Here is a 129,951-nt window from a genome sequence, read left to right as displayed (position 1 = left end):
AAGGCCCCAAGGATCTATTTCACGCGACGTCACGCAAATCAAATCTCACTTTCAACGGGTGTCGAAGGATGCGAAGAGGTTTGAGGCCATGCACAAAAAATGCCACGATCAATGGAAATCAGGCATGAGTGATGGTCAAATCCTGGAGCAAGCAGAGGCAATGTGGCTAGCCGAGTACCGTGTTCCATTCCGATATCCGCATGCATGGAAGATCTTGCGCGAGTCCAAGAAATTTGCAAGTCTCGGCGAGGATGTTCACTCCGATGTCTATTCGGACAAACGATCAAAGGGGTCCGACGGTCTTCCCACAACGACTTCTAGCGACGCGAGTATCTCCACCCGGCCCCAAGGCCAAAAGGCGGCCAAGAGAGACAAACGGAAAGGCAAGAAAAAGGCCGAAGAGACGTCGGAGGATAACCAAAAAGCTCTCGGGTACATGGCGAATATGGTGAATGCAATGGAAATGTTCTCCCAAGTTCAACGTGACCTCGCCGATAGCATGTTGATGAGCCGGGACACCTCTCAAATGAATCCCGACGAATTGGCGTTTCACATGTGCAAGGTGGCGGAGATCAAACAACGACACAACATCCCGTAGATTTTTAGGATTTTTTATTTTATGTTTGTTTTAATTTAAGTAATTTAGGATTTTAATTTCTTGTATTGCAACTTTATTTCAATCAATGTAGGATTTGAATTTTAATTCAATGAAATTTTAATTTATCAATTATTGTAAATTTAAAATGGAAACTAGAATAAAACTAATTCAAAAATAAAATAAAATCTATTGCACCCAAGTGAGTGCAATACCATTGTTGGAGTGGGTGCAATTGAAGTGGGACCCATTCTATTGCACCCACTATGGGTGCAAGCATTGTGGATGCTCTCAGTGACGAAGATAATAATAACCCACAATTCTTGCATAGAACTAGAGCTCATGAGCTCGCTCTAGCGCTACTACTAGTGATTAAGGTCTATAATATTATACATATAGCACCTTAATATTTTGTTAATAAGAAGTAATATAAAATATACGGTCCTTTATAAATTAAAAGCTTGTAAATATTATACTTCCTCCGTTTCATAATTTTTGGACACGCATAACTTTTGAACACGAAAATTTAAAAATATATAAATAAATAAATAAAATGGGTTGGTGAAAATTATCTAAGTATTAGGTATAGCGAGATAATATATATTGCCAAAAATGAAATGAGACATTTGTATTGAGACGTCCCATTAAGAAAAGTGGGACTTTACTATTGGGATGGAGGGAGTATTGATTTGAGGGAAACTGTATACCACCTACGAAGGTGGTATACGTAATACAAATCTTAATTATAACTAATATTAACATTATATAATCTTAATACATCATGCCAAACAATATATTATATTTTATAGATATTTTAATGCATTATACCAAATATTATATTAATAACGACATATAGTAAAAGACATCTCAGTTAAATATATCATAACTTATCTCATACCGCGTACCAAATGAGCCCCTAGTGTATATGTAGTGTTGGGGTGTCAATTGGATTAATTTGTGGTATAAGTGATTCAAACAATTATTTTTCCAAATTATCCATAAATCAATCATTTTTCATTTATGGAATTGTTTAGGACCCAATTTTTCGAATCTATGAGACATGGTCCAATCCAATAAAACATCGAGCTTTCACACATTTGTTATCTGTATACAATTAATAGAATCACGCTACATGGCTAAATTGATCAACTTTTTTTTGACACAGAATTTAAGAAATTAGTGTTTTAAGTATATTTAATAATAAAGTGAATAAGTAATTATTAGATGTTTCTTTGTTTATATTTATTTTATATAAGAATTGTTTTGGTTGGTTTCGCCGTCATGGATTCCGGTAGCTCGCCTCTTAGCGCCCAGGATCGTTCGGCTCTCAATCTTCCTATTGTTTCCTCCAACTTCTCGCCTTCGTCGGCTACTGCTTCAGCCTCCTTGCATGGGAGGGTTGCTGATAACCCTAGTTTTCTAACGCCAAAACCTATTGCGACAAACCCTAGTTCCCCCAAGGGTGCTGCAAACCCGAATGGATCAAGGGTTACGTCTTCTGCAGAATAGGAAAACAGACAGCCCATGAACTACGCTGCGGTGGTCGCGCCTAGGGCTAGGCTGCCTGATCTCCCGGCGCACAGGTATCAAGCGCTGAACGCCAAAACTGGAGGGGAGGTGGATTTTCTGCCGATTCCTAAGGATTTCTACAGAAAAAGAGTCGAGGAATTTAAGTTCGCGCTGATTGGGAGAATGATGATTCGAAAAGGAGTTAAACCGCGTTTAACTCATGAAATAAAAGCGGAACTTCAGAATGTTTGGGGAATTCCTAATGATTGGCAGCTCATAACCATGGGGAAAGGATTTTACACTCTTAAATTTCGCTCTTTGGAGGATAAGAAGGCTGCGAAAGCAAACCTGGTTCAAGAGTTGAAGGATGGGCAGTTACGCCTTCGCGAGTGGGTTCCTAAATTCAACCCTTATAAGGAGGTCTCCGCTCTAGCACAAGTTTGGGTTCGTATTTACTACTTACCCATTGAATTATGGCATCCGGAGGTTATTGCGGCTATTGGACGATATCTTGGAAATCCGATAAAAGTGGATGGTTGCTCGGGGGCGGGTGCAGTGGGACACTACACGCGAGTGTTGGTGGAGCTTGACATGTCTCTTCCTCTCAGGGAGGGACTTAGGATGGATGAAGGGGATAGTGCTTTTCATGTAGAATTTTACTATGAAAGCCTTCCTCTTTTTTGTTCGCGTTGTAAGATCACAGGACACTCCACAGATAAATGTCGGAAAGCAAAGAACTTGAACAAGGATAGGGAGAGTGCTGGAGTGGTCGGAGATAAAGATTGGAAGCAGGTTGGTAATTTGGATTCCACAAATCCAAAAACTATGTTAGCACAGTCTACGGTGTCTCATTCACAGAATCGGAGGGAGGATCTTCCCATGGAAAACACTTTTGAGGTGTTACGAACCGAGGAAGGGGTTCAAGTGAATAATATGTCGGGACCAGACATGCTTCAAGCTTGCCTAAAACCGGTGCAGAATTCTGTATTTGATACAGTGGTTATCCAGGAAGTTTCGGAGAGTGAAGACTCTGATCAGGGTGATGTTTCGGACAAGGATAAGGGGGATGATGAGGCCCTACCGCAGCATAATGACGAAATAGCCCTGGAGAATGCAAAGAAAGCTCAGCGTTTGGAGCAAATTTTAGCTCTTGCTAAAGAGCCCATGGAGCAGCCCACTGCCACGATTAAGAGGGGGCGAGGTCGACCACCTAAGCAAGAGCAAATAAACAGAGGGATTAAGGCTGATAGCATTAAGAGCCGGCTCAGGAAGCAAGCTGATACGGGGCAAAAACTAAGCGAGTTCGTTATTGGTTCGAATGAAAATCCAAGCATTAACGCTATGGATAATATAACTAACAAGAGTTGGGCGGCGGAAGTTGAGCGGGAAGACGCTCAACGTTTTTCTTCTGTTTAAGATGAATATTATTGTCTGGAACGTCCGTGGGTTTACGGACGAGTCTAGGCGTATTTTAAGGGAGCACTATCGCTCCTTTAATCCTATTATTATTGGTATTGTGGAACCTAAAGTTGATTTCAGCAAAGTTCCTACTAATTATTGGCATTCTATTAATATGGTGGCTCGGCACCAGAATTCTCGGCAGCAGATGTGTTCTAATATTTGGATTTTGGCCCAACCGACTGTGGCTACGAATGTTATATGGTCGTCGAATCAGACTGTCATTGTTGATTGCGTTTGGAATGCGTTTTCTTTCCGTATTGCGGTGGTTCATGGTTCTAATTGTCCGATGGAACGTCGACAGCTTTGGATTGATCTCCTTAATCATACTGATGGTGCTACTTTGTTCATGGGGGATTTTAATGCGGTGAAAGGGGCGCATGAGCGTCGCAGCACTGTTAGTCCCAATCGTCAGGCTTGTAGAGAGTTTTGCGATTTCATTCAAGCTACTCAGTTTATAGAATCTCCTACCTCTGGTCTCAAGTTCACTTGGTCGGGTCGGCGTTTTCTTCCTCGGCATGTGGAATCTTTGTTGGATAGAACGCTTGTCTCTAATGCTTTTGCCCAGAATTGGAGCTCTATTAATACCCACGTCTTGCTGCGGGTTACGTCGGACCACTCGCCGCTGGTCTTGCAATGTATTGGGGCGGATGAGAGAAGGAGGAATACCTTCCGGTTCCTTTCTATGTGGACCTCCCATAGCAATTTTTTGGAGGTTGTGGAGCACTCTTGGGAGCAATTGGTGGAGACTTCGTGCCCCATTTTCCGTGTGATGGCTAAGCTTCGGAGGCTTCGTGGGGTCCTTAAATCCTGGAATAAGGAGGTTTTTGGTAATGTGGATGTGGCCATACGTGAGTTGGGGGATAACCTTGCTGCAGTTCAGGAGAATATAGCCAATTCAGGTTATAATGACGAGTTATTTAATGAGGAGATAAATGCTCAAGCTAAGTTGAATATCATCATTGCTCGTAAGGATGATTTTTTAAAACAAAAAAGTAGGATTTCGTGGCTGCAAGACGGCGACCGGAATTCTTCCTTTTTTCACAATATGATCAAGTTCAGGAAGCATCGCCTGAACATTGGTCATCTGAAGATCGATGGCATTGTGTCGACGGACTCGGGGTGTATTGAGAGACATATTATTGACTATTTTTCTAACCTCTTCACGGAGACGGAAAATCGCTGGGTTGAAACGGTGGAGCTTGAGGCTATCATTGATCATTCGATTTCCGATGCTCAAAATGATTCGTTAATCTGTCTTCCTGATGAGACTGAAATTTCGGCTGCGGTGCATGGTATGGATTCTTCGAGCGCCCCGGGACCGGATGGTTTCACGGGGGTTTTTTTCCGTTCTTCTTGGCAGATTGTGAAGAGGGATATCGTAAGTGCGATACATACTTTTTTTCGGAAATCTTACCTGCCGAATGGATGCAACGCCAGTACTTTAATTCTTATTCCCAAAAAAGAAGAGGTTGTCACGGTTGCTGACCTTCGACCGATCATCTTGTCGAATTTCTTTTTCAAAATTATCTCCAAAATTTTGGCTTCGAGGCTTAGTAAGGTGGCTGCTGGCTGTGTCTCGAATAATCAGTTTGGTTTCATTGCTGGGCGTTCGATTCATGATTGTATTTTGTTGGGATCGGAGGGGTTCAATTGTATGAAAAGGGTTAACAAAGGATCCAACATGGCGTGTAAAATTGATATTCGAAAAGCGTTTGATACTATGAGTTGGAGCTTCATTCTTCAGGCCCTTCGGGTTTTCGGCTTTCATGAGAATTTTGTTAATTGGATTTCGGTTATCTTTCACTCGGCTAGAATTTCGATTTTATATAACGGCCAATTAAGAGGTTATTTTAGCTGCTCTCGTGGTGTTAGACAAGGAGACCCCCTTTCCCCAATTTTATTTGGGATTGCCGAGGACGTTTTAAGCCATCTTATCATGAATTGTGTGAATTCTGGTCATTTAGTTCCGATGGGGTTTAGTCGTGCTGCTAACTTTCCTACCCATCTTCTGTACGCGGATGATATTCTCATTTTCTGCAAGGCTTCGGTTCGTAACGCAAGGAAAATTAAGGAGATTTTACATTACTATGGTGGAATCTCTGGGCAGATTTGTAGCAATGAGAAGTCGAGCTTGTTTCTTGGAGACGGCGTTACTCGAAGAATGGGAGGGTTGATTCAGTGGGAGTTACAGTTTGCTCGTGGTTCTCTCCCTGTTACTTACCTCGGTGCTCCTTTGTTTGTGGGAAGACCGAAAGCTAGTCATTTTATGAGTATAAAAGATAAGATCGTCAACAAATTTGACAACTGGAAGGGACGTCAATTATCAATGGCGGGGCGGTTGTGTCTTGTGAAGTCTGTCATTCAGAGTTCGATAATCCATTCTATGATGGTCTTTCGTTGTCCAAAATCTCTCCTTTTGGATTTGGATAAAAAGTGCAGAAATTTCATCTGGACGGGATGAGTGGATAAAAATGGTACTTGTACGGTTAATTGGAGTCGTTGCTGTGCGTTAAAAGAGGAGGGCGGTTTGGGTATTCGCGCGTTTGCTACGATGAACAAATCTTTTCTCATGAAGATGGCTTGGAAAGTAATAAAAGGCCAAGACTGGGCGCATAAGATTATGCGCACCCGGTACTTAGATGGGTTTGGTAATGCGAAGCCTAATATTGCGACGTCCTCGGTCTGGCTTGGGCTGAGGCAGGAGGTTCCTAGCCTTGTCAGGGATTCTTATTCTTACATTGGAAGTGGTGAATCCACGTATTTTTGGACGGACAACTGGCTGGGCTATAAACTTGTTGATAGGCTTGGAGTCCCTCACTACATGCATGATCTGCTTAAGTTCTCGGTGGCTGATTATTTCTACAATGGCGTTTGGCACTTTGCTGCTAGTTTTGTTGATCGCTACCCGGATATTGTTCATGATATTTGTACTCTCCCCATTGGGCGGGAGGGAGACGTGAGATACTGGAAACATTCGTTGAAAGGGAGGTTTCCGCCGCTTTGGACTTTCGAGAGCATTGCCATAACTTCCCGAAGGTCTCTTGGGGACGTTGGCTGTGGGAGAGATATATTCCTGTTAGAAGATCTATTACTTGTTGGAGAGTTATTCATCGGCGTCTTCCGTCTCTCGATAATCTTATTCGGCGTGGCTTAATCACGCCTAACTTTTGCTGTATTTGTAGGCGGGATGCAGAGTCGATTGATCATATTTTTTGGGCTTGTGGTCGAGTGAAGGAGGTGTGGAGTTCCTTTCTTGCTTGGTTTGGAGTGGAGTATCTTTCTGACTGTGTGGATTTTCATTCTTTTTTGGTGGAAGCTTGGAACCTGAATTTCAGTCCACAAATCGCTAGCTTCTGGAAAGCGGGGATCGTGACGTTGGTTTGGAAAATATGGCATGACCGGAACAGGATTGTGTTTGATAATGGTTGTTTTCATGGACCTGGTATTCTGAAATTCATCAAGGTTTATTTCAAAGAAATGGAAGCTAACTTCACCCGGCTCGGTCATGTTTCTAGTGCATGGCAAGATTATGTTATTACTCGTGCCATTGGTGTTCAATCTCGGATTGCCCCGCCTCCGGAGATGGTGAACGTCTACTGGTGGCCTCCCTTTGGGGATTGGATGAAGGTGAATACCGATGGGTCTGCTCTTGGAGCTCCTGGTTTGATTTCTGCAGGAGGCGTTTTTCGCGACAGTTGGGGACAGGTTCGTGGTTGTTTCCATGAGAAAGGTGGGCAGGGTTTCGCTTTTGAAGCTGAGCTGCTTGCGGTTATTACGGCGATATCCATTGCGCATGAGCAAGGTTGGTTGAAGTTGTGGATTGAAGCCGACTCCTCTTATGTGGTTAATCTGCTCGATCGTAAATCAGAGGACGTGCCCTGGCGTTTTGTGGCTCATTGGAAGCGCACTCTCCAGTTGCTTTCTAGCTTTCAGTTGCAAGTTACTCACATATTCCGGGAGGGTAATGTTGTGGCGGATATAATGGCAAATCATAATAGGGAAGAAGGGTGGTGGCCCTTTGGTATTGAAGAGATCAAGATTGCTTCGGCTAGGGACATGGCTTGTCATAGCTACGTCTGCATCAAGTAGCGCGATGCTGCTTGGACTGCTGGTGCTGCTACTCGTGGACGGGAAGAAGATCTGTTTTGGCAGCATGAGTGCTGTGGGGAGACAAGCTGAGCAGCTGCGTTTTTGCGTGGGTGAGCCGGATGTGATTGCAGCGAGGATGCGGATTGTATGCTGCGTGGGAATTGCAACGAAGGCGCTGGGCAGATCAGTACTTCGGTCGAACAGTTGGTACGCAGGTTTGTGTTGGGTCAGCCTTTTCTTCGAGCACTTGGTGTTCGAACTACCGTCTGGTTTTGGATGCTCAGCGGTTGTTTTCTTCAGCTGCTCGTGACCTTGGGAAGATTATGGTTCATGGGGTACTACCGGCAACGGCGTATAACCGGCCGTGTAGTTATTTTTTATGTGGTTTTTGGGCGTTGTTGAGAACTCACGGCGACGGCGTATAACCGGCCGTGTTGTTCCCTTTAGTTTCTGCTTGGTTTCGTTTTTTCTTACGGCGACGGCGTCTTACCGGCCGTGTTTTTTGTTTCGTTGGGTGAGAGCCGGGATAGTTTGGGGACGATGGTTAGGCCGGAGTTCCGGAAACTTTCCCTTCCGCTCTTTCCTTTTTTCTCTTTTGTTTTTAGACGGGTACTCTTTTTCCTTTTCACGGTTTTTCCCATTGGGTTTTCCGTGAAAAGGTTTTAACGAGGCTCGGCCCTTAGTCAGCTTCTCCTGTGCTCTCAAGGGTTTCTTTTTAGGTTTTTTTTTTCTTTTCTTTTTCTAATATAATCGCATATTAATTTATTTTATATAAGAAAATTGATCAACTTAGTTAGAACAACCCAAAAAGAAATATTAATCAAATTAGTTGAGACGGAGTGAGTAGTATAATTGCGACTAGTGAATGTTATATAATGATCATTTTTATTAATAACAAATTAATAAGGAATATAACTGTTGGAGTAAATTATAAAGCAATGCTCTAGTTTTGTATACTCTTTCCGTCCTTCAAATTCATACTCATATCTTTTCTTTGGTTTGTCCCCGAAATGCATATTTATTTACTTGTTTTGTAAATATATTTAATACAACTCACTCAAAACAGAAGTGTGACTCTTATTACACTCACACACATTCAACCAATTTCTTAAAGTCTGTGTCATTCTCAAATCGCATATATTTCATGAAAATTAGTACTCCCTCCATCCCAAACGAAATGTCCTGTTTCTTTTGGGCACAGTTATTAAGGAACAAGTTAATTAGAGTATTAAGTGGTGTTGTATAAAGTTAAAATTTAGTGGGTCCTACAATAAAGTAACTTAATTAAGGTTTAAGAGATTAAGGTTTTAATTAAGACTAAATTAGTAATTTAATTAGACACTTATTATCCCTTATTTTTTCCCAAAAATGAAATAGGACATTTCGTTTGGGACAATCCAAAAAGGAAAACAGGACATTTCGTTTGGGACGGAGGGAGTATATAATAGGAAAATAAACGAATATTCTATGTGGCACTCTAAAATCACAACTATTTAAAATCTCTCAAATCTCCTTCATTTATCAAATCAAATTATATAAAACTAAATAGTACTCCTTCCGACCCAATTCAATAGGCCGGAATTCTTTATTTGAACGTCTTATTTCAATAAGTCTTCCTAAAATAAAAAATCAATATATATCAAATATCCCCACATAACTTATTATTTATAACAAATACTATTGTGGCTCACACGTAATTATCTATCTTTTCATTTAAAAAATAATATATTTATTTATCTCTCCTACTTTTTGCAAAATTTAACCTCAAAAAAATCACTTTATCTCTCATATTTTATTATAAACTATTAATTTCCTAACATTCGTATCTATACCTTATGATAGTCTATTGAATTGGGGTGGAAAGGAATACGTTTCTTACGTGTCCTTCTAAAATTTCTTAATTCCTATTTTTCTCAAACTTTTTTCATTTGCAATAAATGCCTTTTTATTGCTCCTAATAAATAATTTTAACTAAATAGTACTAATATCCTTCATATGTGTCATTCAAAATTCTCTCAATCCCTAATTTCCTCAAACCTCCTTCATTTGCAATGATTATTTTTCATTTGTAATATTTAAATTATATATTCAACTATTATTAATCAATTACCAACAAATCATAATTTACGACAATTCATTAAAAATAAATATATTACTCTTTCGTAGTTTTAAAAAATAAAGTGTTAATATTGTGAAATGTACAATATGAATATATAGTGAAATCAAATGTTGGCCAGCAACTTAATTTCAATAACTTTTAGCCACCTTGACATGAAAAGACTTAAATGACCTTACTTTAACTTCGTACAGTTGTCTATAGACTATAAATATATGGTACACTTAGTACGCATTCGTACTAGTCATTACGTGCATCATCCTATTATGCTTGGTACAAGCTGAGACTATTCGCACCAGATCGCTGAGCGCCACGACTGGTACGAATAGTCCTCATTCATACCAGGTGTACCAGGTACCACTGACTGTTGCTATTAGTTGGAACCACTGGTACAAAATCTTCTCATTCGTACTGGTATGACTAGAACTCTGTCTGCATTTACTCTAAGGACGGTTTTGAATCGTCACAGAAGAACAATGGTTCGTATTTCCATAGATAATAGTGTCGTTCTACTTCAAATTGATCTCCATATCATATTTCTGGTCTATTTTACTCTATATTGGTGCACATTATATTTTTATTAGTTGAAAAAAAATTGAGAAGTCTCAATTGCAAAATTTAAAGATTTGATATTTATTTCCAAAGGTTTGAAAGCAATGTTGAAATTGCAAAATGAATATATTTTTATTTTTACAACCAATAGTATATTAATACTTCATCTATCTCCAAAAAATATGCACATTTGTCATTTTGGGTCGTCTCTAAAGAACATGCATTTTTCATTTTTGAACACTATCCCACCACATTCCAATCCCTTTATTCTTTTATCACTACTTTTCATACTTATTCACAAAAAAATCACCACCATTATTTTTTATTAAAGTAACATAACACTATACAAAGTATGACTCCTTCTCCACTCACAATACACTTATTTCTTAAAATATGTGCCATCTATATCATCACATGTTTTTCAGCGACGAATCAGAAAGTATATTACTCCCTCCATCCCAACTTAACTAATGCGTATTCCTTTTTGAGCCGTCCCAACTAAAATGGTGCGTATCATTTTTTAGAAATAATAAGGGATAATTATAAGACTAATTACATTAACTAAACAAAGCTTTCTCTCTCTCATATCTCTCTCCCCCCACCCCCTCTCTCTCTACAAGGTCACTCTCCCATCTTCCCCCACCACAATCCGTCGTCGCGGCTTCTCCGGCGATGCCGACGGCCGTCAGCCACCGTCGACGTCACCCTTGTCTCTCTGTTCTCTCTCTCTACCAAAGCTCGAAGAGCAGCAACAACGCTGCCCTACGATGTCTCCTCCTCCAATTTTTGGAGTCTAGGCGGTGGCGCCGCGGGTTAAAGTCCGCCCTCGATTTTCACCATGGTGGCAGAGGCCCATCGTTTGGTGGTGGCGTGAATTCGGTGCGGCAGGAAAGGAGGCGGACGATGGGACTTCTCATTCGCAGTGAAAAATTCGATCTGATTTTCTATTGTTCTTGCGGCGGTGACGCGCTGTGACTAGAGAGGAGGCGACGACACTGCGGTGAGTTGAACCGGTGGAGGCTTGGCGAGACAGAAACCCTAGATCTGGATCTGAGGGGATCTCCCGCTGAGCGCCCTCCGCAGTCTAGATCTGAAGGGATCTCCCGCCGCCAAGTGCCCTCCGCCGTCTGGATCTGAGGGGAGGCGTCGATGGTTCTAAGGGAGGCGCCATATTGGTTTAGGAGGTGGTGGTCAAGGGTTTGGGGGGTGGGGGTTCAAGGTGTTTGGGGAAGGGGTGGGCTGGCGGTTCTGGGCGATGGCCGACGATTCTGGGGAATGGGGGGTCGTTGTCGGTTCAGGTGGTGGCCGGTTAAAAAAAACTCAAGTATATAATTTTGACTTTAAATTTAATCTAATATCATTAATTATCATCACACTTAAACCCCTAAGCACTAACTCCTTAAATCTCGTGCCGAAAAGAAGTGCACCATTTAAGTTGGGACGGAGGGAGTATTTTTTTTATAACAAATTATGAAAGATAAATGTGTCAATCATTTAAATTAAATAAGTTAAATGTTTTCTTAAATTTCAAAAATTTAAGCTTTAAAAGAGACTTATATTTATTTTGTGCAATAATCAACGAAAAATCAAATGCATGTCAAATGTAATTGTACGTAGATAAATGACAAGTATATATATGATATTTTTTAAGAAACTATATACATTTAATTTTACTTTGTTCATAATGAAGTATTGATATAACTAATAAATGTTAGTGTGTATATTAGTTGGATATATGTATAGATTTGTATGGATAAAATATGTATATGTATGTTAATAACATTTCTATATGAATTATAGAATCTTCACAGAAGAACAATGGTTCATAGTTCTATAGGTAATAATGTCGTTTTACTTCAAACTGGTCTTCATATCATCTTTGTTATCTATCTTACTCTATATTGGCGCATGCTATATTTGTATTCGTTGGAAAATTTTGAGAAGCTTCAATTACAAAATTTAAAGATTTGGTATTTATTTCCAAAGGTTTGAAAGCAAAATCAAAATTACAAAATGAATATAAATTTTACAACCAATGGTAAATATTAATACTCCCTTAATCTCCGAAAAATATGCACAATTTGTCATTTTAGATCATCTCCCAAAAATATGCACTTTCTATTTTTTAACACTATTCCACCATAATTCAACTAGTTTTTATCTCTACTTTTTATACTTATTCACACAAAAATCATCATGGTCTGTCATTATTTTTTGTTGAAGTAACATAACACTATATAAAGAAAGACATCTTCTCCACTCACAATACACTTATCTAACATTTCTTAAAATTCGTGTCATCTACACCGTCACATGTTTGTCAGGGAAAAATGGAGTATATTATTAATAATATCCCGCAAATTAATACAAACTTTCATCTATTATTATATATAAGTAAATTTGACAATATACATAGTGGTTGTATACGAGTGTTTTGAAAATAATTCACCACCGCACCTTAAATACATGATTGGAAATTTCAGAATGCTCAATCACTAGATAAATTTGAGCGTCAGAACTTCAATTATATTATTAAGGAACATTGATCATGATCATTCTCTATGATTGTCCAATTGAACACATTTTTGGAGGCTAAGATATTGATTGATTTATAGAATGTCTCTAACTCCATTAGATTCACACGACTTCTATTCAAGTTTGAACGAAGACAATTTCCTCATATTATTTCAGTCGTGACAATCAACAAGAGTCACGGACAATCTCCGTCATACGTGAGGCTTTTTCTAAAGAAATCGGTTTTCTCTCATTGACTATACATGTTTAATTTCAAGAGTAAGAAATTGGAGTGGGGTGCAAATTGTAGCATGCAATAAAAGATAATAATAGCATATCAAGTATAATTATCCATTAGAAATTTTTTCAAACTTATAAATTTACAAATTTGAATTAACATGCTTTATTCAATATTACAATTATAAGTCCTATATTTATTTTAAATTATTATTTCATCATAACACCCCTATTTGTAAATTGTAATAGTACAATTGTGAAAAAATTAAAATTATTTAATTCATTGAAGACCATTTATTTCTATATATTACAATACAAGATTGTAGTTTTATTACTATTTTCGTTTGTCCACAAAAATTTTATTGTTTTCTTTTTAAGAAACTATCGCTTATATTTTAAACTTCATTCACATTAAATATTTATAAAAAAATCACTCCTTACTTTTTCATTTCGGTGGGCTCAACACCATTAAAGGACAAAAATAACTATCCTTTATGGACCTCTTTTACACAAAAAAATATACTCCTCTCAATCATTTTATTAAAATTCTATCATCCATTCCACCATATAATTTTGTGGAGGAAAGAAATATCAATTTATTCATATATATATATATAATTAATTTCTTTTTATAAAAAACTATATAAATATACCCAATATGCACGGGGTAGAATACTAGTAGGTAGATAATACTAATACCGGACAAGTAATTATACTTCCCATCCTAAACTAGCGTCTAACCCGTCGAATTTCGACGGGAATTATTTTATTTAATCATTTATAATTATTTTATGTTATTTTTATTACTATAGCATATAAAATAGTTTATATATAAATTATTTCTTTAATTAATTTGATATGATCAAATTAAATTAGTAATACAATATTTGAAATAATACTCCCTCCGTCCCACGAAGCATGATACAATTTTCTTTTTGGTCTGTCCCACGAAGCATGACACGTTTCTAAAAATGGCAAAAAAATTATCTTTTATTCACATTTTCACTTTTTCACCTACCACACTTAACACACAAAATACTAATTTCTTAATTTCCGTGCCAAAGAAGTGTGTCATGCTTCATGGGACGGAGGGAGTATTAATCTTAATCACTTTCGCCAATTAAATGTAGGTTGTGATAATAGAAATATATTTTTATATAAATATATATTCATTTGATGAAGTTTATAAAAAGTTGATGTGGGATTGAAGATTTTAGAATAAAAAATTTGTAAATTTAAAGTATGATATGATGTACGATTGATGTGTCGCATCTGCTGTTAATCGTATATCGATAATATTTACTCTCTCCGTCCCTCAAACATTTTCCTTTTTTTTTTTTTTTTTCTATTTTGGTTTGTCCCCAAAAGGCAAAACATCTTCCTAACCTATTTTTTGGAAACAATTTCACTAATTATTATTTTTACAATTTCACTTTTTGTGGGACTCGCTCTCCACTTTCACTAACTATCACTCTTATAATTTCACTTTTTGTGGGACACATTCTCCACTTATCAAATACATAACTAACTTTTATTAAAACCCGTGTCATCCTCTCTTAGGAAGATGTTTGGGGGACGGAAAGAGTATTAAGTTTGTTCAAATTCTTTAAATTTGACGGATAAGAAATAATTTAATTAAACATATGTCATCTGAGTATCATCTCATATGGACCTAATAAGACCAGATAATCATATGAAGTTCTAAAAACCACATATGACATTTGAACGTCAAAATTTTGAAAATCATATTCTTTGGAGTTTGAAATACCACATTTGAATTTTGAGCATCATCTTGTATGGAATTTGAAGATTATAACTTACTTGTGAGTATCATTTTGTCTAGAATTTGTGAAACTATAATTAAGTTATGAGAATAATCTCGTCTCAAACTTTAGACAACATCATCAAATTTGAAATCATATTCAATCATATATATATATATATATATATATATATATATAGTTAATTATTTAAGTAAATACATCTATTATAAACGTATTATATATATACATATTAATTTGCGAGTATGATGTGATAAACTTAAACTAATATTGTATAATAAAATAAAATACAAATATAAATATTTTTTAGATATGAAAATTGATTAAAAATTTAGAAAAAAATATGAATGAATGAAAATTGAAGAAAATTAAAATAGAGTGATTATAAAGCGCCACGTAGGATAGGATTTATTTTGCTATTATATATATATATAGATAGATTGGGCATAGGCATGTATTTTATTTATTTATAACATTTAGTTGAAGAATATCTTTTCTAAAAAATGAATTGACATTTGAATTGATTGCTTTTCGTGGATTAACTAGCATTTGCACCCCGTGCAATGCACGGGAAATATTTTTATATTTCTAAATTTATATAAAATTGATAACAACTCAATATCACATTTATACATATAATAAAAAAAATTAACTTTAACAAATTAAATATATTTTATTGAATATTGAAAAAAAAGAATCCACAATAATAAAAAAATTGATATTATGTAAATAAAAAAATTAAGTTAAAAAATTAAAAATTTAAACAATTAAAAAAATTATTCAAAAAAAAATGAGAGGAGAGATAATTTTTAAAAATTTTAATTTTTAAATAAATATAAATTTTATATTATAAATAAAATATATCAAATTAAAGTTCTTATCACAATCTTTAATTTAATATACATATTAAATATTTTATAATTAAACGAATTTCAAAATTTTTGAAAGGAACAAACAAAGAAATAAAAAGATAAAGAAAAAGAAAATAAAACCCTTTTTATAGATTCTAGAACTGTAAATAAACGTTTGTTAGAAATGTGAGTTAGTTGACTTAAATATTTTAATATTTTATTTTAAATTATGAATCGTAAAAAAAAGTTTACAAAATTAAAAAATAATGAAAAATGAATTAAAGAATAGATTTAGTAAAAAAAGATGAGAGAGGAGAGAGAAGTTTTTAAAAATTTAATATTTAAACTAATATAATTTTTACATTTTAAATCTTATATTTACATAAATTATATCAAATTAAAGCTCTTATCGTGATCTTTAATTTGATAGGCATATTGAATATTTTATAATTAATCGAATTTCATAATTTTAGAAATAAATAAAACAAAAAAAAATAAGAAGTTAAAGAAAAGAAAATGAAAAGAATAAATAGAGTTTATAAATAAATCTTCAATTTTGTCTTAACTACAAAATCGCCATTCAATTTTCAAATTGATTTGAAATCAATTTCTAATTGAAAACTGCTGTTTTAATATAGTATAGATTTATTGGTATACTTTATTTCAGTTTTAGTCACAATTGGAACAATCTCAATTAAGTGGGTATAAGGATTTCTAATCTGAATGTCATCATTTTATTAAGTTAAATTTTTCGAGTGAAAATAAGGTGGATTGTGAGGCATGATGAATTCTTGTTGGTCATTGAGTTTATATATATAAGAAAAGTTGGTATGAGGTTGGGAGGGATTTCAGGCATTTGAAAACAGACGAATGGACCCTCAAAGTGCTAATGTGTTTTAATTTGGCTGGGTTCGGATAATCAAATGGATATGTAGGATTTATAATTAAATGGATATATTAGATTTATCTAATAGTTTTATACAATTATTTAAAGGGGTTATTGCTAGAAAATACATATACTTTGTCAATTTTCTGGTTTATATCATGACTTTATAATTTGGCCAGAAAATACATCAATTTTCAATTTATTAATTACAATTATAACATGACTTTATAGTCTGGCCAGAAAATACACCAAGTTTCAATTTATTCTCAATTATAACATGACCTTATTTAGATTATTTTTCATCATAGATGCATTAATATTTATTGTATTTATATTAAATTGTTATGTACAAAATATTTATAATTGATTGATTAATTTTTATAAAAATTAAGTTAGATGATTAATTATTTCATAATAATTATTTCATAATATATATATATATGTATATATGTATATATTTTTAAGCCATCAATATAATATCTTGTTATATATATATATATATATATATATATATATATATATATATATATATATATATATATATATATCTACATTTTCAAGACACAAATGCATATATATATATATATATTTGATTTTAATGTTCTATTAATATATTATATATATAATAAGTATTTATTTATTTAAATTATGAAATTATAAAATATTAGGACCAATAAAAAAAATTGCGTACATATATAATAGAAACTATGTTAAAAAGTAAATAATATTATATATTATTTACATATAGATATATATTTATCAAATATATATGTATTTATATATAGTATATTGTGAGATGAAAAGAAAATTAAAAATATTTAATGTATTAAACTTGATATTATTATACTAAATTAATTATAAGGTCATGTTATAATTGAGAATAAATTGAAACTTGATGTATTTTCTGGCCAGACTATAAAGTCATGTTATAATTGCAATTAAATTGAAAATTGATGTATTTTCTGGCCAAATTATAAGGTCATGATATAAACCAGAAAATTGACAAAGTATATGTATTTTCTGGCAATAACCCCTTATTTAAAAGTACAGACTTTATCTAATAGTTTTATATGATTATTTAATAGTATAGAATTTATCTATAAATTTATATGATTATTTAATAATTTTTAAATGTAAAAATTGATTAGAAATGTATAAATAAATAAGAATGAATGAGAATTGAGGAAAATTAGAATGAAGTGATTATACGATGCCACGTCGGATAGGATTTATTTTGCTATAATGTAAAAAAAAATTGATTAGAAATATATAAATAAATAAGAATGAATGAAAATTGAGAAAAATTAGAATGAAGTGATTATACGATGTCACGTAGGATAAGATTTATTTTGCTATAATATATGTAGGATTCTGAATATTGTGAATTTTGATCTCAAATAATAGCTACGTTTTTCCTCAAAATAATACTAATACTAATACTATACTTTGCACCTCGGTCCCCCGCCGGCGCGCGTCCTCGGGCAGTGTCGTGCGGGCTAACGAACCCCGGCGCGGAATGCGCCAAGAAAAAAAAGTTTCGTGGTTTACTACCGGCGACGGCGTATAACCGGCCGTGTAGTTATTTTGGTTTTGGTTTTTCTGGTGACTTCGCGGCGACGGCGTATCACCGGCCGTGTGGTCCTCGAGGAATGCTCACGGCGACGGCATCTAACCGGCCGCGTAGCTTTCCTTGTTCGTTCGGGCTTACAGCGACGGCGTATTACCGGTTGTACAGCTCTTTGTGTGGGTTTGAGTTTAGTTTCTTTAGTTAACTCACGGCGACGGCATATAACCAGCCGTGTTGTTTTCTTTGTTTTCGTTTATTTTTTGTCTTTTTTCACGGCGACGGCGTCTAACCGGCCGTGGTGTTTGTTTTGTTGGGATAGAGCCGGGATTGTTTGGGGACGATGGTTAGGCCGGAGTTCTGGAAACTTTCCCTTCCGCTCTTTCCCTTTCGTTTTTTGCTTAGACGAGTACTCTTTTTCATTTTCACGGTTTTTCCCATCGGGTTTTCTGTGAAAAGGTTTTAACGAGGCTCGGCCCTTAGTCTGCTTTTTCTGTGCTTTCAAGGGTTTTCTTAGGTTTTCTTTTTCTTTTTAATAAAATCGTAATTTAATAATACTATACTTTGCACTTTCTTAGTGTTAATACCCAACTCTACATTTAGCTTAATAGTCGCATCAAACTATAATTGAATGGAATGGACGTACACCTACTATAGCCAGCAGGCCCACAACTACTTAGATATGGGCTTTAATTTCTCTTTAATTGTGTTCACACAACGCCTATTTATTTTATTTATCCATTTTAAAGAAGGGTGATTTTATTCATAGCCTCCAAATATCTCATTATAGCCTTTTAACAAAAAATATAATTAAATTGTTAATGTATATACATTTTTACCCTCATGCAAATTCCACTAACGTGTTGCCCTATTTCCCTGAAAAAATGCATAGCCCCCAAACTTGAAAGCTGGGACAAAAAAACAAACGAAAATGGCTTCTCTGAGCAGCAAAAATGGCTATTTCAACTAGATTTAGAACGCGGCAGCCATAGCTCCAGTGGTGCAGGCGGCGCCACCAGCAAAGAGAAGGAGGATAGCAGCGTCTACTCCAATGTCATAAAGGGTTATTGCAACTTTCAATTCTATTTTATTATCAGCGAAAATGTTTCAGTGATTAGAAATTTATTTGTGGCTCATAGAATTAGAAGACGAGGCCGTGGAATTTCGACAAGCTTCATCCTCTGATCATTCTTTCTAATTTTACTATTTGAAGATTCGAAAGGTGAAAATTTAAATATAAATCTCTCGTTTAAATTTATTGTTCAATCTTCTAATCTGATTTTTTAATTTCCCCAATTTTGAAGAAATGGGCTATGATTGTATGGTTGTTTGAATTTCCAGAAAACACTCAACTCAAGTTTAATTTGTCTTGGACATTTTGGCAGCTTCGTTTGATTTATAAAATTACTTTTCTTTTTCAACAACCTATGCTAGAGAGAAAAAACGGTGTTTTAATTTGCAAAAAGGGGCTATATATTTCATGGGAGTTGGAGAAATTTACGGTTTACCGAATCACTTATCATTTTGCTAAAAGAGGCTATATATTAATTGTGGAAGTAGTGAAATGATAAGGGTAAAAATGTATATTAATATTTTAATTATTTTTTTAATAAATGGCTACAATAAGAAATTTGGGGGTTATATATAAAATTACCCTTTAAAGAAAGAAATAAAATATTTCTACCACCAGGGCCAGGATATGCTTTATAATTTAAATTGGAAAAATCCCATAAACTTTATTATAAATTTTTGAGTTTTATCCTACGCGCAAACACAAAAAGAGGTAAACCTCTTAAGATAAGACATTTAATATGAAGATGTAACGCCCCAAATTTTCTTATTAAATAATTAGTGCATTAAAAAATATTTATGCGTAAAATAACATAAATTTTAAATCATAGTGAAAAAATTAAATAAAAACATATAAAAATTTTATAATTAAAAAATAATTTATTCTTTCTTTCCTAGACCATCATCTTTCGTCCCGCCTTTCATCGCTCGAGTCGTTTTCTTAAAAAGTATATTATTTTAGGAAAAATCTCAATGGGGTTGCATTTATCCTAATTATACGAAATATATCAATAAAAATATATGATTATAACATTCATCACATAGTCTATAGGTCATGCTCTTATTCCCAAGACACAAAATCTCCTGTACATTCGGGTGTACAGTATCATTTCGATAACATGGTGGCGTCATTTAGTGAGTGTCATTTCAATATAGTGTTAGTGACATTTCGAGATAGTGCTATTTATATAACATGATAGTATCATTTGTAAAATAAAATAATGTTAGTGTCATTTCAAGATAATGTTAGTGTTAGTGTTATTTACACTTGGGTGTACGGTACACCCGGGTGTACAGGAGACCACCTGTTCTCAAGATAGCCCGTATGATAAACCACATAACTCATGTATGTGCTTATTCTCCTAATAGCTCGTAGGCGAAATCACATAACTCATCGGTCATAAGCTTATTTTCATCTGCATCTTACATAATTAATTGAGCAAAACATATAATAAGAATAAATGATTTAAATGCAAAATTAAAACCCCACCTTAACCTTCCTCTTATCATGTAAAAGCAACTAAAAAATAAGTCTCGCGTGCCAAGCTTATAAATGAACTAGTACGTCCTCACATGCGATGTACGTATCACAATATATTTTATTATTTTTAAAAATTTAAATTATGTAAAAATATCAAAATGTCATTATTTATGAGATAGATTAATATGTAAAAAAAATATATTAATTTAAATATTAATATTTGATTTAAGATAGGGTATAATAATAACATTATAAACTTAGTGAGTATAATATTAAATTAATGAGTATTGTATAATAATAATAATAATAATAATAATAATAATAATAATAATAATAATAATAATAATAATAATAATAATAATAATAATAATAATAATAAAATTTATAGATTGTAAAGCAAATAATTGAAGTCTATATTATTTTGAGAAAATACCACTAAACCATCAATATAACAAAATTAATAGTTGTCGTTTAATATAACAATGCTGGGCTCTTAAAATTTCAAACTATATTATTATTAAAAGTTAGTATTTAAATAGCCCAAAACTAATTAAAAATTGAGAAAAATACGAATAATATAAAAAGGAAAATATAACAACTAATATGTTTACATAAATAAATAAAAAATTTGTACACATAATTAAATAAATCTATATAATATTTAAATTCTAATTTTTAGATATATAACTAATTTTTTATTTATAAATTCATATTAAAATTAATACAAACTTTATTCTTCTTAACTGCATTAAAAATTATTTCAATTTAAAATATTTGAATTTAAAATAATTATAATTAAACAATCATGTAAACTTATATATTCACCAACAAACAAAAATAAAATGCAAAAAGAATATGATGTTCAATATTAGGGATAAATGAGAGAGAGAGCAAAAATTAATTTTGACTTTTAAACAATCATAACTTATTTGTTTTAAATTATTTTTTATAGTAATTTTTACATCGAATTAATGGTTTTATCGTAATCTTTAATTTAACATCTACGTTGAATATTTTTTCATGAATCGAAGTTTATGATTTAAAATAAATAAATAGAAAAAGAAAAAAGAAGAGAGAGCAAATTTTGGTGCGAAAAATTAATAAGAGAGAGAAAATTTGGACGGAAAAAATTTCACTTTTATATTATATATAGATTATGAAATCATCATTAAAAGTATGCTTGAATAATGAACGCACTCTATTAAAGAGTTAATATAATCTTTAATAAATCAACTAATTTTACTAATAAAATTATATTCTCCACGTCTGCGAAATGAGTACATATATTTTCTCTTTGGTCTATCCACCAAATAAGTACTCATTTTCTTTTTTGGTAAGTATATCTACACAATCCGCTCACAATAAAAGTGGACCCCTTGTTCCACTTATACACATTTAATCAATTTCTTATAACCCGTGTCACTTAAATGAATGCTCAAGAGGTTAAAATTTTTTAAAAATCAATTTATTTATAAATTTTGGTTAAAGTTTAAAAAAGATTTAGTTAGTTTTATTGTTTTCTCAATATTGTAGTCTTTTAGTAATTTTTTAAATTTTTTAACGATTTTTTTATTTTCTATTTTTTTATTTGTAGTTTTTGTCCTTTAAAAATAATAAAAATTAAAAGGTTATTAAAAAATGGGTAAATATTCAAGGGGTTATTGCCATAAAATACATCAAGTTTGCCAATTTTCTGGTTTATATCATCACCTTTTGTTTTGGCTAGAAAATACATGAATTTATAATTTATTCGTAAAATTCCCACGGCGAGTATCTCCGGTGAAATCGAAACTTATGTGTCATTTACGTGGCACTGACGTGGCATTTAATTTATTTGAGAATGATGATGTGTTGTCATTTCTCCCCCCCCCTCCAACACACTCACCCCACAGACCGTCCCCCTCCCCCAGCCCCCGCCGCCGCCGCCACTTCTCCTGCCCGGCGGGCGGAGCTTTCCCCTTCTCCCAACCCCGCCGCCACCACTTCCCCTCTCGATCTCTGCCGCCTTCACCCAAAGTCTTCCAATCTGCAAATCTGTAATTGAGCATGGTGAAATTGGTGGTTTTGGTTGAGTTTTTGAAGAAATTGGTGGTTTTGGTTGAGGGAGAGAGATTGGTGGTTTTGGTCGAGGGAAAGAGACTGGAGGGCGACGGAGGGCGGGCTCTGTTGGTGGAGGAGGGCGGCGAAGGGGGAGGGTCTGCTGGTGGGGGAGGGCGGCGAAGGGGGAGGTTCTGCTGGTCGGGGAGGGCGGCAGAGAAGGGGCTCTGCTGGTGGGGGAAGGCGGCAGCCCGGATCGACGAGATCAATCTGGCCAGCCTCGCCGCGGCCCGGATCGAGAGGGCCGCAGTAGAGGAGCTGGTTGACGAGTCCATTGGGTATGGGATGGATGCGGAGACTGTGAGGATGATTGAGGCGGTGGCGCGGCTGGCGTTTAGGTGCCTGCAGGCGGAGAAGGAAGCCAGGCCCTCCATGGATGAGGTTTGAGTTGCTTGAATGAGATTAGGGAAGGCGATATTGTGGTGGTGGAGAAGAAGACGAATGGGGAGTTTGAGTATGAGAGGGCGGCGGCGACGGCGGTGACACTACCGTCGCTGGAGAAAAGAGAAGGGGAGGGGCTGTGCGCGTGTGTGTGCGGCGCAGTGGGTGTGTGCGTGTGTCTGTGTGTGTGTGTCTGAGAGAGAGAGAGAGAGAGAGAGAGAGAGAAGTGTGTGTATGTGTGATTTGACAATTCCGGCAGCCACGTTGGCAATTCCGGCAGCCACCTCAGATTAATTTGGGCGAAATTATAAATGGTGGGATAATTATGAACAAATTATAAATTCATGTATTTTTTGGCAAAAAAAAAAGTGATGATATAAATCAGAAAATTGGTAAACTTTATGTATTTTATGGCAATAATCCCAATATTCAATTTTGTCCCATCGTATAAGCGTTTTAATAAAAATATCATAACTTAAGGATAAGTGCATACAAGTACTCATCGTTTCAGAGTTTAGTTATTTATGTCCCAAAAAAAATATTCGACATCTAAAAGCTGACGTGGAATGCTGAAATTCCACATTCGCAACTTACGCAACATATTTTATTAGTGTGGTGAATGTGTCTCGTAAGTTGCGAATGTGGAATTCCGACATTCCACGTCAATTTTCAGAATGTCGGAATTTTTTCTCGGGGCACTTATCCTTAAGTTATGACATTTTTGTTAAAACGCTAATACGATGGGACAAAATCGAATATTTACCCTTAAAAAATTACAGAAAAAATTACAATATACAGAAAACAATAAAACTGTTAGGTCCGGAGGGTCTCGAATAGGTGTATGGAGGGGGAAAACACCTATAGGCTATTTTTGTTCGATGAATCAAAACGAAACTTTGAACACAAACTGACTCAACCTGTTTACTGAAAAGAGTTTTAACCAAAACAGGGTTGACGACTGATACTGAATACTCTTCAGTAAGAGTTACCAGTTAAGTCAAAGACTTTAACTGATACACGTAAAACTTCAGTCGAGTTTGATAGACAGAGATATGTTATGAATCAAACTGACTATCAGAGGATAGATCAGTTAGACTGATAACACACGCAGCGGAAAACTTTAGTTTCGTAATAGCCTGTGAGTTAAACACGTTGTCAGTCGTTATGTTTCTCTTTGCAATTAAATGGTTTTCAGTTCAAGGAGATACGAGCGCCATTAAGGAAGTAAGAACTGAAAGTTGTAACTAACACAGAGATTTTTACGTGGTTCGAAAAACACTTCCTACATCCACGGTCGGTTGATCAGACCAACAACTTCACTGGGCAAGTGCTTACGGGTGCACTGCAAACTGATGCTCATGCTTACGGGTGCACAGTAAACTTGAACGTGTGCTAGGGGGTGCACACAACCGAGACGACTGAAGATCCAATCTTCAGTACCAACACACCTTGTTGGATTTCTCACTCCTAGCACACACTGGGCACTAGGACCTCACGGAGACAGAACACCTGTCTGAACTCCTTTTCGGCACAAACACTCAATTCGGTTGGTTGAAGAGAGGTTTGAAAACTTGCCAACTAAACCACAAAGAACAAGTTATTTGCAGTTAGTTTAACCTAGGCTTTGGATATACAATATTTGCCTAAGGTCTAAGAGAATGTATGTAATCAGCAGTGACTGATTTTTGGCTTTGTGATTCTCTTCTTCGATTCAAACTTTGGAGAGGTTTGGTTTAGCTGAGTAGCAAATTTGGCAGCGTTTCAGCTTATGTTGTTGAATCGGTGAAGATTGAAGTGATCCTCGAGCTCTATTTATTGGAGACGTCTTGAATAGATCCGTTGGCGGAGATGGTCTTCAAGATTTCTTCCGTTAGAGAGTAATTTGAACTTGGGTTGAGGCTTCAATCTTCAAGGTTCCTTGTTTGGTGAGAACGGCTTCTTTGAAGAGCAGGAGATGCGACATCTCTAAAAAAGTAACCACCAAAAAGGAATGGCCTCTGCAGAGAAAGGACAATCTTGATATCTCTGCATTTAATGCGGCTGTACTTCGGGAGTGCGTGGCTTCCTTTGAACGTTGGAGGTTCAGTCCGATGAAGAATGTTTAACTGATACTTGACTTTAGTATCAGTCCGCTGAATCCACGTGGCACGCATTGAGTAATCAGTCGAAACTGATCATTCGACTGATACTTCAGTCGGCATCTTCAGTCTTCAGAACAGCAACTAAACTAGAAAAAGAACTCTAGCACTTGAGTTCAAAATAGTTCTAGTCTATTACAAATGAGACCTATTGAGTTTGGTATCATCAAAACTAGGATTATGATATTTCATTAAGTTCCCAACAAAAACTAACTAAATTCTATTTTATTTTGAATCAAAAAAATTTAAATAAATTTATTTTATAAAGTATTTAACCATATTAGGTTAAGTACCAATTTCTCCCCGACGTCGACACCCCTATCGCCTTTAGCACCATATACTCAGGGTCCGCGCTGTTTACTACGTCAACGTGTCAAAACTAAACCAAATCCAAATTCTATGAATCAAAAAAATTAAATAAATTAATTTTATATAGTATTTAACCATATTGGGTTAAGTACCAATTTTTCCCCGACGTCGACACCCTTATCGCCTTTAGCACCCTATACTCAGGGTCAGCGCTGTTTTCTTACCTCAACGTGTCAAAACTGAACCAAATCCCATTCCCCACATTTTAATGATGCTTTTAACACCGTTAGAAAAATTATTTTTTTTAAGCAAAATTAAATTGTTGCACCACCGGCTCTCAAAATTCAACGATGTCATATCTTCCTCCAAAATTGGCGTCCTTTGAAATTGTCGCCGTCGCCGAAACCTTACGAAGCAGAACGATCCCATCCTCTCTCCGTCTTCTTCTAACACACAGCTAGGCCAAGGGTGAATGTTAAAGTACATGTTTCTTTAAGCCGGGAATGGGCGATGTTGCCCTGCTTGCGGTTCACAGAACCCAAGCCGACTCTTGCTGAATCACAAAGCAGCGATGGAGACTGCTCGCCGGCCTCACCACAGGAGGAGCCGCGACTGATCTATTTCAGCGAACGAAAGTGAAGAAGACATGGAGAGGCGACGAAGAAAGTCAACAAATGGTGACCCCTCGCCGGAATTACAGAGGCGGTAGTGGCCGACTTGTATCAGTAGGAGGGAAGATAGCTAGGGCTTGATTTTCGAAAGGGGGGACTCGCCAATGTTTTCTAGCGAAGAATTAAGAGCGAGAGATTGGAAAAAGGTGAGCAAACGTGGAGAAGGCGGAGCCGGCCTCGCTGGATTCAGCCACGGCGGCTGGCGCCACAGGAGAAGAGAGAGAGTGTGGCATTGATCTGTTCAATTTTGGCTCGTTGAAGTAGTAAACAACGCTGACCCTGAGTATAGGGTGCCAAAAGTGATAGGGATGTCGACGTCGGGGGGAGGGGGGGAATTGGTACTTAACCCAATCATATTTTGTCTGGATAGCATTATTGAAAGATATATTTGTAAACTTAATATATATATATATATATATATATATATATATATATATATATATATATAGGGTGTGGTTCTAGAGAGAACTACATTATTTGTGAGAACGGGAGAACCATCAAATCTAATGCATCCACTGTAAAAATTAATGCATTCGCTGTTAAAATTAATGCACTAAAAATTAAAAAAAAAATGCTCCCTTCAGGATTCGAACTCAGGATCTTCATTCATCCAACAAGATGATGCATCCACCGTAGATCTTGATGATCGAATGGCTGAAAATGGTTCTCCGGTCTTCTTTTATTTATGGTTCTTTCTTGAACCTCTCCCTATATATATATATATATATATATATATATATATATATATATATATATAGGGGGCGGTTATTCAATAAACCACCCTTATTTTAAGAATTACGAACCAGCAAAAATGCATGAATTTTATGTATAATACGCATGAATAAACTATATAAATGCATGAATTGCGAAAAAGTAATTTTTTGCTACCTTTGGGATTCGAACTCAGGAACATGAATTTATCCAACAAGGTGATGAATCAACCGTAGATCTTGATGATCTAAGGGCTGAAAATGGTTCCTAATTTATATTTTAAGAAGCGTTCTTATTTTAGCTTTTCCCTATATATATATATATATATATATATATATGGAGGGCTACCATAAAAATACGTTTGAGTGTATAAGAACAATATAAGAACAATATATAGCCGTAGAAAAAAGCTTTCGGCGTGCGACTAAAAGCTTTCGGCGTGCGACTTTTTGGCCCAACGCCCCACGACCCTGCCGGTGTGCTCCCTCTGCGTCGAGCCTCGCCGTCCGCCTAAGCCTCGCCGCGACACCGTCGCCCTGGCACTCTCCTCGGCGTCGCCCAGATGAGGCTACCTCCCAAACTCTAAGATCTGAGACTTGAGAGCGCTAGCAGTTGCAGAGATTGGAGATCGGAGCTCTTTGCGCTGCACAACTTCTCGCCGACCATAACCTGCGCGACTGCACCGCGCTGCCACCCTAGGCGGTTCGCCCAGCCAGTCTCAGCGCCTCACCGCACGCAGCAGCAGCAATTCTGCCGTCCAAAAGCAGATCGCTGAAATTTCGCTGCATCCGACAACGCCGTCGCGTTTGTAGCTGCCACAGTGGAGATCACCGCTGGAGTTCTACTACTCGCTTGAAGTCGCATGTTGCTGCTGCTCTGGAAGTAGAGTCAAGGCTGCTTCCGCCACAGTGCCGACGATGGCAGGTTATGCCGACCGGTCGGCACTCAACCTCCCTCCTATTTCAAATAACTTTCGGTCTTCTCCAACGAACCCTAAGCAGCAGGAGGCTGCAACAACACATATTTCTGCCGATGAGAATCAAAATCACGTTGATGTTAATTCTTTACCTACTGCGCGTGCTCTTCTCAATGCAGGAACCTCTGCTTCTGACCAACATGTTCTCGCCGCTGAGCAGCAGACTACGGGAATGCCTGATGTTGCGGCTTCGGAAGGCAACATCAAGGCGTCGTACGCTGCTATGGTCCGTCCTCGTACAGCCCGTAAGCCTGATATCTTGGCCAACAAGTTTGAGGCTTTGAATTCAGAGAAGATTGGCAATAAATACAACTTAGATATCCCTTCTGAATTCTACAAGAAACAAGTGGAAACTTTTGATCATGCTCTCATTGGGCGTCTGTTGCTTCGAAAGGGGGACAAACCGAGAACTTCTTTCGGTCTTAAGGAAGAACTCCAACATCATTGGAGCATTAAAGGTAGCTGGACGCTAACACCTATGGCCAAGGGTTTCTATATTATTAACTTCAGTTCTGCAGCGGATAAGGCGATAGCTAAGCAGCGCAATGGTTGGGATTTGACGCAGGGCGCTTTTCGGCTACGAGAATGGACACGTTTCTTTGATCCCTACAAAGAGATTTCATCGCTATGTCAAGTTTGGGTGCGGCTTTACTATCTGCCGATTGAGTTATGGCATCCTGAGGTTTTCTCGGCTATAGGCAGAACCATTGGTCTTCCAATTAGGTTTGATGGTCCGTCCGTGTATAAAGAAGTCGGACACTTTGCAAGAATTCTCGTTGAAGTTGATTTGGCTCTTCCTCTTCAAGATTCTATGACCATCGGGTGTGACAATAATTCTATTTATGTTGAATTTTACTATGAACAATTACCACTTTATTGTTCTTCATGCAGAATTACGGGGCATAGCCGGGACAAATGTATCAAAAGCAAAGCCAAAGATCATGCCAATCAGTCGAAAAATGATGCCACTGAGAAGGAAGCGGGGTCTAAAGATGTAAATCCCAAGGCTCGTGGGAAAAGTTGGCAGCCTACTGGAAGACCTTTACGGGTTTCTTCCCCGAAAGGAAGACAAAATCTGCAGGGAGAGTCTCTTGACAAGGTGTCAACTGATGTTAATCCCTTTGGTCCTTTGGCTGAGGAGGATCGGGTGATTCAGGGGGATTTTTTAGCGGATGATAGTAGAATGACGGAGAGGCATAGTGATGACGCGGAGGTGGGGTTGCATAACTACCGCTCTCCGATTCACGAGGATAGTTACACTGCTCGGGAGAAGTGCTCGGGGAAGGAGGCTTCGGATCTCTTTGGTCCGGATTTGTTGCATGCAGTTTTTTCGAAAACAGTGGAGACGGGTTCTAGCAGTTGTGAGGAAGTGGATGAGGAAATCTTTGCTGAAAATTTGGAGAATGATGTCCATGTTTTCGAGGGTTCCGAGTCTAGGGTGGATTCAGAGGCTTGTCCAACGGAGCCTACTGTTGATGAGATTAGGTTGGATTTGGCTAAAAAAACAGCGCAGTTGGAGGCAGCTATTAAAGCTCAGCGTGTTAAGGAGGCTCTTCAGTCAAACAGAGATTGCGCTCTTAAACGGCCGCGTGGTAGGCCGCCTAAGCGACAGGGTACTCAAACCGGGAAGAACGACCAGCCGGCAGGAACAATTAAATCTAGGCTGCGTGGAACAGAAGAGGTGGAACGTAATCAACAATCTGAGGATTTGATTAACAAACGTATGCAAGAGGCGAAAGAGTTGGGGCATAACCCAATGGGTTACGTGATTGAACAGCGGACGTCGAAGAGCGGCAAAGTTATGAGTAACGTTGCTGACTTTACAGCTAACAGTTGGGCAGCTAAAGTGGAGAGGGGGGAGTCCCAATCCACTAACACTCATTAGTTTTTATGAACTTGCTTGTTTGGAACGTCCGTGGGCTCACGGATGAAACCAAACTTCTTCTGAAAGAGCATTGTGCCTCTTTTTCTCCGTTGGTGGTTGGTATTCTGGAACCTAAAATGGCTTTTCATAATTGCCCTGCTTCTTTTTGGCGTTCTTTGAATGTGGTTCCTTGTCATCAGAACTCCAGAGTTGATATGTGTTCGAATATTTGGGTGTTCGTTCATCCTGTTGTTTCTGTCAGAATTGAGTTATCTACTGATCAGGTTGTTTTATTGAGTTGTGTTTGGCTTCATCATAACTTTAGAGTTGCTGTGGTTCACGGCTCAAACTCTCATATTGAACGGCGCACTCTGTGGCTGGATTTGCTGAATTATTTTGATGGTCAGACGGTTTTCATTGGTGATTTCAATGCTGTTAAGGGAGCTCATGAACGGATTAGCTCCCGTCTCCCAAATGCAGCCGCTTGCAGAGAGTTCAACGATTTTATTGCTGCTTCTGGGTTTGTGGAACCCCAGACTTCTGGTCTTCGATTTACTTGGTCGGGCCGGAGGTTTATGCCTTCTCATGTTGAGTCAGTTCTTGACAGGGCAATTATTTCGACTTCTTTTTTCGATAAATGGCAGTCTATTACGTCACATGCTCTTCCCCGTGTGACGTCTGATCATGCGCCGTTGGTGCTTATTTGTTGTCAAGCTAAGCAGACTAGTCGTTGTTTCTTCAAGTTCTTACATATGTGGACTAGTCATCCGGATTTTGAGAGTTTCGTTGAAAAATCTTGGCGGGACACGGTGGACACGCGATGTCCGATTTATAGGGTTATGTTTAAGCTTAAACGGCTGCGAAAAGAGCTGCAAAATTGGAATAGAACTGTCTTTGGGAATGTTGATATTTCAATCGCTACTGCGCAGCAGGAGTTATTGGAGATTCAGGCTCAGATTTCACAGGAAGGATATACGGATGCGCTTTTTGACGCTGAGGTTTTAGCTCAGGCGAAAATTAATGTGTCTTTATCCAGAAAGAATAGTCTGCTTCGTCAGAAATGTAGAGTCAAGTGGCTGCATGATGGAGATCGGAACAACTCGTTTTTTCACTCCCTGCTTCGTTACAAAAAGAGATCTTATATGATTGCCCATCTTGAGATTAATAATAAGATGGTTTATGATCAGGAGGAGATTGGTGGTCATATTGTCCAGTTTTTTACTAGTCTCTTTGCTGAAGATCAGACAGCGGAGGTGGATATTGTGAAGATTGAGGCTGTAATTGAGCACACGGTTTCTTCGGCTCAGAAGGCCTTACTGTCTAGGATTCCTGATCAGGAGGAGATTACTGCTGCGGTTTTTGACATGGATCCACAAAGTGCTGCGGGTCCGGATGGCTTCTGTGGTCGTTTCTATCATGCTTGCTGGAGTATCATTAAGCAGGATATCTGGGAGGCTGTTAGGAATTTCTTTGTGGCTTCCTATCTTCCGACGGGTTGCAACTCCAATACTTTGATTCTCATTCCGAAGAAAGAGACGGTGAATTCAGTTACTGATCTGAGGCCTATTGTGCTTTCGAATTTCCTTTTCAAAATCATTTCGAAAGTTTTGGCTACGAGGCTGAGCGGTGTGGCGGCGGAGTTGGTCTCCAAGCACCAGTTTGGTTTTGTTAGCGGTCGTTCCATTCATGACTGCATTATGCTTGGTTCTGAGGGGGTGAACTGCCTCAAGCGTTCTCATGGGGGGATTAACATGGCTTGTAAGATTGATATCAGAAAGGCTTTTGATACCTTACGTTGGGATTTTCTTCTTAAGGTTTTGCGAGTTGGAGGCTACTCTGAAACTTTCATCAGATGGATTGATATTATTCTTCGTTCTGCTAGACTTTCAATTCTTTATAACAACAATCTTTGTGGTTATTTTCAGTGTTCTAGAGGCGTCAGGCAGGGGGATCCTTTGTCCCCAATTTTATTTGGAATTGCTGAAGATGTGCTCAGTGTCCTCTTCCAGAATTGTGTTGATTCTGGTAATATTGTTCCAATGAAAATTACCAGAGGTACTGCTTTCCCTACGCATCTTCTTTATGCAGATGATATTTTGGTGTTTGGTCGTGCAACGACTGCGAATGCTCGTAAGATCACTCATATTTTGGAATTTTATGGCTCTCTTTCCGGTCAGATCTGTTCTATGGAGAAATCTCACGTTTATTTTGGGGACAAGACTCCTAACAGGTTGAAACGTCATATCATTAATATTTTGAAGTTCAGGAAAGGATCTCTGCCGTTCAATTATCTAGGCGTGCCTATTTTCTCTGGGCGGGTCAAAGCCTCTTTCTTGCGTGCAATTCATGATCGGATTATTCTCAAGTTTGCTAGATGGAAGGGCATGCAACTTTCTATGGCTGGTAGAATTTGTTTGGTGAAGTCTGTGATTCAGAGTTCTATTACGCATTCTATGATGGTTTATCGCTGGCCGAGAAGTCTAATTAAGGAGCTGGATTTGAAGTGTCGGAATTTTATCTGGACTGGCGATGTCTCCAAGAGACCCAGCTGCCCGGTTCGTTGGGCGAGGGTGTGTGCTATTAAGGAGGAGGGTGGTCTTGGAATTCGTTCATTTGATATTATGAACAAGAGCTACTTGATGAAGATGGCGTGGAACATTATTGGTGGGCAGAGTTTCAGTCATCAGATTATGCGCAGTAGATATTTGACGCCGCTTTGCCGTCCTACCAAGGCGACGGCGTCTTCGATCTGGTTGGGCTTGAGGCCGGAAATCACTGAGTTAGTTGATGACGCTTATTGTTATGTGGGTGAAGGAACTTCGATCAATTTTTGGAAAGATGATTGGCTTGGTTACTCTCTTGTGAAGCGCTGTGGTGTCCCGGATTTTCTTTTACAGACGCTGACTTGCTCAGTGGCGGATTATTTTTATGAAGGGGTTTGGCATTTCACTCAAAACTTTATAAATGTCTTCCCAGAAATCGTTTGTGATATCCTACTTCTTCCTGTCGGGGAGGGTTCGGATAATAGGTTTTGGAAGAGTTCTGTGCATGGTACGGTCTCTGCTGCCGCAGCTTTCTCAAAACGCTGTCATGGGTTTCCTTCTGTTAAGTGGGGTTCTTGGATTTGGGAAAATTTCATCCCGGTTCGACGTTCGTTGCTTTGTTGGAGGCTGATTCATAAACGTTTACCTACTTTTGATTGCCTCATTAAGCAAGGACTGATTATGCCTAATTTTTGTTGTTTTTGCTATAGGAGTGGGGAGTCTATCGATCATTTTTTCTGGCAATGCAGCGAGCTTAGACATGTTTGGGAGGAATTCCTAAACTGGTTTAATTTTAATGGTGAGCATGTTGATATCAATAGTTTCTTAGTTGCAGCGTGGAATCATAAGCCTAGCTCTCAAGTTCTGACGTACTGGAATGCTGGTATTATTTATCTTCTTTGGGCTATTTGGCATCAAAGAAACGAATGTGTGTTCAAAGGGAAGGTTTTTAGCAGGCAGCGTTTGCTTCAACACATCAGGATTGATTTTAAAGAAGTTGAAGCTAACTTCAGCAAGTTGGGTTGTATGAATAACAGTTGGTCGGATTATTTGATTATTAGGAGGATTGGGGTGGCGTCTAGAGTATCGCCGCCTCCTATTTTTGTGAATGTGCATTGGTGGCCTCCGATTCTACAGTGGATTAAGGTCAACACTGATGGCTCTGCTTTGGGAGCTCCGGGGAAGATCGCTGCTGGCGGGGTTTTTCGGGATAATCATGGTTGTGTCCGTGGGTGTTTTCATCAAGATGGCGGCAAAGGGTTTGCCTTTGAAGCAGAGCTTCTTGCGGTCATTCTCGCGATTCAAATTGCGCATGAGCGGAACTGGAGGTTTTTATGGGTGGAATCAGATTCTACTTATATTGTGAATCTTTTTGGAAGGCGGGATTATTTGGTTCCGTGGCGCTTCGTGGCTGCTTGGAAGAAGACCTTGGGTTTGCTTAGAGATTTAAACTTGCAGGTCACTCATATTTACAGGGAGGGCAATAAGCCGGCGGATATTATGGCAAGCGATGTGGTGCCAAATGGTTGGTGGCTCCATGCGATTGAGGCTATCAAGACGGCGGTAGGTCTTGACATGGCTTCTCACAGCCACGTTCGTTTACGTTATTGATGAGTTTTGGTTGTGGTTTGGCTTGCGCTTGGGTGGAGCGGTTCTTCTTGGCCCTCGGTTTTGTTTGCTCTGCGGTTTCGAGGGGTCACAGCGACGGCGTCTTTCCGGCCATGTACCCGTCCTCTTCTTTCCTTTTCTGTTGTTTTGTTCATTTTCTGTGCTTTTGGGAGCCGGGATTTTTTAGGGGCGATGGTTCGGCCGGAACTTCTGAAAATTTTCCAACTCAGCTTCTTAGGCACCTTTTCTTAAACGAGTACTCATTTTCCTCTTGTTGAGGTTTTAATGAGGCTCGGCCCTTAGTTTGCTCCCCTCTGTACTCTCAAGGGTTTTGGTTCCGCCGTCTTTTTCTATTTTTCTCTTTAATAAAAATTCTATTTAATAAAAAAAATAGCCGTAGATCTATCGATTTCTAACTGCTGAGATCTGATTTCCTAGTAGTTGTCTGATTCATGAATAGATACAATTAATTCATCATTTTATACGAATCAAGGGTAAAATTGTAAGCAAGAAAATATTGACCAACCGTGAATCTCTTTATTTCCGGAAATTGGCATTACAAAATATTGAAAGAATTGTATTCCATATCCCAAAAAAAAATCTGGTGACATTAATTGATAAGAGAATTAAATACACACAATTATTTTGCGTGTGGAAAAGAACAAAGCCTTCAATTATTTTGAATTGTGAAGCATTACACTTTGTGAATAGGAATTTTCGACTTCGGCGCCTCCTCTAAAATCTGTTCTCTATCTTTGCACTGATAATCAACTCTGGCGCCACCTCAATATTTTTTACTATATCGGCGAATAGGAATTCAGGTGAGTTTGTAAGTATGTGCGATTCGCAACAATACTATGAGGGTGTTTGGCTGAGCTTATAAGCTCCTCAAAACAGCTTATAAGCTGTTTAAGAGCTTATAAGTTCATTTAAAGTGTTTGGCAAAATAAGCTCATCAACAGCTTATAAGCTTCAAAAATAAGCTCCAACAACTTATAAGCTCCCCAAAAAATAAGTTCCTCTACCCCAACTTATTTTTTTATAATCTCATATGCAATAATCTTTTTACAAATATTTTTCAACTATAATTTATTATTTCCATCATATATCATTTAAGTTTATTTTTCTTCGATTTTCTCTCTCTAGCAAAATATTTTCTCTCTCTAGCAAAAAAATTCTCTCTCTAGCTTTTAAGCTCAATTATCCAAACACTTTGACAACTTATAAGCTCTTAAAAATTACATCTTATAAGCTCTTGAAACATCTTATAAGCTCCAAGAGCTTATAAGCTCTTCAAAATAAGCTTAGCCAAACACCCTCTATATCCAATGGCCAAGACGAAGACCGGAAGTGGGGGTTCGTAACTTTTGACATAGATCTAATTCGTAATCTTTGACACGAATTATAATTAATGCTATTACGGATTTCAGAGGTGCGAAGTTGTTAATTTTATTATAATTCATGGAAAATTTTCATTCTATGCACGAATCTGAAGTTCTTTTGTTAAGAATTATATTTAATTCTTTGCGAATTTAATTTATGCTCGAACTAGAAATAATGTTAACTTGGAAAAAATTTAATGTAATCACGAATTATAAGTAACGTTGTTACGAATTTCAGAGGTGCGGAGTTTTTAATTTTATTATAATTCATGGAAAATTTTCATTCTATGAACGAATCTAAAGTTCTTTTGTTACGAATTATATTACTTTGCAAATTTAATTTATGCTCGAATTAGAAGTAATATTATAACCTGGAAAATTATACTTCGTGACTACATTAAAAGTTATAGGTCAAAGATTTGATTTGATATGAAAATAATATGTTATTAATTATTAGCGTAAATGACAAGAATATCCTGCATTATTTGAGTCGTGTGTTTCATGGCTTAAAAATAGGATGAATTCAGTCCATAAGATCTAGAAGATCCAATGGATGAGATTGATTTTTGTTTTATACAAAAAAAAACTATTTTTATTTTAGTCCTCCCATATATATATAGGGTTAAAAACACTTCTTAAAATATAAAATATAAACAATTTTCAGCCCTTAGATCATCAAGATCTACGGTTGATTCATAACCCTGTTGGATGAATTCGTGGTCCTGAGTTCGAATCCCAAAGGTAACAAAAATTTATTTTTCACAATTCGTAACCCTGTTGGATGAATTCATATGCGTTCTACATAAAATTCGTACATTGAAAAACGTTTTTATTTTTATTTTAAGAAGTGTTTTCACGGTAGCCCTTCCCTATATATATATATATACTCCCTCCGTCCCATTATTTATGGCACACTTTCCTTTTTGGGCTGTCCCAACCTAAATGGCACGTTTCTATTTTGGGAAATAATAAGGGCTCACTTAGGCATTAATTTAATCACTAATTACCTTCCTAAAAAAATTCTCCTCACCCTAATTAAAATTCATCTCCTACTTCCTCTCTCTCTCTCTCTCACACACCCCTACCAGCCGCCTCTCTTCTCCTTTCAAAATTCTCGGCCACCACCGCCGGTCGATCTGTTGCATCCACCGCCCTCGCGCCCCCCACCACCCGGTAGCACCCGCATTGCCGCCTTCGTACCTGCGTTTTCCCACGTCTGCTCCACCCGCGTCGCCGCCTTCGCTGCGACATCGTCGGCCTCGCGGAGAAGAAGCCTCCTCCCTTGATTTGTTTGGTTTGTGGATATGTGGATTCGAGAGGAGGCCGTCGATTTGTTTGTGAGCAATCTTGCTTGGAATTTGTTTGTAATTAATCACCTAATGGAATTTGTTTGGGATATTTCAAATTGATTTTTTTTCAGATTTCGTTTGTGGATTTCGGCAGATCTCCTTTGTCTTTAAAATTTGGGTTCAATTTTGTTTTGATTTTTGTTTCGCTTTTTGCTGGTGAATCGAGTCTAACAAATTGGTGATGAACAAACTTTTTGTTCTTGATTTTTGCCTTCTTCGACGAGGTCGCGGCGGCGCGAGGGCTTGCCATCTCTTGATTTTTGTCGATTTGGGGATTTTTTGGTTTGGGGATTTTGGTATTTGATTTTTTTGACTTGTGGATTTGTGGATTTGAGAGGAGACGGTTGATTTTGGTTTCGATTTCTGTTTGCTGGTGAATCGAGTTGGCCGACGACGGAGGCGGCGGCGGTGGCGTCTCTTCACTGCGAGCCCGGCGGAACTGGAGGACGAAGGAGGCGGCGGCGGAACTGGAGGACAGGGGAGGCCGAGAGAGAGTGTATGTGAGTGTGTGAGTGCGTGTGTGTGAATTGAAATAACATTAAACATCTAATTTTCTTAATTCTACTTTTCTTAATCTCCGTGCCGAAAAGTTTTGTCCCATAAATAATGAGACGGATGGAGTATATATATATATATATATATATATATATATATATATATATATATATATAATTGGGTAGATATGTAGGGGAGGGCTAAAATAAGAGCATTTCTTAAGATATAAAATAAGAATCATTTTCAGCTCTTAGATCATCAAGATCTATGGTTGATTCGTAATACTGTTTGTGGATTTATGGTCCTGAGTTCGAATCCCAAAGGTAGCAAAAATTTATTTTTCACAATTCATACCTTTATACAGCGAATTCATACGTGTTCTACATAAATTTCATATATTAAAAACTGCTCTTATTTCTTATTTTAAGATGTGCTTTCACGGTAGTCCACCACGTCTAGTCAACATTTGACTAGACGGTAGTCAACTGTTGACTAGACGGTAGTCCACCACGTCTAGTCCACCACGGTAGCCAACATTTGACTCACGGTAGTCCACCCCGGTGTATATATATGTGTGTGTATATATATATATAATAAACACACCACGTATAGTTATATACCTACACTCATATATTTAAAGGCTAGAGGGATAGAAAGTCAAATGTTGCAGACTTACAATTATAAGTGAAAAGTGAGATAGTAGAGAAGAATTCCAGGGGAAAAGAAAAATAATTGGTGTGAGGTGAATGAAAAAAAAATAGTTGTATATATACACGGAATTAGAAGTTAATTAGAGTAGGAGGAATTAGTTTGTATCAATCTTTCCGTAATTCAAAATTGCCAAAAAAAAGAATAATGAATTAGGGCAAATCTCAATTTGTCAATCACGCAATTATGGCTGCATAGCATAGTGAGAAATAGGGCTAAATAGTAAGTTTTTAATTATAATATTATTATTCTTTAATCACTTCATTTGGGCTCAAATCACATGCTAAAGAAATTGAACTTCAATGAAGTTATTTATTTGGGCTTCAATTAAAGGATATGGTGGCTCTTGAATAACAAATAAGGAATTTTTAAAAATAATTAAATGGATAAAATAAATAAATAAGTAAAAGTAGACAAATAATACTCCCCACGTCCACGAAAAAGAATAATATTTATCCCTTTTTTTTCACGAAAAAGAATTTCATTTAACTTTTTGAATCATCACATCATACTTTTTCTCTTATATTTAACTATAAATTGTATTTTTATTTTTTTAACTAATAGTGTACTTTTGTTCTACTTTTTTGTACTACCACTACCCTTATAAATTGTATTTTTATTATACTTACAACAACTTTAACAATTTTATTAAAACACGTGTCCACCCTCAAACGAGACTCTATTTCGTGGACATAGGGAGTACTTAAGTTTTATGCAATTAAAGACTTATGCTTATGCAATACCTAAGTGCGACTTATAAGATTTAAAATTTAATTTAATAATAATAAAAAAAACAAAAATATTTTTGTAGCTAATAGGTTTTTTGTTTCCCAGATTGCTACATCCTTACCAATTAAAAAAAATCGTGCTTGAAATTAGTTACCCTAGTCAAAGAAATTAGGGTACCTAGATTTAATGTCATATTTCTTTTCCCATGCAGCTTCGTTATGATCATGCCTACTCCATTGGACTTCGACTAAAGGGATTTCTTTACTCCTTAACACGTCAACTTTTCTATCCAAAACGGTCGGGTGCTCCTTATAAGTTAAGTCCATATCTAGCTCTAGCTTAACATGATTCACAATGTTGCTAGGGTCGTAGACGTACTTCCTCAAAGACGAGACATGGAAAACACTATGTATCGAAGTCAAACTAGGCGGCAGTGCTAACCAATATGCCATTCACCAACTCTTTCGAGTATGTCAAATGGTCCGATATAACGAAGTCTTAGTTTGCCGCCCTTGCCAATTCCAACAACCCCTCTTATTGGTGATAGCTTCAAAAATACATTATCACTCATTTCAAAGTGAAAACCCCTTATCTTTAAATCGGCATATGCCTTTTGTCGATCTTGGGCTACTTTAGTGCGTTCACGAATTTTATTGATCACATCCACCGTCTTCTCCATAATTTTGGGTTCCAAAACTCTCGTTTCACCAACCTCATCCCATGTAGTGGCGATCTGCACTTCCTTCCATACAATGCTTCATAAGGGGTTATGCCTATCGATGCATGGTAGCTGTTGTTGTAGGCGAATTCCATCAATGATAGTTGTTTCTTCTAATTTTCTCTAAAATATAACACACATGCTCTTAACATGTCTTTGAGTGTATAGATTGTCCTCTCCGATTGTCCATCGGTTTCTGGATGATAGACCATACTGAAATTTAGCTTCGTGCCAATAGCTTGTTGCAAGCTCCTCCAAAATTTTGAAGTGAATCTTGTATCGCGATCTGACTAGGGCTGAGCATCGGTTCAAAACCGAACCGAACCGACCCTATTTAGTAAAACCGAAACCGAACCGAACTTGGAAGAAGATGAACCGAACCGAACCGCTTGAAGACTAAAAACCGACCAAAACCGAACCGGCCGAAACCGATCGGTTTCGGTCGGTAACCGAACCGAACCGCCTTTGCTAAATGGTTACTCATCCTTTCAGACCCAAAAATCAGCAACTATTCCTTCAAATCAACAAACAACATAACAATTTCAAACCCAAAATCAACATAAAACTATACCTAAGTTTCAGATCTAAGATCATATAATCTCGTAGCATCTATAAAAAATTAGAATAAAATCATTGGAAAGCAAAATCAACATAACAATTTCAAACCCAAAATTAACATACCTTTAATAAAATCAAGGGAGGTGGCCTATTGCTAGTCGCCGGTGGGGAGGTGGCGCCGGGGGGTGGTGGCAGCAGTCCGGCGGAGGAGATTCTAGCGGAGGTCGCGCCTGACGCATGTCTGCTGCTGCTGCGTCGACGGCTCGACGCGGGCTAGCGCGGACCGCACGGTGGCCTGCTGCTAGTCGCCGGGGAGGAGGTGGCGCCAGGGAGAGAGGTGGTGACAGGCTGCTAGGGTTGCGGCAGGTGGGTGATTGAAGTGGAAGAGTGAAAGTGAAGTGCAGCGGGCGGCTGGGGTGTTAAAGAGTTCTATAGGGTTTTTAATTTTCAGTATATTATTCATACTATTATATATATTAAATAATATACTTAATAAAATATATATAGATATATATATATCATCGGTTCGGTTCGGTTCATAACCGAACCAAAACTAAAAAACCGACAACCGAACCGATACCTATCGGTTTTAAAGTATAAAAACCGAACCGAACCGACAACCAGAAATTCTAAAACCGAACCGAACCGAAAATGATCGGTTCGGTCGGTTTTTTCGGTTCGGTCGGTTCTATGCTCAGCCCTAGATCTGACACAATGTTAACCGGCACCCCATATTAACACATGATCTTTTGTATGCAGATTTCGGCTAATTGTTCCATGTTGTAAGTAATTTTCACAGGCACAAAGTGAGAGAACTTGGTAAGCCGATCCACAATGACCCAAATTGCATGATTACCCATAACTGTTTTAGGCAAACCAGCCACAAAATTCATGGTAATATTCTCCTACTTCCATTCCAGAATCTCAAGTGGTTCAAGTAATCTATTGGGACGTTGGTGCTTTGCCTTCCACTAGCTGACACATCATGTATTTTCCAACGTTGTCTCTAATTGATCTCTTCATGTTCATCCACCAAAAAAGTTTCTTCAAGTCCTGATACATTTTTGTTCATCCAAGGTGAATGGAATATGGTGTGATGTGAGCCTCTTCCAAAATTATTCTCCTTATTTCGCCATCCTTGGGTGCAAATTATCCATTCAAAAGTTAATACTTCATCTGCACCCAAAGAAAATCCCTTGATGTTACCTTTTAGGACTTAATCCTTCAATCTGCACAATAACTTATCACCATATTGCGCTTCTTTGATTTGTTCTCACAAATGTAGCCGAACGGTTAAAGCCGCCAAAATTGTGTTGGTGTCCTTAGAAACTGGTACCACCTCTATCCTTAGCTTAGAAAATTCTTAGATGAATTCGGGTATGCAAATAGTAGACATGTTTTCCTTTCGGCTTAGTGCGTCAGCACCAGATTCGCTTTGCTCGGGTGATAATGGATTGTACAGTCATATTCCTTCACCAACTCTACTCATATCCCCTGCCTCAGGTTGAGTTCCTTCTGAGTGAAAAAAAAAATACTTCAAACTCTTGTGGTTGGAATAGATCTCGCATTTACTACCGTAAAGGTAATGCCGCCAAATCTTTAAGGCGTGGACCACTGCTGCCAATTCCAAATTATGTGTAGGATAGTTTTGTTCATGCACTTTCAATTGTCTTGATGCATATGCTATCACCTTCTCGTGTTGCATTACAATTGAGCCATTACTCGGATGCATCACAGTAGAACATAAATCCCGCGGTACCTTGAGGAACAGTAAGCACATGTGTCGTCGTCAGCCTCTGTTCAATTTCTGAAAATTCTTTTCACATTTCTCATCTCATACAAAACGTACTCTCTTAATTGTTTACCATGTTATTGGTCTTGCTATATTTGAGAAACCTTCGATGAAACGACGATAGTAACCCACCAAGCCTAGGAAACTTTAAAATTCACCAACGTTCTTGGGTGGACTCAAGTTGTGAACTGCTTCAACCTTTGATCGATCCACTTCAATTCCTTAGACTGACACACCATGCCCAAGAAATACAACTCGATTAAGCCAAAACTCACACCTTTTGAATTTGGCGTACAATTTTTCTTTCTAAAGCGTCTTCAATACTAGACGCAGATAGTCTTTGTGCTGACTTTGATCTCTCGAGTACACCAGTATGTCGTCTATAAAGACAATGATGAATTTATCTAGGTATTGGTGGAATACCCAGTTCATTAGATCCATGAACACCACTTGTGCATTTGAAAGTCCAAAAGGCAGCACCATGAATTTGTAATGTCTGTACCTTGTTTGAAAAGTTGTTTTCGAAATATCGGACTCTTTGACCTTCAGCTGATAATAACCTGGCCTTAAATCGATCTTTGAGAAGAGACTCGTGCTCTTGTTAGAGTGAGTATTTTTAATTTTAACATTACTAATTTCCTCTCTATATGTTTATACATCATTATGTATAATTGGTTTTAGCTAGTCATTAATAAGATTGGCAATTCCCTATAGAAAAATATTTCATTCGTCCAATAAGAGTGTGCCCTTATTTTTATTTTGGGACGTCCCACAAGAGCATGCATTTACCATTTTTTGGACACTTAACTTCTTATTTCTTACTCTTATTTTATGGAAAGAGCAAGGCTGCCACCGAGAAGGTCTCCATCTCCCGACAAACTATTTCGCGCCTATGGAGTGCTGTAAGAAAACAACGACAAGAGAGTCAAGTTATTCATCTTCAAAGTGGTAAGCTTAGTTTTAAAAGGGAAAAAAGTTGCGAGTCTTGACACAAATCAACTTACAACTTTAGAGTTATTGAAGAGAAGCAGTATAAGAACATTAACAAAGGGTTTGGGGGAAAGTAAGAGTACCATGGGGAGATGGGTGCGCACAGGAGCTATAGGACTCACACATCAGCCATAAAACCTGACTTAATAGCCCTCAACAAGATATTAAGATTGAGGTTTGCCCTCGAAGCCTTAGAGGTTGATAGAATTCTCAATGTTTTCAAGTTTCGCAATATGCACAACACTGTGCATATCGACGAAAAATGGTTTTATATCACACAAGGGGCACACAGATTTTACTTGGCTCTAGGAGAAAGCCGACCTACACAGAACATGTAAGAACAAGAATTTCATAACAAAAATCATGTTCATGTGTGTCGTAGCAAGGCCACAAATTGCAGAAAATGGAATGGTGATATTCAATGGAAAAATTGAATTTTTTCCATTTATTGAGCAAGTGTGTTGGGGTCCCGGAGGGTTGACTGAACAGGTGTATGGGTGGGAGGGGGGAATACATCTGATGGCTATTTTTGCAGCGTAAAACAAACTAACCAAAATTTATTTTGAAATATGGTCGAGGACTGATACTGAAGTGACTTCAGTAAATTGACATCAATCAAGCATTGAGCTTAACTGATATCCACATAAGGCATTAGTCTAGAGTTTGTAAAACAGAGTAGAGTTATTGATCTTATTGACTATCAGTAGATTGATCAGTCGGACTAATAACTTAGCAGCAAAAATTTAAACTTAACGCCAATAGCCTTTTGAAAAGGTTTGTCACTTATAAAATCCTTAGGTAGACTTTTCAGTTAATCCAGTTCAGTTGAAAACAGATTTAACACAGAGAAGGAAAAACTAAAAGTAAATAAAGAACACAAGAATTTTTACGTGGTTCGGAAACAACGTTCCTAATCCACGGCCAGATGATTAGTCTGACAAACACTCTGGGCTAATGCTTAAAGGTGCACAGCAAACCCACCAACACCCTAGGTTGGATTTCTCGCTCGCTCTTAGCACGCTTAGACACACTCGTGCTCTATCAGCGCTTGGCTAAGATTTTTGGAGTCAGAACCCTGGTCTGAACTCCCTCTTTGCTTGCGGGTGCCAAGGAACCTAACTATTTAGTTTCCTGGTACTAAACAACCACTGAGTTCAGTCTCAGTCTTGAACTTGATTACATTCACTCTTCTTCTCACTCTCAAAGAAAAGGTTATGTAACACACCAACTAGGATTACTGAGAACATACTCTCAAGTAATCATAAACTAGGCTAATGATATATCTTGATTAATTGCCTAGGCATTATAAGATAGATCAAGCAATCAGTTGCTCTGATTGTGTATTATATGATTACTCTCTTCTTCGATTCATTACTTGTGGAGGTTAAGCTCAAGTTGATCTTTCGATGTCGCCTGCGTATTGATGATTGAATCGGATTTTCTCTCTCTCTTTTCCCCACTCCCTTTTTGGGGTATTTTCCTGAGCTATTTATAGGCAGTTCTGAAGAATAGATCCGTTAGTGAAGATTCTTTCTTCAAATCCTACCGTTGTGAAATATATTCCAAATCTGCTCAGGTTCTTTTGGTCTTCATCCTCCTTTGAATTCTGAAGATTTGGTCTACTTGTCCACGTGGCTCGAAGACATTCTTTCTTTCTTCAGTCCATCATAGTCTTTAGTGAAACTGCTTGCTATGAATCGTGATTTTTCAGGTGTTTCCAATGTTTTTTGATCAGTCAGGACATCAGTTGGATCTGCAACTCCGAAGCATTCAGGACTTGTAAGAACCTTTCAGTCGAATTGTTCTTCAGTTGAGTTGTCGTCTTTAGTCTTCAATGCTACAGTCTTTGATCTAGCTACTTAGAGGGACTAAAACATTTAAGTCCAGAGAGATAACCTCTAGCTAGAAAGTGTCTTCTAACAGTTTTGGTATCATCAAAACACAAGGGTTAGATATATCTTTCATTTCCCAACAAAGTGTCAGCAAGAACAGACAAGCAGGACACTAGAGACAAAACTCATCGATTTAATCACAAAACAAGTCATCAAGGGATGTTTAGTCGACAAGGTAGCATTATCACATTGATACCATTCATTTAGTGCTACTAGAGGTCTCAGAATGAGTTATTCTCATCATCAACCCCCCCTCTCCCGTACCAAGTGTATATTTGTTTACATCAGTTTTCAGCTTTCATTTCAAGTGTGTATCTGTTCTTTACTCAGTTTTATGCTTTAATTTCAAGTGTGTACTTGTTCTGTACTCACTTTTCAAATTTAATATATGTTCTCATCATTTATTACACATAACACCTCATAAATGCACCACATTTAAGTCATACAACCACCAACACAATCAACCACTAACTCACAACATTAATTTCATATTTATTGTTATAGATCATACCAGCAATCATGTTAAAGTGGCCACTAAGAGCAAGTAAAAACATAAACATCCAGCAGGACAATGCGAGGCCGCATATCTCTGACAGTGATGAAGATTTCATGGCTGTTGCAACCCAAAATGGGTTCATTATTAGACTAGTACAGTAACCACCGAACTCCCTTGACTGTAATGTTAATGATTTGGGATGGTTTAAGGTCATCCAATCATTACAAGTAGAGACATCAACTAACACAATGGATGAACTCATAAATGCAGTGATAAACTCTTTCAACATGCTTGAAGCTAACACATTGAACAATGTTTTTCTAAGTTTACAGGGATGCATGGTTGAAATCATGAAGATAAGAGGCCAAAACTCCTATAAAATCCCACATATGGGAAATTGAGCATTGACTAGAGTAGATCAACTACCCAAAAACTTGGAGGTGCCTATGGAATTGGTGATTCAATGTCTTGATTACCTTAAAGAGCCCTCTGCTCCCATCAGTTATCGCGGCGGGGGCATTGGAACTGCCCGTATTGAGGGTGATCGGTGCCGGATCTAGGGCTCAGAGAGCGATTGGGGTAGTGGGAATGGAAGTAAAGGCCATTAGAAACAGAATCAACGAGCCCTCTACCGTTGACGAACATTCCACCGCCAGCGACCCCTCCGCTCCTATCGTTCATCGCGGTGGGGGGGCAACGGAGCCGCCCATATCGACGGTGATCGATGATGGATCTAAGGCTCGAAGAGAGATTGAGCGGTGGGACAGGGATTGAAGATGAGCATGGTGGACGTCGGAGTTTTGTCAAGATTAAATCGACGGGAGAGGGTTGATTTAGAAGCCGGCGAGGGTTCACCCAACCAGAATCATCCGAAGCAGCGTGGAATCCATGGGGCCACCGTCATCGATGGTGGCAACGAAGCTAATCGGAGGTTTCAAGCTTTAGAAGCGGCGATAGATTTAAGGTTTCAAAAGAGAGAGAGAATGAATGGACCGATTCCAAAAAATTCCATCTGCCAACCACTTTTAATTAGTAAAAGTAGGGAATTTAATTAAGAAACCCTTATTTTTTGCCTATTTCAACTATATATAAAAATGACTCAAGATTTCGTGAACGACCGGAAAAAAAAAAATTGACTCCAAATTTGTGGGACGGAGTGAGTAGTTAATATTGATAATAAAAGTTTTAAATTCAAGTTCACATTTATTTGTTATTTAAAAAATTTATTTTCTTGATTATTAAGAGTTAGATGGATGTTGGGCAAAATGGCTTTCATATTCGAACTATTTATTGTATTAATGTAAAATAAAAAAAACGCTTAACAGTTTAACCAATATTTCTTCCATCCCATTTTATTTGACCTAATTCTTTTTGACACAATTTAACAATGTAAGATCGTAATGTATATATGCGTGGAACCAAAGGGGCTAGGCGGGGCTGAAGCCCCCTCCCAAATTTTGAGTTTATATATATATATATATATATATATATATATATATATATATATATATATATATATCTATTCCTAATTATAAAAGAATCTTATTTACAAAAAAAATGATTTGCTTGTTATATTCCCTCATATAGATTAAATTTAAGTTTAATTGTGTTATTTAAATTTATGTAATTTATATAAATGTTGTTTATTATTATGCTTGTCTTTTAATAAAAAATGCACAAAATGTCCGAAATGCCTCAAAAAAATTTGTAATGTATTTAAATTATATAATCTATGAAAATATTATTCTTATATTTGTATTTTGATAAAAAAAATACTTAAAATGTACGGAATAGCTAAAAAAAAAAGTCTGAAACTCCCGTAAAACTTCATCCTCCCCCCAAATAAAATTCCTGGCTCCCTACTGCGTGGACCCATATTCATTGTAGTAAAAATTTGTTATCCGAAAAGAACACAAACCAAATTGAATGAGACAATTTAAAAAAGAATACATGCCAAATTAAGTGGGACCAATAAAATAAATAAATTTCAAACCATCAACCACTATAATGCATAAATTAATTTGTATTAATAATATAATTCTCTTACTGTTTGAAACATAACATAAAATTTCAGTGTCGAAGGCCAATGTCTTTTATTTTCTTTTTTTTGAATCCATGACCAATGTCGTTTTGGTTGGCATGGAAAACAAGGGGCAATTAAGTTCCTTATTATCAATACAAATTCGTATGAAAAGATTAGAAGCAAGCAAACCCTATTCCCCTGCTTCTAGTAAAAAAAATTGCATTCCCAAAAAGAAAAAGGAAAATAGAATAATAAGAACGATGAAATTCAATTATTCAACTCTTTTTACCCTCATCGCCCCCCTCTTCCAAATAAGCCTTCTTCTGCCTATCGCCCCTAGCTAACAGACAAATAAGAAAGAAACACGTGGCGTAGAGCGCGTGGGCCTTCCAGCTCGTCTTGGGCGGCTGGTGCATGACAGCTCTGTGAAACACCGTCATGTAATAATGAAGGCCCACAGCAAAGCCCACAAATGTTTGGGCCAGGCCCAATAACTTGGTGACGGGCCCGGTCTCAGTGGAGAAGACGAGAATCAGGTACATGAGCAGCAGCAGGAGGTACAGCACGTAAGCCAAGGTCTGCAACACTTGCACGCAAACGTAGGTGGAGTGCGAAGTAGAGTAGAAAAACCTCAGCGGCTCCAGCCCCGAAGCCAGGGAGGAGAGGGCGAGGATGGTGAAGTAGATGGAGAGATAACTCTGGATGAAAATCAGGAGCTTCTGGATGGAGAAATAGGCTTTGATTCGGCTGAACATCAAGGAGACCAGAATGAGTGGGATGATGATGAATGTGAATGAGACTAAAGATGCGATTTTTGAAGCGTATTTGTTGCCCACGTAGGGCTTGAACCCTCTCGTGAATTCTTTGTTGTATTTCGTGAGGTAGATTCTCGATGTTTGGGAGATTTTCTCCAAATCTGGGACGATTGATTCTTGGAATTTCGATGGGAGTTCTCTGAAATCTGACACCAAATCGTCGTCGTCGTCTTCTTGATCAATCCAGCTAGGTTTTTTTAGGGATTTGCTGTTGGATTTGGTGGCAAGAACACTTTTTTCAATCAGGGATTTGGATTGAGTGGTGTTTTCTTTTGGGGATGCCGGTTTGTTTGGATCTGAGGTTTTCTTGGTTGAAAGCGTCGAATTTGAGGTGGAGTTGAGTTTCTTGATGGATGATGAGGTAGCTTTGATGAGTTTGGTTTTGTTCTTGGTTGAATCAAATGGGAGTTTGGTGATCACTTTGGATGAGAGTGACGTAGGTTTAATGAGTTTGGTTTGGTTCTTGGATGAAGAAGAAGTTGAAGTAGTGGTAGGTTTGATGAGTTTAGTTTGGTTTTTGGTGGTGGAATTGGATTTCTTCTTGATGAGCGGGAAATCTTGATCATCTTCAGACAGGAATCTTCGTGGTTGGGCCGAAATGAGTGAAGAAGTGATGAAAAGGAGCAAGATTAGATAGAGCAAGAGTACCTTGTTGGAAACAGAGTGTTGGAGTGGAGCCATTTGTTTGGAAATCCAATGACCAATTATTTGCTCAAATGGATCTGAATTTCAGAAGAGTTTTGGGAGAGAGAGAGAGAGAAGTATGAAATGGAGAGTGAAGGTGAAGGGGACTTTAATGGGGATCAGTCACATGGCGCCACTGCACTTTGGGCATAGTGTAGTAACGCGGTTTTACACCATTATTTATATCCCACTTATTATGGTGCGTAAGCAATGAAGATCAAATTCTAATTCTTCGATCAATGAAAACTAATACTATTAGAGAGCTTATATTTTTCTTGGAAGACTTGCTGTGTTTTTACCGAACGACTATGCGTTTGTCGCTAACGGAATGAAATATTACATCAGTTATTCTAAATGAGTAAAATCATGATGATGTGTAATTGTAGGTGGAAACCTGTTTAATCAAATGTCAAAGTGCCCAAAAATTTGAATAATTTGGGAGCATAGTGCGTCAAAGTCATCGACTAGTTGAGCACCGACGCGACTTTATGTATAAGAAGACGGAGGAGGCCGTATATGTTTTGAAGAGACACTACTATTATATTTCGTATAAAATAAAACGAGTTTATTCTTAAGAATGGAACATGAGACTGGAATTGACGGTGCATTAACTCTTCTTGTTTTGGGAAAATAAATTTGCTCAACAATGGGGTCTCAATATTGTGACCACCTATCTTTTAGATTATAGATTATATATTTATTCTTTGATTGGTATCAAACCACATTAGTATTATTATAGGGATGAGATTCAGCGTTCGTACGGTAATTTTTATGTGTAGTTATTATATTTTATTCTTATAATTATTATTTTAATAATAATATTTTATAAAAATAAAGTTTATTATAATACACCATTGGTCTAAGAAAAGATGTCATAATTTATCATTTTAATTCGTTCACAAAAAAAGTCTAAATTTATTTTTAGTAAGAAATTGTGGATCACTTTCTGCACTCACTAATTTAATTAACTTTTTCATTTTTTTTTAATTTGTGGAGTCCCTTTTTCCACTCACTAAATAAACAATACACGTTTTTTCTTAAAATTCGTGTCACTCTCCCTTAAGACATGTTAGAGTAAAATTTGTACTCTATTATCTTGTCATTATGTAGACATGTAATAGTATCCACAGATGTCCTTCTCTGAGTATCTTGGTCAGTATTTTCAAATGTTCTAAGTTGCAGTTGAGACATTCAAAGCGTTCATACTTGCGAATTTTGTAGATAACTTTGGAGCTATCTTATGCGATTTTTATGGATATATATGGCCACGAATTTACAGTTTAATGAAACCTTATTGGAGCACAATTACAGATAGATCAAGATCATCCAAGCAGAGTCCTCATCGAGTTAGAACTCATATTTCCATCTACGACTAGGAGATGATTAACTTGGGCTAAAAGAGAAGATTGGGGACTAGATATCTATATAAGCAGGCCATATTTCGTTCAAGATGGCTGATAATTTTCGTTCTTAATTGCTCTCGCCATGTAGTCGATATGTGTCCCCCCAGACTTGTTACAGTCTGTAGTACATTCATTGATACATTACTTTTATTTGTCCTAGCAGAAGAATATTTGTGACTACACTTGAGCGTACATTATAAAAGAGTTATAAACTCTTCTTTATTGTTGGTTCTTGTTTCTCAAGAAATTAGGTGCGCCTAGGAAGTTAGTCGTTGTGTAGCTTTCATTTATTCACCGTTGATGGAGTTTTGGGAAGATGCAGTGGCTAAGTAAGAGGGTGTCTTATTATGTAAGTCCTTTGTATATCTTAACTTCATATAGTGGATAATTTTCCCTGGGCGAGGCCCCCCAGACGTAGGTTGTTTAATTAAATTGAGTTATCATTCTTTGTGTTTCATCTTTCGTATTCACATTCGCTGTTACAACACATCTCACCACATATTTTATGAATTTGTCATTCTTTCAAGACATTTTTCCATAAATTGAGGGAGTACTTTTCTTTTTTACTTGGGGGATGGGGAGCGGTAAACTTCATTGTTCACACACAGGAGTTCACACCTCTTGGTGTAAGAATTATACTTATCCTTTATTTCAAAAACTTAAAATTTTAAAAAATTGTATACCATAACTTTTAATTTATCAACCTATTACCCCCTCAGTCCTGTAAAAATAGTCATAATTTTTTTTATTTTCTTTGGTGTCCACAAGAAATAGTCCTACTCTATTTATGGCCCACTACATCACAATAGATTATCCTTCATATATTAACTTATTGATCTATTTTACCACATGGTGAGACCTTCTCTTCACTCCCAATACAATTAATTATCATTACTAATACTACATTTAAGGTTTAACCCTTTCTCCACTCATAATATACTTAATTACTATTATTAAAACTCGTGTTACTCACTCCTAAGACTATTTTTATAGGACGGAGAGAGTATTAGCTAATAAAAATTAAATTAAATGATAAAAAATAATTATATATCCTAATTAGATGAAATAAGCCTTAATTAATAATCAAAAAATTAAATTAAAGCATACAAAATTAAAATTAGATAAAAAAATAAATGAGAAACAAAATGAGACATCAAATATAATACATATCGAATCTCAATCCATTATTATATATCACGTTACACATATGACAACACTAGTAGGAAATATATTAAAACATGACAGAACTTAGATGGTTCCGCATGCAACAATATTTAGGTTTCTCACTAAATATAGTCGTCACTAAATTATGCCCATCAGTCCATGTAATAATAATAATAATAATAATAATAATAATAATAATAATAATAATAATAATAATAATAATAATAATAATAATAATAACAACAACAACATTACACAAAAAATTGATTATCCAATTCAGTGATAAAACATTTACGTCTGAGGGGCCTTGTTTAGGAAAAACGATCCACTAATTGAAGTTAAGATACAAATAGACTTATACAATAAGATTCCCTTTTACTACGACCATATACCGTCACCAAAAACTTCATTAACGTGTGGACAATTGAAGACAAGACAATGACTCACTTTCTAGGCGTGAGCTCAGCACATTCACCACATAATCCTTTGATAAACAAGAACTAAATAATTAAGAGTCTACAACTCTTTTACTTCACAAACACTCTTCTGTTAGAACAAAGAAAAGAACTAGTATGAGGGATCACATCACTTGCAACTAGTTCAGGGGACACCTAGCACGAACATTATAATTCTCGACATCATGTGAGATTAATTTGGCACGAATTTCCTTACCTTTTTGAACGAAATATTGTATTTTTATATAGTCTTCACACCACCAATTTTCTCTTGTAGCTCAAATTAATCATTTCCTAGCTGTGAAGGATAACAACTCCTTTTGAAGATAAGCACGAGTACATTATCTATTATCTAACAACTCCTTAAGGATAACAATGAACAATTATATCCATAATCTTGAAGGAGAGCTTTTGTTAAGAAATGAAGCTACGGCAAATCTGATCATCCATTTGAAGAACAGAGACAGTTTACTTGCTCAAAAATCAAGAACCCGTTGGCTTGTCGATGGAGATGTCAATAGTAGCCTTTTCCACAAGGTGATTAATGGAAGAAGAAATAAGAACGAGATGGTTGGCCTGTGGGAGAATAACCGGTGGATCGAAGAGCCGACCGAGGTTAAAAGATTGGTCAAAGCGCACTTCCAATCACAGTTTCGTGGCAGACCGCGAGTGAAGCCTTGTCTCCCTGAAAATTTCGTCCAGAAAAGAATTCCAGATGATCTCAAGGAGTGGCTGGATTTGTCGTTTACGGAGGAAGAAGTTAAGAGTGCCGTTTGGAACTGCGAGGGGGGGAAGAGTCCGGGACCTGACGGCTTCAACTTTAATTTTTTGAAGACAAGTTGGGAGATTTTAAAGGATGATCTTGTGGGTGCTTTGAAAGATTTCCACACTCACGGCAGCCTGGTTAGAGGAAGTAACCCGTCTTTCATCACACTTATTCCAAAGAAAGAAGGTGCAGAGAACCTGAAAGACTTTCGGCCAATTTCACTCATCAACTGCCTTTATAAAGTCATCGCGAAAGTCCTTGCAACTAGAATGAGAAGAGCAATGCCCATTATCATTTCTGAATGCCAAAGTGCTTTTGTTGAGGGGCGGTACATTCTTGATGGGGTCGTGGTTCTCAATGAAATCATCGTTGATGCAAAGAGGAGGAAGAGGAGAATCTCTCTGTTCAAAATTGATTTTGCTAAAGCTTATGACTCTGTTGATTGGGATTTCCTTGATATCATGCTTGAGAAGATGAATTTTAGCTTGAGATGAAGAAGGTGGATTTCGGAATGCATTAGCTCGGCTTCGGCAAATGTTTTGGTTAACGGCAGTCCATCAGGAGAGTTTCAACTTGAAAGAGGTCTTCGACAAGGAGACCCTCTATCTCTTTTTCTCTTCCTTATCGTGGCCGAAGGGCTTCACTTGCTGGTGGAGAAGGCTGTTAACAAAGGGCTGCTGGAGCCGGCTCCAATCGGTGACCGAGGAATTTGCATCTCACACTTGCAATATGCCGATGATACGATGTTTGTTGCTACTGGGAAGAATGAAAATGCTTGGGCCTTCAAAAGCATTCTTAAACTGTTCGAGTTTCTTTCGGGTTTAAAAGTGAATTTTGACAAAAGTTTGCTTGTGGGAATCAGACTTAAGGAAACAATCTGTAATAACATGGCTAGGATACTTGACTGCCAGCTGGGGAGTGCACCAGTCAAGTACCTCGGCGTTCAAATTGGAGCAAGTCTCTCTCGCTCGACAGACTGGAGCTTTGTGGTGGAAAAGGTCAAAAATAAAGTTGGTAAGTGGAAAAATAGGAAAATCACTTTTGCTGGGAGACTCACTCTTATCCGTTCTGTCCTGTCCTCTATCCCGATTTACCATCTGTCTTTCTCCTTGATGAATAAATGTGTGTTGTCTCAAATCCGTTCTCTTTTGGCCAATTTCCTTTGGGGGGTGGGGGTGGATCCGGAGGTTAGAAAGATTCATTGGGCAAGTGGGAGGTTCTTTGTAGGGATCTTCGTCTTGGGGGGCTTGGTATCAAAGACCTTGGGTGGTTCAATAAGGCTCTTATGTCCAAATGGATTTGGCGCTTCCTCTCGGAGCGCGAATCTCTTTGGGTTCGGGTAATTAGAGAGTGCTGGGGGGACTTGTCTTGGGATGAGAATGGTTTTAAATTACAAGGTAATAAAGCTTCTAGACCGGGTTGGTGGAAGAGGGTGGTGGAGTTGAGTCGGGGAGAAAAAAGGAAATGGTTGAGAGATAGCTTAGTTATCCAGATTGGGGAGGGGGATGGTTTCTTGTTCTGGCATCACGCTTGGACCGGGGGGCAGAGCCTGAGGGAGGCGTTTCCAAGATTATTTAGGCTTAGTAGTCTTCAAGGAGGGTTGATTAAAGAAATGGGAGAGTGGGTAGAGGGGTGCTGGGTCTGGAAACTGAACTGGAATCGAGAGTTGAGGGGGAGGGACCTCGATTGCTTATCTAACCTTGGTTCAGTTCTTCAAAATATTGTAGTCTTGGCAGGAGAACCAGATAGATGGAGATGGAGCTTAGAGCCGAACGGCCATTTCACGGTCAAGTCGGCTTATAAGGCGCTTAGTATGGCAGTCAGCGACGACAGAAGTGGAGGCCAAGAGGAGGAACTTCAAATCGCTTGGAAAGCTCAAGTGCCGCTCAAGGGCCAAAACAACGGGCTGGAGAGTGTTGAAGGGAAGGATGGCAACGTGTGATAACCTTCAAAGACTCAAAGTGATCAACTCTAATGCAGATGCCGTCTGCATTCTTTGCAAAAAAGAGATCGAATCCTCGGACCATGTTTTCTTCTCATGTACAATGACTTCAGCTCTCTGGTATGCGGTTCTCAATTGGGTTGGAAAACATTCGGCTCTACCAGTCAAGGCAAAGGATCACCTAATTGCATTCAGGAATTTGGGAAAAAAGGAGGACACACCTTTCCTGACTACTATCTGGTTTTGTTTTGTTTGGTGTGTGTGGAAGTGGAGAAATGGATGCAAGTTTCAGCAGGAAGAATGGAAAGCGGATAGAGTGCTGGCAGAAATTAAAACAAGAACGTGGGGATGGATCTCGGCTTTTTGTCAACAGCCGAGCTCTAGAGATTTCAGGAGTTGGTTTTTGGATGCGAAAATTTAGCTTTCTGTAAACTCTTTTCGATCTCTTGAGGTCTCTCTCTGGTGGCGAGAGCCTCTTCTTCTTTTTTCGTTGTGTGCGTTGTTGTACGTGGTCCAGAACTTTGGCACCCCTGGTGCCGGCTCCTTCTCTCCTCTTTTATCTAAATGCTCTTTTCCGATCAAAAAAAAATCCATAATCTTGATCTAATAATACTTTAATAATCAGGAGATACAACATCGCGTAGCTTCAGGAAATTCGTATGAATAACTCTGATGTTTATCTGCCGTTAAAAAAAAGCTTGCTGATGAAGAACACATTGTTCTATCTTCAATTAATACATAATGTTGTATCTAAAATAATACTAGATACAAAAGATATTATTGTTGTATACATAATGATAATCAAATAAAAAGTGTCACCTATACTCTAACGATAATTATTGTAAGACTAGAAACTAATTTCATGCATCAATAATGATAATCAAATAAAGAGCATCACCTATATATACTCTAACAGTGATGGTTGTAGCTACTAGAAACTAATTTCATGTATGTCGTATCATAAGTGTCGATATAGTGAAAGATGAAATTATAAATGATTAACATTTATAACTAAATCTATCAATTTCCTAAAAATTGAAATTATGATCATACCACAGCGCCAGCTCAGTTATTCAATAATTTGGAAGAAACGTATTTAATTTGCTTACTTTTCTATTTATGAGAATTGAGGATTTACAATGGTTCAGGATTAAAATTATTTTAACATTAAAATAAATATTATATTTTCATGTTTTTATTCATATATATATATATATATAGTTCCAATTTTTATTTACTATACATATATCATTCGTTACTATAAGGTGCTGCCTCATTAAATTATACATTTATAGTTAAATTGACAAACAATTTGATCATGGAGTTGGAAGGATATAATATAAACTCTGTGGATGATTATCGGAAAAGTAACTATTTCTACTGACTAGTTAACACACACTACAAAAAAAGTTTATATTAGTGACATGAGACTTAGTATCATGGAGTAATATTCATGTCATAAAAATTAATGATATTTGAAAGTGTAACTATTAGTGATTAGCTAAATCATCAAATGTTACTAATTAATTTTTATGACACACATAATAGCTACCAAAGCCTTACGTCACTAGTGATTTTTTTATTTTTTTTGTAGTGACGTCTTTAATTATGTTTAATGGATGCAACTAAAATATTATCCTTTAATTTGGATTTGTTATAAAATACTCCAATATGAGCAAGAAATTATAAAGATCACAAATTCAATTTCTATTTATATACCTGAACTATTAATAAGTTACTAAAAGTTATTTAAGCAATAGTTACAAAACTAATTTGTGGACGAGACTATATATATAGCTATATTAATTAGAGGGCCCGCTTTAAGGTAATGAGACCAGCGTAATGAATATGAACGCATTCACAATCATTATTCTTAACATGATTTTATTAAATGTGTCCCAATTTTTTGCTTAAGGTGATAGAACTTAGAAGTACTGTAATGAAAGTGGTTCCATTGAAGACCACGTTAAATCTTGTTGCTCAATAAAACTTGAGAATACCAAATTTAATCTGTAATTGTTGAAAGATGGTGTTTCACTAAATTAGATTTATAAGTTGTGCCGAATTTAATCTGTAATTTCTTGACAAACCATGAATGATATAATTGGAATTCTATATCTAAAAAGTTATTAACAATATTATTTAAGACACTACAAGAATCTGGCCGATTATCGACGGAATAAAGCTATAAATTTCGTCGGTAAAACTATATATCGACAGATCACCGACGGTCGCCGTGTGTCGCCGTGAAAGTGGTCGGTAAAAAGATTATCGATGGAATTTTGCTTCCGTCGCTAAATGCCAACGGAAAGGACAACGGACTGTCCGTAGGCGAGCACGGGATGATGCCGGCGTCGTTTGAAATTAGCGACGGACATGACTGTCGGTATTAGCGACGAAAATAAATTCCAGTCGCTAATATCTTTTTTTTTTACGAAAAAATAATATATATATATATATATATATATATATATATATATATAGGGAGAGGTTCAAATAAGAACCACTAATAAAATAAGAACGGAGAACCATTTTAAGCCATTCGATCATCAAGATCTACGGTGGATGCATCATCTTGGTGGATGGATGCAGGTGCTGGGTTCGAATCCTGAATGGAGCAAAAAAATTATTTTTTTCGGATGCATTAAATTTAATAGCGGATGCATTAATTTGTATAGCAGATGCAGTAATTTTATTGGTTCTTATGTTCTCACGATAATTGTGGTTCTCACTATAACCGCACCCTATATATATATATATATATATATATATATATATATATATATATATATATATATATTTATCAATCTAACTTTATACCCAACAAGTATTTGGGTATTTATAATGCATTTTGAACTTAATTGCATACGTTAAGACGACCTTCCAAGTGGGTCACCCATCTTAGTTGTGCTCTAGCGCTTAACCATGAAGTTCATTTCGAGTGGTCACCAGTACAGAACACGCGTATTATTGATATAACTAGCACATATTAATTCATTTAAAATCTATTTTAATATACAATATCATTTATTAATAACCTTAGAATATGTCGAGATGATATCTAAGACTTGTGGTGCCAACGAAAGAATGACGGTAAATATACGATCGAATTTAAAATAAAAATAATAATATTATCGTTAATTAAAAAATTAAAATATTATTGTTGAAAATAACAATAAATTTTAAAATATTCTCAATAATTTAAAAATAAGAATAAAATAGAATGTTAATTAAAAAATAATAAAAAAATATTTTTTTTAAAATAAAATGAAAATAACAAAAAAAATTAATAATATTTACCAACGTAATAATTTAAAAATAAAAAAATAATTTAAAAAAATAAAAAAAATGTTTAACGACGTATTATTTTTCGTCGCTATTCGGTCGGTAGAATTAAAAAAATAATTAAAAATAAATAAAAAATAAAAAATAATAGTTAACGACAGATTATTTTCCGTCGCTAATAATTCCGTCGGTAAAATTTAAAAATAATTATTAAATTTTAATAAGCGCGAAATTACCGAATTTACTGGCGGATTACCGACGGAATTATTAGCTACAGATGTAATCCATCGGTAAACTTTTAAAATATCTTCGTCGGAATTTCGCCGTTGTTCCGTCGGTAATTCTGTTGGTGTCCGATAAATTTTTTTGTAGTGAGATTAATTGCGAAAGTAGACGTCAGATGAGCACTGATCTATAAATATTTTGAAAAATATATAAATTGTTATCTATATTAGTACTAAAATGAGATTTCCACAATTTTTGCACGCACTTTGCCACCAAAAAAATCATTTCCCGCTCAAAGCAGTCACATTTTATCTCATCCACTTATGCAAGTATGCAACCTCACAAGATACTCAATAAAAAATTACTCCCTGCGTCTCATTATACATGACCTATTTTCCTTTTTGGGTTGTCCCAATATTCATGGCATGTTTCCTATTTTGAAAATAATAAGGGTGTAATTAACTACACTAATTAATTAAGGGAGATCACCTAACCCTAAAAAAAGCAGATATGTAACACCCTCTCTCTCACTTGCGCCGCACCTTTCCTCTGAAACCCTAAATCGCGCCTCTCTCTCTCTCCCGATTGCTTTGCGAATCTCTGTCCCTTTCGCCGCCATTAGATCGGCGGATCTCTGCCACCGCGCGTCGCCCTTAATGGCGCTTCTCTGCCGCCGTGATGAAGTCCATGTGGGAGGCTTAACTGAGCGGACAGTACGTGCCGGACACCGAGGACTCGTGCTCCGATTGGGGATCACCGTCGGAGGAAGATTTCCCGTTCTCGGCTGAAATGTCAGATACAACGGAAGACTCTCTCAACTTTAGTGAGATCGATGGCCGTTGTGGAGATGGGATAGGTCTTGTTTCCACGGGCTCCGATCTATCGCCGCCCCCAAAATCCTGTGAGAAAATCGGTCTGTGATCTAGTTACCCCTGAATCTCCAATTTTGAATGATAGTACTAACTATCCCCTTTGTCAATTACTCTGTAAGGAATTGTGGGATGAAGTTGTGGCCTGGAATGCTACTGTGGCAGATTCTGTGGCTTTTCAGCTAGTGGGTTACACCCCAGTTCAAATGATTATGTTGAAGATCCTATTGCCACAACTATAGATGCCTTTGGAACATATTAGAGGAAAATTTGAACTTTGGTAAAAGTGAAATGAAAATTTGGTTACTTTTCAACTTTGGTGCCACTGATGTTTGTTTCAGCATTTATTTTTATTAAATTGTTCTCCAGATTTCGGATTTTAGGAAAGGAAAAAAATAAACATGTTTTTATTAAATTAAATTAATTTTAGATTAATTAATTAATTAATTGCAAGTCAACATTTAATTTAAAGTAAACAATAATTAGTAATATTAACAACATCCTTGTTAGGTCCGGGGGGTCTCGAATAGGTGTATGGGGGGGGGAGAATACACCTATAGGCTATTTTTATGATTATCTACTGACCTCAATCAGAGGGATCTCAGTCAGAGATTAAAACGAAACTTTACACGCAAACAAAGACTCCTGTTTTACTGAAATCAGTTTTGACCAACAGGGTTGACGACTGATACTGAAAGCTCTTCAGTAATGAGTTATCAGTTAAGTTACTGGAACTTAACTGATTTAAATAAGGGCTTCAGTCGTGTTTGCAAAGATAGAGATGATATCGCTCTTCCTTACTATCAGAGGATAGTTCAGTCAGATTGATATCATACGCAGCGGAAATTAAACTTAATTTCGCAATAGCCTCGGTGGAGCAAGTTGTTGGATTAAGGTTTCTCTTTACTGTTAGTCAGTGTTCAGTTTTATCAAATGAAATAGCACAAGTATGAATGTAAAACTGAAAGCTGTAAATAACACAGAGACTTTTACGTGGTTCGGAAAAACCTTTTCCTACATCCACGGCTGGTTGATCAGACCAACAATCCACTCCGCAAGTGCTTGCCTGGTGCACTGCAAACCGTACCCGTGTGCTTGCCTGGTGCACACAACCGTAAACTGAAGATAACCCCTCTTCAGCACCCACACACCTCGCGTAGGATTTCCCTGCTAAGCACACCTCGTGCTCAGACTTTTCACTCAGAGTTCAGAGTACCTTTCTGAACTCCGAATCACTCAAACACTCTTATGGGGGAGAGGTTTAAACGAGTGCCAACTATACTTACAAAGAACATGTTATTTGAAGCAAGTTTGACCTTTGGCTTCTGGGTAAACAGATATATGCCTAGGGTCTAAGAGAATGTATGTAATCAGCAGTGACTGATTTTGGCTTTGGAATTCTCTTCTTCGATTCAAGCTTTGGGCGGTTAGGCTTTAGGCTGAGTAGCAATTTCGGCAGAGCTTCAGCTTATGTTGTTGAATCGGTGAAGATTGAAGTGATCCTCGAGCGCTATTTGTAGGAGAACTCTTGAATAGATCCGTTGGCGTAAATCGTCCTCAAGATTTCTTCCGTTGGAGAGCAATTCGAATTTGGGCTGAGGCTTCAATCTTCGAGGTTCCTTGTCTGTGTGGAAACGGCTCTCTTTGATGGACAGGAGATGTGACATCTCTGAAAAGTAACCACCAGATAGGAATGACCTCTGCAGAGATAAGATATTGAGATCTCTGCATTTAATGCGGCTGTACTTGTGCGTACGTGGATTCCTCTGAACATTGGAAGATCAGTCCTAGGAGGAATGTTCAACTGATACTTGACTTTAGTATCAGTCCATTGCGCGTATTAAATAATCAGTCTTCAACTGATTCTTCAACTGATACTTCAGTTGGTATCTGCAGTCTTCAGTCTTCAGTCTTCATTCTTCAGTCTTCAGTCTTCAGTCTTCGACACCGCAACTAAACTAGAAACGAACTCTAACACTTGAGTTCAAAACGATTCTAGTCTATTACAAATAAGTCTTATGAATTTTGGTATCATCAAAACAAGGGTTAGGATTAGGGATGGCAGTGGATCTTGGATCCGGTCCAGATCCGTGGATCCAGATCCGTTTTTACGGTGGATCTGGATCTCAATTTTTTGGACCCAACGGATCTGGATCTGGATCTGGATCTCAGTTTTGAAAACGGATCTGGATCTGGATCTTGAAATTTTAGATCCGGTTCCGGCCCAGATCCGACCCGTGGATCCGTTTTATTTTATATATATTTTTTATATTTTATATTTAGTTTACTAATAATATTAACTAAATTAAAAATAATAAATAAATTATATTCAAAAGAATAAAAACTAAAAGTAATTAGATAAAAGTATTTTGTGTTATATTCTTCATGATGGAAATTAGATGTTGTTGATTTTGTAAATTTTTTTTAATTTAGTTTAAAAATAGTAGATCCATGGATCTGGACCCGTGGACCCGCGGATCTGGATCTGGATCCAAAATTTTTAGATCCACAGATCTGGATCTGGATCTGGATCCGGTATATAAAAACGGATCTGGATCTGGTATTGGCCAGACCCGGTCCAGATCCAGCCCGTTGCCATCCCTAGTTAGGATATTCCACAAGGTTCCCAACAATCCTTAAACATGTGGGTCATCCTATTTATCCATCTACTTTAACTCTCCTTAATTCCTGTGCCGAAAAGAAACAAGCCATGAATAACGGGACGAAGGGAGTACTAGTTTTTAACTTTTCAATTCTCAATTACTCCCTCTGTCCACCAATCCGTGTCCTAATTTGTCATTTTGGTCCGTCCACCAATTCGTGTCATACTTATTTTTAGTAATTATTTTCTTAACAAATAAATTATTTTTTCTTAAAAGTCGTGCCCTATTCTCCACTCAACAAATAAATAATATATATATTTTTAAAATCCATGCCCCCTTTCTCCTAAGACATGAATTGGTGGAGGGAAGGGAGTACCACAAAAGCTGGGCACAATATCTTCTTTATTTTGGATACCTTTGGAGTAATTTTTTTTTTCTATGAGTATCCTTCCAAAATTTACTAGGTACAAAAAGATGCGGAGATTTATTATTAATTATAAAAATATTATTTTTCTATTTTCTCATAAAAGTGTGTATTTTTACCATTTTGATATGTATCACAAAAATATACATTTTTCATTTTTTAATATTACTCCACCACATGGAATCCGATTGCAAGCGAGTGTGTGATGTTGTTAGCTTGGGCGAGAGAAACATTCTGAAGTTGGGTGCCATTGTTTCCTTTTACCGCGAAGAACTTTTGCTGCTTCCGGATATCTGCATCCGTCATATTAAGAGAGAACAAAATGTCGTCGCTCATTGTTTAGCGAAAGCCGCGAGTGATATTCCTACACATCATGTTTGGAATGAACCCTCTTTGTTTGTGGTGGGTTATCTCCATGTTCCATGTTCATGTGTTCAAATAATATATCCTCTTCGTTTCCTCAAAAAACAAAAATTCCTCCACCATTAATACTTTTTTATATATATATTTAGAATACCACAAACACTTATTTTATCTTCATTATATCAACTTATTCACAATTTTACTAGAAATGGCTTACCACAAATTCTTTTTTTTTTTCTTTTTTCTTTTTTATCTCACTATACATTAACACTACAATAAAATCGGGTCTCTCCCTCCATTCGTAACACACTCACTTAACATTTATTAAAATCCGTGCTATCAAAAGTGATGCAAACCTTACAAGACAATAATGTGTTTTTCCTTCAGTAAAAGATATAGAACGGAATGTGAATCTATGTATATCATACAAGTATGACATAAAGCTTGATTTGATGAAGCACAAACTTTTTTTTAACAAGTTAGATATATTTTCTTATTTGTTTACTTGGTCAAGAAAAAATTTACATAAATGTAATATAAAAATATAACATTATTATAAATTTTTTATAAAAGTAATTATGGTAAATTTTTTCATGGAAGATGAAGTATTATCGAATTTGGTTTCCCTAGTGGGAAGCAATCAAACAAGAAATCACATGTAAAAGGGCTTGGTAGATCGAGAGTCAAATTCAATATGTTGTTCATATTATACATTAGATTGGCAAATGATTTGATTGAGTTGAAAGGATGATTAATGAGTCTTAAAGACGCCATTATTCAATATAACACACGACACATCCCATGTGCTTCCATTTTCCGGCCACGTTAGATCTTGTTGTTCAATAAATATTGAGAATGCCAAATTTAATCTGCAATTGTTGTGATCTGTGAGATGGTGTGTTTAAATTGATTAACTAGATTGATTAATCGTCTCGAATTTGTAACTCTGCAAGTAAGCCTAGAGGATCTTATATCATTGGAACTTTATGTCTAAGAAATTAGTATTAAATAATAGGATTAATAGCTAGAGAAGTTTCACCAAATTTGAATTTTGCACATGACTTTTAAAATTAGCTCCAGAATACACGAACTATTGATTTTATTGCAATTTGCACACGGCGAGAACTCCGGCCATAATTAAAGTTGACCGGCAATGACGTGGACTATACGCGTGGCATTTTTATTGTAGGTGGCAATACGCGTGGCATTTTAATTGATCTGGCAATACACATGTCATTTTTATTAAAAAAGAAATAAAACAAAAACAAAAAATCATCTCTCTCTCAAAAATTACAGCCGCGTCCTCCCCTTCCTCAAGCTTCTCCACCACCGTCGGCCAGCTCTTCCACCAAAATCAGGCGTCGGACCTTAGGCGCAGCAAAAAAACCCAACTCAATGGCGGCGGATTTGGAACCCTCCGCAGCTTCTTGGAAAAAGACGGCAGATCTAAAAGCAAGTCTCTCTCTCTCTCTCACGTTTTTTGTTTTCGACCATTTGTCCACTGCACCACCTCCTCTCTCCTTTTTACCTCTGACCTCGCGCCGGAGTTGCAGGAATCGAGAGAGGGAAAAGGAGAGGAAGAGAGGGAAGGAAATGGCGATCGTTGACTGAGAGAGAGGGGTGGTTGTGGTTCTGGATTTGGAGGTTTTGTAGAGTTGGCGGCGATTGTAGGGGATTTGGGGGTTTTGCAGAGTTGGCGGTGAAGTGAAAGTGTAGGGCTCAGTGGTCAGCGGCGTTCGTGAACGGTGGTGGTGGAACGCGGCGGTTGGAGACAAGGCCGCGCTGTGCGGTGCGGTGGAGGTGGAGGTGGAGGTGGTGCTCGGCGTCTGGAAAAGACGAGGGATCTAGGGCGCTGGCCTGAGCGGTGGTGGCAGCAGGGTGTGTCGAGGTGGGGCAGAAGGTGGCGCTGGAGTGATGAGAGAGGTAGGCGGAGAGGCGGAGAGACGGTGCGTGGTGGTCGACGAACCGCGCGCTGACTGGAGACGGTGGAAAACAGAGGTTGGCTAAGGCAGGCAGCGACGTTCCATTTTTTGATTTTATTTTTTTTAATTTAAAAGAGCTTGACAAAACGACGTCGTTTTACTACATCGGAAAATCGTCCTCGTCGACAAAATCCGACAGCCACATCACCACCGATCAAGGTGTTAGTCAACGCGGGTGCAATTTGCGATTAAATGAAAAGGTGATGTATTTTGGGGCTATTTTTTAAGGTCATGTGCAGTATGCAAATTCGGTGAAAGTTTGTGTATTTTTCGGCTATTAACCCTAAATAATACTACTATATATTGGCTACGATTGATTTGGTGGATGTGATCGATAAAATTAATAAGATTGATATAATTGGAGGAATGATTAAATAATTCACCCAACTTTAGGTTGATAAATAATAACTTAATTGGATGATTAAATACGGATCGAATTATCAATCACGGCCCAATCATGCAAACCAAATACTTAATTAATGTGGATTATTTTATCAATCATCCCTTATCACTCAAACCGAACGCCTCCTATAAGATCAATTGCGAAAGTAGACGTGAGATCTATAATAGTTTAGAAACATATACTACTTCCTTTGTTTCCATTAAAATTAACTCGTTTTCTATTTTGAGACGTCCCACTAAAATTGACTCATTTACATAAAAGATAATATTTAACTTTTAAGAAATTGTGGACACTTACACTTTTATCTAATTTACACATTTTCCTTAATTTTCGTGCTCAAAAGAACTGAGCCAATTTTAATAGATCGGTGAGAGTATTTGTTATTAGTCATATATAGAATTGTTATGGCTAACAGCATATATAACATCACTCTTTACATTATTTTTGTTAATTTTTTACACAAAGAACATTCTCCCTCCATCCCTCAATAATTAGTTCCAAGAAGAACGACATAAGTTTTAATAAAAATTTGTAAAAAAAATTATTTGATGGTGGAATCATATATAAAAATAGTGTTTAAAGAGTTATAATTGTAAAATTGATAGTGAAATCGTGTACAAAAATAGAAAATAAAGAGATTGTGACGAATTTTTCGGGAACACTCTAAAAAAGAAATTGGTGCAAACTATTTAGTGACTATGATTCATACATGCAATTTGCAACATCGATTGAAATTGAGCAACATTAAAATTTAGTGCGACTACGTAGACTAGCCAGGTTTTCACTTGAAATGAAATTATTACAAGAAAACACACACACATAGAGGATTCTAAAGAGAAAGACACAAAGGAAGTTTAGAGTTTAGATCATATTCAAATACCAATCTCAAATCATAGTCCAATATCATTCGAAAATGCTGTTCTTCTTTACGAGACACACAAAACTTTGGAAAGAATCTTGTTGAATAAATGGATGTGTATATGTATCTATGTTGTCTAAAAATCATACAATTTGATTATGCAAGCTCGCAACATTCCAAGATGTACTAACCTCTTGAAGAATTCCCATGTGTTGGTGCTGAAACTCAGCATGTCTACACTTTGCCCCCATCACGAGAGAGCAGTCTCTGCTCGTCGTTCTCATCAAACTCGAGACTTGCATCTCCTTCATAATCCACATCGATCACAGTTCTTTCCTCTACACTGTTGTTTAGTGATACACGAAGCTGAGGGCGTTCTTCCACTAAGCCGGAGTTTTCTGTTTCTATCTCCAGCATTTCTGATTGGATCAAGGCTTCCATTCTTGCTCGGTCTCTGTCCCTCGGATACGTACAATAGAGAAACGAGTAGAAGGCGCAGCAAATGGCCATAGGGATGCTTATTGCAGTGTAAAGGGCTTTGCCAAGTGATGCAGCATTTTCTCTATCTGTCTCAATTGATTTTGAGTCTACCGGTCCTGCCGGGAGGGGCTTATATCCGTACACCCGCTGAGCTAATATTCCGACCACTGGTGGAGCAAATGAAGAAAGGATAGACTCAAAAGATCGATCCAGAGCATAGATGTTCGTTCGAGCTCTCTCTGGCACTATTTCTGCAAATATTGGACTGCAAGCACGTCGAAATAGAGAAATTTTAGGACTAATTAATAGTATTGAAATTTCAGCAGCCAACCATCTGTTGCATTAGCATACACAGTAATGTGGGGGAACTATCAAAAAAGCAAATAAACATTCAAAACCGATGACTTATAAAAGCAAATACATATACACTTGATAGATTAAAGTTTGAAAGTTAGTGTTTCCAAGATACTCACTTGTTAGTTGCTGGGGCATTCCAAGAGATGAAAAATCCCATAACAAAGAACACGAAACCATGCATTGCGGCGGTGGAAGGGTCATCGGGCAATCCGAGCAACAAAATAGCAGCTAAGGGGATGGCCGAGCCAGAGCTTATCTGAGAGAGTATAATTCTACCAGCATTTGGTAATGGTTTGGCAAGCGTGTCGCCCATCTTCCCGCCAAACAAACCTCCAAGAGATCCAGCAACGTTAAACAGTGTCAAGATGGTTGCTGTTTTCTTGTGAGAGAAGCCCATGAGCTCTAGCCACATAGGAGCAAACGACAGAGATGACCATGGGAATGATCCAGAGACGCCTTGAGCAACCAATATCTGGAACGAAGGCACTTTTATAACCGCTTTTGCTTCTTTAACGAGTTCCCTCACTTCCTCCTTGAATGGCTTATGTGGAGGTTGCTCTTTCTTCTTACCATCACTATCAATAAATCGAGGATCATTGGCAAACAGGTGGACTAAAGCACCAATCACGACACTTAATATTGCAACGAGGTGGAATGCAATTCTCCAACCAGGGATTCCCATGACCGATGTGGAGGCTATGAGAACGGAGAGGAGGCCCCCGATGATGGAACCCAAGTTTCCTGTCAATTGCAGCCAACCAAAGGCGGTGCCACGATTTGTGTCATCGGTTGAGTCAGCAACAAGAGACTGGATTGCTGGTGTGACTATGGCTAGCCCTATCCCATTTAGACCTCTTGATATTGCCACCTAAGGAACAAGATCAAACTTTAAAAAACCTACAAACAACACTAACTTTCAGATTTCCATGAACTCATTTTTGAAATTGTGGTGCATTAAATCAAATTTGCAAACTGATCAAGAAGGCTACTCAATACTAGGTGACCCTACTTATGAAATGTAACCAGAGTATTAGAGATTCTACAATACATACCACAAATCAACCAAGATTCAGAAAACCAACTCCTTTAACTTACTCTTCACATTCTTGTAGTATAGGGTTTATTAACAAAATTTGTACATCAAACCAATTTGATTTCTGACTTAGAAACTTTCATATCTATGATACAATTGCAAGCTCGAATGCAAAATCCAAAAACACCCAAAACGGGCCGGATTAGGAAAACAACATGAATAAAGAAAGACAAACAACACATTGCAATCTCACCAATCAATGAGGAATCGTATTTCAATTCTTGAACTTTGAAAATAATCCAATCACAATTTGCAAGAGTTGAGAGAAAAGTTGAGGTTTTGATGGTAAAATAAGGATTTGGAGTGAAAATGAACCTCGGCGAAAGTGGAGGAGATGGCGACGAGGAAAGTGGCGGCGGCCCAGAGGAAAGCGCCGAGGGCGATGACGGAGGTCCGGTTGTGGCGGACGGCGAGGTAGGCGGCGAGGGGGTAGCACGAGGACTGCACGATGGATCTGAAAAGCGTGAGAGAGCCGAGGCGAGTTGGGTCGGCATGCAGCGCCGCCCCGACTTCCTTGTACACTCCCGGCAGCAGAGATTCATCGGCGCGTTCCATTATTCCGGCCAAATTCACCAGGATAAGAGTCAACGTCTCCGATCTCATCTCCGTGATCTTCCTCATTCATGAATTGATCGCCGCCGTTGACTAGGACAGACTGAGAGAGTGTCTGAATTGAAAGAATTTATGTGGGGCTCTCGAGTTTCCTTTTTTGTGCTTCGACTGTAAGCAAAGAAGCAATGGCTGATTCACAACTGTCGCGTAATTACAGGAATATTGTCCGAAAGGGTAACTGTACAATGTACGAGGCTATTGTGATATTTTCCATAAATATAGGTGTACACAAAAATAGAGGGAATCAGGAAGAAGGGTAAAAATAACATAAAAACACTAGGGACAAAATGATACCTATTTTCTTAAAAGGTAAAATCTGAAAAATATCCACTTTTTATAAAAATAAAGTCGGTGAGGACCATTTGTTTAACAGTAAAACTATTTGGACAAATTTTGTCCAGCCAAAAAGCTTATTTTGGTTGACTTTTTTTTCAATTAAATTTATAACTAAAAGCAATACATATAAAGTGACTATTTTGCCCTATATTTATTAACTCCATTAAAAAGCTTCCTTCACTTATTTCCTTATTGTACCGATTCATCCAAAAATTAAAAAGTTGGAATAAAGCATTTATATGTTTCATTGCTCCAACGTAATCAACTCCGAGTCTCCCAATGTTATACTGTATATCATTGGACCATTTGTATTTTATTAGATAGTGTGTTTTATAAGGCATTTTTTCAATTAAATTATCTATCTATCTATATAAGCATTTTTATTCGACAATAACAGTTTCTTTTTATAAAATAGTTAAGAAGAGAAATCTAGATACTTAATAAAATAATACTAGTATACTAATAATTTAGTATGCATAAAATTAATTTCAGGAAAGCCTAATAACAGTACAATTCAGAAATAAATTGTTGCATTTAGGATGTAATTTATTGTTAAACTATTTTTTTTTATCAGGCAAAGTCATGTTAGATGTTAGTAATTAGTTCCATATCCACTCCAAGAACCACCTTATCTCTCCCATTCACCAAAATCCACTTTATATCTCCAATCTCCAAATTCGCTCCCAAGAGGGATCGAACCCGGGTCACTTCACTTAAGTGAGGACCCGGTGGCCAGTGGGCTAAGCCCCCTGGTTACTTTCATCATTCTTGATTTGCCTAACTCAATTAAATAATAGGGGTGTGCCCCATATCTATAAATCTTTTAACTTAATTTTTTAATTGAAGGAAAATATAATCAAAGGATATAATCGAAAGTTTGTAATTAATTAAATGCATAATTGGATTTTTATAATTAAATTATCTATCTATATATATATATATATTAGTATATTTGATTACTAATAATAATTTCAAATATGGAAGTAATTATAAAAATGTCACATATTTTAAAAATACTTCCATATTATAATTATTAAAAATTTGTTATTATTTTACTCTATATAAAAATAGAACAATGAAACTCCCAATTCAAATTGGTCAAATCGAGCATCACAAGTGAAACCACCAATTCGAATTATTCCAATCGAGCATCACAAGTGAAACCCCCAATTCGAATTCTTCCAATCGAGCATCACAAGTGAAACCCCCAATTCGAATTGTTCCAATCGAGCATCACAAGTGAAACCCCCAATTCGAATTATTCCAATCGAGCATCATAAGTGAAACCCCCAATTCAAATTGTTCCAATCGAGCATCACAAGTGAAACCCCCAATTCGAATTATTCCAATCGAGCATTTCGAATTGGTCAAATCGAGCATCACAAGTGAAACCCCCAATTCGAATTGTTCCAATCGAGCATCACAAGTGAAACCCTCAATTCGAATTATTCCAATCGATCATCATAAGTGAAACCCCCAATTCAAATTGGTCAAATCGAGGATCACAAGTGAAACCCCCAATTCGAAATGCAACAGTACAATTCACTTGTGATACTCGATTCGACCGGTTCGAATTGGGGGTTTCACTTGTGATGCTCAATCGGAACAATTCGAATTGGGGGTTTCACTTGTGATGCTCGATTGGAATAATTTGAATTGGGGGTTTCACTTGTGATGCTCGATTTGAACAATTCGAATTGGGGGTTTCACTTGTGATGCTCGATTTGACCAATTTGAATTGGGGGTTTCACTTATGATGCTCGATTGGAATAATTCGAATTGGGGGTTTCACTTGTGATGCTCGATTGGAACAATTCGAATTGGGGGTTTCACTTGTGATGCTCGATTTGACCAATTCGAATTGGGGGTTTCACTTATGATGCACGATTGGAATAATTCGAATTAGGGGTTTCACTTGTGATGCTCGATTGGAACAATTCGAATTGGGGGTTTCATTTGTGATGCTCGATTTGACCAATTCGAATTGGGGGTTTCACTTATGATGCACGATTGGAATAATTCGAATTAGGGGTTTCACTTGTGATGCTCGATTGGAACAATTCGAATTGGGGGTTTCATTTGTGATGCTCGATTTGACCAATTCGAATTGGGGGTTTCACTTGTGATGCTCGATTGGAAGAATTCGAATTGAGGGTTTCACGTGTGATGCTCGATTTGACCAATTCGGATTGGGAGTTTCACTTGTAATGTTCGATTGGACCAATTCGAATTGGGGTTTCAAAATTAATAATCAATTTGATGAATTCAAATTGGGGATTTCATAATTGAGATTCAATTTGATCAAATCGAATTGGGGGTTTCACTTGTGATGCTCAATTGGACTAACTCGAATTGGGGGTTTCACTTGTAATGCTCGATTGGATCAATTCAAATTGGGGGTTTCAAAATTGATAATCAATTTAATGAATTAAAATTGGGGATTTCATAATTGAGATTCAATTTGAACAAATTGAATCTCAATTTGATAAAATCAAAATGAGGGTTTCATTTGTGATGCTCGATTGGACCAATTCGAATTGGGGGTTTCAAAATTGATAATCAATTTGATGAATTCGAATTGGGGATTTCATGATTGAGATCCAATTTGATCAAATCGAATTGAGTGTTTCACTTGTGATGCTCGATTTGACCAATTCGAATTGGGGGTTTCACTTGTGATGCTCGATTGGAATAATTCGAATTGGGAGTTTCACTTGTGATGCTCGATTGGAATAATTCGAATTGGGGGTTTCATTTGTGATGCTCGATTTGATCAATTGGAATTGGGGGTTTCACTTGTGATGCTCGATTGGAATAATTCGAATTGGGGGTTCCACTTGTGATGCTCGATTGGACCAATTCGAATTGGGGATTTCACTTGTGATGCTCGATTGGAAGAATTCGAATTGGGGGTTTCACGTGTGATGCTCGATTTGACCAATTCGAATTGGGGGTTTCACTTGTGATGCTCGATTGGACCAATTCAAATAGGGGCTTTCATTGTTCTATTTTTATATAGAGTAAGTAACAAATTTTTAATAATTATAATATGGAAGTATTTTTAAAATATGTGACATTTTTATAATTACTTCCATATTTGAAATTATAATTAGTAATAAAATATACTAATACACACATATATATATATACATATATATATATATATAATTTAATTATAAAAATCCAATTATGCATTTAATTAATTACAAACTTTCGATTATATCCTTTAATTATATTTTCTTTTAATTAAAAAATTAAGTTAAAAGATTTATAGATTTTGGGCACACCCCTATTATTTAATTGAGTTAGGCAAATCAAGAATGATGAAAGTAACTCGTAGAAGATATGTTGAGTTTAGTATATGCTTTTCGTTAATAGTGACGTTTAACAATAAATTACGTCCTAAATGCAACAATTTATATCTGAATTGTACTGTTATTAGGCTTTCCGGAAATTTTATGCATACTAAATTATTAGTATACTAGTATTATTTAATTAAGTATCTAGATTTCTCTTCTTAACTATTTTATAAAAAGAAGCTGAAATTGTAAAAATGCCTTGTAAAACACACTATCTAATAAAATACAAACGGTCCAATGATATACAGTATAACATTGGGAGACTCACTGCAAGTTTGCAACGAGGAAATGAGTGGAGAAGCTTTTTAATGGAGTTAATAAATGCAGGGTATAATTGTCACTTTATATATATTACTTTTTAGTTACAAATTTAATTTAAAAATGGGTCCACCAAAATAGGCATTTTGTCTGGACAAATTTGTCCGATTAGCATCACTCTTTGTTTAATGTGTGTAGAGAAGGTAGGGACTGCATACTATTTTTGGAAAGTGCCAAAAAGTGGGACAAACAAAAAAGACAAATGTGCCAATTGAAGTGGGACGGAGGAAGTATAAATACACTTATTTAGATTTTTTTACTCTTATGTCGATTATTAGTGTATTTGTATTTATGCTCAACTTGCAATCGACAAATATCAAGAATTAGTGTATTTTCTAAAAATGCTCGACTACTAATATTTGATTGTTCGACTCGCAATAATTGAACATGTCGAGCATTCGTGTATTTACTATTAATATTTGACTCGCTGAGGTTGAGCATGTCAAGCATTAGTGTATTTATTATTAATCCTCGACATGCATTAGTCGAGCATATCGAGCAATGTTCGCGATTTCAGCAAATTTTATAAATTAAGGATAATTTAATCCCCTCAAGCTCAATTCTCAAAATGGATAGTTTTTATAGTTTAGGGTTTAGGGTTTATAGTATATATATATATATATAGAGTGAATATTTTTTATTTTCTGTATTTGAAAATAGGTAAAAGCAACCCAAAACACTAATTAGTTTTTAACCAATTCCATTCGGTTTAAAATTTAACGATATTATTATATTTAAACATAGATTATTGACTTAATTAAAGCATAGCAATGAAGTCAGCAAATACTTCACTTGTCCCTCAAATATGTACTCATTTAACAATGAAATAGCTTTTAAAAAAATTGATTGAGTGTGTAAGTGAAATAAGGATCCACTTCATTGCAAGTAAATTGTGCGAGACATACTTATTAAAAATTATAATTAAATAACCTTGAAAATGGCCAATTGTGATGAATGGAGAAGCCACAATTTGTTTTCACATAATTATCATTAGATCAAAATCTGACGAAATGCAGCTAGAATTTTAAGACGAAAAATATACTATAAAAACTACAAAAAGCATACACCAAAGCAAAGAATGATTAACTGGAGCGGGCTAACAGGTTGGTTCTTTGGGGTGGGCTAAATTTTGGGCCTCTTTTAATTGAGGCCCATATCAAACTTCTAAGCCATGGCCCCACCAGACCCGGCTCAATCCATCTGAAATTTGTAAGTTATAGTATTTGAAATATTTATTTATCGGGAACACGTTGCAGTCATGCAAACAGGTGTGCCACTAAGCAAGCTAAACCCAGCAGACTGTGAAGTGCGAGAGAGAGATGTGGAGATGGTGTGTAAAGGGAGGATCCAAACAGGTGGCTAATTTTGCCACCAAAGGTTTTCCAGTTCACCCCGCTGCGCAGCAACATGCGGAACAAGTTGTTGAAGCACAACATAATATCCAAAGGAATGTGAAAAATCGGATAAAGGAATTCAAGATATACCGGTGGAGCCCAAATCATCCTCACCAAAAACCTTTCCTTCAATCATTCTTTCTCGATTTGTCACGCTCTGGACCTATGGTAATTTTAATTTATTTCCATTTTCATGAATTCGTCTTTTATTACTCTCCCTACTTCCAAGTAGAAAATATAAAGTTAACGCGAATTGCTGAATTTATTTGAGTATAGGATTACTTGTAAGTGAAGTCATATGAATCATTATCCTAATTCACAATGATTAATTGCCTTTCATTTATTTGAAAATTCTTGAAGGGAAGTTTGAATATTTTTTACTCAAATCTAGTATTTTAACTATAAAAGCTGGAGTAATAAATTAGAGTTTTAACTTTTTTTTGAAAAATTACAAGAGGTGTGTATCTATTATATAATTCTATATATGATCTTACAAATGTCTTTATATATGTTTGTAAAATATGGTTAGAAATGTTTAGAATCTAGTTTAATGCGAAATTAGATCCATTCAAGTATAATAGAAATAGAGAATTGTTTACAAAATATTTGTATTTTGGAGGACCAATTACTTCAGTTTGAAAAAAAAGTTAATTGCAACAAAACAACGCCCACCGTGGGGCTCGAACCCACGACCACAAGGTTAAGAGCCTTGCGCTCTACCAACTGAGCTAGACGGGCAACCTGTTTAATAAATTACATAAATTATTATATAATTATATGAATATTTATAGATATATGCTTGTTTAAGACTACATATTCTTGGATTTTATTTTTTTGACGGCAGCGCATCTTCTTGGAATTAAAATTGATAATCTGAGTTCATAACTATAAAATCAAAATTAAGGTTCTTAGACTACAATCTAATAAAAGCTGTATAATACTCTAATAATAATGTTATTTTCTTTAGAAGAGTCCAAAATCTGGATCATAGTCTACAAACTGTACAAGATTATTTACCGAACCATTTAACTAGGATTGATTAAATGGTTTCGCAATTCTATACGTTTAAAATAATCTATTAGCTAAAGTTGATTGCAAAATATGATTAATGATTTTACAATTTGAAAGGCTATGAGTAAATATTCATTTTAATTTTGATTTTTTCCATTGATTAAGGTCTTATATTGTGATTTACAAAGTTGCTAAGCCACTCCTGCAACCATCTTCTCTAAGTTCTTATTGATTTTTGCATGTGAATCACATCTGTATCTTAGTATATATATGTATTCTCATTCAGCTTCAGCTCAAGTTGATGTTATCAATTTATGTTTGATGATAGTGGCACATCAATTCATTTGCTGAGCGCGTATGTTGCGCGCTCCTAGATTAGGTGCCTTATATTATAGAGGTGAATCCTAACATAAAATTAGCAAATGGATTGGCCAACACTAATCATGCCTGCCGTAGACAATTAGATGATGTTGACAGCTTCTGCTTTGGTTGATTTTTCTCATTGGTCTTGATTTCTGGTTTCATGTGGATTTTGATTTTGTTATCTGAAATGATGTCAAGAGCATTTTTAGGATGAATTGATAATTAAAGCTCTTACCTCGGATTGGATTCTTTAAACATTGAACAGATAGGATGGCCTAGACATATGATTGATATATTCCATGTTAATTGTAGGTTCTTGATGCACTACAGAAGATAAAATCCGAAGATGACTCAAGTTTGACCTATCGGAGATCTTGTAGAGAAGGCATATGTGGTTCGTGCGCAATGAACATTGATGGGACAAATACGGTGGCGTGCCTTAAGCCAATTGATCCAGACACTAGCACGACTACTGTAATAACTCCTCTACCCCATATGTATGTGATCAAGGATTTAGTCGTTGATCTCACCAATTTCTACCAGCAATACAAGTAAGACGCCTTTTTGTAACACTTGTGCAATCGAATCCCATTCTTCCATCTCTTCAATTTCTATCTGCCATGAGTAATTAAAATTACTCCACTGATAAAAATAAAATAAAATTATCTTGCTTGAGCTATTGATGTCACTTTTGATTCAATGTTGCCAAAGTTTGCTCTGATATAGCCCTTCATTCCAATTCATAGAGGCATAACATATACCTCTTCCAAATAACCTGTTCATAACAATGTTCATAACAATGCAGGTTGATCGAGCCATGGCTGAAGACGAAGAAGCCCCCACCGGACGGGAAAGAATATAGACAAACGACAGCAGAGAGACGGAGACTAGACGGACTCTACGAGTGCATACTATGTGCTTGCTGCAGTACCTCGTGCCCATCCTATTGGTGGAACCCTGAAGAGTTCCCAGGACCTGCAGCACTACTTCACGCGTATCGTTGGATAAGCGACAGGTAACCCACCTCTAACTTTGTTTATTACATCTTCAAATAAAAACGTAAGATATATAATAATTTGGTAAACGCTAATGTCGAAATTAAGTTGTGAAATGAGATATGGCATGTTGTAGTCAATCGTGGTTGAAAGTGTTATTGTGCATGATCTCCTCCTCTATACTTGGCAGTCGGGATGACTTTGGCGAGGAGCGGCTGCAAGCAATAACGGAGAACCAAGTGCGATTGTATCGGTGCAGGACTATAAAGAACTGCACAGCAACATGCCCCAAAAGCCTGAATCCGGAAAATGCCATCAACATGATGAAGACCAAGCATCTCTTTGGTAGGCCAGTTGAGGATAGGGCTTAGGCAGCACATTGTCTATCTATTCTTCATGCCACCATATTTTGCTGTATTTCGCTTTTAAATGGTGTTGTTTCTTGGCTGTGACATTAGTATCCTAACCCCACTAAATAAGGAAGCCATGTGTTTTATGTTACTTTTTTATTTGCTTAAAATCTTGAGGGCCTCATTTCTTGTAGGATCCGGGCCCTACTTCCCTCCACACAAAGGAAACTAGATTTTATTCTTAGTTGCTCCGAATTCCTCGGATGCAATGTAAGAAATCAAGAAATTCTTATTATGTAAGAAAAAAAGGAAAAAAAATGAAATTGGAAAATAGAAAAGGAAAAAGAAATCAAGAAGGAAACAAGAGAGAGAAGATTGATGAATTGCAAATTCACCATCCAACAACATAATCCCCATATTCTTAATCTCCTCTCTCTCTCTCTCTCATGGGGGATTGTTCTTCTGAGAGAAGATCAGGATGTGGCTTACTTGGCGCAGTATTTGGTGGCAAAACTCTAAGGCCAAGAAAATCACCTTCTCCAACACCTGTTCAAACATCCAAAATCCAAAAGGCTAATGCTGACCATGATTCTGCCGATTCATCTAACCTTCAAAATGATGATAAACAAGGAGACAGAGTCATATCCCGGCCCGGCCCGAACCACAAACCTCAGCCCCTTCGCCAGCAGCATCCGGGCCCGAGTGCCAATCCCAAAAATGCAGAGGGCCAAGGCCAGGCCCAAAAGGTGCCGCTGCCCGGGATGGGCCTTTCCGGGGAGCTGGACACCATGATCAGGGATCATCAGAGATCAAAAGGGGCTGGAAATCTAGTGAGGGCGTCGTCGAGTAACGTGATGCTGCATAGCAACTTGGGGAATTTGAGGCAGCCCGGTGATGGTCATGCGAGAAATGAGCAGCCATTTCCAATCAATGGAAACGTGGCCAAGAGAAGCGAAGGGCCCGAAAAGCCCGATGTGTTTTGTCGGGCCCTGTCGACACGGATGGACCCGGAGCATCTCAAGATTTTAGGCAATGAGGATTACAAGAATGGGAGGTTTGCAGAGGCTTTGTCTCTCTATGAAGCAGCCATCTCCGTTGATCCCAATAAAGCCTCTTACCGGAGCAACAAAAGCGCGGCGCTCACCGCCATGGGAAAGCTTCTAGAAGCTGCATTCGAGTGCAGGGAAGCTATTCGGATTGATCCCTTTTACCAACGAGCTCACAACAGATTAGCAACCCTTTATGTTAGGTAATCAAATGATTCTTCAATTGTTTTTTCCACATTCCTAAGCTAACCTTTTTTTTTCTTTTGACAGATTAGGAGAGCCAGAAAAAGGGTTGTATCATTTCGAACAGGCCGGGCCCGACGCCGATCCTGATGCCATGAACATGGCTGCAAAGGTTCAAAACCACTTGAACAAGTGCACCGAGGCAAAGAGGCAACGCGACTGGGCTGCGTTGCTCAAGGAAATCGCCTTGGTTACAAGCGCCGGTGTTGATTCTGCACCCTTGGTAACACTCATTCATGCACAAACTCATGTTTATTTCCTAGTGTAAATCAACCCCTTATCTTGTTCTTTGTGGATCAAGATTTTTGCTTTGAAAGCTGAGGCGTTGTTAAAGCTCAACAGGCATCAAGAAGCGATCCAAGCTATGGCCGACGGCCCGAATTATGACACCGACGAATGCATAAAGTTCTTCGGCCCTATTGCAAGCGCAAGCCTCTTAGTTATGCGAGCTCAAGTTGCTGTGGCAGATGGGAGGTTCAGATTTCTCAAATAGTATCAAAACATGTAGTTTAATTATTAGTATGAAAAAACCATGGCTTGCAGGTTCGATGATGGTTGCGCTGCAGCAGAGCGCGCGTGCAGGCTCGACTCCAACAACAAAGAAGCAAGCAGCGTGATGAGGAGGGCGCAGGCATTGGGCGCCGCCAGATCAAATGGCAACAAACATTTTAAGGCAGGGCGGTACGAGGAGGCGCGTGCCGCTTATGGAGAAGGGCTCGAGCATGCCCCCAACAATGCGTTGCTTCTCTGCAACAGAGCTGCTTGTCACGCCAAACTCAATCACTACCAGAAAGCAGTGGAGGATTGCAATGCTGCACTCACCATTCGACCAAATTATAGCAAAGCAAGACTACGAAGAGCTGACTCTTATGCTAAGGTGGCTATATATTATTAATTAATTTGATACTAAACATTGAATTGTTGTGATCGATGACAACATATGTGTTTGCATGGTAGATGGGAAATTGGGGAGCGTGTTTGCAAGATTGCCAAGTGTTGGTAAGAGAGAATCCCAACGACGGAGATGCGGCACGGCTGTTGGATGAGGCGAAGGCGCGGCTGAAATAGAATTGACAGTGGAAACAAAATGTCGTAGATTTTCTTCATGGAATCAAATATGCAGTATTTACAGAGGGATCATCTCCTACTTCATTTGAAGAGTAAACGCCCCCTCGCACTGGGAGATTTATGCTTTTCAGTGTTAATATTTTTGGAAATTGTGCTTCAGGAGAAATGAACAAAGTACTAAATTAAAAGGTAGGATACATTTTTGAAGGTCGTAGGGAGAAAGGTAAATCCAGCAGTAAGGGAATTTTACTGAGTCTAATTAAAAAAAAACGGGAATTATTTTAGATGATAACTAAAAAGCTTATATTTTGATTTGGTGACTATATCTTAAACTAAGTTTATCCAAATTATCCGTCAGTGATATCAAGCATATAAGAGAAACGTTTGAAGCAGGGACGGAGCCAGGAATTAAGTTCGGGGGGTTGAACTTGTACGGGGGTTCGGGGGCGGTAGCCCCCAAGAAATTTTTTTTGGGCATTCTGTATATTTAAGGTATTTTTTTTATTAAAATACGAGCATAATACTAATAATAACGAACAATATTTTCATAGATTATATAGTTTCAATATATCACAAAACTTTTTTTGGACATTCCGTATATTTAAGACATTTTTTATTAAAAGGCAAGCATATTAATAATAATAACAAACAACATGTTCATAGATTATATATTTTCTATATATTACAAATTAGTTTCAATACATTATAATTTTTTTTAGCATTTCATACATATTAGGCATTTTTTATTAAAAGACAAGTATAATAGTAATAATAACAAACAATATTTCATAGATTAGTATAGTTTTAAATAACAAAATTATCCTTAAATTAAGTATATATGTGAGAATTTAATAACCAAATACTCTTTTATATAACAAAATTATTTTATAATAGGTATAAACATATATCTATATATATTAAAAAAAAAAAAAACTCAAAATTTGGGAGGGGGCTCTAGCCACCCCTAGCCCCCTGGCTCCGTCCCTGGTTTGAAGGTAAAAAAAAAAGGTAAAAATATATTCCCTAGTTCCTCCGACCATGAAAACATATCTTAGAAGAGTTTCAATACAAGTTTTAGAAAAAATTAATCATGTATTTAATAAGGATAAAAAGATTCACAGATTAAAGATAATAATTAGTGAAATTATTTTTAAAATATTCAAAAATAATTTTTAATGGACGTACAAAAATGATAAATTGAGATAAATTTTAACGGAAGAGAGAGCATTATTTAATAGCATATTGTCTAACGGTTGTTATGCAAACTTATTCAACAATGGGCTCATGACAAATGACCACATATAATTGGATAGGTGAATATTTTAGATATATTTTTAATTTGAAAACTAGTGGTTAACATTTTATATTTGAACTTTATGAAATTGATGAGAATTTCTTATATGTAATTTTATGATGAACACGAACACTCGCATCTGTAAAAGTTAAAGAGTCGAAGTTGGATTAATAGAAGTAACACGTCTGGTTTATATCTTTGTGCATTTTTAAAAAATACTTAATCCGTCTCATTTAACATAGCCTATTTGCTATTTTGAAATGTTCCATTACAAATGATCCTTTTAAAAAAAAAATTCTTTTATCTCACAAAAAATTGTGGGCTCCACCATTTTTTATTATTTTTTTCCTTTAATTTAATCAATCTTCTTCTTAATAACTGTGTCAAAATTAAAAAAAATCATATTTAATGGGACGTGGAGAGTATAATTAGTGATTTTTAACTCATACGAAATATAATGAATATTACAATAATTATAGTAGATTTCGAGCGAACATGTATTGATGTATGGAGGGGATAATACATCAATTACAAACTTTTTCATTGCAGTACTAAGACAAGTTCAGCTGATAATGAGTCAGTTGGAATCATTCAACATAGCTTATTGAAAGGTAAGTTTATTGGTAATCATAGATAAGTCTGACTAACTTGGTGATCAGTTAGCAATCCTACTGACTGCTCTGAAGCTAGTCAATTGGACTAATAATTAACTAATATATGCGGAATGTGGTGGTTAAACTACTCTCTTTATGAAAATCTTTACTCAAGATTCAGTTTGATCAGCAGCTTAAGTCTGCTGATCTTAAGTATATTTTCAACATGATGCTGAGTTTTGCAAAGCTGATAACTAGTATGTTGATAAATAATAGTTCAAGTGATGCAAAATGTAAGGACTGAAAATAAATAACACAATTAATTAGCATGGTTCGAAGAAACCCTCCTACATCCACGGGCTTGAGTTACAGGCGAATCTACTAACTTTGGATTCCTTCTTTTAGATGTGCAAGTCAACTGACCAACAAGTTTCCTTGTGGAATCCACAGGTTACGCGATTTTGACCATTAATGCAATTTTTTCGATGGCTTCCGAATACAACTTTAAATATTTAAATTACCAATCAATAGCTTACTTGTCGACTATCTTCTAACAACTAACACCTATCTTTTACAATGGGTGAGTGTTTGAAGGGTAATTTTCAAACTTAAGAATACACTGTTACAATGAAGAATAATAGAGTTTTCAGTGTATTCGAAACTAAGGTGGTTCAGATTTACAACATAAACACCTAGAATTTAATAGAATGTTTGTTGGTGATTCCTGGAAGATTAGATCGTAAAATCCCAAGTAATAACATTTAAGCATTTGATGATTCCCTTATTCAAAAATACGCGGAGTTTTTGAGAATAAGAAGTTTAGCTTGGTTGCTTTAAGAATTCAAATGCACAGCGTTTCTGGTAATTCATTTGTTGGATGTAGCAGCGTATTTATACACCAAGGATGAAATAGTTTTATTGCAGAGAACATCTTTGAATCACCGATTGTGGTATTTATAAATAATTTTAGATATTTGTTGGAATTCTTATATTAATATTTGGTAATTTTTTTTAATTTAAATAGTATATAAAAATAATAAAGGTGAAAATATATTTTACATTGAAACGAGTCATTGATAAAGTATACTCCTATAATGTAAAATTGAATTGGATTATAAAGTGTACACACGGAGAGATAATTGATTTTTTTTTTGGGTTAAAAAGTTGGATGGACTTGGTTTGTTAAATGATAATTAAATATAGTCTTACAAGACGTGTAGGTACCCACCATTGAAAAATAAAAAGATCGTCGAATGGGATAGCTGCCGACATAAAAGCGATATTTAACAAACAAATTTAATACATATATACGTGTTAGAAGAAAGTAAAAGCGTGTATTGAAATATACTAGTATTATTCAAATACTTCAACAATTGTTGCCAATCCAGTCGAATTATTATCAATTATCATCATTGAGAGTATATTATCATGTTTTAACTAGCTTCAATTTATTTATTATTGCATCGAGCATATTTATTAAATACTTAAAAATTCGCAATCAGTCTAAGAATCTTTCTATTTTTAATATATTTAAATATTAATTAATTTATTATCCATAATAACATAACATATTCATTACTTACTACACCAAACAAAGTTAATTCGTTACTTAATACAATGAAGATAAAAAATTAAAAATATTAACATTTTTTTGTATAAATGTACCAATATACCTTAATAATTTTAAAACAGAAAAAAATTACTATAAAAATCCCCCCCAGTAATTGTGCCCGGCCCCTCCCCCCAATACCTAACCGCCGTCATCCTTCCTTCCCTCATTTGCAACGCCACCGCTGTCTGCTGTAACTACTACGCTGCTACGCCATCGTCGATCAGGGTTTATTTGCTTTTTTCTCTCATTCTCTCTTTCCCCCACCTTTCCATTTGTGTCATTTCCCCTTCTTCATATTCTTTGTCGCCGATGTCCTACACCACTACCGATCCTGCCACCTGCCTCTTTCGTCTCTCTGCAGTGTGACGTTGTGTTGATCTCCACTGCCTCTCTTTACCATTAATCTGTAGTGCCTCTCTCTCTCTCTCTCTCTAATGTCACCGCTTGTAAAATTGCTATTATTAAACAATTTTGTGAAAATGTGTGGAATAAACTAACAATGTAAAATATAATGTTACACATTTTTTTCGCAAAAGTATTTAATCGTGTAACAATGTAAAATACACTGGTTTCCACTTTTGAGACTTTTTCTTAAAAGTGTGTAACAATGTAAAAGTGTGCAATTGCGAACAAATGTGTAATATCGTATTTTACATTGTTACACACTACATGGTATTTTGCAGAAATTAATGTATCTATTTCAACAAATTTATTCATATGAATATAATTTCTTTTACTATAGTATAATTTTGGCTAGAGTTGCCGTTTAAATATACTCCCTCCCTCTCACAAAATCATGAATAATTGAGAGTGACACGGGTCTTAAGAAATGTTAGGCGACAATTATTGTGAGTGTAAAGTGAGTCTCACTTTATAAAGTGTTATGAGAGTAATGAGTTAATTGAGAAAAAGTAGTGGTAGACTGGTAGGCCATAATGGTTTATTATGAATAAGTATGAAAAATGAGAGATAAAAAATAAGAGAATAGTGTACAAAAATAAAAATATTCCTATTTTTGTGACATACCTCAAAATGACAAATTGTTCATAATTTTGTGAGATGGACGGAATATTTAAAACAAATCACTTAAAGAACTTCATACCTCCATACTTAACGAGCTTGATTTATTTAGCTAACCAACTAGGCTAAATCAGGTCGAACAGATTTTTATGGAATCGAGTTATGAGTAGATCACGAATGACTTAATTCCTTTACAACCCACCAAAATTTCACGAATTTTCACTCAAATATTGCAACTTATATACTCAAACTAGTGAGCATTAGGACAAAGCATTATTTTAGTAAAACACGAAGCCCTCTGAAAAAAGGGCAATCTGGTCCATCCATTTATTCCAATTACAAGATGAGCGAGAAGTCAAATGACAGACAGCGTTGATGAATCCGGATGGTGAATGGCGGTGAGATCGGAGTTACAGAGGTTTTGGAAGGTGGAGAGCTGATAGGGCGGCGCATCCGTAGCCAGCCATTGCTCCACCTCGAAATTAAGGTGCGAGCAGGGCAAGTGGACGCCGGTGGAGGTGACCTCGATGTAGTTGCAGTACCATCCGTGGCCCGAACCCGACCCGTCGGAACTCAGGTTCATCGCGCAAATGGGCCCTGACAAACACGGGCCTCGCCCGCTGAAGATGTCCAGGTTTCCTCTCTCGAAGTAGTCGTAACCCGGGCCCATCAGCCCGCCCCATGCCTCGATGTTCTTAATCTTGATGCCGTACCCGTCTGCGTCGTAAAACGTCGTCGTAATTATAGAGTCTGTTCCACCCTTTATGATTGTGCTCGTTCTTATGTATAGCGTGTAAACACAATCTGCATCATCCTGCACAATAATTTATCATTTCAAATAATATCAACTAAAACCGAACAACTTTAAATTGTTTTTGAGTGTGTGGACAAAAACTAATTACAGATCTGGAGATGGTGATGAAGATGGAGGAGAGAATGAGGAGATTCAAGAAGAAGCGGTTGACTTCCATGCCTTCCTTTTCCGGACTATAGTACTAGTGTATTATGTATAGCTGATTATATATATATACATATGCAATAAGAAATCAATTAAATATATTTACATACATATATGTACTCATCATACTAGTTGGATTGCCTGGATGATTTAAGATGGACCACGAACATTAAAGTGTATAGTGAAACCCATGGTTTTATAATTTTGATAAGAATGTCATATTTAAAGTTTAAACATATATTGTGATATTTTTCCACCATCGGTATTTTCTATTATGATGCTTGACTAAGCGAATATACTTTTTCAAGATACGACAATCAATTATTTTCATTATTTGTGTGCGTGTGCAAAGTATTTTGATCGAAAATGTAATTGAGACATTTAAAATCATAATTTTCCAATCATGATCAGAGTATACAATCTACCAACTAGACCATTATAAACAAACTATACATAAATATAATGTTTGAGTTCAAATATCTTAGAGATTGAATCAATATATTGGGTTGTATGTTGTATAAAAAATATCATAATGGATTCAATCTGTAAGATATTTGTCTTCAAACATTACATGAGTTATAGCAAATGCTAGATTTAATGGATCAAGATCAAAGACAAGGAAACTAAATCAAGTACTCCCTCCGTTTCAGTTATCTTGATCACTTTCTTTTGAGCACGAATTTTAAGGAGCTAGTGTTTAGTGTGTTAAATGTGGTAGATGAAAAAAATGAAAAGGTGAATAAAAGAAAAAACTTATATTATATAAGGAAAATGATCACGTTAATTGGACCGGCCCGAAAAAGAATACTAATCAAATTAATTGGGCCACATGAAGTAATAAATTAAGAAGACTCTTCTTAAATGATAAATTCTTGAAATATGAGTAAATCTTGATCAATTAGAAGATGTGACAATAAAACTCTCCCTCAAAATTAAATTAGTAAATCGAATATTATTCTTTTTCTAAAACTTAGTAAATTGAATATTGAATAGTGTTTGTTATGTGAGGTACTTTATGATACATTGTTCATGCTATCCTTAACTCAGTTTTAATTAATACTCCTTCCGTCCCATGAAACAAGACCTAGTTTTTTTCGGCATGAGAATTAAGAAATTTGTATTTTGTGTGTTAAATGTGATAGGTGAAAAAGTGAAAAGATAAATAAAGAATAAATTTTTTTTATTATTTTTAGAAACTGATCTTACTTCATGAGACAGAACAAAAAGAAAACTTGATCTTGGTGCATGGGACGAAGAAAGTACTACGATAAAAAGATACTCGAATATGCGCGTCGGAGAAAACAATTGATTAGAAAATGACAATTTTTCTTTATATTTGAACATCGTACCCACTTGTTTAACTAAACAATATTTTATTCCGAAAAGAAAAAAACTAATCAACATTTTAAGTGGAAATAGAATAATTGAAGATCTGGAAAGATGGCGTGTCATCTCATGACATATAGGAGTATTAACTTATGAAGAATGGCAGATACACCGAACCCCATTTACATTCTGACACCAAATTTTATTACGAGTTAATGGGCTCAATTAGCACTTCTTGGATAAGAAAAGGAAAAAATGTCCACCCAAATAAAAATATGGAAAAACTAGCCTTTTTTAATGTAAATGTACAATTATACCCTTAATACTATTACACACTTTTTCGAAAAAGTGTGTAATAACGTAAAAGTGTGTTATTGCAAAAAAGTGTGTAACAGTGTAAAATACATTGTTACACACTTTTTCAAAAATCGTGTAATAGTGTATTTTACAATGTTACACACTTTTTTCTCAAAAATGTGTAATTACGTAAAAGTGTGTGATTGCGAAAAAGTGTGTAACAGTGTATTTTACACTGTTACACACTTTTTCGCTTATAAAATGTGTGTAATAGAGTATTTTATACTGTTACACACTAAAAGGGTATTTCAGTCAAAAATACTATTATTTCCATATTTTTATTTGTATGGCTAGAATTTCCTATAACTAAAAGGTTTTGGCTAGAGTGGGGTGCTGCCTCTTTTATTACCGTCCTATCATTGCTATTTCGGTTCGTTCACCATTTTTATTTTTTTGACTTTGGAGGGAAGAAGCGGTGGAATTTGATCGCTGCACCATTCTATAACACTATTTTCATTGTAAATTACTCTATGTATCACTAGATGCGTACCCGGTTTAACAAATAACAATGATATAATTTTTTTTAAAAAAAAAAATTGATTATGTGTGAGTGGAATAGGAGTGAATTGAATAAGTATGTTTATTAGAAAAAAAAATACTTATTTAATGAACGAATAAAAAAAATATGAGTAATTATATAAATGGATGAAGGGAGTATTATTTAATGGACGAATAAAAAATAAATAAATATAAATACTCTTTTAAATGGACGAAGAGAGTATTACTTTTTCTTACTTCAACGAAAAAGATGGGTTCTATATATATATATATATATATATATATATATATATATATATATATATAGGGTGCGGTTATAGTGAGAACCACAATTATCGTGAGAACATATGAACCAATAAAATTACTGCATCTGCTATACAAATTAATGCATCCGCTATTAAATTTAATGCATCCGAAAAAATTAATTTTTGGCTCCCTTCAGGATTCGAACCCAGCATCTACATCCATCCACCAAAATGATGCATCCACCGTAGATCTTGATGATCGAATGGCTTAAAATGGTTCTCCGTTCTTATTTTGTTAGTGGTTCTTGTTTTTATTCTAGCCCACCCATATATATATATATATATATATATATATATATATATATATATATATATATATATATATATATATATATATAGGGGTGGGCTAGAATAAAAACACTCTTAAGTGTATAAAATATAAACGTTTCTTAATGTACGAATTTTATGTAGAACACGTATGGATTTATCCAACAGAGTTACGAATTGCGAAAAATAAATTTTTGTTACCTTTGAATTCGAACTCAGGACCACGAATTCATCCAACAAGGTTACGAATCAACCGTAGATCTTGATGATCTAAGGGCTGAAAATCATTTATATTTTATATACTTAAGAGTGTTTATATATATATATATATATATATATAGGGGAGGGCTATTCAGAAAACTCCTCTTGAACTATAAACTATAAACTAATTAAAATGTATGAATTATATGTAGAACACTCATGAATCCGCTGTGTAAATGTATGAATTACGAAAATTAAATTTTTTGTTACCTATGGGATTCGAACTCAGGATCATGAATTATTCCAACAAGGTGATGAATTAACCGTAGATCTTGATGATCCAAGGGCTGAAAATGGTTCCTATTTTATAGTCTAACTTTGATTTTTATTTTAGCCTTCCCCTATATATATATATATATATATATATATATATAGAATAAAAACACTCTTAAGTGTATAAAATATAAATGATTTTCAGCCCTTAGATCATCAAGATCTACGGTTGATTCGTAACCCTTTTGGATGAATTCGTGGTCTTGGGTTCGAATCCCAAAGGTAGCAAAAATTTATTTTTCACAATTTGTAACCATGTTGGATGAATTCGTAACTATGTTGGATAAAATTCGTACATTAAAAAACGTTTATATTTATATTTTAAGAAGTGTTTTTACTGTAGCCCTCCCCTATATATATATATATATATATATATATATATATATATATATATATAGGGGGCAGTTATTCCACAAACTCCTCTTAGTATATAAATTAAGAACTAATTTTAACCTTAGATGTTGCCTATTCTAACGGTTGAGATCATTTTTACTAGAATCTCATCAGTTCATTTTAATTAACATAGTAATTCATGCGTTATTTAGTATTGAGGGTAAATTTGGAATCGGTTGTTGACTTTTTGAATCGGCAAAATAGGAATATAATTCGATTCCCCAAAAAAACGCCTAATTCATTTGGAAGAAAGATATGATGTGATTGAAAATGGCATTTGGATATCATTCAATTACTTGCGTGAATTATTACTAAGACCAAATCTGCGAAAATATGTGTAGAAAAAGGATAATTGTTTAATTGCGTGAATATAATTCAATGGTGTGTGAATATTTGGGCTTAGCACAGTATACTGATGTATCATAATGCGAATATTACAATGGAGCGAATATTTTAGTGTGTACGCATGAATAATCTGCAAACCAACGTGAATATGATGACAGATAAATGTTAAATGATGAGAATAACTATATACTTATGCATGAATCATTATCAAATATTGTACAAATAAACTATATATCACATTAAGAATAGCATTATGATGCATCAAAATGCGAATATTTCAGTGTATGCGAATATTTTAGTGTATACTCATGAATAACATGTGTAATATAATGAGAAATTTCGTGATGCAAAAAACATAATAGTATAGAGAGATATGAATTAAATTGAGAATAAATCTGACATTGTAACTGAATCCCACTATTCCTTAAATTAAGGAATCGATAATTACATAAAATTTTAAAAATTACCTTTAACCCCATCTGTGTTATTAACGTCAAATGTGTGACTTAAATATGGGCTAGATCTAACCGTCCATATTTCAGGATCTAATGGTTTGTATTGGTTCTTAATTTATATCCTAAAACTAATTTTTATTTTAGCCTAACCCTATGTATATATATGTATATATATAGGGAGAGGTTCAAATAGGAACCACTAAATAAAATTAGAACGGAGAACCATTTTAAGCCATTCGATCATCAAGATCTACGGTGGATGCATCATCTTGGTGGATGAATGCAGATCCTGGGTTCGAATCCTGAAGGGAGCAAAAAATTTATTATTTTCGGATGCATTAAATTTAAATGCGAATGCATTAATTTATATAGCAGATGCACTGATTTTAATGGTTCTTATGTTCTCACGATAACCGCACCATATATATATATATATATATATATATATATATATATATATATATATATATATAGGGGAGGGCTACAGTAAAAACACTTCTTAAAATATAAATATAAATGTTTTTTTAATGTACGAATTTTATCCAACAGGGTTACGAATTCATCCAACATGGTTACGAATTGTGAAAAATAAATTTTTGCTACCTTTGGGATTCGAACCCACGACCACGAATTCATCCAAAAGGGTTACGAATCAACCGTAGATCTTGATGATCTAAGGGCTGAAAATCATTTATATTTTATACACTTAAGAGTGTTTTTATTCTAGCCATCCCCTATATATATATATATATATATATATATATATTACAAAAGTTAATAAAAAAATTTAAAGAGCGCGCGACAGATGACTCGAACCTAAAAACTTAAGATTTTGAACATTAACCTTCTACTACTAAATCAACACGTATGCACACTGTGGGTTCTATATTTGTTGATCATCAATTAGCTTAGCATGAAATGTGGTGACGCAATTTATAAAGAACGTGGCTAGCAATGATTCAACTTCCGATTATGTTAATACTGTACTCGTTTATTTGTATAGTAAATGTAGAGATGTGGAAAATTGCCGAGAATCATTTATAAGATATCTGATAATGGAAAAAAGGTTGGAATTCTATCATAGATGCTTACATTCAAAATGAGTGCGCTGGGTGAAGAAGATTTTTCTAGGGAAAAATTAAGAAAGTTACGTTATTTTACCGACTTTGATTTCTTAATTTGCATTAAATTCGTCCCACCAAAATCACACTTGAGATTCAGCTTAATAAATTTATTTTAAATGAGAGCTATGAATATAAATCATCCATGATATATTATCTAGAGAAAATAATGTTCCGACATTATTATAGGCAATAGCCCATGTAGGCCCATTTCTTAGTCCAACTGAAAAACAATAGATGGATCATCAATCACAGGATAACTAAAATCTTTACTCCATTTTCGCCTTCTCAAACATTCAGATTTGTGTTAGAAACAAAATTTCACCTTTACTATTACCATCAGGCCCAAACCCAAACCCCAATATATATTTGCGGATTTATTTGTTTATAGAAAACCTGTAACTGGATCTCAAATTCGAACAGAACTTCTTCGTACATGACTTGACTCAAGTTCATCCCACTTTGATAGTCTTCCACCTTTTTTAAGATATACTAAAATATTGTTCACTTTCTAAATTTAAATTATATTACTTTTATTTTATTAAAATAACCTTATTTAATGTTTGTAAATATAATATGTTGAATAATAAATAATAGTAAAATTGAACAATTACATATCGATTATATTTTCTAAATAATGTTAATTATATTTTCTTAAAACATGTGAAAAAACAATGTGCATGGGATGGAGAGTAATATTCATTGACCATATTTCTCATCAATTTTTCATGTAGGGGTTGAACTTCTTGAAATAGGGGTACTTGCATGGGATTTGGGGGTTGCGGGCCAATTTTTTTTGGATATTTTGTTCATTTTTCGGGTTTAGATGGAATTCTTATGGGCTTAGTATTGGAGCCCAATTACTTACTATAATAAATATTTGTTCTCTTTCCATTTTTCCGCACACAAATGTTAACAGCCGTTAAACTAATGGGTTTAAATGCATATTTTTCCGGACTATGGGAAAGATTTTTGCAACTAAGTCGAATATGAGGGGTCAAAGCTCTAGGGGTGTCTAGTTTAGGGGTGGATCCGCACCTTTGTCCTTTTAAGTCGTCGATGAAGAAAAATATCTGCTTCTTGTTGTTGAGCTTTGTGTGATCAAGGGATTTCAGAGCTTACTGTTTTTCCACAACTGATCCTTGTCATAATTGGATGGAGTGACATGGCCCAAAATTGAGTTATTTTTAAATTCTATGCGCTTGAGGAAGTTTCGGAGTCATACAATATCCATCTTGATGATGTACTCAATGAGCCAAACTATAATTGCTTGGGCAAAGACTGATACAAGAAGAAAAAGAGTGTTTGCAATTTACATTCGATTTAATTATACACTAATTCACGAATATTCGAATCGAAATGGATATTTTATTTATATTTTTTAAAGTATATTTGAAATAAACAATTCTAAATTTCGAATATCCAATTATGAGTTTCTTACTATTCGATCCGATTCACAATTTTAAAGGAGAAGTTTCTAAAATGATATTAATATTTGCAATAATAAATAATTTGAAAAGTTTATATGACAATTAATACTCCCTCCGTCCGCCATATCGTTTCGACATTGTGGACTGCACAAATTTTAAGAAAAGTGGTAGATAATAGTAGATACTAGTTAATATTGTAATTAGTGGGGTTTAAGTCCCACAATAAAGGTACTTTTTGATGAAAATATAAAAGTAATAGAATAAAATGTTATGTGAACTCTACAACTATAAATGAAAGTGAAAATGATATAGCGGACGGAGGGAATATTAGATGAGTCTTAAAATTGAGAACAAAATAATTACTTGAGAATTCGAATTCCCCTCATTGTCATCAGATCCCCCACTCGCAAAGGAGGTTCATCCTCAAAATCGCTTCAAAATAAGTGATGCATAATATCTTCTTCTTCAAACCGTACGTTGTCGTCAGTTTCTCTCTCTCTTGTTCAGACTGTTCTAGGCTTCTAGCATTAAATTATTGTAGTTTCAGTTTAAAAAATATACTACTACTATACATTAAGTTTTAAAAAATTTATTGTACGTAATTTCAATTGATCACGAATATGAATAAGTAACTACAGTTTATTTTCATCACTTATTTACTTTAGTTACATATGCTTTTTTTGTTTTATCTTTTGCACTGACAGTCTAAAAAGATATAATTACATAACGGAGAATATTGAATCATGAAGAAGATTTTTGTTAGTATTTAGATGATGTATATATAGTAAAAAATTGGGATTTGGATGGGATTTTTTTTTTGATAAATAATAAGTAAATGGAGAAATTTTAAAAATTATGCCTTAATTGAATGAGGATTTAGATGAAATTATTTATTTACCACATATATTGAATGAGGATAAAAATGAATACTAATGAGGATAAAAAATGATTACTAACAACATATATATTCAATTTGTAAGGGTGTTACGTATATACGTAATATGTATAGATACATTAATTACTGAATAAATTATTGCAATACATGTACTTGGTTGATAAAAATTTCTATCATTTAAGTATTGATTTAGATTTGAGGGATGTGAGATGCTTCGAGAGCAAATGCCCCTATACTATACTCACTCCATTAATCTGCTCCCCGTAACAATGGCAAACTGTCTTCCATGTGACACCCATTAATCTAACACACATGCACACACATACACTCTAATATATATATATATATATAAAATTTATGGCTCGGCCCTCAAGGCGGGGACCAACTCCCAAGAGGGAAACACGTGTAAATATTGATGACACGTATGGTGCAGGACCATCACCATCATCATCATCATCATCATCCATCCATCCTCTGACATTGCCATCATCTCCATGGCTTCTTTGCTGCTTCTTTTCCTTGAGATAATAATCTTTTATGCCTTCACTTCACATCATGTGTTTTCCATTCATTGCATCCACACAACACACACATGTATATATATATCTATACACACACTCCATTCATCACCAGCTCACCCATCAATAACATAATATCTATATGGGGCGTTTATTTGAAGGATTATGCTTGATAGATAAAAATACTAAAGTTAATTCATTGTTTACTTTGATGGATTGAAATTTTAGGACAACCTTAAGCCCTTGATTAATTCTATCATTTGAGCTAGTTTTATTTGATTCTTGTCCCCTTGGAATTGAAGAAATTCTACTCTTTAAGATAAAGTTATTCAATCATGCAAAGTAAATGCTTATGAGTTGTTGTGGTACATTAAACATTACATATACCTTATTTTTAATTGTCATTGCATCATGGTTAATTAGATTGCTACAACATACTTGAAATGAAACATTAGTGGATTAGTGATGCAGGTAGAAGCGTGAAATATATTTGATACTGATAAATATACGAACTCCGTTGATAACCATTGTATACCGGAATACGTACAATAAGGGTTAATCCGTTGATTCACTCATGAATACCGGAAGAACACCGCGAGAAGGGAACAATCCCACCCTCTACATTTTAACTCTAAATTCGACTCTACTAAAACATAAATAAAACTCCTATTTATAATAAAACCCTAAACATCTAAAAGGAAACAAACTAACTTGACCAACAAGGCAAATCAATAATTAAAGATATAATATATTATACAATTCTATCTTCATCAATTAGCCTCTTTCTATTAAGATAAGTTAGTGTAAAATGTGAACACCTAAACTATAGAAACAAAAACTATGCATGGAATGCATGGTTGATGGGGTACATACATGAGTATCTTTGGATTTAAAGAGTAGGGTTGGTGGGAACAAGAGGGATATAATTGGGACAATCATGCATCAATCTATTATTACTAAATATAGTAGTTAGAATTGGGATCCCAATAGGATACGTGCTATAAATTTAATTTGCCTCAAAAGCGTAGATGTATATTATTAGTAGTATTAGTAGAACCAATGGGTATTGGGTTGAGTAAGTCATTAAAGAAGAGAGTCTATTTTGCATGTGTACCAATAATTGAGGCAAGGATGAAACTTAGTTAAAATAGAAATGAAGAAGTGGACTCTATCTTTCCACGTTCAAAAGGTTTAGGGTTGTCAGATATATATATATTGGAAGCATGTTATGGTCCCATTTCAAGAATCTATATATGCTATGCATATGTTTTCTTTAATTTTTTTTATTCCCCTTTTTATTCTTTTTCCTCCTTATATAATTTTTATTTTATAAATATTTTGGATCGTATTTTTGTGTCTCTATCAGTGACCATTATACATTAGTAACTATAACAAATTAAGGAATTCGGATATGAAAAACTGGACCATTTCAAGTCAAAATTAGATCCTACCATTTGTCATATGTGAGCGTATATAACTTTATTTTGACTTTCGATAACCCCACACTTCCGCAACATATTAAAAATGAGTAATTTCTTATTAATATAAGAATTATATCTAATTTACGATCTTTAATTTAATTTATTTTTTTAGCAAAATATTAAAAATTTATGTATCTTTTGACTAAGAAAATAGAACGGATAAAAATTGAAATTTGATTACGATTCGTATGTTTATAAACAATTAACAGTATTACGAGTGATTGGAAATAAATCAAATTCGACGAGTCTATTTTTCTTCGATCTTTTTTTAAGAATGAAAAGGAAAGAGACACCCTCAAAGTTGAGTGGGTTTTCAACTCTTTATTCGACCATTTGTTTGTGCAAGATTCTTTACAAATAGATATGCAGGTAGTGGGTGACTTTTTTCCTTTCAAAACCCAACCAAAAGAAAATTTAAAGGTATAGCAATTCCTCTCTTTCTTTTCTTCTTTTTTCGAGCCCCCTCTGAAGAAATTTTGTTAAAGGGATTATTATAATTAAGTATTAAGTAGGAGATATAATAATTTGGACTAAGTTCAATAATCCGTTGTATGTGGGATCTTCCACAATGACTAGGTTTGTTATCATGTTTTGGAGCAATGATTATAAAACCCTATTACATTTATTTATCATGCCTTGTGGTAGTGGTGTACAAATGATTAAAATAGTATCCCTATGGTTCCTAGATATTGGGTACTTCTCGCAAAATCACAAGACAATAATTTGTATATATGGGAGCAATGATTATGATCCCCCATTCATTTATTTATCATTCCTTTTCTTAATTTTTGTATATAAATATGTTTATTTGTATGATTTTTAGGTTAATAGACAATAATTGCATGAAACTAAGTTTCTATATAATACCAACATACTTAATAATGACAATAGATTTTGGTGGTTAGCATCTCTTTGCTAGAGTCTATAGGGGAGTTTCAATATATAGCAAATAAAATCCTTCTAAAACATTCCTAAGGGTGCAAGTGCAACAAATGATTATCATTTTCATTTATGCCAGCAAAGGAACAATAATGAATTAGCTAGTGTGAAATAGTTAAGATTCCAAATCTTATTTATTAATAATTAACTAACTTGATTATATCTAGTCCGTATAGGCCAAATCCCATAAACTAAGTAGGCCTTTTCTGGATATGTAGAGAAATAATCACAATAATTAATTATCGGATAATGATCCATCGAGTACCTATCATAAAAATTATACGTACGGATTCGCATGTATATTTATGTGGCCTGAAATCAATGCATATATATTTAATATTGATCCAATGTCACTATTTTTTTTGAAAAAAATGAGGAAAATGGCATAACATAGATATTTAATTACTTGAATATTCAAAGTAAAAGCCAAGTAGTGCAGCTGAGAAGAATAATTTCCCGCAAAAAGTGATAAATCGATGGAGAAGGTGTACATATTATTCCCACAGCTTGAGAAATAATATAAGCATAATTAGTTATAGCAAATATCTCAAGAAAAGCATTAAATAGAGACCCAGAATTCATACATTTCTAGTGTTCCCACATTAATTTACAGTGCACCAATTATTGCACTTTATGTATACATCATGGAATAAGGGATCATCAACTGTGGTTGTTATAAACTTCGCACCAACTTGGTCGTATCTTCTGTCCACAATATTCTTTCAAGATTTGACTTTTGTATATTTCGAAATAAAATTAAACTAAATCTACGGGATTACTTTAATCTAATATTTATTTTATTTCAAAAATCTTACCTTGAGAGAGGTTAATCTGAAAAAAAAAATTATTTAAATTTAACAAAATCTCCATGAAGACGTTTGCATGAGATATCTTCTCATTAAATTTAAACCTCCGACGCATAATGTTATTTTGAAATACTATGAGAGAAAGAACATAATACATTATCTATATCTATATAATATATAAAAAGACAGTTTAACGGCTATTTTTTCCCACCAAATTTTAAAAATCAGTTTTTTTTAACTGCTTCCTATTTTTCAGCAAGTATGCAAAAATTGCGTTCCACTCATTTTTCTTTATACTCCACCTTTTTCTTTTATGTTTTGATTTATTTTATTTTCTACATCTTTCTAATCTTTTGATTTTATTTAATTAGCTTTATTTTAATTTTATTTTCAATTTTACTTTCTTTTGTTCATACCAAATATATGACATCAATTTATATCTATATTTATATAATATACAACTGGATAATTTTAACGGATACTTTTTAGTGTAATTTTTTTAAAATAATTTTTTTAATACTCCAGAATACCTATTTTTTCACAATTCACACTCAGTCTTGCATGTTTTTTTTTCCCTTTTCTCTTTTTTCGTTTCAATTGTAATATAATTTGATTAATGTTAAATATTTAATATACATATCAAATTAAAGATTATGAAAATAGCTTTAATTTGATATAAAAAAATGGCCTTTTCCCTCCATTTATTCTCTCTTTTTTTTTCTCTCTTCTCCCACCATTTTCACTATTTTTTTATATTTTAATCATTTTCTAAACATTATCACATTATTTTATATTTTAAAAAATATGCACATTTTAAATTTAATATAGTATAAAAATCATGAAAAATGAAGTTAAAACGATTAAGTTATGAAATAAATTAAAAGTTAAAATATTTTACTTTATCTCTTAGTTAAAATTTTACAATTTTATATATATGTTTGTGTATGAAAATACTTATTTATTTATTTATTTATTTATTATGACGCATATACTACTCGATGATAATAATGCCTAATGCTAATTTTTATTATTGATTTTTTTTATTTAATAACTTTAATTATCATTACGCTTTATACAAAGTTGAAAATTTATATTTTTAAATTTAGGATTTTATTAAATAATTGACGGGCGTGGATTGTTTTAGTTTATTTATATTAAAATATATTTTATCTTTATATATTTTGATTTTATTTAATATTTATATTTATTTATTTAAATATGTTGTTTAGTTTCAATGTTCGTCGTGCATCGCACGAATGGTAATACTAGTTTTAATAACAGTAGAATTTATAACCTGAATTGTTACAATAAATAATTAGTTATTTCCTCAATAGTTTCGAACATTACGAAATAAGCATCAATGTTACATAGTGTAAATACCTTCAAACTACTCAATCTCATCTCGAGCCAATATAGCAGTCTCGCCGACTCTAGAGCATCTCCATCTCAGCTCTAGCCAGGGGGCGGATTCAGGATTTAACGTTAGGGGGGACTGAATTTATTGAATTACGGTATCTAAAAACATTTATACGGGGTTCGGGGGCTCCTGCCCCCCGAAACAAAATTTTTTGAGCATTCCGTGCACTTCATTTTCATGCATTTTTTTAACAATCACTTAATATAATAGATAATTGTTCGCAATTCAATTAATTTAACATTAAGTATATTGAAAGCATATAAAGACATATTTTTATGCATTTTTTTTAAAATGTTTAATCTTCTAAACAAATAATCTAATTTTCATTATTAATAATTCGTAATTTTACTTTTAACTTGAGAATTAACTCAAATTCAACATTAAAAATTAAATAAGAAAGAAAAAATAGGATAAAAATAACATAAATATAACAAATTAATGTACAATATTAAACAAGTAATATGGATAGTTGGATACTATAAACAATGCATTATGTTTTTTTTTCTTGTATTTCTTATTTATATATAGATATATAGAATAATATATATATATATATATATATATATATATATTATAAAAAATAAAATATATAAAAAAAAGCTCAAAGCGACTCTTAGAGCATCTCCATTGCTGCTCTAGCGGTAGGCTCCCTCCCGCTGGTGAACCCGCAGAGCTCGAGGCGAGCTCTAAATTCAGAGTCGGGCACAAAGGCAATTTTGTAAGGTGCATGTTATACATGCGTCATTAATATTAATAATTAAAAAAATGAACTTTTATAAACTGTGTATAACGACTATTTTGGGGGTTTAATTATTGTATTTTATTTTAATTAATGTTATATTAAAATTTAATTGTAATCAAATATTGAATTTTAAAATTGAAGAGATAAAATGGAATGAAATAAAAAAATTAGAGCACATTAACTTTAGAGTGAAGGTTCTAAGGTGGGGACCACCCCCTTAGAGCCCCCAAAGGGGATCATGGGCTAGATCCTAGAGATGCTCCTAGAAATCGGTTGAATTTATAAAAATAAGTTGTTATAATGATTGGTTATCTTTTTTTTTGTTGATCGGATAAAGTCATGTTAGATGTTAGTAATTAGTTTCCCATCCACTCCAAGAACCACCTTATCTCTCCATTCACCAAAATCCACCTTATATCTCCAATCTCCAATTCGCTCCCAAGAGGGATCGAACCCGGGTCACTGCACTTAAGTGAGGACCCGGTGGCCAGTGGGCTAAGCCCCCTGGTTATCTGATGATTGGTTATCTGTTTCAATAAATCCTTACATTAACCCTTTCTATAAAATACAATTTTACGTTTTCTCATTTCTCATTTCTCATTTTCATAACAAGGAGGGATAACATTATCTCTCCATTTTTGGTGTGATAATATTATCTATTCTTGAAGTGAAAATAAGGGATGAGAAATAGTGAAATTCTTAATTATAGAAAATGAGGGGGAAAATATGAGATTTAAAGAGATAATTTTTTTTATCCTTTATGTAAATTACGATAAATTTACAACTAAAGAAAACACATCCTATACATATAATATCTATTACTCCGTCCAATATATTGAAAAGACAATTTTCAATTTGAAATCAATTTCAAAATTAAGTAGCAATTTTGTATTTATAATATAATTGAAGGTTTATTTGTAAATTATATTTTTCTTTTATTTTCTTTTTCTTTTTCTTTATCTTTTCATTTTTTTTTTACTCCCTCCTTCCACAATATCGTTGCCATTTTTTTTTTTTCCGTTTTGCTCCATCCACAACATCTTTGTCGTTTCCATTCATAGCAATAAGGGCCATAAAACTCCACTCACAACAATAGTGGCAGTGCGGCACTTAAACTCTACTCACAACAATATCCACTACTATAGTACTATTCACTACTTTTTTTAAAATATGTGTCGTCCACAAAGTGGCAATGATCGATATTATGGACGGAGAGAGTATTTCTTTCTAATGTTAGAAATTTGACTAATTATAAATATTTAATATGCATATCAAATTAAAGATTACGATAAGTGATTTAATTTAATATATTTTATGTAAATAATTGATTTAAAATATAAAAGTTATACTTCCTCTGTCCCATTAGTAATCTTACATAACTTTTGGATACTACGATTAAAAAAAATTGTAGTTAGTGTATAAAGTGAGTTGGTGGAAGATATTGAAGGATTATTTTAAATAAGTTGATGTATAAAGTGAGTTGGGCCGCTCAACGTTTAATTTTTTTTACTAAAAATGGTATGTGACATTACTAGTGGGATGTCTCAATATAGTAACTGGGACGTTACTAATGAAACGGAGGGAGTATTTATTTAATGATTAAAATTTTTAAAAAACTTTCTCTCTCATCTCTTATCTTTTTTTAATAAATCTATTTTTAATTCTTTTTTTTTCTTTTTTTTTACTTTTTCTTTACCTTTTTATAATATCAATTTTTATTATTGTGAATTCTTTTTTAATTGTTTTTCCAATATTCAACTCAATTTCATTCTAGAAACGCTGCCAACTACTATTCTTGGATGGCTTTGGACTTGTATTTCCATGGTATTTTGGCGAAGGATGAGATTTTGCTGATGGTGCGGTGGAATACGATGGCGGCAGCAGCGGTGGTTCGGCGGAGTAGCATAGCAGGCGAGCTCCATTCGCAAGCAGACGAGCTCTGTTGTGAATCCGAAATCTGGCGATTTCTCCGTTGAAAGCCTGACCGGGGAAGGGCAGATGGGATCTGGGGATGGGGGAGGGGGCAGATGGGGTCTGGGGAGGAAGAGGGCCAACGGGTATGGGGAGGGAGAGGGGGTGGCCGGCGCCGACGTGTGATGGCGGCAAGTGGCGCAGGCGGATGGGGGGAGGGGAAGTTAGAGTTTGGGAGTGGGGGAGATTGGGGAAGATGATGATGTGGATGTTTTTTTATTATTTTTTTTCCACATGTCTTAAATGTGTTACCGTGACACTGTCAATTTCGGCTGCCACCGTGTCACTTCCGGGGCCGGCGTAAGAAAAAATGGGTCACCGGACTAATTTGAAACAAAAACGGAAGGTTATGGATTTAGAAGGCGATTTTTTAAATTAGTTACAAAAACCATTTTTTTATAAACGTTATGGATTTAGAGATAATTATCCCATTAAATTAACATAATTATATATATATATATATATATATATATATAGACGTGAGTGTTGAACATCATTTTCGTATAAATGCGGCTTCTATGTGAAAATAAGATTTATTATCACTCAATAGAGATTTTAAAACAACTTCATATGAAACATTGTTTCATGTGCAAATATATTAGACTTAAATATATGGATGGATGGAATGCAGAATGTGTCCTCAAAGGAGATAGTAAATTAACAAATTAAGTATAGTAGGGATTTTTCTGTTTCTGTTTCTGTACGTGGTCATAGTGTAAGTCCAAATTCCAAATCAACCCCCCCCCCCCCCCCCGGGCGCCCCGTAGGCTTTTGTATTTAATTGTCCTTAACTTTTTGCCTCTCTTTTTTCATTATTAAGGAAATCGTTGCGACTCGATCGAGTACAGTACTCTACAAATTAACATTTGAAATGAATTTAACAAATCTGCACAATTATAAAAATATTAAGGGTCAAAATTTAAAATACCCACCTTCATAACTTATCTATCAAAAATACCCACTTCCACAAAACACATATCAACCATACCCAACTCATAATTAATGACAAAACTACCCTTTAACAAATCCTCAACAATTATATCAAAATTCCATGTTCAAATTATAAATAGTCTAAAAAGACCTTATCAGGCCCAACATGCTTCCGTAAACTTCGAAATAAATCTTAAATTTAAACCAACATTATACCTTTGTCGACTGGTCTTCTTCAGGAGTCAGTCTTGTTGCATTTTACGGCTCGTCTGCCCACCTGGCACGCACCAACCACACTCTCGCAAGAGATGGTTGCAACCCTTCTCCTTCACTAAGTGCCGACTCAATACTTTGTTGGAAAAATAAAAGATAAATTTTTACTCAATCGGAATAGTTGGACAAAAACTAAGCGTTTATAGAGGAATTATATAATAATTAATTTATTTCATAAAATACTCCCCAAGGGAGGAGATAACTTGTTTAGCTACTCATAGTAGCCAATACTTGTGTACATAAAATAAAAGGAAACTAAAACTAAAACGAAAAAACATTGAAAACAAAATTTAAAATACAATGATAATTTTTTCTAGAGAGAGGAAGTGATGTGTGAAAATGTGTTGTGATTTTTCGATACTTCTTCTCTTCAGAACTTGAGTTTAAATAGAGGTTTGATCCCCTCTATTATTGCTTGGTAGTTGGCCTTGGATTCCTTCATCGTGGCCAGCTATCTTGAATGTGACTTCCACCTTCTTTTGTCGGCCTTGATTGCCAACATTTGTTAGTGTCATCACATGGTGCTGGGCCCTTGCCTTATCGTTTTGTGATAATGCTTGGTAGGGGCCGGCTGCTTTTCCTTCCACTCACCTTTGTCCTGGAGCGTTTGGTGAGTAGTCCTTCTGTCATTCCACCCACTTTTGTCGTTTCTTTTGTGGGTGCGATCCTCGCTGTGAATCACATGATTCACTTTGCTTTGTCGGTCACCTTACTTTTTGGTGCCCGAGGGTTTCTTCCTTTTGGAGTCTGATGATCGTCATGTTCATCAGACCGGAACCTTCTTCTATCCGGCTTTGGGAAGAATCCTTTGCCGAATTCTGGCTCTTTCTGCGATGAACATTGATCGCAGATTTTTTCGATCCAATGGCCCAGATGAGCCATGTTGCAAAATTTGCGGCGAGTCTCCTTGCTCCCCGCTATCCTGTTCTCCCACAACATTTGCCGCTTACTTTCGAAAGATTTCTCGGCAAAAGTGGTCGTAGTTCCTGTCATTGTGTTAACCAGGAACGTTCCCAGATCTGAACTCTGGAAGAATTTGAATCTGGATTTCATTTTGTCCATCTCTGTGAGACAGACCCATAGACCCCATGCTCGTCTAGTGGAGATTTGATCCTCCTTGAATGTTGAGACGATTGCGGCCTGGAAGTCGGGAACTTTGATTCTGTTCAGGGCTCCCGTATCTGGTCTCCGAAGCTTGATGAAGTGGAAAGCTTCGTAGATTCCTTTTCCTACTGGTTCTGGGGCTGCACTAAAGAAGTACAATTCCAGAACATCTCTCCTTTTGAGGGACTCGTTGTTCTCCCATGCATCGAACACCGTCTTTTGGATCCATTTGGGTAGACCCTTGATCTCGGTGAAGGCTGGAGAGGTGGTATAAACTGAGGCTAACGCCCCGAACTCATACCATTCCTTGACATCGTTTGGATTGGCACCTGGGGTGGTCCAAACTCGTGGATATTTGCCCGCAACATCAACCCGGCAATTTCCCGGATTAATGCCTTTTCTTGTGAGAAGTTTCTCCCACCTGTCTTGATACATCTGCCAAGAAGGAGAAAAATCAATAAAATAAGTATCAACCTTAACTTGGCCTGTCATTGGCCTAAGATTGATCTCTTCCTCTTTTACCCCAGAGGTGGAGGGTTGACATGTTGATTCAGGGTGTGACCCCTTAACAACATCTTTTCCTCGAGCATCCGGCTGTAAAGCCATCCTCTCAGGACTTGGGCTAGGGTTACTTGAATCCCCTGCTACAGGTAATCCGCCCTATACGGAAAGCATTGCTTTAATCCGGTTATCCCGGATAGCGCGCAAGAGCGGCTTGTTGATTGCTTCTTGAAGATTGAACAACCTCATGAAGCAAGCGTCGATTTGGCTAGATACTTGGGCTTCATCAGCCGCCAGTATCTTTCCTGCTTGTTTAGTGTGTAGAACACACTTTTGCCAGTCCTGTTGTAGCAACTCTAAGCTTTCAAAGAGCTGCGCCTGTTTCACCTCGATGGTCTCCACCTCAGGGAGCTCCATCCCTTGTCAGGAAATCTACAAGAACATTCTGATCAGATTTCAAGATGACAATATCATAATCATAATATTGACATTCTGCTTGCCATCTAAGCAATCTAGATTTTTCAGGCTTAGATTCAATCTTTTTTGTTAAGAAAGCTTTAACGTTAGTGTTATCTACTTTCAAAACAAATTTCTTAGCAAGTAAGAAAAGCGGCCATTTTTTAAACGCCTTTCGCACTGCAAAGAATTCCTTTTCGTTGATGTGCCATCGCACAGCTTCATCATCGGAAAAGAGACCGCTACAATATCTGCAAGGTTCTTCTCCATAAGGGGTGATCTTTGTAAGCACTGCTGCCCACCAGAAATCACTCGCGTCTGTATAGAGGACTAAGTCATCCTCATCTTGTGGTATTGAAAGTTTTGGGAGATTTTTACAAATCTCTTTTAACTTTTTCATACCCTCCCGATGCTCCTCTTTCCATATGAATGGAACATCTTTCTTCAGTAACGAACTGAAGACTTTCCGGTGTTCTGCAAGATTTTTGATAAACATTCCTGCAAAGTTGACAACTCCGAGAAAACTTTGGAGCTGCTTCTTTTCTTTGAGATCATCCGGAAAATTCTGGACCTTCTCCACAATATGTTCTTGTAGAATGATTCCAGATTCATCGATCTCGATTCCCAGAAACTCCATCTTCTGGGTGGCTATGACTGCCTTCTTTTCAGACAGCACCAGTCCTTCTTGTTGGCAAACATCTGCAAAGATCTCCAGATGCTTGACGTGTTCATGAATGTTTTTTGATGTGATGAGAATATCATCAATATAAACAAACATAAACGAAGAATAATCTTTGAAGAGATTATCCATCTTTCTTTGGAATATCTGAGGCGCGTTGGCTAGCCCCATTGGCATGACATTCCAGACATAATGTCCTTGTGGAGTTGAGAAGGCTGTGAACTTCTTACTTCCTTCCTCCATGCGAATCTGGTAGAAGCCTGATTTGCAATCGAACTTTGAGAATACCCTTGCACTTCTGATGCAGTTGATGAGGTGTTCTCTGCTTGGGATGAAGTATCCGTCAAACTCAAGAATGTCATTAATCCCTTTATAGTTAATGACCAATCTTGGTTTTCCTCGCTTGATCTCCCCATGATTTCTCACCAGAAATCCATGACTGCTGTAGGGTGATCTTCCTTCTTCAATCAATTTTAAATCAAGGTGTTCCTTGATTATACTCATCATATCCTGTTGATCTCGAGGGTTCATCAGGATAGGTCTGAACCTTACGAACTCATGCTCCTTTCCAGTTTTAACTTTCAAGGTTGCTCTGAGCTGGTTCTTGTCCCACCATGCCAAAGGATCCTCGTGGTAACACTTCTGGATTCTCCTTTTGACGTCGGCAATGAACACCTGTTCCTCTTCCTTGATATCTTTGTATGATATCAGGGATACTTTGAGGATTTGAATTTCTTCCTCGGAGAGATCTGGGAATCCCTCAGTTCTGCATTTGAGCAAAACTTCTCCGAATCTCCTTTGATCCTTCATTTGGGGTCTCCGGAGTCTGCCATCATCACCACGCTTGCTGCGAAATTTGATTGGCATCGAGCGATGAAAAGCTCCATCGAGCCTTTGCACAATGATCTTGTGATCACAATTGGTTGTGAACACAAGCCTCCTGGCTTCATTGTCTTGTATGTACCTCTTGAAGCTTTGCAGAAAATTATTTCCGAATAATATATCTGCTTCGGTATCATGGAAATAAATTGGTGGAGTTTTGACCTTGTACCAAGGTGTCTGTCCTGCTCCGCCGATCAATATTTCCGTTTGTTTTACTCCCTTTGATAAGAGCAAAATCTTTTTGGAGAAATCCCTTCCTGCTATTCGAGGTAAGTCTTCTTCTACTTCTGCTGGAAAGACTCCTCGTTTTGCTGTACAGATTCCTGCTCCTGAATCCACGTAAGCAGCAAAATATTCTGCTTTGAATTTCTCATATAACATCCCTACAGAGATGTATATCGAGAATGGACTTGTCATTGCATCATCAATCTTTGGCGTCCAATTGTGATCTCCATTCCTCCTGATTTCCATGACCATGGTTTATATTTATCAAGGAAATCTCGTCCTAAGATCAGGACGTCTGCTTCCTGTCTGGCTTGGCCTTCGGTCTGGATTTCAAAACCTCCAACCTCCAGAGTTCCGATGTATCGGTTGTCTCCTGGATTCGCCAAATAATACAACGTACTACAAGGAAACTGGTTTTCCCTGTTAGTTGTATCAAATCTTGTGGAAACTTGTCTCCATCCTTCATGACATTTGAGCTTGATTTTCATGTCCGGAACTGGTGTTTCCTGGATTGCCCTTCTCTCATATGAATGAGAGAAACTTCTTGTTATAGGCCCTGAAGTTAGCCTATTTCCTTGGAATGATAGCCTTGGTGCTCCCAGTCTGAGACTCTGGGTATGGCTAAGCACCGGTTTGTCTCCAACATCGATGTCGATTTCCCTGATCCGGGGAATTTCCACTCGGTTTGGAGGGGCTACCCTGGCGACCTCCTTGAATATCTCTGGAATTTCAATAAATTCTTTTCCCAGAAATAACTCTGTATGATGGGAATTTGATAAGGCATACGAGACTTGATAAGTCAGTGAGTATGGCCTGTTTCCATCTGTCATGTACTCCTTCTTTTTGTAGTCCTGATAGAGAGTCAGGGCTCGGCTGAAGGATGAATCTTGCAGATTATAAGCAATTTGTGGATAAAAATCGGTTATAATCTTCTTGGCGTAGAGATTGCCCGAAAAAGCTCCAAGAACTGATTCTCTGGCATCTTTGACCCTTTTGTCGCAGAGTGCGACATCAATTGGTTGGTCTGTCCCTGGGAAGAGGGAAGATTTGATCACCAATTGGATAGCTCCAATATGAATCCATTTTATCGTACTTGCGACTTCTGGCTTCATCTTCATAAGATCCTGTCTTATATCTTCAGCTGGAACCAGCTGGATTTCCACCTGATTACTTGTAATCTCAATTGGAAGTGCCGTCTCTCGGTTTGTAACGCCGAAATAGACATGATGCTTCCTTTTGGATGGAATAAAGCTATGCAAAACTCTATTCAATCTCCCATTGGAAAACCCTTGGTATGTTTGTACCTCATCGGTTTCCTTCTTGAGTTTTTTCACGAGCTTTTTCACCACCTCTTCTTGTGGAATCAGAAAATGGCTGGTAAAACCACTCTGATCCTCCTTCTGGGTATGGTGAACCTCGTGCTTTTCTTTAGTCTGACTCGGCTCCGGTTGATCCATCGGTCATCTCCGAATCTTCAGAACTAAAGACTTCTTCTTGCTCATATATATACTCTCATCAGAGGATATATCTTCAAATTGATATACAGGTATCAATTTCTGGTAATAGAGAGCATCTTCGATATCCTGTGTGGATTCGAATTTCTTTATCCCTCTTTTCTCGTTGTCGGGGCAATTGGTAGAGATATGCCCCTTTTGCACCGCACGTCCAGCAGTTGCAGTCCTTGAAACTCTCATTTGCTTTGGCTTGAGTACGCCTGAAAGTTTTTCTCGCCGGGATTCTCTTTTGATTTGAGAATCGGTTTCTTGATGGTCCGCTCCGTTGGCCTGATTTATAGGAGCGTGCCTTCTGTCTGGTCCACATAGTTCTTGGCTTCCAAGAACTCCTTCTGGACTTTCTTTCATAGGGTTGGTACCTATGTTTCTTTCGGCTCCTCCTTTGATACAGCAATTCAGCACCAATCTCTGTTGGAAGATCAATGTTGTCGCACATCAATGGGGATTTCTTGTTGAGTCTTCTCAATTTCTTGAGATTTCTCTGGTCCGCCGCCTTCTGGCACCATTCGGACAGCTTCTTGTGGACATAAGACATCCTCCTTGAAGCACTATCAAGAGGATATCCTCCTGGTGAAACATACTCATTGATGAGCATCTCCCTCCATGGACTTGGAAACTTTGGGAAAAAGAGGTCCATGGCCTTCTGATCTTCCACTTCCCCCATATGGACATATAGGGTATATAGGCGCAGAAATTCATCGAGAGCTTTTGGCTCTAGCACCATTAATCTCAGATTGTAAAGTGCCTGTTGATATTTCTTGCGCTTCTCCTCTGCGGATCCTTCGAAAAAACCCATTCCCAAGAAGTGGATTTTAATCTGCTTAGTAGTCTCCTTAATGATGTCATACATTGACGAGCTACTAAACATTTCTTCCCTTGCTGGAACCTCAATTTTGTCCCAGTATTGTTTTGCCATCCCTGCCAAACTGGCTTCGAAGACTCTGGCAAATTCTTTTTTGTCGTAATCTATTGTGGCAATCACGACTTTTAATGATGAAGCCCATTCGTCGATGAGACCCTCCCATTCTTTGAAACTGGCTTCGTCGAGGTTGAGGATCAATCCATATGGATGGACTGGTTCCAGTGTGACCTTTCCAACAGGAGTATTCTGCATCTGAGGCCTCCGTCGTCGGGTTCGTTGGAACTGGCTTGCATCGTCTCGAGCTGTCCTTTTTTCCGACGATTCTCCTTCTTGAGGCTCTGTTTTGGGAACCTCATCTCCTTGGTTCATCTTTAGATCAACCATATTGAGGTTAGCAAAAGATTCTGCTAACTCTTGTAGATCTTCTAATCCGATTCTGTCAAGGCTATTCATGATATTTGCCTTTCATGATTCGGATTATGTCCTTCGGCTGCAACTCCTTGGGTGCTGCATCAAATAGGAGTGGATTTGTTGGGTCTTTGGACCATTGATTCCGAATTCTTCCGGAACATGGTTTTCGCCTTTCGATCTCCTCCACCTTTCTTTGGATATCACGCAAGAGGGTTAGGATTTCCTCTTGTTTGAGTGATATTCTGCTCATCTCCATCGGTAGTTCATACAGCTTGTTGCCGTAATATTCTACCGTTTTCTGAATCTCCCGCAAGTTGATGTTGTCGGAAGAGTCTGGCTCGATCTTGTGGTAGCTCGGATAAGCTACTCCCGCCTTGTCTTTTTGTTCCATCAATCGTGTGACTGATGGGCCTCGTCCATGTTTCTCTCGATCGTCGTCCTGGCTGAGGCCATTCTCATGAGATTCTCATGATAGAATTGGATACTCGCGATGACCTCGCGAATAAACTCGATATCTCCTCCTCGTCGTAAGTTGGTAACGAGGACTCGATTGTTCCATCTGAGATCGCCTAATAGGCGACTGGTTTCTATCTCCAGATTTTGGAGAGAATTCCTGTAGTGTACACATCTCGGACACTCGTCCGGATCCAAAAACTTTTGATGGAGTCTCCTCCCACATGGGTTAATAATAAAATAAACTAAAAATTATATAATTCCTCTATAAAAACCCGCTCTGATACCATTTTGAGAAGCGCGGGATCAATTTGAACAAGAATCAATTAAATCGTTTTTTGGCTTGAAAGTACGTGGCGTTGTCTCACAGTCCAGACCCAGATTACAGAGTAACCTATCGGGCACGAGGAAAGTTTCCAGCCGATATACCATTCAAGCTAAATTTAGAGATTAAGTATAAGGGTAGGAATGGTATTTCACTATGAAATGGGTATTTTTCATAGATGTTTTATAGGGGTGGGTAAATTTGATAGATGTATTATAAAAGTGGGTATTAAAAACCATTTGCCCAAATATTAATGCTAAGTCATCACAGAAACTTCCTTTCTCTTCTTTCCTTTTCCAAATCAGATAGACTAGCCTACTAATAATGTGTTTTGTATAAATAATATTAATTCTACTTTTACGCAATAGTTCACTAGTATTCAAGGTAGTCACCCTGCTTCTGTGGGTAGGCTTATATTTTTCTGCTTCTCGTAAGTCGTAACCACGGAAAAATAGGTTAATTTTCATTATTATGTATAATAATTTAGAAATCACAAAAGGTCCAAATTGTAATATCCCTCGTCGTTGCTCCTATTTAAACTCCATATATATGCGAAAGGTGGTTACGCAAGAGTTTAAAACTACATTTAGGGAGTGTATTCGTTTAGGATTCTAATAGATTTCTGCAGACTTTTAAAATTTGGGTGTATTCGTTCAAAACTTTGAAAAGTCTATGAAAATCTAGAGGTATTCGTTCAAGAAAATTCTATAAAAATCCAGAGGTATTTGTTTCAGACTTTTAAAAATGAAAATCTTGAGGTATTTAAAAATCTATAGATTTTAAAATTGGACTGATTTTCATTGATTTCATTCAAAAAATACACATGAACAAATCCAACCTCCCGACCACGAGAATTCGGAAGATTTCATATTTTAGCGCCGGCTGAGTTCCAGCGGCCGTGGCTCGAAGAAGCCAGCGGCTGCTGGCACCCAGCGATCGCTGGGGCACTTTAAATTCTTAGCGGAGTTTATCTGATATTTCTGTTTGATTCTTGCGGAATAGGCACTTAATTGTTGAGATGATACCATTTTAGCTGTGAGAAATGGTTATTATAAATGATTCTCCACCTAACGAAAAGAATCAATGATTATGTTCATTACTAGATGAAATCCACCAATTATATACATAAACTGAACTTTCTGGAAAGCTCATAACGAAGAGCTCGAAGAGATGTACACTACCAGCGGGCTGCATTCACTAAGCCAGCGGTCGCTGGATCCCAGCGGGCACTTGGACTCGGTCCACCGCTCACGGGCTCGCAACGACCGCTTGTTTTTTGGTTTCAAATCTGGAAAAATCACAAGCAATTCTTGTTAAAATCCGTTCAAAATCTTTGCAGATTCCTGTTTAGAATTTTAAAAATCATGAAGACTTTGTGTGAAATCGGTAGATTTCTAAAATCCAGAGATTTTAAAAATCTACTGAAATCCTGAACAAATACACCCTCAATATTGCTAATTTTCTATAATTTATATAGTTTATATTTATGTCACATCCATATGGATAAAGATCACTTACCATGACTCGAGCATGTTCCATGCTTAAATTGTCTTAAATTAAATGGACTACCAGATCCAATGACCAATATGCATGATTTATCGCTTTCAAACATTATAGTCGAAGCTTGCTAGATAACAAATACGTACTATATTTTAATACATTTATATAGAAATGAGATTATACAGTGTGCAATCTTTAGCTAGTATATGTAGGAGTATTAAATTTGGACCATATATTTCATATAGTTTTTTCATGTGGATATATTAGAAATGCAACACGTGGCAGAGCCTTCTAAGACAAAAATATAGAGAGATATATATCTTTATCCCTTAAAAATATAACGGTTGAGAAATTTTCACATTTTTTTAAAATTTTAACATTTTTAATATGTATCATATGGAACATAAATATGCATGATGTTAAATACATATTTGCTTACTCATAACATCATAATTCGAAAGAAAATAATAGATTAACTAGAAAGAAAACAAATGATCAACATATATATCGATTTAGTCGGATTTTGAGCAGGAGTGAAAAGTTACCTATCCAATTGCATATATCGCACACACAAAAAACAAACGTGCAGCACAAAGTATCAACGAAAGTAACAGCACTGAACACAAGAGTTGTTCACCCAGTTCGGTGATAAAACACCTACGTCTGGGGGGCCACGCCCAGGGTAAATTATCCACTAGTGAAGATAAGATATTTACAGGACTTATGCGACAGACTCTCTAGCCTTCTAGCCTCAATATCTTCCCAAACCCTCACAACGATGAATAATTGAGAAAAGAACAACGATCTAATCTCTAAGCGTGAATGAACCTCACTCACCACCAACACCCACGAAAATAACATCCACCAACAGGCTGGAGAAAGCAACAAACGAATAAGAAAACACTACCCCAACAGATTGCTCAATAAACCCACGAAAAAGCAATCGAACAAGATCACACACACTCACGAAATTGTATGATCTGAAACCCACGAAATTACTCTCCAATATGTAGAAGAATATCAAAGAAATCAGCCACCAAAAACGTCCTCCTTCTCTTCCTTAAATAGGCAAACCCTAGAAAGAGTTATATCTTGAGTAGAACTCTAATAAAGATGATATACTCAATCTATAATCATAATCCCTCAATATTCCGAGCATATAGCTGATATAATGTGAGATATAACCATAAGAGACGTGATATACTCAAACACTAATGAGCTGGAAAATTGCAAAGCTGAAAACCCGTAATGAACAGTACTCCCGTAATGAACAGTACCAGCCGAAGTATCAACTCTGTCAGATACTTTGAGAGCAACACTAGCAAATTTGTCTACATAATGACAATAACCAAACTTGAGTATCAAAAACTCAACAAACTCCCCCTTTGTCATTGATGTAGACAAAACACAGCAGCACCAGCAGAACCTCAACAGAATCAACAAACAACAAGATCACACCATAAGCAAGCATTATAATTGCTCTCCCTCAATTCACAAGCTTCGCATAAGCAGCTCCCCCTTAATCATAAGCTCTCCCTTAAATCATCAATCATAAACCAAGAGATAGCATCAGATAAACAAACCTCCATCAACCAACAAACACGCCAAACCTCCATCAACCAACAAACACGCCAAAAACGAAGATCATCCACTCACTCCCCCTTTTTGTCAAACATCAAGGACAAAGAAGATCATACATCCCCATCAGGAAAAAAACAAAGACCATCAACAGATAATCAAGAGCATTATCGTCTAGGAAGAATCATCATAGAGTAGCAGCAACAACAGTAGAGTACCAAACGCTACTTCTCCCCCTCACATCAAGAGCAAATAGAGGATGTATCACAAAAAGATCAAGCAATTAGCAGACCATTGCCATGAACACCATTAGCTAAACCAGAAACAACTCCACGTCGAAAGGAATGAGAGATACTAACAGTACCTTTTCCAGTCATACCAGTCTCATCGTCTGTTCCAATGACTTTACTTTGAACTCCATCACCCAAAGTAACTCCTTTCCTGGATACAGTCTTGATATTTGTCAATAAACTCTTGTTTCCAGTCATATGCCTTGAGCATCCACTATCAAGATACCATTTATCTTGCCCGCCTGACCAAGAAGAAGTACGAACAACATAACTTCTGTGATTTCTGTAGGAGGACTTTCTCAAGTTTTTGAAATTTGCCTTCCTGTCAGCTATAAGAAATCTGCAACGAGGTCGAATGTGACCGCGCCTTTGACAATGATGACAAACTGTAACAAACTTAGATGGAAGGTTCATTTTAGGAGGCAAGTTTCTGTACGAGGCATGAGCAACATGAGCAGGAGGAACATCTTTAGAAGGATTACAAACTTTGTTTGTACTCAAAATCTCATCTTTTGGAACCCATTGTTTCTTGTGAATTCCAATACCAGCTTTATCATCTGTATTCTGCCCTTGTTCCATAATTTCATCAAGTTTTTCAGTTCCAGAATTCATCATCTTAACTAGTTTCTGGTGATGTTCGAGTTCACTAATTTTCAACTTCATTGTTTGTTGTCGAGCATCAACATCTTTCTGAAGACTATCTGATAAACCTTTAAACTCATCTCTCTCCTTCGTGACAACTCCAAGCTTGACAGAAAGCGTTTTGTTAACTTCAAGCATAGCCAAGCATTTTTGATACATAAGCTCATAATTTTGCACAAGATAATCTTCATCAGGATCCACAACATCATCATCTTTCAGCATATCTTGGGTTGACTCAGAATTCTTTAGATCATTCAATTTGACAGTAAATGCCACAACATCAATATCAGTTTTCTCCGAAGTTCGCATCAAAGTAGTTACTTCATCTCATACTTTGTCTGGCTCACTATCACACTTGACATTTACAGATTCATAGTCAGTTATTTCTTCAAGCTTTAGAGGATCCTCATACTTATTCACCTGTTTCAGAGTTCTTACCACCAGAGCAACAGTTTCCTCATCAGAACCACTCCCGCTTTCATCCGTTTCTTCATCACTTTGAGACACGTTGTAGGATTTGTTCTGCTCCTTGAGTTTCTTCAGGGTATTGGCGCATTCGGATTGAATATGACCAAATCCATGACATTCATAACATTGAATGCTTGTCATAGAAGAATTTTTCTCACTCTGCATATGGTTCGAATTATTGAAATCCTTTTGAGTCCCTCTTTTCTTCTTGAACCTATTAAATGCCTTTCCAAATTTTTTAGTAAATAAGGCAAACGATTCCACCAGATCATCTGTATCAAAATTCGCCATATCCGATTCACTGCTTCTAGATTCAGCTGCAAACGCAATACACTTCTTCTCACCAGATTTTTCAGATTTGAGATTCATCTCGAACGTCCTCAATGACCCTATAAGTTCCTCAAGTTTCATATCAGAGACATCGTGAGCTTCATCGATAGCAGTAACTTTATAATCAAACCTTTTAGGCAACGACCGCATCACTTTACGAACAAGTCTTTCTTCAGGTATCCTTTCACCCAATGAAAAGCTCTCGTTTGCAATAGCAAGAATTTTACCATGAAACATAGTGATAGTTTCATGCTCGTCCATCTTTAGCTCTTCGAACCTCGAAGTCAGTTGTTGAAGCCTCTGTTTCTTTACTTTGGAATTTCCTTCCTGTTAGCTATAAGAAATCTGCAACGAGGTCGAATGTGACCGCGCCTTTGACAATGATGACAAACTGGAACAAACTTAGATGGAAGGTTCATTTTAGGAGGCAAGTTTCTGTACGAGGCATGAGCAACATGAGCAGGAGGAACATCTTTAGAAGGATTACAAACTTTGTTTGTACTCAAAATCTCATCTTTTGGAACCCATTGTTTCTTGTGAATTCCAATACCAGCTTTATCATCTGTATTCTGCCCTTGTTCCATAATTTCATCAAGTTTTTCAGTTCCAGAATTCATCATCTTAACTAGTTTCTGGTGATGTTCGAGTTCACTAATTTTCAACTTCATTGTTTGTTGTCGAGCATCAACATCTTTCTAAAGACTATCTGATAAACCTTTAAACTCATCTCTCTCCTTCGTGACAACTCCAAGCTTGACAGAAAGCGTTTTGTTAACTTCAAGCATAGCCAAGCATTTTTGATACATAAGCTCATAATTTTGCACAAGATAATCTTCATCAGGATCCACAACATCATCATCTTTCAGCATATCTTGGGTTGACTCAGAATTCTTTAGATCATTCAATTTGACAGTAAATGCCACAACATCAATATCAGTTTTCTCCGAAGTTCGCATCAAAGTAGTTACTTCATCTGATACTTTGTCTGGCTCACTATCACACTTGACATTCACAGATTCATAGTCAGTTATTTCTTCAAGCTTTAGAGGATCCTCATACTTATTCACCTCACTACTAGAAAAACGCTCATAGATAACGGATTTTATCCGTTATCTATGAGCAAAAAAAGCGTTGTGTATAGTGGTGTTATCTATTATAGGTGTCATACACAACGGTTTAAAAACCGTTATCTATGAAGGGAAAAGATAACAGTACAACCACACATACATAACGGTTATAAAACCGTTATCTATGAAGGGAAAAGATAACAGTACAACCATACATACATAACGGTTATAAAACCGTTATCTATGTTGATTATACATAACGGTTTTCGACTGTTATGTATTATAATTTATCCGTTATCTATTCCATAATATATATTTTTTCATATTATAGTTAACAGTTTTTTATACTTTTTATAACGGTTTAAACCGTTATCTTTGTAAGATATAGATAACGGTTTTCCACTGTTATGTATTAGAATTTATCCGTTATGTATTATATAATATTTTTTTCCATATTATAGTTAACAGTTTTTTATACTTTTTATAACAGTTTAAACCGTTATCTTTGTAAGACATAGATAACGGTTTTTTGTACCTTTTATAACGATTTTAACCATTATCTTTAATATTTAATATTTTTTTCTCAATTTTTATGTTATTTATATAAAGAAATAAATAAATAACTTTAAAACAACAAAATGATAAAATCAACAATAACAATATTATATATTATCCAAAATATTCGTACATTATCATTCGAATGAACCAAGTATCAAGTATCTAAGATCATTACATATTTCGATTCACTTCCTGGCTTATCCACTCCGACAAAGTCCTCATCGACCTCTCAAAGGCTTCCTTCGCGCTCATCTCCATCTTGATCTTCCTCCCTTTTTGAAAGTAACATCTCCATCTTGATCTTCCTCCCTTGATAAAAACTCATATGCGTGCACACAAAGGCTCAGCTGGAATACATCAAACTACAAGTCCAACACTGATGCACACTAATTTATTTGCTCAAGAATTTTCCTTCCAAAGCTCAGTTCAAGTAAAGGCATCTATTTTTCAAAATTATCCATCTCCACATAAGTGTAAATGGTGACTAATGCTGATAATAATACTCAAGAATTTCCTGCATATTAAGATATCTCAAATTACCATCTTTCAATTACTTCTCAGTACTGTAATAATACTCAAGAATCAAGATTATGCCTAAACGGTGACTAATAACATACCAATGTCCTTATACAGAGAACTACTTTTGTTACGTAAGGCTGAAAAATTCAGCATATGGAACAGAACCAACCCGGTGGCTAACGTGAAATTCAAAAGAAAGAATTGGAAAATCAGATATCTGCAAACATTTAATCTTTTACCTTATAATACCTTGCAGACATATTAAACCTTCCAATATCCAGAAAGATATATACTAATTCCTCCAGGCATGAAATTGACTCTGCAAACCATGAAACTAACGTCATAGCAATTCAAACTGGAAAATGAAACAAGACGAGAATATATGATCCAAATAACTATTTATCACCTAGCTTCGAAGATCCCCAATTGTCTTACCTACAATTTCTAAGTCTAGGACAAATTTAATCCAGCATTCCAGCTTCAATGGAAATAAAACTATTCGTCTTAATATATTCCATATATTCTTCTTGATCTTAACATGAATATAATGCGCAGGTACAGAAACTGCAAAAGGGTGACAGTATCTATGATGAAGGTAACTGAATATACATTTTTCAGCATCCTACTCCTGCTTATCTACGTTTCCTGATTCCAGAACTGTGCGTGGAGGGTTTATTACGACTCACTATAACAAAGGGACTCCTAGGTCTTGCAATAAACGTGTTTTCAGTTTTTCGTTCAGACCTTATCAGTTAGTGAGTAGACTAACTTGCTTATGTTGTCTTCATTTTGCCATAAATGAAGAGAAATAGATGAGAATTTTCAGGGGTTCTTAATCAGATGAGCGTCACGACAAGTGCAACTACAAAATGACAAATCATTGCAGTATCCAATTTATGAAGAACTAAGGAACCAAAGAACCCTGATTAACTCAGCATTTTTCGTCTGAGCGCATGAAGTTAACATCAATACGCTCCCAAGATACTTGATTAAGACCTCTAATCATCTCCTCTACACACAGAATTTCGAAGTTCCTGTTAGCACTTAATAATCACATGAACACTTTATCTTACTCAAACACAACACACACTAGAGTGTAGCCAACCTTCCAAGTCAATAACCTGTGTTCCAACAGCAGAGGATACTTTATTGTTTACATCTTCAGTTATTCCCTGTTCTACATGGACGATGTGAGGATACTTCATATCATTCACATGAAGACTTTCCTGTAGAAGAATCAGAGGAAAAATGACTATCACTTCAACATTTCATGAAATAAGAAGAGAGTGTTCGAATTGGGAAAACATAAACCTAACCTTTGGTAGTTCGTTTTGACGGCGGATTGATGAAGTTCTCCATCCCACCACATCTTAGAAATCAGTGAAGGCAAATGTAAGTTTATCAAGAAGGAAGGCAAGAACTTTTCTGCTACAAGAAAAAGGATCATAAACTATTTAAAGGATACGGTCATAGTTTGCGTTGGCATATACCACACGGTGGTTGAAAGATCGTAATGCTGATCTGCATATAGGGTCAGAGTTGTTAGAAGATAACAAAAGAGACTTCATTTGCTAACAAGTGATATAAAGAGTTTGTGCTGCCAAAAATCGCATACTAACATGAAATGAAGGTCAGCAGAGTCATTGACCATCTGAAGCAGGAGTGGAAGTTTCCCACCATCATTATCCGTAAGGAAAATATGCTTCCCTGATCTTCCAGTTAGCTGTGCAGAGAGTTTCGAATAAGTAACTAGAAGTAACAACAAACACCCAATTCATTGAGTCTTTGATAAAAGCTAAATATAGAACAAACAACAGCAGGTTATAACTTAACAGAACCTAAACCCACCCGGCCACCCGTGGCACAAAAATCTCATACATAAGGAATCAACCAAAGCGTCCAAAATTATAGTAAAACAGCATCAGAAATCCGTAAAGCATCAATGAAGCAACACCACCTCATCAAATACACAAGATACAAAGCATAAAATTGCATTGCTAGACAGGAGTCATCTGACAACAACCCCTATTTCTATCAAAACCATCGAACATGACGGCTAAAGCTACTACTTTATCCACAATGTAAGATAGAGTTCATTTCCTACCACATAAACTACAACCATAACCCATAAAACCGACGCCCACAAACTAGCATATACTGATTAACGAAAAATAACTACTCCACTTCTCAAATCAAGAAATCTACCTCCGGAAGTAGCTCAGTGTCAAACGAATGCAGATCCAATAGCCCCGGGCTACTCTCATTTGGCCAAACCAGCTCCTCGCCATTCTTCCCGTGAATGCCCTGGCAGCGTCAACGGCTCTGCAAACAAATCGCCTCCACTGTACGTCCTTTGCGCCTGCACACTCTTGTACATTCTCGAACCCTGACCGCCTCCATTGTAATATCCAAAATCCTAATTTGAATAAAGCAAAAAATAAACAAAAGAAAAATCAGAAAAATCAAATATCTGAGTTCCAGCTCGTGGAATCAGATCTGCGCAAGTTCAAACCCACCAAAATCGTAAAATCGCCCAAACTTACCTGAGCTGGAGGAACCGCATTGTTCGAGGACTGTAGATGCTGCAGGCCAGCTGAAAGAGAGGGCTTACCGTGTGCGGTGTGCGTGAGTTGCCAGTGGACAGACGGACGACGGTCTGAAAAGGAAGCGGCGCGGCAGATCGTGGAGGCGCGCGAAGACTGGAGTCTGGAAAACCCTAGCCCATCTTTTTGACCCGTTTCTTCTCTTCATCACAGCTAGGGTTTGAAAACCCTAGCCTGCCGCCGCCGCACACTCGGCCAATAAAACACGCCGGAGCAAGAACGAAGGCGCGACGGAGGCAGACGGAGCTGGATGAAGGCGCGACTGGGGGAGCTTGATGAAGGCGCGGCGGACTCAGGGAAGGCGCGGCAAATTGGGATTTGGGGGGAGGCGAAATAGATAGAGAAGTGTTAGGGCTGTTAGGAACGAAAATCTTTTTCCTTTTTCTTTTGTTTAATTTTTATTATTCAATTTTGGTATTTAGGTTTCTAATAATATTTTCAGATTTTATTTAAGTGTTATTTAATAAAAAAAATGTTATGAGTTTTTTTTTTCTCAAAGTCTATATATAGGAATAAATTCAGATTTTAGGATAAATAATTTATTTGTTATTTTTAATATAATATAATATAATATTATATTATTTTAAAAAAATTAACAAAAAAAATTATACATAACAGTTTTTAGAGACGTTCATACATAACGGTTTAAAAACCGTTGTAAATGACTCTTATACATAACGGTTCTTGAACGTTATAAAAATAACTGTTATAAAAGATGGTCATAGATAACGGTTTTATAATACCGATATGTATGCAACTAATAGATAACGCAAAAACATAACGCAATTGTTCAAACCGTTATCTATGCATTTAGACAACACTACATAGATAACGGATTTTCGCAAAACCGTTATCTATTCCTAAAAGTGCGCTCATACATAACGGTTTTTGAAAAAAACCGTTATCTATTCACTGTTATGTATGTAAACTTTTGTAGTAGTGCCTGTTTCAGAGTTCTTACCACCAGAGCAACAGTTTCCTCATCAGAACCACTCCCGCTTTCATCCGTTTCTTCATCACTTTGAGACACGTTGTAGGATTTGTTCTGCTCCTTGAGTTTCTTCAGGGTATTGGCGCATTCGGATTGAATATGACCAAATCCATGACATTCATAACATTGAATGCTTGTCATAGAAGAATTTTTCTCACTCTGCATATGGTTCGAATTATTGAAATCCTTTTGAGTCCCTCTTTTCTTCTTGAACCTATTAAATGCCTTTCCAAATTTTTTAGTAAATAAGGCAAACGATTCCACCAGATCATCTGTATCAAAATTCGCCATATCCGATTCACTGCTTCTAGATTCAGCTGCAAACGCAATACACTTCTTCTCACCAGATTTTTCAGATTTGAGATTCATCTCGAACGTCCTCAGCGACCCTATAAGTTCCTCAAGTTTCATATCAGAGACATCGTGAGCTTCATCGATAGCAGTAACTTTATAATCAAACCTTTCAGGCAACGACCGCATCACTTTACGAACAAGTCTTTCTTCAGGTATCCTTTCACCCAATGAAAAGCTCTCGTTTGCAATAGCAAGAATTTTACCATGAAACATAGTGATAGTTTCATGCTCGTCCATCTTTAGCTCTTCGAACCTCGAAGTCAGTTGTTGAAGCCTCTGTTTCTTTACTTTGGAATTTCCTTCGTATGTGTTTTGAAGTACATCCCAAGTTTCCTTCGCAGTAGCACACATAGAGATCAGAGTAAATACCTCCATGGAAACAGCATTCTGAATAGAATTTAGCGCCTTTTGATTTGCATTCGATGCAGCCAATTCTTTGGTCGTCCACTTGGTTCTAGGTTTCTGTTTTCCTTCATCATCCACATGAGAAGTCCAGCCCTCTTCAACAGAAGTCCATGAGTTTTCATCCACCGCTCGAATGAATGAGGCCATTCGATGCTTCCAGTACACATAATTCGTTCCATCCAGTAATGGTGGTCTGACAATTGACCCACCTTCTTTTTGTGAGGCCATCGAGCACGGCAACAGGATAGATCGCGAAAAACACCAAGATCAACACCGATAACTTAGGTGACCCGCTCTGGTACCAAATGAAAAGTTACCTATCCAATTTTGCATATATCGCACACACAAAAAACAAACGTGCAGCACAAAGTATCAACGAAAGTAACAGCACTGAACACAAGAGTTGTTCACCCAGTTCGGTGATAAAACACCTACGTCTGGGGGGCCACGCCCAGGGTAAATTATCCACTAGTGAAGATAAGATATTTACAGGACTTATGCGACAGACTCTCTAGCCTTCTAGCCTCAATATCTTCCCAAACCCTCACAACGATGAATAATTGAGAAAAGAACAACGATCTAATCTCTAAGCGTGAATGAACCTCACTCACCACCAACACCCACGAAAATAACATCCACCAACAGGCTGGAGAAAGCAACAAACGAATAAGAAAACACTACCCCAACAGATTGCTCAATAAACCCACGAAAAAGCAATCGAACAAGATCACACACACTCACGAAATTGTATGATCTGAAACCCACGAAATTACTCTCCAATATGTAGAAGAATATCAAAGAAATCAGCCACCAAAAACGTCCTCCTTCTCTTCCTTAAATAGGCAAACCCTAGAAAGAGTTATATCTTGAGTAGAACTCTAATAAAGATGATATACTCAATCTATAATCATAATCCCTCAATATTCCGAGCATATAGCTGATATAATGTGAGATATAACCATAAGAGACGTGATATACTCAAACACTAATGAGCTGGAAAATTGCAAAGCTGAAAACCCGTAATGAACAGTACTCCCGTAATGAACAGTACCAGCCGAAGTATCAACTCTGTCAGATACTTTGAGAACAACACTAGCAAATTTGTCTACATAAAGACAATAACCAAACTTGAGTATCAAAAACTCAACAGGAGAGATATGCGAAGATGAGATAAAGAGATAGATATATGCGAGAACATGATAGACTTGCATGTTTCTGTTTCCGTTTGAAAGTATGCATATTTATGTTTGCCCGTATGCATGTTTCTGTTTTAAAGTATACTTATTTATGTTTTATTATATGAACTTTTCCGGGAGTTTCGTCAACTTCTTCTTATTCGAATTTTAGTGAACTTCAAAAGTTAGTTGCTCGTCGATCGAGAAAGGAAAGAAGGCGAGGTTCTGGCGGCGTTACTGTTGTTCTAGCTACAATAATCGAGAGAGAAAGACTATGGTATTTTTGAGGTTTTGGTATGATGTAGAGAGAGATGTGTTTAAGAGAAATAGGTTGTTAGGTTCGGAGGGTCTCGAATAGGTGTATGGGGGGGAATACACCTATAGGCTATTTTTCGAAATCAGATTGATCTCAATACAGAGATCAAAACGAAACTTTAAACTCAAACACACACACCTGTTTATTGAAAAGAGATTTGATCAAAACAGGGTTGACGACTGATACTGAAAGACTCTTCAGTAAGGAGTTATCAGTTAAGTCACAAGAACTTAACTGATGCACGTAAGGCTTCAGTCGGGTTTGATAAAAACAGAGATGTTATAAATCTTCCTGACTATCAGAAGATAGATCAGTCAGACTGATAATATACGCAGCGGAAATACTTTTGTTTCACAATAGCCTTTGTTGAGCACGTTGTTAGTCTTAAGTTTCTCTTTGCAATTAATCAGTATTCAGTTTATCAAAGTAAGAACACAAGTAGGAAAGTAAAACTGAAAGCTGTAAATAACACATAGATTTTTACGTGGTTTGGAAAACACTTCCTACATCCACGGTCGGTTGATCAGACCAACAACTTTACTCTGCAAGTGCTTACGGGTGCACTGCAAACCGATGCTTGTGCTTACGGGTGCACAGCAAACCGAATCCGTGTGCTTGACGGGTGCACACAACCGAATCAACTGAAGATCCAATCTTCAATACCAACACACCTTGTTGGATTTCTCACTCCTAGCACGAACTGGCACTAGGATCTCACGGAGACAGAGTACCTTCCTGAACTCCTTTGCAACTCAAACACTCGATTCTATCGATTGAAGGGAGGTTTGAAATCTTGCCAACTAAACTTCAAAGAACAAGTTCTTTGGAGTTAGTTTTGACCTAGGCTCTGGGTAAACAGATGTTTGCCTAAGGTCTAAGAGAATATATGTAATCAGCGGTGACTGATTTTTGGCTTTGAGATTCTCTTCTTCAATTCAAGCTTTTAGAAATTGAGCTTTGGGCTGAGACAGATTTTTGGCAGAGCTTCAGCTTGTGTTGTTGAATCGTTGAAGATTGAAGTGATCCTCGAGCGCTATTTATTAGAGAGGTCTTGAATAGATCCGTTGGCGGAGAAGATCTTCAAGATTTCTTCCGTTAGAAAGTAATTTGAACTTGGGCTGAGGCTTCAATCTTCGAGGTTCCTTGTTTGGTGAGAACGACTATGTTGAAGAGCAGGAGATGCGACGTCTCTGATAAAGTAGTCACCAAATAGAAATGACCTCTGCAGAGAAAGGATGATCCTGAGATCTCTGCATTTAATGCGGATGTATTTTTGGAGTACGTGGCTTCCTTTGAACGTTGGATCAGGTTCAGTCCAAGGAAGAATGTTTAACTGATACTTGACTTTAGTATCAGTCTGCTGATTCTACGTGGCACGCATTAAGTAATCAGTTCAAGACTGATTCTTCTTCAGTCTTCAGTCCTCCGTTCTTCAGTCTTCAGTCTTCAGAACAGCAACCAAACTAGAAAATAACTCTAACACTTGAGTTCGAACAGTTCTAGTTTATTACAATTAAAGCCTATGGATTTTGGTATCATCAAAATAAAGGATTAGGATATTCCATTAAGTTCCCAACAATTTCCCCCTTTTTGATGATGCCAAAACCACACAACAGTTCTAGACAAGAAAAAGACTGAACTCAGAGTACAAGTCCTAAAACAGGGTGAATACTATTCTCCCTTAACAATAGAACCTAAAAACTTGTACTTAGAAAAAGAACACAACAGTTCTAAAACAGAACGAGGAGAAGACAGAAAAACATTAATCAGAGCCTGTACAAAGAGTCATTGTCTTCAGGTTGAGATTAAAAGAAGTTTTTTTCATTATAAAGAGAAACTAATTTCGTGTAAACGTTGTGGATTTACATGCAATTACCCCTTATTATCATTATTATTGTTATTGTTGTTATTGTTGTAATGGCAGATTTTTAGTCCACCATTCAGTATTATTTTCAAATTTTAGGTGGGAGTTTTGAAAGATTTAGGCAGAATTTTTAAGGCTGATCAAATGCCTCCTGTAATAGCGCCAGAAATTTTGTGTTGAACAATTTGAAGGCCCCTTCCTTTATTTTAATGCAACAGTTTGTTTTATTAACTCTTCAATTTCAATTCCTCTAAAAAAAACCTCTTCAATTTCAATTCCTGTTTGTTTATTTTAATTTCATTATCTGCAATACTTAAAACATAGGCAACATAATTAGAAATTAAGAAAAATAGATTAATTGATTTTAGTATGAAATAAAATTTTTAAAAAAAATCAGACTATTAAAAAAATGGCCTTAAAATTGATTCAAAATCACTAATTATACATATAATTTTTTATCTATAAAATTAGAAATATACTTAAAACATTATACTAGCTCCTTATATCTTGTACCTGAGGGTAATTAACGCCTCATTTTCGTCACAACGAAGAAAGTATTAATTAACAATCAAATACATGGAAAACATAAAATATAAAAGAGATTGCGGATGCATGGCGAAATTAATTAATATTAGTACAAAGTTACGAATACTTCCATTTGATTAGTAAACAAGAAGAAGAAAAAAAATACAATCTTGCCGTTGCACATGCTTACTTACAAATAAAAAGTTGCACAAGGGCATGGTACAGCTAAAGGGGGGATTTTTGTTTTTTCTTCTTCTTTTCCTTTTTCAGCTCCCTCTCATTCTAACCTTCTTATCTAATTTTACTTAGAGCATAATAAAGCTACAAAATACGTACATTTTTATATATACGTACACATATTGCTTCTCATAATTAACATCTACTATTAACAATTAGTTCTCAAATTGGTAAAGACATTTTAACCCCTTGAAGTCTTGCTTTCAACATGAACTGCTTTCTCAGCGACAATCTTTTCCAATCTACTAGACGTCGTAGAAATGCCATGACCTACATAATAAAAATATAAAAATAAATACAATATCATTATCAAAACATTTCCAACAAATATTAGTATCAGAATATGAAATTAATTAATCTACAATTATGCTTGGCAATTTACTATACCTCAGATGGTTCTTGCAACAAATACGATGCATTTGTGTCTTTCGGAATCTTGGAAACAAGAATTCCAGATCCTTGACCCCTTTCTCTTAGAACCTGATTCCAATTAGAAATTAATATGCATAATTATGGAAAAAATGGTAATTAGTACTAATTAATGATGTTGAAACTTAATAAAGTTATAATTAGTACCTTAAACGCATCTTCATCGGTTCGATCATCTCCAATATAGATAGGATATACATCAGCACAATTAGCATACCCTATTGGAATAAGATACCCATAAGCCACAATTAGCTAGAAATCCCACTAATACTGCTTAATTAATTAGTACTCCAATAAATTTAACTAACTATAGATCATGTTTCTTTCCAAGGCTCGTTTTCACGGGTTAGGCCCCACCTTGGCCCAAAGGTAAAGTCCATATCAAATGTTAATTTTAACGAATAAACACAATGACTTTGATTGACCAAATTAAATAAATTGTGGACTAGCATGAAAATAAAAAAGAACTCACCAAGTGACTCTAACAGAAACTCGAGAGCCTTCCCTTTGTCCCATTTGATAGTAGGACGAATTTCGAGAACCTGAATTTAATCAAACCGACCAATTAAAGTGAGCCATACATACCTCTTGTAACTAAAATTAAAATCTTCAAGTACACCATAATTATGCTATGTACAGCCCATTAAAGCTGACACTACTAATTCCAGTGTGTTAATAAAAGAATTTCCAAAAGGAGAAGTTTTGTAATTCGAAATTTAGAGGATTAATTAAAGTGACATACCTTTCTTCCTTGGGTCAATTGAAGCTCAGGATACGCCTCCAGCACTGATCCAACTTGTTTTGCAAGTTCAATCCATTTCTGTAAATTCACAAATCACTTTTACTAGTATGTTTTAATAGAAATTTAATATAGATTAGATGATCAAATTGCGCACCTTCTCATCAACACGTCGGAAATGTACGGACACACAAAATTTGTTGTTCTCCACCGTAGCGCCTGGAGTATCTTTTGTCACCTCCAATAGTGCTTTGTAAACCTGAGAATATATATAGAATTAGGAATTACTAGTATTTAGAAAAAACGTAACTCAAACTGAAATAACTAACCTCGTCAATCATGGGAAGGTATTGAGTAGCAGGTTGGAAAAGAAGAGCTTCACCACCCTGATTAAGGAATTCAAATTAATTAGAGATGATGGATTATTATTTGAATTTGATAATAATGTGTGAGAAAAGAAGGCTGACTTTGGTGTGTTTGGAAGCTTTTGATGGGCCTTTTATGTCCATGCCGTGGCTACCTGCATAGTACAGCTCTGCCAGACGCACAAAACTATACACCTGTTTTCAGACCGGCCGCGAATTATTGCATTTCTTACAACTTTTATTAATTAATGGTAATTTTGTACCTTGTCTCTGCATCTCCCACTCACTATAGCAGCCGGAAAGTATCTAGCAACTTTTCTGACGGTGGCCCTCATCTGCAAATTCAAGTATATTAATTAATCACTTCACTTCATTTCACTTCGCTTCACTTGTAAATTACTAACCGCGTCGGACATGAAGGCTTGATCTGGATCATCAACTATAGGAGAAAGCGTGCCATCATAGTCCATAAACATCACAATCTGCTTTCCCTTTGATGCATTTGTGATTTGGTCGAACATGTCCAGAGCCGATGGATGTTGCAACTGCTCCAAAATCAAATTAATATGCTATATATATATATATGAATGACACTGACACTGACATGCACGCAGCGATGGCTTACATTTTGATCCTCTGCGAGAGTTTGAGATTTGATGTGAGTGGGAGAGGAAGCTCTCATGGAGTCCACCCAGGCGTTCATTCTGGCGCTGCTGTTGATGTCCAGATTCTGCAGAAGCTTCTTCTTCGAGATGCTGATGTAGGTCCCCGGCACCGCCGGCGGCTTATGCGCCGCCAGCGACGACCCTGACACCGCCACCGTTATCGCCATGTTTATCCCTGATTCCACCACATTCTGGTTTGTCATCTCTCTCTCTCTTGCCTACCTACTTTTCTATATAATGTTAATTCACTTCCACACCCTTATATGGAAAATCACAAAGACGAAAACATAAAAGTATACCCACCTCTAACAATCTTGAATACTGCCAAACAAGGAGAGAGAAAGTGAAAAAGGAAAATGATGGGAGATAATGGGACTGAATTTGATGCGTCTTTGGGCAAAACCAAAGATTTGGCAGCAAACGGATGTAGAGAGAGAGAGGATTGAGAGTGTGAGAAACAATTGAGGTGGTTCGGTGTGATTTATAGTTGCAGAGCGACACAAAGGGACAAAACCGGATGTGGGACCCATGGTGGGGGGTCAAAAACCACCCCATTCGATATCATACATAAGATAAGAGGAGTTCGAGCACCCATGGGGGCGGGCCCACCTTTCATTGAGGAAGGGGTGGGGGTGGGGTGCTCATATCTCCCGCCGCCGTCAAGACCACCACCGCCACGTCGTGCCGCTTGACACGTGCGAACCAGAAGCTGGCCCATGACATCGTTGTGGGCTCCCGCCGCGTGGCGCGTCGTCGGAAACCCACTAAATAAGGTTTTGTTTGGCCGATTCTTACTTCTATTTTTCCTAAAATGGTCCCATAACAAAAAACCCTCACTTTTACCTCCCTAACCTGTCACTAAATGGTCCCTAACATCTCTCACCAACTTAGTAGGGTATCATTTTTTTCATCAAAAATATATGGTGGGAAATACATATTCTTATTATTTTTCGTAATTATTTTCATATATATATATATACTTTATAAGGTGAATATTTATATTTGGGTAAGATGAAAAATATTTTCTCCCTTTTCCTTCCAGTTTACAATGTTACATTACTACTATCTATCATTGAGTATTAGTATGATAATATTTTTTAATTTCAAATTTTAGGCGGAGACCGCCGCATCAAATGCTTTTGTTGCAGTTTATATCTTCTGTATGGATTATAAATTATTGCACATAGATTAAATTTATCCAATACTCGAATCAAGTAACTGTTGCATGTTTTTTTCATCATAAAGGAAAAGTATATTACTACTATTAATTAATTAATTTATTATAAAACACTTGTCACGAGCTGGTAAGTAAAAGTGTGAAATTTCCAGTCAGCTGTCTGTACGTACGGTAGCCATTTGGCTAACCTCATAGAGTCAGTAGACTATTTGTATTTTTCTTTTTTTCTTTTCTACTCCAATTTAAATTATCGTAAATTTCTAGAAAAAACTTTTATTGACTAACCATGCAACTTTATTCTGTTATTGTCATTAATAGATGGCCCATGTTGAATTGCCATGTACTTGTAACACCCTCACTTAAAAAAAAAAAAAAAACACACATACCCCCACCTATAAATAAATCTATATGCAATATACATATATACTCCCTCCATCCCGCTTCAAATGTCTTCTTTCTTTTGGACACGGAGATTAAGAAATGTGTATAAAGTAGATAAAGTGGGTATAAAGTATATAAAGTGGATTGATAGAAATTGTTTAAATATTAAGTATAGAGAAAGAGTGTATTGACAAAAAAAGGAAATGGGACATTTGGAGTGGGACAACCAAAAATAGAAAATGAGACATTTAGAGTGGAACGGAGGGAGTATATTTAATGCGTCCCACTTTAAATGGAACAATAAAAATAGACACAACGATAAAAATAATATATTAAGAGTGTAAAGTAGATAGAAACCATTTATTTAATGTGCGTAGAGTGAATATAAACTACATACTCCCTCCATCCACGAAAAAGAGTCATATTTCCCCTCTTTTTTTTGTCCACGAAAAAGAGTCATATTTCACTTTTTATACAATTTTACCCTTCTTTGACTTACATATTTACTTTATTTGTCATTCATGGACCCACCACAATAAATATAAACAATCTACTTACTTCTTTAATTAAATCCTAATCCATTTTCTTAATTAAAATCCTTCCCTTTTTTTTGATTCCATCAAACGCATTTCACTCTTTCATTTCTTTGGAACCCTTGTTTTCTTCCACACTTGCGCCGCCTCTCTCCGGTGAGGCCGCCCCTCCTGACGGCCCGAGTCGGTGACCATTGATGGCCTAAGAAGGTGGTGAAAGAGAACGTGGTGGTGGCAACGGGATTTTAGAGAGAGAGGCGTGACATAGGGCAGCGCGCCGCCGCCTCTCTTCCCCGGCGAGGAACGCCATCGGCGACCGCCTCTCTTCCATCTGAGCCCGAAACCTTAAGGCATCGCCTCGCTCAAATCGCCGCTTATCTCAAATTGCCGCCTCCCTCTGAGCCTGAAACCCTAAGGTGTCGTCTCCCTTAAATCGCCGCCTCCCTCTAAGCCTAAACCTTCTTCTTCTTCTTCTTCTTCTTCTTCTTCGTTTGTGCTGTCAGCCACTGATCTCGCCGCCTTGCTCATTCTTCCTATTCACGCTAAGGCGCCGTTGCCTCCCTTAAAGCAAGCCTCCCTCAAATCGCCACCTCCCGCCTTCCCCAAAATCACCGCCTCCCTCTGATTCAGAAATCCCAAATCACCGCCTTCCCCAAATTGTCGCCTCCCTCAAATCGCCGCCTCCCAGTGAGCACGAAACCCTCATGCGTCGCGTCTCTCAAATTGTCGGCTCCTTTTTTAAGGTTAGGAGCCACATGCAATGCGCGGCTCGCCTCTCTTTTTGGTCGAATCTTTTTGTTGAATTTGTTTGAATTTGTTGCTGTAATTTCTTAAATTTGTTGGTGGAATCGATTTGTTGCTAAAATTTGTTGTTAGGAATTTTTGAAATTTGTTGGTTGAATTGATTTGTTGCTGAAATTTGTTGTTAGGAATTTTCTAAATTTTTTAGTGGAATCAATTTGTTGATTTTGTTTGAATTTGTTGCTGAAATTTATTTCTTGTTGGATTCGAATTTATTGTTGAAATTGTTTGCTCAATATTGCTTGAAATTGTTTACCCATTAATAAAGGATTAATTAATTAAAATTGTTATTAACAGTACCCCTATAAATTTTCTTCTGTCTCCACTTACACCTACTTTAATAATTTTCTTAAAACTCGTGCTGAGTTCCATTTGATTCTTTTTTATGGACGGAGGGAGTACTATTTTTATAAAATATTATTAAAAGGGGTAAATTAAAATGAAAGTACGACATTATAAGTGAAATATTAGAATAATAAATTTTCCAAGTACATGACATAAAATCCAGTCGATATTTTGTTTTGTAGCAAGACTGCTTACCATATTGGTCTGGCAGTCAAAAAACAAACACACACAGAAAAAGTAGGAGTGGCAGTGACTCAGAGTCAGAGATCATGCTTTACAATTTGTTTTTCATTTTCATCAATTATTTCCTTTTTCCATTTCTCTTAGTTTCTTTCTACTATATATAGTACTGGTACAATGGAGTATCTCCAGACACGGTCGACCTAACTTATTTATATACACTTATAATCTAATACATATTTATATGCCTAGCTTTTACTTTTGTCTTAGAGGATCCAGTATAGTACTATTAGAAGTAGTATGAAACTAGAGAAACGATATATGTCAATTTATGTATAATGTGTATCTAAAGCCCATTTCCAATATTGTTTGCACCAAATTTTTCTAAGGAGATGGTCTCTTGTGAGGATATTCTTACGTGAGAGCGTAGATTTATTCAATCTTCAATTAGAGTTTGTTAATTAATTGGGTGGATCCCTCTGAAGCTGTTTTCATAAGAGACTTTGTCATTTTTTTTAGATACATCAATATGCACATTAAATGTTAAGTATTGAAATATAAAACAATATTCCTATAGTTTAAAATAATCTAATATTGTATAATTGATGTGTACTTTTTT

The 129,951-nt window shown here is 36.3% G+C and overlaps 8 protein-coding genes, 1 long non-coding RNA gene and 1 other non-coding gene across 12 annotated transcripts; 4 read left to right on the top strand and 6 right to left on the bottom strand.

Moving 5' to 3' along the window:
• Positions 1–29,990: 29,990 nt before the first annotated feature.
• On the top strand, positions 29,991–31,525 carry LOC131023469 (uncharacterized). The gene is made up of 2 exons (XM_057953011.1): positions 29,991–31,414; positions 31,459–31,525. Exons 1-2 carry the CDS (start codon positions 29,991–29,993, stop codon positions 31,523–31,525), a joined length of 1,491 nt encoding a protein of 496 aa, XP_057808994.1.
• Positions 31,526–36,538: 5,013 nt separating this feature from the next.
• On the top strand, positions 36,539–37,309 carry LOC131021819 (uncharacterized). The gene is made up of 2 exons (XR_009101078.1): positions 36,539–36,723; positions 37,119–37,309. It is a non-coding gene; the product is annotated as an uncharacterized LOC131021819 (long non-coding RNA).
• A 9,872-nt stretch (positions 37,310–47,181) lies between these two features.
• LOC131021818 (uncharacterized) lies at positions 47,182–48,978 on the bottom strand. Its single transcript, XM_057951107.1, has one exon. It carries the CDS (start codon positions 48,630–48,632, stop codon positions 47,412–47,414), a length of 1,221 nt encoding a protein of 406 aa, XP_057807090.1. The 5' UTR covers positions 48,633–48,978; the 3' UTR covers positions 47,182–47,411.
• Positions 48,979–65,372: 16,394 nt separating this feature from the next.
• Positions 65,373–68,195, bottom strand: LOC131021817 (uncharacterized). The gene is made up of 3 exons (XM_057951106.1): positions 67,624–68,195; positions 66,332–67,083; positions 65,373–66,123 (listed from the first exon to the last, which is right to left on the bottom strand). The coding sequence occupies exons 1-3, from the start codon at positions 67,927–67,929 to the stop codon at positions 65,613–65,615; spliced, it is 1,569 nt and encodes a 522-aa protein (XP_057807089.1). The 5' UTR covers positions 67,930–68,195; the 3' UTR covers positions 65,373–65,612.
• Positions 68,196–73,252: 5,057 nt separating this feature from the next.
• Positions 73,253–76,197, top strand: LOC131023468 (succinate dehydrogenase [ubiquinone] iron-sulfur subunit 3, mitochondrial). The gene is made up of 4 exons (XM_057953008.1): positions 73,253–73,495; positions 75,014–75,252; positions 75,507–75,716; positions 75,887–76,197. The coding sequence occupies exons 1-4, from the start codon at positions 73,253–73,255 to the stop codon at positions 76,065–76,067; spliced, it is 873 nt and encodes a 290-aa protein (XP_057808991.1). The 3' UTR covers positions 76,068–76,197.
• Positions 73,993–74,065, bottom strand: TRNAK-CUU (transfer RNA lysine (anticodon CUU)). Its single transcript has one exon. It is a non-coding gene; the product is annotated as a tRNA-Lys (tRNA).
• A 92-nt stretch (positions 76,198–76,289) lies between the features above and the next one.
• On the top strand, positions 76,290–78,487 carry LOC131021816 (inactive TPR repeat-containing thioredoxin TTL3-like). The gene is made up of 5 exons (XM_057951105.1): positions 76,290–77,295; positions 77,363–77,558; positions 77,637–77,809; positions 77,879–78,212; positions 78,293–78,487. Exons 1-5 carry the CDS (start codon positions 76,493–76,495, stop codon positions 78,401–78,403), a joined length of 1,617 nt encoding a protein of 538 aa, XP_057807088.1. The 5' UTR covers positions 76,290–76,492; the 3' UTR covers positions 78,404–78,487.
• Positions 78,488–83,066: 4,579 nt separating this feature from the next.
• LOC131021815 (PLAT domain-containing protein 3-like) lies at positions 83,067–84,480 on the bottom strand. The gene is made up of 2 exons (XM_057951104.1): positions 83,825–84,480; positions 83,067–83,736 (listed from the first exon to the last, which is right to left on the bottom strand). Exons 1-2 carry the CDS (start codon positions 83,891–83,893, stop codon positions 83,278–83,280), a joined length of 528 nt encoding a protein of 175 aa, XP_057807087.1. The 5' UTR covers positions 83,894–84,480; the 3' UTR covers positions 83,067–83,277.
• A 30,329-nt stretch (positions 84,481–114,809) lies between these two features.
• LOC131021813 (uncharacterized) lies at positions 114,810–118,792 on the bottom strand. Of its 2 annotated transcripts, none has more exons than XM_057951102.1 (8): positions 117,791–118,792; positions 117,453–117,663; positions 116,867–116,970; positions 116,713–116,768; positions 116,564–116,616; positions 116,353–116,473; positions 115,487–115,566; positions 114,810–115,242 (listed from the first exon to the last, which is right to left on the bottom strand). In XM_057951102.1, exons 3-8 carry the CDS (start codon positions 116,896–116,898, stop codon positions 115,213–115,215), a joined length of 372 nt encoding a protein of 123 aa, XP_057807085.1. In that variant the 5' UTR covers positions 116,899–116,970; positions 117,453–117,663; positions 117,791–118,792; the 3' UTR covers positions 114,810–115,212. The 2 variants fall into 2 exon arrangements, with proteins under 2 accessions (XP_057807085.1, XP_057807084.1); XM_057951101.1 differs by having other exon boundaries at positions 114,810–115,090.
• Positions 118,793–123,580: 4,788 nt separating this feature from the next.
• LOC131021812 (probable trehalose-phosphate phosphatase H) lies at positions 123,581–126,370 on the bottom strand. Of its 2 annotated transcripts, none has more exons than XM_057951099.1 (12): positions 126,219–126,370; positions 125,876–126,140; positions 125,655–125,795; positions 125,514–125,585; positions 125,353–125,445; positions 125,215–125,271; positions 125,043–125,144; positions 124,889–124,966; positions 124,619–124,688; positions 124,294–124,364; positions 124,105–124,197; positions 123,581–123,987 (listed from the first exon to the last, which is right to left on the bottom strand). In XM_057951099.1, exons 2-12 carry the CDS (start codon positions 126,116–126,118, stop codon positions 123,880–123,882), a joined length of 1,128 nt encoding a protein of 375 aa, XP_057807082.1. In that variant the 5' UTR covers positions 126,119–126,140; positions 126,219–126,370; the 3' UTR covers positions 123,581–123,879. The 2 variants fall into 2 exon arrangements, with proteins under 2 accessions (XP_057807082.1, XP_057807083.1); XM_057951100.1 differs by having other exon boundaries at positions 125,876–126,137.
• Between the last annotated feature and the right edge of the window lie 3,581 nt (positions 126,371–129,951).

This window comes from Salvia miltiorrhiza, chromosome 4 (genome assembly GCF_028751815.1).
Source record: "Salvia miltiorrhiza cultivar Shanhuang (shh) chromosome 4, IMPLAD_Smil_shh, whole genome shotgun sequence".
Classification (NCBI taxonomy): Eukaryota; Viridiplantae; Streptophyta; class Magnoliopsida; order Lamiales; family Lamiaceae; genus Salvia; species Salvia miltiorrhiza.
The sequence above is the reverse complement of the archived record's forward strand: the minus strand, read 5'-3'. Positions and strand labels throughout refer to the sequence as shown.

Coding starts and splice junctions, on each gene's coding strand:
- LOC131023469 (XM_057953011.1), top strand. CDS start 29,991: ATGGCTTTTCATAATTGCCCTGCTTCTTTTTGGCGTTCTTTGAATGTG. Junction 31,415..31,458: donor AATTCAGTTACTGATCTGAG/GCCTATTGTGCT, acceptor TCATTTCGAAAG/TTTTGGCTACGAGGCTGAGC.
- LOC131021818 (XM_057951107.1), bottom strand. CDS start 48,632: ATGGCTCCACTCCAACACTCTGTTTCCAACAAGGTACTCTTGCTCTAT.
- LOC131021817 (XM_057951106.1), bottom strand. CDS start 67,929: ATGAGGAAGATCACGGAGATGAGATCGGAGACGTTGACTCTTATCCTG. Junction 67,084..67,623: donor TCTCCTCCACTTTCGCCGAG/GTTCATTTTCAC, acceptor CTTGTTCCTTAG/GTGGCAATATCAAGAGGTCT. Junction 66,124..66,331: donor AATGCCCCAGCAACTAACAA/GTGAGTATCTTG, acceptor ACGTGCTTGCAG/TCCAATATTTGCAGAAATAG.
- LOC131023468 (XM_057953008.1), top strand. CDS start 73,253: ATGTGGAGATGGTGTGTAAAGGGAGGATCCAAACAGGTGGCTAATTTT. Junction 75,253..75,506: donor AATTTCTACCAGCAATACAA/GTAAGACGCCTT, acceptor ATAACAATGCAG/GTTGATCGAGCCATGGCTGA. Junction 75,717..75,886: donor TATCGTTGGATAAGCGACAG/GTAACCCACCTC, acceptor TATACTTGGCAG/TCGGGATGACTTTGGCGAGG.
- LOC131021816 (XM_057951105.1), top strand. CDS start 76,493: ATGGGGGATTGTTCTTCTGAGAGAAGATCAGGATGTGGCTTACTTGGC. Junction 77,296..77,362: donor TTAGCAACCCTTTATGTTAG/GTAATCAAATGA, acceptor TTCTTTTGACAG/ATTAGGAGAGCCAGAAAAAG. Junction 78,213..78,292: donor GAGCTGACTCTTATGCTAAG/GTGGCTATATAT, acceptor TTTGCATGGTAG/ATGGGAAATTGGGGAGCGTG.
- LOC131021815 (XM_057951104.1), bottom strand. CDS start 83,893: ATGGAAGTCAACCGCTTCTTCTTGAATCTCCTCATTCTCTCCTCCATC. Junction 83,737..83,824: donor TCATCACCATCTCCAGATCT/GTAATTAGTTTT, acceptor ATTATTGTGCAG/GATGATGCAGATTGTGTTTA.
- LOC131021813 (XM_057951101.1), bottom strand. CDS start 116,898: ATGGTCAATGACTCTGCTGACCTTCATTTCAT. Junction 115,567..116,352: donor ACAGGTTATTGACTTGGAAG/GTTGGCTACACT, acceptor CATGGTTTGCAG/AGTCAATTTCATGCCTGGAG. Junction 115,091..115,486: donor TGTCTGCAAGGTATTATAAG/GTAAAAGATTAA, acceptor TTGGACTTGTAG/TTTGATGTATTCCAGCTGAG.
- LOC131021812 (XM_057951099.1), bottom strand. CDS start 126,118: ATGACAAACCAGAATGTGGTGGAATCAGGGATAAACATGGCGATAACG. Junction 125,586..125,654: donor AAGCCTTCATGTCCGACGCG/GTTAGTAATTTA, acceptor TTGAATTTGCAG/ATGAGGGCCACCGTCAGAAA. Junction 124,967..125,042: donor TCCGACGTGTTGATGAGAAG/GTGCGCAATTTG, acceptor GTGAATTTACAG/AAATGGATTGAACTTGCAAA.